At 35.3% G+C, this 112,500-nt stretch overlaps 3 protein-coding genes across 4 annotated transcripts; 1 reads left to right on the top strand and 2 right to left on the bottom strand.

The window, feature by feature from the left end:
- The first annotated feature begins 8,071 nt into the window (after window positions 1-8,071).
- si:dkey-8e10.3 (serine/threonine-protein kinase SBK1) lies at window positions 8,072-14,587 on the top strand. Its single transcript, XM_043247543.1, is given in 5 exon segments — window positions 8,072-8,440; window positions 9,473-9,621; window positions 9,624-9,653; window positions 10,853-11,055; window positions 13,507-14,587. Coding segments are annotated over 4 exon segments (1,017 nt in total). The 5' UTR covers window positions 8,072-8,440; window positions 9,473-9,485; the 3' UTR covers window positions 14,155-14,587.
- A 6,597-nt stretch (window positions 14,588-21,184) lies between these two features.
- LOC122350108 (scavenger receptor cysteine-rich type 1 protein M130) lies at window positions 21,185-33,885 on the bottom strand. 2 transcript variants are annotated; one of them, XM_043246328.1, is made up of 18 exons: window positions 33,566-33,885; window positions 33,341-33,448; window positions 32,421-32,612; window positions 32,090-32,284; window positions 31,436-31,726; window positions 31,023-31,340; window positions 30,037-30,240; window positions 29,001-29,309; window positions 25,848-26,153; window positions 25,099-25,392; window positions 24,630-24,716; window positions 24,450-24,532; window positions 24,196-24,247; window positions 23,110-23,226; window positions 22,839-22,919; window positions 22,562-22,636; window positions 21,992-22,147; window positions 21,185-21,915 (listed from the first exon to the last, which is right to left on the bottom strand). In XM_043246328.1, exons 1-18 carry the CDS (start codon window positions 33,675-33,677, stop codon window positions 21,710-21,712), a joined length of 3,186 nt encoding a protein of 1,061 aa, XP_043102263.1. In that variant the 5' UTR covers window positions 33,678-33,885; the 3' UTR covers window positions 21,185-21,709. The 2 variants fall into 2 exon arrangements, with proteins under 2 accessions (XP_043102263.1, XP_043102262.1); XM_043246327.1 differs by having other exon boundaries at window positions 23,966-24,247; window positions 24,450-24,716.
- An 8,254-nt stretch (window positions 33,886-42,139) lies between these two features.
- On the bottom strand, window positions 42,140-99,133 carry kcnd1 (potassium voltage-gated channel, Shal-related subfamily, member 1). Its single transcript, XM_043246039.1, has 7 exons — window positions 98,952-99,133; window positions 96,255-98,059; window positions 57,784-57,946; window positions 56,344-56,427; window positions 45,911-46,003; window positions 45,577-45,815; window positions 42,140-44,030 (listed from the first exon to the last, which is right to left on the bottom strand). The coding sequence occupies exons 2-7, from the start codon at window positions 97,367-97,369 to the stop codon at window positions 43,826-43,828; spliced, it is 1,899 nt and encodes a 632-aa protein (XP_043101974.1). The 5' UTR covers window positions 97,370-98,059; window positions 98,952-99,133; the 3' UTR covers window positions 42,140-43,825.
- Between the last annotated feature and the right edge of the window lie 13,367 nt (window positions 99,134-112,500).

Raw genomic sequence — 112,500 nt, 5'->3', positions numbered from 1 at the left:
CAGGCAATGCTTTTACAGTTTTTCTCAATTGCTTTGGCACATTTTTCAAAACAGTCTTAACTTTCTCTAAACTGTTAGTGCAAATGTCAAAACTGTTTGCTGGAACTTCAGAACTCTATTGCATGTCTGCAAAATGTAGTTAGTCACCCAAAACTTTTCATTCATGCTTCAAAACCTAGTTATCTTGTCAGTCATTTGGCCAAGGCCACCAAAATATAAAGTATTTTTGTCATTGTGTGAGCCACGCTGGTCAAAATGTTTAGCTGTTTTTTCACCATGGCACTCAACCATGGAAATTAAGGTTTTAGTAAAACAAACAAAAACAAAACAAAACTGATATTTGTTGAGAACAGTCAATAGTACATAGAAAAAAAGTATATGAACATTTGTATTTATACAGTACATTTATTTTTGTAATGCACTACATGTAATCGGAAATCTTGCTCGTCCAATTACTGTACATTTCAGATGTCTTACGTTACCACAAATGCAAAATAACACCCATGAGAAGAAGAAAAAAATGATTCTTGGTGGACATCCTGTCGCTCTTGTTGGTCAGGCCAAAGATTTTCATCAGCATCACATCTGATGTTTTCCATTGCAATGCACCGGGGAAAAAATCTCCTTGAATGCCGTACCCATCCCCTGCAATGATCAGCTGTGATGTCCTCACATGCAGCATTCATGGCATTCAACAGAGACATCTGATCTTGTGGTCTGTGATCATATACTTTCCACCTCCATGCTGAAAAAAACTCTTCTATTGGATTTAGGAATGGAGAGTACGGTGGAAGGAACTCCACAGTTATTCTTTCATGTGCAGCAAACCACTCCCTAACAATGTTGGTTCGGTGGAAGTCCTCCATTTTCCAAACAAAAAAAAAAAATGGTAGTGATTGTGCTGTAGGCAATCTATGCTCTCAAACTTGATGGGTTACATGGTTGAATTAATTGGTTGATTGGTTGATTCAAATTGTGTTGCAATTAGAGGTCATCATTAGCCAAATATCAGACATTACAAACAATGTCAATGACAGATATTTATAGAATATACATGTATGTATACTAACTTTTCATAACTGAATGGATCGTTTTGAGTGTGATGGCTTACACAATGAAAAAGGATTGAAAAGTTATGAAGAGTTTGACAGTTAAAGTGAGAATCGTCTGATCAGTTTTGATCAACAAGCCATATGCAAATAATTTTTGTGCAAAAATGCAGACAATTGTACTTACTGTTTGCGCACATGTGCCAAAGCATTCGCAATTTGCTCAAATCAATAAGAAATTCTAATCTGATGTGAAAAAGAAGCTAATTGTTTAGAGATCTGAACTTATTGTTTTGAAAAATTAAAATTTCATTCGAGAATTGAGCCAAAGCAATTGAGAAAAACTGTAACACAAAAAATCGAAGCCGATGATCAGTGGATTTTCTTACAGGACATCTATTTTCAAAGTATACTTCAAATCACGAAAGCAGTGGCAATATGGAAAGCAATTATCATTTTCAGATGAGGAATGGGCCAATATTGCAGTAGATAGGTGACAGAAGCTTCTTATCACTTACAGGCACCAGTTATTGGTGTTTTAAAAGAATAAAAGATTCTGCACGGAATTCAAATAATAATTTTGAACATGCATGTTCAGACAAACTATTTTCACTCATAAAATGATAGTAATTTATTACAAGAAACAGCTGAATTAAACATTACATTTTGAAGAAGAAAAAACATATTTAAAATTGCATTTATGTATTTAACTTTCAACTCACACCACCTTAGACTGCTTTCAGTAGTTCACTTAACCATATATATTTTGACACAAAAGTTTTATATTTAGCTGATATTCTCATGCTCTTCCACCAGATGACACTATTGTTAATTGCATTTAAAGGCGTCGTTCACAAAACACCAACACAAGAAACGATGGACGCTTAATACTTTTAATAAGTGATTATGCTTTCCTCCAATCCGTGCTGCCAATAAAAAGTGCTTGCGAAAGTGTAAAGAGATAGGGCTCCTATATTATTAAGCAGAAATACGTTAAACGTGTAACAGGCTTGACCTTCAATGATCATTTTCACAGATCATTAACTCTTTTTATACGATAAGTGAAAGCTGATACAAACCTAAATCTATTTTTCTGTCACTCGTGGGTCTCCGGAGGATTCGGTCACAAGACACAGCATGAACGTCACCGATCTCTCTCCGCCAGCCCATTTCCAACTAAATATAAAACTAACTAACTAAAGATCACCGGTATGATTATCACTACTACTACTGTTCACAAAGGACAGCACACTCTCCGCTTTCACAGGGAAGTTGTTCAGATCTTTAAAGTATAAAGCGGATTCACATTCGACAGAGCTTTTACATCTGCATTGCAGATTATACCAGTATATTAAATAATATTATAAATATTAACACAGGCCTGAAGCAGTAGCTTTACACATTTTACCACACTGTCGCCGGAAAGCTCGTCACTGTCGGGACATCTTAAAGTCATCCTATCCATCACGAGCAAATATTTGTGCAAACACGGGCTTTACTGCTGAAGATGCACCGCTCGGTTTAATAATAAGAGCTGTGCTTTTGTACTGCTGCTGTCATCGCACACGGATCTTCACACTTCATTACCAACGCTCGTAACATTCACGGGACGCGCTATAAATATTCAGCAGAGCCGCAGACTCACTTATGGATCAAACGGTCAGGACTGTCATCGGGTATCAGGTATCGAGTTCTTCAGAATCCTGTAGCCATTTTAAAAATAAAAAAATGCTATAATGACCACAGAACAGCAAATTCAGTCCAAGTTAATATCAGGATAACTACCTGAAGGGGTCTTTGGTTTGTTTAGAGAATACACGGGGAAATACAAAAATGAGTTTATGGGAAATGTTCGTAAAAAAAAGTCCATCCCAATGCCAGTCGACTCCTACTTCGGCTAGGAGCAATGGTTTGAAGTTGTCTGAAGCTGAACGATGGATTTATTTCCTACAAACACATAGCTTTTAAGATATTAATTGGTAGACTGAGAGTGGTGTGGGTTGCTTGTAGGTTATTGGGACGTTTTTATCAGCTGTTAGGACTCTCGTTCTGCCGGCACCCATTCGCTGCAAAGGATCCGATGGTGAGTAAAAGATGCAATTTCTCCAAATCTGCTTTTAATTGAAACACTGCTTTAAATATCACGAAAATAGGATAATGCCACATAATGTAAAACATGACACAGATCGAGATTCAGTGAACATCTCTCTATTATTCATATACTATAAAATATCCTATAATAAATCCATCCAGTCTGAACAACATCAATCTCATGGAATATACATGACTATAATAATATGAGAACTAAAATACATTTCATGAACGACGTATGAAGCATGTCACATCTTTTGTTGATCCTGGATCAACGTTACTGTCCAAAAATGAAGACTGCCTAAAATCAGAGGGAAATGATGGCTGAGGATGTAAGGCTAAAAATGACATTTCCTCTGTCCCTATTGGCTGATCGGAATGCTGTTCCAGAATCAGCACGGATGTCGATCCAGTAACATGATCGCTTGATAAAATCCCTTTCACCGACAAAACATCATCAGCAACTAATGCAATAAAACTAACTAATGCATTTAATCGCATCTATTTAAATGCATCTTTCAGGAACCACATCTATACACTTTTGCATTAAAACAAAATGCGCTGCCTTTGAAGATAATCTACATTACACACCGTTTAACGGTAACGCTTCGACTTTCCCTCCCACTTAAAATTGCACACATTTCTTTTTGGTGTTTTTGTATATTCTTTACCGCAGCGGTGTCAGATGAACGCGCGGAAGGCTGCGGGAGGAATCACAGGGCACCGAGGGTGAACATTAACACGCATTGTTTGGCTCGCATTACTGCCTCTTTGTTTGTTCTGATGACTAGCGGGAGATCGACATTCCCTGACTGTTTTAGAAGTGAGAGCTGCTGTCTGTACTATCACACCATGCCTGGGTTTGATTTAAAGCCCTCTCTCATACTCTCTGGAAGACAACACTCCGCTGCCATGCTCTTTGTTGACAAAACACTTCGTATCTTGCCCGCTTACACCCCGGGGTGGTGGATTTGGTGTCCGTCTGAGAGCAAGTGTGAGGCAGACAGGAAGATATGGGAAGTTTCAGACATTCTTGTCACCTTTTTGGCTTTGTGTAATCCTGCTGCTACCCCTCTACATCATAGTCAGCGTTCTCCTGCTGGGCTTGGCAGCGAGGGGCTCGTGCCTCGCAATTCTCAACACTTAACACCGGAGAGAGCCTCTCTCCTCCAGACGCTCCTCATATCTGCTCGTGTGGTACACAGCGTCTGCAACAGTTCAAGATTCAGCCTTTAAGCACGATCCTTGATCGCAATGGTGTATGAATATTGACCAATTAACAGTAATATCAATATATTCTAACTAATTAGGTCACGGTTTGATTTCAAAATGTGATTAGCTACTTTTTTTGTAACAATTACCGGTTTCATTTCTGTGTTTTTTTGTTTGTTTCCTTTTTTTGGTAGCACTTTATGACATTGGTCTCAAACTCGGTTCCTGGAGGGCCACAGCTCTGCTCGGTTTTGCTGCAAGCCAATCCGATTTTTGGAAATTGTTGAAGCTAAACTGTGCAGAGTTGTGGGTCTACTGGAATTGAGTTTGAGACCAATAAGGTGTCACTTGTTAATGTATTAGCTAAACGAACAATGAATTATAACACTATTTATTAAACTTTGTTTAAGCTAGTTAAAATGTAAAGACATTTGTTAATTGTTTATTCATGTTACTTCACAGTGCAATAACTAATGTTGACAAGCTCAACTTGTGATTTTAATAATGCAGTGCTGAAATTAACATTAACTGAGATTAATAATGCTGTATAAGTATTGTTCAGTCTTAGTTTATGTTTACTAATGTTGTTAGCTAATGTTAACCAATGAACCTTAATTAAAAGTATTACTGTATTTTATTTTTTATTATGGTCAATTGTTTTGTCTGGTTTATAATTGTACAAAAGTTTGGGCTCTGCAAGTTTTTAAATGTTTTTTAAAAGTATATTATCCACAGGAAGCCAGTAAAAAAATACAGTAAAAACAGCAGTATAGTAAAATATTATTATAATGTAAAAAAACTTTTTTTTTCCATTTTCATATATTTCAAAATAATTTATTCCTGTGATCAAAGCTGAATTTTCAGCATCATTACTTCAGTATCACATGATCCTTCAGTAATTATTCTAATATGCTGATTTGTTGCTCACATTTATGATAGTTTTTTTTCTTATTATAACTTTTAAAAACATTTGTGCTGCTTAATCATTTTTGTAGAGTTTTGAATTTATGAGGAATGTAAAGTTCAAATATAGTCATATCATTTACTCACTCTCAAGTTTCAAATGTATATATATGTGTGTGTGTGTGTGTGTGTATAAATAATATAATATTAAAAAGAAAAAAATCTTGATAAGACACCTAAGACACTCATCATATGAAAACAATGCAAGAACGATAGGAAATGTTCATAAGGTGAAGGCCACTGAGCATATATCTCAACCGCAATCGCATGTGGTGATGGTATCGAAACCACCTCGTTCATTAGTGTCATATTCATCCGTCTTCGCCGCGCTTTACAGTCCAACTCAAATCCAGCCTAAGCTCTGTATCACAGAATGTTTGCCAGGGAGAGTAATTAGCCTGTAAGAATAGCACCTATTGAATCCACCGCTTCTAAAAGTGTGCTCCACAGAGACCTCCAGCCCCCTAATTCATCATCGGAGAGGACAGACGGACAGGCGCTCGCGCACACACACGCACGCAGGGGATCGGCTGGCATCTGAAATGATATCTTACGAGGCTGTCTGCACCTTCTACATCGTTCTGGATCAAAACACTTCTCCTCTAAAATAAACCTTGTGTCTTTTCCTAACCCACTCGCTGGCATAAAGACCCCAGGTAGGTCACACACAGGTCGCACGATGAAATAATGCACGCTTGCACTGGTTTTGAGATCAGTCTAACATTATGTTTCTATCTGTTTCAAGCGCTAAGATGATAAGAAAGCCAGAAGTTGGTTAAAAGCGATGCTATTTACAGCACATACTTCCATAATATTCCAATCAGAACAATTTAAAGAGACAAATCACCCAAAAAGAAAGTACTGTGATCATTCACCCGCCAAACCTGTATGAGTACCTTAATTCTGAGCACAAAAAAAGACATTTTAAAGGATTTTAGTATCTAAACAGTAGCTGGTAGCCACTGACTTCAATAGGACGGAGAAAAATATGATAAAATCAATGGCTACCGTCAACCGTTTGGTTACCAACATGCTTTATGTTGCTTCTTTTGTGTTTCTTTAGGGTCATTCAAAAGCATGTATGGTTTAACACGAATGAGGCTAATCCATAAACACTAAAAAAAACTCACTTTATAGTATAGCCATGATTTTAGCGTGCAAAAAATCACTTACTAACATATTCTGTGTAGCAATTGTGCAAGTTTGTTGCCACGACAACAGAACAATACAAACCACGAAACCCTAAAAGATCATAAAAATAAGGATTTAAACAGCTTCACATTCAATTATACACATTAAATTATAAATTCATTCATATTTTTATATTATAATTTAATATGTTAATATTTAACTGTTTTAAACCATATTGGTGATAAACATTATAACGACTAAAGAGCTCTTGAATGCATTAAACCAGTGCCCAAATACGACACAATGTGCATCTGCAAACGAAAAGATTACAAAAAGCAGAATTCAGTAATGCAATGTACAATATAAATGTGATTGCAAATGCCAAATGAGTCGCACAAAACACAGTGGCATACAGTCTAGAACTCGATATGTAATCTGACTAGAGTGTTCATGCGAATCTATTCTGTGACAGCAGGTGGTAAGAGACCCATGATCCACTGCCGTTATTCACACCGGTGAGAAACAAAATCACTCTAAATCACTCTTACACTGCAGCGCGATCGCTTTCAAATCCAGTCAGTGATTTTCACCCCAAATTAGCATTCCTGTGGCGATGAAGTGAGATTATCTCGCCGAAACCATTATAGTAATTCTGTTCACTGCTTTTGTTTTTCCTCCTAATTTGCTAAGTGCATTCTGGGTCACTGAAGACGAGTAGCATGTTGCGTGTGATGCATATTTTGGATAATATAAAACACGCAGCAGCAGGGTTTGGCTGAGCATCTGTCCACACTGAACTGTAATTCCATTCCCACCGGCCCCTTGGGAAAGCCTCTGGCGCCCTTAACGCTGTCCCGGTGTCTAAGAGACCTCAGCCACCGTGACATAGCTCTGTGTCAAAGTGGACGCTAATATGACTGATTGAGTGAGAACCGACGACCTTCTCGCACGCCGTCTTGAGTCTACGGCGAGATAAAATTGAAGTTCTGGATCTGGGACAGAAATTTTCAGGAAAAGAAAAGAATCAAATAACAAATAAACTATAATGAAGATATGCTAAAATGTTTCCGGGATCACTTTCAGATCAATCTATAGTGTAAAAAAAAATGCTAAAAATTTATTGCATCTTTATAATTGTAAAATTCATAGCAGTTCCTCAGTGAAAATAGTTTCTACGCCAATCTTTTTTAGAATACGTAAAAAAAAAAGCATCCTTAAATTTAAGGCAAAAATCTGAAGACAATTTTTTTTTTAATTAATTTAGTTGCATAATTACAGAAATTATTTTCTAAAATGATACAAAATTAATTACATATTGCGCGGAATTAAAAACGTAGCTGTAAGATATTTTAATGCATTTAAATATTTCATTTAAATCGAAACCCTATTGATGAACTACACACTAATCAAAGCATTTTTTGGTTATGTCGTTATTATATTGCTGTTTTTATAAATAACACAGTCTGTTTGATAACAAGCACCGCGGAATGGCGATAAGAATAGAATCTGATGGTGCTGTGGTAGCATGTCCCCTTCGATCACAATGATAAACTGTTCTTTAAAAAGCTAGACGTAGTGCATACGTGCATAAACGCACACATGCGACCATATTCCTGATACATAAAACGCGTATGTGTTTCAGGTGTCTGATCACGAACTGCTCTATATCTAAAAAGCCAGTTTTAAAATTTCGAATTCTGTGTTTTCGCCCTAACTAGGCCGACTCAGTTTGCGTCTGAACGTACATAAACATATTTGGGGATATGTGATATGACGTCTCAGCTTTATGAAATATGTGAGTGAACATGTGTTTACGTGTGCTGCCCATGCGGGTGGAGTCAACACCACAGAAGTGTAACTCTTCCCAGAGTGGGTGCTTCATCCATATAAAGCCTTCCAGCAGCTCGAAAGCAGAGGAGTCCTCAATCGCCGGGCTCTGCATCGCCTTTGGCTGAGCGTCTGGGTGCCCCGATCCTTTGCACAGCTGCAGAGAGGTGAGAGAAGGGCAGAGAGAGAGCCATTACTACGTAGCTAACAATGGCAGATTTGTTGGTAAAATTCAATCCCGTGCATGCATTTTTTTGCGCTGGTCCGAATGTACTATTTCATGCATGCGGCAAAACAAAGCATTTGCATTGACGATGTTACAAATGCATTTTTGTCGGCTGCAAATGCGACTTATCTGAAATGTTATTTAAAATGGTTTCTGTAAATTTGCTATGATTATGTTTTAAGCATAAATAATAATTAAGCATAAAAACGTGGATGCATATTTTGCATATATATATATTTTTCTTGTTCAGTAAGCGTGCAACTGTTGTTATTATTTTTGAAGAACGGTTATAAACAGTTATGCAGCGTAACTCACAAAACCTGTTTAAATTAGGAAGCTGAAAAGGAAGGAAGAGCTCATAAAGGCACATACCGCATTATAATCTCCCCCGTGCCACGTACATTCTGTACTCATTCTCCTAACGCCGCTGCTCTTGCGTACACGTTTTGTGTGCACACAAGAGTATCGAACTTCAAAAAAGTGCGGGAGCTTTACAAGAGCAGGAATGTATGTAGTGAGTGTTTGGACGCTGAGGAGGAATGTGTTGATTGTTCAGTGATGAGTGACGAGGACAAACAGAGCTAAGCTATCGCGATGTGTGTGAACAACACAATGGTTTCAAAAGCTAATAGTCAATTTTACTTTAATAATAAAACTTTATGTTAAAAAGAATCACCATTTATTAAGACAAAATATGATACTAGAGCCAGTTACTTTTTCTCCAAGATTTTTTAATTAATGTAGGTGCTAATTTTATTACATTTTTTTTATTATATTAGTTTTTATGGGCTGGAATTGGTTTGCAGACATGAGGGTCTGCAGGGTCTACTATGTGTTTAAATATTTGCTGATTAATTATTTTTAATCATATAAATAACAAAAGTGTGTGTGTATATATATTTATATATATATATATATATATATATATATATATATATATATATATATATATATATACACAATTTTTTTTCAGGACAAGCAGTGCAATGATTGAACTGGGCTCGGTGGAGGAAGGCAGCAGTCTGATAGACGAGCTGATGGAGCTGACATCTCAGAGCTTATGTCAGCTCGAGATTAAAGAGCACTTCAACATCATTAAAGAGATTGGCCGTGGCAAGTATGGCGTGTGCTGCTGGTCACTCACCGCTGCAAGGGTATGACACTTTTTACTCACTTTTTACTCACTTTATACACTTAATACCTTCACCTTCATATTTACTCGTATAGTTATAAATATATATGTTGGCTGACTAATATTTGACTGAATATTTCAATTACCACACGGAGCATATATTAAATATCTAATTATATATATATATATATATATATATATATATATATATATATATATATATATATATATATATCACTCACATACCTGCTTGACACTTTATATTAGGAATAAATGACAGCGGGCCGTTAAAGTAAGCTTGTTATCATTTAATGCGATTAAAAGCTGCCTAAAACTAGCTAGTATTGCGTTTCCCTGAAAATAACTGCACACCTTTACTGAACTTCAATGAAATCTGTCTCCCAACAGCTTTTGGCACTTTCTGTTTATGTCAGTGATGAATTACTGAGATAGCGGGCTACTCCGCAGCTGTACCTACCCGAAACAGATCGGAAACAGCGATCCAGGTCAAACCAAAAGCACGGTTTCATTGTGTACTCGCTTATCACCTGAATTTTGTACATTTTGAGCACAAAAAAGTTACGGACCGCGGCTTTAAGCAAAAAAACGTATATTCATAAGCGGTCTGCATAGGCCACAATGTGCCGTTGAAACTCCACCGAATTTTTTAATGCAGTTTTCTACACAAATATATAAATTTCTCGTTTAGAATTTCCAAATATGTAATCCATTTTGTCAAAATTATATAAAGTTTTGATTCCAAAAAACTGTAAATGAAACCCCGCAGTAATGGGAAGGAGCCTGCTAAAATATTTTAATATTACCCTTTCTATGGTAAGGCGATGTCGGATTTAAAAAATATTCAAAGGATGAATACTGAGGTTTTAGATAAGGGGCTAAATATTAGTATTAGTTAGAATGTATTCTTTCAGTATGTAAATGCTGTAGTTCAAGAAGGTGGGAATCATTGCTGCAATGCTGTGGTGTGCGTATCAGTATTACAGGGAACAGTTTGACCGGTGCAGAAATGAGATGTTATTTAAATGAAACACTACCTCCTCTTTACACTCCCGCAGATCGTAATGCCAAGATATCATCCCAACAGCTGTGAAAATACTTTCCACTACGACTGTACATCACGTTATGTGTCTCCAGAGCACCTTTTTGGAAAGCCGAATGTCCTCTGATCTTGTTTCTTTTTCTCTGCTGATTGTGTCTCAGGGACTCCAATGGCTCTCAAAGTGCTGCCCAAGACTTCGACCAAGCTTCAGGGCTTCCTGAGAGAATACTGCATTTCCTTGCATCTGTCTTGTCACCCGTGCATCGTGGGATTGTTTGGGATCGCCTTCCAGTCCAACGAGCACTACGGATTCGCCCAGGAGCTTGTGACGGGACGGGACCTGTTCGCCATCATCCAGCCACGGGTGGGTCCCTAAACAAACGTCATTTTAATTTTCCATTTCCATTTTGTTATATATATATTTTTATATTTATTTTATATATATATATATATATATATATATATATATATATATATATATATATATATATATATATATATATATATATAAATAAATTATATATATATATATATATATATATATATATATAAATATAATATATTAAAATACATACACACACATACATACATACATACATAAAAATTATAAATATATATAAAATGTATTTATTTTAAAAAAGCAAATTGGTCCATTTCATACATGGGTCAAATCAAAACATCGCATTTTGGTGTCTGTAAATTTATATTTATATTCAGATCTGTACTTATTACAAAAGTTATCATACAAATATTTATGATATTTTAAATAAAACCAAAATGTATTATTAAACTGTATTTAACTCACATCAAAGTCAGATGAGGGATTTTCAAGCCTCTTCATGCAATGATGTTGTCTTTAGACAATTTTATGCTATATAAAGTGACATACAGATATTACAATATTTATATATTTATTTATTTATATACACAAAACCAGACATTCACTTTAAAGGATGCCTGTCACCTTATGTCTGTCGTTGGCAGACGAGTTCTAAATCAGCATCCGACACTTGAGAAGGTTACGACTGTATCATCACAGACACTATAGTGACTCTAGATGGATACAGTATATTTTATCCCGAGGGACCAGGATGTTTGCATGCTTACAGAATGATGTTTGACAGATGCTGATTAAGTGCATCTCACACTAGAGAAATGATGAGTGATAGACAGTTTTTACATGTAGGGATAGCAAGAAACAAACCGAAAAAATAACAAACAGCATCTGAGAGCTTCAAGAATATTCTAGCAATGAAATATTATTATCATTTTATTGCACAATGTTTAAAATAATCTATGACTTGAGATGTCAGAATAGTAAACAGATACATGCATATTTACTTTTGACCACTATTGCTATTAAGGCATCATCAGAAGATAGTGATATGAGAGTGTTTAAGTTTATTTTATTATGCGTGATAAATAAAGGTTCAGCTCGTTCACTCCAGGCCTGCCCTGCACTGCTATGTCCTACAGGCCCGTTCACACGCTAAGCATGTTCACTTGGAGCGGGACGTACGCTTGACATATTTCGGTAATGTTCACATGTCCTCTCAGGAAATCTTGGAGGGTGTAATGTGTGAGTGGAAGAGCAGAGCAGCTGCTTTTCTCTGTCACCACTCGAGTCTCTGTTACTTCAGCATATCCAGTGAAACTTTAAGCCAGACGTACTGAAGCCTGGAAAGATTTAAAGAGGCAATAACGCCGCAGGGGCTCCTAAACTCATGCAACATTAGATTTGATTTTATTGTGCAATGATGTTGTCTTGAGAGAATTTTCTGCCTGCACATGAGTGTCAGTGTCAAACTGATGAGTCTATTAATACCTAAATAACTTACAGAGCATAGTGGCCCATTTCATATATATATGTGTGTGTGTGTATGTGTAATATAATGTGAATCGCAAACAAAATATAATAAAAAATAATAGCAATTTATATATATATATATATATATATATATATATATATATATATATATATATATATATATAAATAAACACATAAAGATATATAAAATTAAAGTATATTTTAGACATTTTAAAAATATAAAACCACAAATATATACATATATATTCATAAAAAAGGTATATATATATATATATATATATATATATATATATATATATATACCTTTTTTATTGATTTATTTTTTGTAATGTATATAATTTGAGATCATTTTATTTTTATTAAGATGAGTTATTCGTGTTATATTAAGATATTCTATACTTCTATTCTAATGCATTTTATTAGTTCATTCATTTTTATATGTAGAATATTTTATTAAATTGAATGTTATATATTATTTATAATATTAAAATCAAAAATACTTACTGAAAACAAAATAGCCTGGAGCCTAAAAACTGGCATGTACAATATAAAAATTTCATATAAAGAACATTGTTTTTCTTGTTTTCATTTTCTTATGTCCTCTTCACTAAACATACCATAAAATATTAATCAACAAATAAAGAATTTATTTGCAACTACAGATTTTTTTTCCCCAAATCATGTTCTTATGACGTCGTCGTATTTTTTTATGTTCTATAACGTTAATTAGCTGTATTTTGTGGTATTTTTTTAAACAAATCAAAATAACCCAACTACAGTTTGACTGAGATTAACTGGGTTGCACAATGAAAAAATATGATTTCGAAAATTTGTTGATTCCGGCGTTATCTGTTACAGCAAATCAACTGTTCGATTATTTAATTTTTTTCTCAAGATTGGTTTTTTACACTTAAAAAATGGCAAAACTGATACAGGAGAGAACTCTATTTCTTGGAAATCATCAACTGCGTTTCTCTTTTCTCACAGGTGGGCATACCTGAATGCGCAGTGAAGCGCTGTGCCGTTCAGATCTCCTGTGCTCTAGAGTTCATCCACCAGCGTGGTCTGGTCCACCGCGACATCAAGCCCGAGAACGTGCTGCTGCTGGACACCCAGTGCCGCCGGGTCAAACTGGCCGACTTCGGCCTCACCCAGAGACGAGGAACCTTCATCCGCTTCATCTCGGGCACTCTGCCGTATATGGCTCCAGAGCTGTGCGCCATGGTTTTGGAGGAAGGTCAGAAGGAGGTGATAGCCCCTCCGCTCCGCGTGGAGTCCACTCTAGACACCTTCGCCTTTGCCGTGCTTCTTTTCTGCATCCTCACGGGCTTCTTCCCCTGGGAGCGCTGCAACGACAGCGACGATTTCTACGAGGAGTTTGCAGACTGGCGCAGATGCCCGAAGAAAAACCCCGTGCCGTCTCAGTGGAAAAGATTCACGCCCGTGTGCATGCAGATGTTCAGGAGGATGTTAGCGCTGGACCCTGGTGAGAGGTGCTCCGTGGGAGAGGTCAAAGGTTACGTGGGTAAGGACTGGGTGCGAGCGAAGGACGCCAACGGGTGGGTGGGAGAAAACGGGGAGGTCAGCACATCCACACCGAGTCCCTGCAGAAGCAGCCACAGTGATGAACAGTGATGGTGTTATATGACAAATGAGCAGAATATGGTGCCAAATGCAATGCAGAGAGCTGCTCGCTGGAAAGAATTTAGATCATTAGAGGTGTTGATTTCTTAAAAAGTTATGAGGAAGGCACTCATTCGCGGGTCGGTATTATCGGTTAAATACAATTTATACTTCATTAACATCGATTGTGGCATGCTGTAATTAACAGAAAAATACATTTGTAAATAGTTAAGTCAAGTAGTTAGTTAAGTCGCACTTACACTTTTAAAAGATATATTTAGTTGTCTCTTTAAGAGTCATTTTTGATGGAGAAAAAGCATTGTGTATTGTACCCAGAAATGAAAAAAAAAACACTCAATCTGATCAAATGTATAATTTAAAATATTTTTTTAATATATGAATTACTAAAGAGCAGGTAAAGGAAAAAGTTTGAAGAAAATTTGTATACACACATTTTATATATATATATATATATATATATATATATATATATATATATATATATATATATATATATATATATATATATATACTGTATATATATACTGTATATATGTGTGTGTGTGTGTGTGTGTATATATATATATATATATATATATATATATATATACAAATATATATATATATATATATATATATATATATATATATATATATATATATATATATATATATATATATTTTAGATTTTTGTACTATACGTATATAATCATATTGACTTTTTTTTTAGTTTAAGGAATACAAAAATGTCTACAATATAGCAAATATATACAATTTATTAAATGTTAAATATTTTAAAATTAAACATGTATGTGTTATTACCATATTATTATGATTCAGCTTTAAACTACATAAAAATACATATTTTATACATACATAAATTATACTGTATGTTTATTTGAAAATACAGCTTTGAGTATATTAGCAAAACTTTCTGATGCACACATGGCTAGAAATTGTGATTTATGTTCGGAAATGTTTGTTTTGTCAAATTTTTGTTTGTCTCTAAGAATCGTTTTTTTAAAACAACCCTTTTTATATCAGAGGACACAGATACCATATTGACCAAAATCTCAATAAGTAATATACATTAAATTAGTGCTGTAAAACAATTAATTGCATCCAAAATAAAAGTTTTCTTTACGTAATTTATTTGAGTATATTTATTATGTATATAAATACAACCACATGCACGTATTAAGAAATATTACGTTTTTATATTAAATATACTGTATGTGTGTTCTTTTAATAAATGCATAATAAGTACACAGTACAAACATATGTATTATGTAAAGAAAAACTTTTATTTTGGATGCGATTAATCGTTTGATGGCACTAATTTAAATAAACAAAGTATTTCATACCGGGGACAAAAAGTTTATTTTATCTCATTGAATTTTTAGCAAATTCTTTATTTCTTTATTTTTCAGGCTGGACCATACATACAGTAAACAACCATACTGTAAACATAACTGGGTACAATTTTCTCATTTATTATTAAATGAGTGGACCGTCTCCCGCCCTTTTTTTATATCAAATACCGCACGCGCACAATTCAATCCTCTACCTCCACCCAAAATAAGGTTTTCCGTAATGATCCATATTGTATTTTTTGCCTGTCACTTCTACTTCTAGGAGAAATGAGGGTCCAGTGCACAAAAAAAACACACAGAAGACGCACATTTCTCATAACTGCAATGTAAATGATACTTTATGAATCGTGTTTTGTATATTTGTATAAGATGTGTATATTTTCCATATCAGCTGTCTTGTTTGCTGTGAGCTTATGAGCTGACCTTGTCTATTAAAGGATAAATCTAGTGCTTATGAAAGTGACTGACTGCAAATTTGAAAAATGATAATTGACTAATCCTCGATTTGTTCCAAGCCTGTGCGCCGATTTCGGTTTTTGAACAGAAAAGAAAATACATTTTGATAAAATTAAAAAGAACGATAATAAGAAGAGTTTATGATCCTCATTGACCTCCATATTATGGAAAAACAATGCTGTGGAAATCAATGGCTACTGTTTGGTGACCAAATTTTTCAAATTATTTTATTTTGTATAAGAAACTAAGAAAGTATCTGCATAAAAATAGTATGCCGAACGGTTGTGTGGTACATTCGTATCATATGCACGCGAAAACTGCGTATGATATGCATGCCGGTCCTTTTTTGCATATCAATACCACTGTTTTTGTTTTTATTTAGCGTACTTTTTTATACGGCAGTATACCGTTTTAATATAAAGGAAATTTCGGCAGTACTTTATTTTACAGTATGTGCATTTCATGTAAACTAAAAGTGTACTTTTTTTTTATCTCAGGACGTAATATAATGCTATGGTTGGGTTTAGCGGTAAGTTCAGTGTTAGCAGTAATCCTAAATACTATAATAAGTATAAAATAAAGGTGTAAAATAAAGTTTCCGTATTGATTTTTGAGAGATGCTTTACCCATAACCACATAAATGTTTAACGTTTAAGAAAATGTCTATGAATTTACCGTAGGAAGTCATTTTATGTAATAAATTCGAAATAAATAAACACACACAAAGGCGACATAATGCAGATATTTGGCTGTTAACTGCCTGTAAATGTCAAACCAACTAAGTATCGATTCTCTACTTCGAATTCAAGCCAAAAACTGATTTGACACGCTGCTCATAACAGATGAGCTCTGTACTGAACTTAACTAAAGAAAGAATAATATATAACACAAGTGTTTAAAAATAAAGGCGGACTTGCTGGAGTGAGGTAAGCGGTTGTTTCAAGTGTCTTTGAAATACGATTCGGACAAACAAGCCTTTCCTTCAAACTTCTTTACATAAATCTCCTCTTCCTTCAGACAAATAAACAGATACTATCCTGTCAAAATGCGCTTTGAAACGGCTTCCAAGTCGCCGGTGGCCTTTGCTTGTAACCCCCGGTAATTTATCACACACGAACAGCGAAAGCACTACAAGCTTTTCTGTCGAACATTCAGAGATCTCCGGGCATCTGCTGCAGCTGGTGCGGTATTGATGGATTCTGGGCCGGTGTTTGTTTAGGCCCGGCTCTAGAGAAACCGCCCCGACGGGGTGTCGTCACGCTGATGATTCGACAGCAGTTCTGAGCCCGGCAGCTCCCTTCGCTTTGCAGCATATTTAGAGCGTTACGCTAACCGGGATAATGTTACCGCAGCCCCCCGCGAGCTGCTCCAATCAAAGGCCTCATTACTAAATCCTCTAAGGCAGCCGAAAGCCCATCATGGGGTAAAGGGTTTAACAGCTTTCACCGACGCTCGACTCCTCAGCAATGACTCATAATCTGTTTCGGTTGTTACTTTAAGCCAGACTCTTCTTACAGAGTGTACAACAATAACAGCCCTTTCACTGGTCGTTTTGTGGAAACCTCGCCAGTTAATATAATAAACTACACTTGTGCGAACTGACTTGTCCACTTAAAATATCCAAAACATTGGTCGGGCAAGTGAACAGAGCAGTCAAATATACCCAGACAGTGTCTGAATACCTTTTTGGGGGCCATTAGAGCAATAGTAAACATGTCGGTACAGTATCAGTTTCTGGAGCGCCCGCTAGAATGGAAATGAAGTCGTCACACCGCACCGCACGAATATGAGGCTCTAATTGCCTGATATGTTTAATAAATGCCACTCGGATCATTTCTGCACCATGTAGGACAGCACAGGTGAGACCGTTTTAGCGCTTTAAAAAGCGACCGTCGTGCGGCATATGTTGAAAATGCTCTTTGAGATTCCCGACTTTGTTGACAGACTCGACAACTTGACTTTTATGTGTTTTACGACAACACTTAAATACAGCACAGTGGCTGCAGTAAAACCTGCCACAACTGTGTTTTGCAGCTATATTTTTCTGTCCCGTAAAAGCAGCAGAAGGTAAATCATACACTCACTGCCGTAACGGCGCTAAAGTTTTGATGCGAATGCATCCAAAAAAGTACCTTGTCCATATTTTGTTCTAGATTCGATTTTTAATTTTTCTTTTTGGAAAAAGCGAAAATGCTGTGTACACGCTTGTGTTTGGGGTCAATGGTTTTTTTTCTAGTTTGGTGTCAGCACATTTATTAATTTAAATATTAATTACAATATTTTTATTCCTGTTTTCAGTAGTGATAATATTAATGATAAATGTTTTTTGAGCATCAGATCAGCATATTAGAATGATCAATGAAAACTGGAGTAATGCTGCTAAAAGTCTACTTCGCTTCAAAGGAATAAATTACATTTTAATATATTAAAATAGAAAACAAAATAGAAAGTATTTTACAAAACAAATTTCCATCAATTAGATTAAAGGCTTATATGTTTTGCTTTTTCATACAAATTGTATCTTTTATTTGCTGTCCCATTCAAGAGGTCCAGCAAATCAATATTTGTTACATAATTTGTAAAAATCCAAACCGATTATGACTTGTAAACCCCTCCACATGACATCGCTCTGCCCAGTATCCCACAATGCTTTGAGGGGCACATGTCATGAATGGATGGGCTCTGTGATCCTGCTGCTAATAAATCTTCACTGTTGTGGAAAATCACAATCTCACAGCCAGCGACTTCTTATATCAGTGATCCACAGGCATGTTTGTGAAGGTTATTTCTGCTCTCACAGTGCAGCCCGGTTGTGTGTCTAGACTCATGGAAACATTGAGCAGAGCATCATATGAGATGTTTGATAAGGTTGTTACATTTCTGAGCGTCGCTCACTCATGGTGAGAGACTCTTTATGATGTAAAAAAATACTTCTAATATGCTAATAAACAATTAGTAAAGAGCTAAATATAAATCTTTACAGGATTATTAATATGATCACACACAACTGTTTGAATGTACTTGAATGAACTTCATGATTACAAACATGCATTAAAAATATACAAATATACTGTATTTAAATATATAAGTATCAGAACATTATATATAGGTTGGTTTCAACTGTGGAATATATATATATATATTATTCACATCCAAAATTAAGAATACTGTGTATATATATATATATATATATATATATATATATATATATATATATATATATATATATATATATATATATATATATATACATGCATATATTTATAATAATATAAATGTGTAAATATTTCCAAAATATATATATATACTGCATAGTATTATATCAATTTGAATAAATCTGTGAAGTTTTATTGACACCCAATAAATGTTTATATAAAAAAAAAACCTGGAGTAAAAATGTAAGTTAATTGCAAAATAATATAACTGTAAAATAAAAACTTTATTGAGTGTAATTTAAGTGTTGTATCTAAATCATCCCTAATGATCCTTAAATAATGTAAAATTTGCAATGTACTGTACTTGAATAATTGATTTTGAATCGATCAGAATGAAATTGTGAGCTTGTGAATCACAATCGAATCGAATGAAGACATTTCTGTCAATACCCAGCCCTATATTTTAGTGTACCATAAATGCCTACATTCAGATTTCATGGACCCAATTATCAAATTACATATAGAGATATTTTATCTTTCTTAGGTGGCTAAAAAAACTTTTTTAACCCAAACGAATTGCATTTCATATGAATTTGAACTGTAACTCTTCTCGTTTAATTGCTGTATTTATATTTACTGTACATGTGTGTATAATATATTCAAGTAAGTGTGCGAAATCATTCAATCACACTTAAATACATATTGTATATTAAGTACTCTTTTCGAAAGCACACTGAAGTGTATTTCATTTTTTAAGAGCAGCATCATTTACTGTCACGCTTTGCAGCAGAAACATGCAAATGAGGCCATTATAGAACGCTCCGCTAAGTGTCTTTTACAGAATTTTAGACCTGATATAAAATTGAAATGCACCGTTCACAACCAAGCTCTCAGATCTTGCCGGCAAACTGATGAGTTTTCTAGTTTGTGAGCATGTTTGTGTCGTCTGAATAAACCGGCTCCTAGAAATGATACAAGATCGGAACAACAATATAAAGAAAAGACTAAAGCGTCGCATTCGTCAGTTAAAATCAGCACAAGCATGTTCAGTCTTATTAAACGGGCCGTGTTAAAAAAGCTCTTCGTGGAACTGCAGTGAATTTCGGGAATGTTCTATTCAGAGACTGCGGCCCCTAAAGACACACGTTTAGTTCTCTTCAAAAGAAACACGTTCTGTTGACACAAAACACTTACAAACGAGTCCCTCAGGATAAAGCAGATGACATGTGAACTTCCCCGGCCGCAGGAAGACGTCACCAAAATACGGTAACACTAGTTACAGTGGACGGCAGCTGTTGCTGTGTTTAAATGTGGACATGTGTGAGGAGATGCCAAATGTAATCAAACATATTTGCAATTAGAAGGAGGATTCCTGATGAAGCATGGCGAGCAAACTTTTGTGCTGTGAATCAAACTATAGATGTTATAGAACAATACAGTTTAACACACAGCACCAGAGCATGTCTCCACTGACACCGATTCACCTCCATAAGAGCGTACAGAAGAGTATCAGTTACTTGAATATGTAATCGCTCAAAACAAGACAAAAAAAGCAGATCGAACGAAATTGCTGCAAAATTGTGAAACAATATGAGTTTATAGTTTAATGTTTAAAAATGCTGTACAAATATAGAAAATAAGGTTCTTATTGTAACATTTTATTAAATTATAATTCCTTTTAAAATAAGTAAAAAACACCTCTTTAAAAAAATAATACGCATGCTCATGAGTAGAGAGAGAGAGAGAGAGAGAGAGAGATAGATAGATAGATAGATAGATAGATAGATAGATAGATAGATAGATAGATAGATAGATAGATAGATAGATAGATGGTTTTCACTTTCTGTGACTTTGAGAGCATTATATTTAATTATTTTCAGTAGTATTATGGAGCATTAAGGAAACTTATGGTTACTGATTTTCATTTTGCATAACTAAATACATTTTTACATGCTAACATTTGACTTATTATTGATCCAGAAAATGAATGGAAATTAAATGGACAGTTGAACATTTATCTTCCCATATATACGTTGTGTATATGTGTATATGTTACCCCAAAATTAATATATGCTGAAAATGTAGCCTACTTGAGTTTGTTTCTTCATATGAACAGATCTGGAGAAATTTAGCATTACGTTACTTGCTCCTCCTGGCCTCCTGTTTCTGTCCACATTGTTTTGAACATTTGAAATGCATTGATCTTATTACAATTTAATTTCAAGGTTTTCTGCTGAGCTGGTATGGGCCTGCTTATGAGCTAAAAAACTAAAAAACAAATAAAGCAAAACAGAAGCAAACGGATCAAAACTACACATCAAAACCTAAAGAACGTAAATTGTTACTGGTTTCTCGACACAAAAATGAGCTCTTTTTATCAAGTCATATTTCTTTTGAAGATAATTAAATTCCAAAACAGTTTTGTGTATGTGCGCCTGCTTTTATACATCTTCTTGACAGCATAATTAAACAGCTTTTGTTTATCCATATTTTCTTCCCAGTGTTCTACCGATAAAAGAACATGCCATCTTATCTCTTATTAATATTAACCCCAAAGAACAATATGGTCATGTGGCTGCTTCGCTACTCTGGTTGAGTGTGAACTTCTACCTCTGTGCTCACCAATACAGCATCTGCATTTTCATCCAGAGCTGCATCTAAATCTGAATCTGCACCTTCATGTGCTTGTGCGCCTGCCGTCCCTGCATTTTCATTGGCTGCAACCTCGACAGGTATGACATCATCATAGTCTTCCTGTTCCTCTATCTCCACTTCATATGTGTCCTGATCTGAAGGGAACACAAAAGAAAAGTTCAGCACCATTTCCATGAAACACACACACACACACAAATTTGAGTAATGTACCAAGCATGTTCTCGGGTCTCCTGGGAAGGAGAGGGAGGTTGAGGTCATGTTCACGGTGGGTTTGAGAAGGAAAGATTTCATTGGCTTGTCCCTCAATGTCATCATATTCTGTCCCAGAAGAACCTCTTTTTCTATCATCTTCATCTTCCTCCTCTCCTGTTGGAGAAACCAAATATGATTTATTTACATAAACATTTTTTGTAGAGATCAAGCGCATAACTTTCAAAAGAAAATTCTGTCATTGATTATACACCCTCATGTCTTTCCAAACCTGCAAGACCTTTGTTCACCTTCGGAACAAAAATGAAGATATGTTGCTGTCTATGGAGGGTCAGATATCTCTCAGATTTAATCAAAAATATATTCCAAAGATGAAAATTTGTTGAGATGAATTTACTTTGAATAGTATTAGTAGGCCTATAGTTTATTTCTTTGGATGGACAAAGGCAGGCAGGCAGCAAACTGAAATGAACAGACTAAATAAAAGATTGTTTGACCGACATACATTATGAATGAAACCGACAATTAAAAACCACCTGCTATTATAAGCCTATTATTTGAATTTGTCACCTGACTCATCCACGAGAGAATCCACATCCTCATAGTCATCCTTATCTAAAAACGATGCCTTTCCCTCAGACGAATCTGAACGATAAAATAATAATATTACTAAAACATGTGCATAAGAAAATATTTTGTAATTAAATGAATAATTTAAAAAGACAACATTATTTACATATACATGCATATAATCAATACATAGTAATACGCATTTTGCAATTAGGGAAAGCATAGTTTATGTCTATATTTACAATGTTCAAAGTAATAATGAAATAATACAGTATACCTTTGTCCTCTGTATCCATCTTACTCATTTCATTCACATTCGGATTGACTTCTTTGCGATTCATATTTCTGAAATGTCTTACTGCAAAAACAGAAACAGGTAGAAAAGTATGCTATCTACTGGTTATTGTTTGATGCGTAGTGAGGCAAGTAGTTGGAAACACTGCCACCAACAGGTTAAAACGATGAAGGCCTTTCAAATATCACCGTGTAAAAATGATTATGTGCATTATATGAATGATATCTTTCTACATGGTGCAAGTGATACTCACAGGCTAAAAGTAGGTGTTTCCGATTTGTCCATATTAAAAACAAAATCAGCAACCCCAGCATGCCTCCTAACAGACCCATTATCAGACCCACTGAGGAATTACCCCTTGGAGTATAACCTAGAGTTTAACAGGTTAGAATGTTCATTAACCTTTATTCAAGTAAATGTACAGCTTCATGCAAGAAGGCAAGCGGCAGCAAAATAAATCCTGAACAATAAAAATTATTTTCCTATATTAAAGTGCCCCTATTATGGACTATGAAAGGTTTATATTTTGTTTTGGGAGTCCTCAACAGGTTGACAAGCATGCATCAAAAACACTTTCATTCTCTTACGATAAATATACATTTATTTTTAATAGTGCTGTCAAAAGAATAATCGCATCCAAAATAAAAGTTTTTGTTTACATATGTGTGTGCACCGTCTGTATACTATTAGAAATATATTTTAAAAAAATGTTACGTTTACATTTTAATTGTATTTATAATATATACACTATAAGAACACAAAAATATATTACCATGTAAATATTTTCAAAATATATACTGTGTGTTTATTTATATACAAAAAAACTTACATATATAATGTAAACAAATTGTTTTTTTTCGGATGCGATTTCTTGCAATTAATCATTTGACATCACTAATTTTTACCTTACTTGCTCAATGACTTCCAAATGATTTATAAGCGCAGTGCTGCTTTATTTACAGCATTATCATGCAAACCGCTATTTTTACCACTTTAAAAGCAGGCACCTAGTGGCAGAGAATGAATTCGCATTTTCATTCAGACCAACCAAAGGACCAACGAGCGGGCAGGCAATATGCTAATGTTTTACGCTTATGTTTTTTTTTTACCTTCGCATTGGATTTCAGTAGGCGTATGACTGCATTTTTCATATTTCAAATGCATGCACTGAGAAATCTTGTAATGTTTGCTCGGGCAATTAATTTTCACATTCACTGCCTTTACAATTTTCTGTTCATCCAGCAGTTCTTGACTATCCTTGCACTTGAGTATATCACAAATCGTCCTGATGTCATTCTCAGTCAGTTTTCCACAAACATATTGCCATTGATCATTATACCTGATCCCAAGTTTCCCACCACACTTCTCGGTAGTGCTGAATTCAATACCATCTGCAATACAAATATAACTTGTGTCATTGGTAGTATAGCACAACTTTATATTGTATATTCTAAGCATATAACTAATCTTTTTAATATTTTTTGCATTATTATATAATATATATTTCAAACATACAAAAATGGACACAAAACACAATTCCTTATTTAACTACAGTAATAGTAATTACAGTCCAACAATATGTGTATAACTTACCCGTACAGGCCACAGAGAGGGTATTCCTACAGTCGCCATTTTTAAAGCCACACTGCCCCACCAGTGTCTCCTTGCCAGTGCAGCTGAAATGCAAGCAATTTTTTGTGGCAGAGTCTGTTAGCCAGCTGTGTAAGGCCTTACCGCAATTTAGCCTTTCACATAACTTGTGGGACATCTCACCATTCCACTGGTACGCACAAACATGCTTGTTATCTATGAGCAAATTGCCTTTGCAGTTATCAGAGAGCGAAATGTTGGTAGGTTTACCTGGGGAGGAGTGAAACCAGACAAAATAGATATTTCTTTACTGCAAGTTAAGTATTACTCTTTGCTCAGCGTTGAGCTGGACAAAATGTTGCCATGTTGTTATAGGGTCCAATTGTAATATTTTTTTTTAATAGTTTCAGTACAGCGCAAGTTAAACTATATAAAAATGAGAAATATTGTCTTAGCAACTGGAAGAAGTAAAAAAGATGAACATTTTATGAAATATAAAGAAAAATACTAACAACTAATTTAAAAGATGAATAAAACCGTAATAGCCCTAATGATTTGGAATTAAATTGGCAATGCACTTTTAATCTATATATCCGTTCTGTTTATCCTAGAGTTTACAGTGTTAAAAAAAAAAGTAAGAGATCATTCTTACGATCGCATTTGATGTTTAACTGCAGCTGTTTCTCGATGGACTGATCATGGCTCTTGCATTGCCAAATTTTATTATTCCCTGAGAAATTGTAGGGTTTGATCTGCCACTCTGTCTTGTTATTGAGAATAGGGGAGTGTGATATATAATTTCCACACTGTAGATACTCGCACAGCTTTTGTCCTTCCTCTTGGCTCCATCCAGTTCCACTGACTTGCTGTGTTTTTCCACCTTGCAGACAATATACTGGACCACTGCATTCACCTTCCTTTTCATAGAGTAGCAATCGTTCCCAATCTGTTGCATGAAGGGCAGAGATATCAAAGATCTTGTTTCACATGGTCAAAGGTCAGAAACCACACACGTCAGCTAAAGAGTGTGGTACAAAAATTCCCTATGCACCTGTCAAACCTTAAAAGTTAATTATCCTCATGTTATTTTCTTTAAGCATTCTTGGCAAACATGATATTATTATATCAGTTATCTCTACCATAATAGGTTCTTTATGTGCAATTCAGGAAAGCCCACTGTCAACGTAAATCTGATTTATGATTACTTCAGGTTGTTACTCAAGTTATTGACTGTTGCTAGTCACCTTGTCCATATGCATCTGTTATGGTAACATGCTAACTAACTTTGGCTAAAGTGCTGGTAATTTTTGTTTGCAAAATGATACAAATCAGACTGGAAGAAAGAGAAAACTTTGTTGAGATCCCAAAGATAAAGTCAGCACAAAGATAAAATGTGAGTACCTGTGCATTTCAGATAGCCAGCCAAACATGCTTTCTTATAAACCTTACTGAAGTCACATTTGGAAACAGAATTGTCACTATCCCGACATGTAATTGTTGATAGTCCTGTGGATTTAGACTCTTCATGCATAGTCATATCATTTTGATCATTTATGCTCTTTCCACAAAGTAGTTCCTTGCAGATTGTATTTTTAAGGTTTTCACCAAGACTGTCAGTGCAGACAGGTGTCCACTCCCCAGCGTAAAACAGTGACACTTTTCCAGCACATTTGTCTCTTGGATCCTCCAGTTTTGGTTTGATGCTTTCTGTGAAGAGAGTATCAAATAAATGTTCATTAAATTTCATTTTACATTGTGTTTAAGGAATAGTGCACCCAAATAAAAATTAGTTAATAATTTACACACACTCAGGCCATCCAAAATGTAGATGAACTAAATGTATTTTTATATGCTAACATTTGTCTTAATATTGACCCAACATGAATGGAAACTAAAAGGATAATTGAAATTTATCCCAATGTTATACATTATACATTAACCAGGTGAAAAATATAGTGCAGTAAAATACATTTTATTTAAGTGCACTTACTGCACTTCCATTAAATACTTAAAATACTAACTTCTTTCTTATTCTTTAAAAATTTATTTTATAATATTAAAATATTTTCACACACTGATTTTGTACTTAATGGAATAAAAATGATTTTTAAGTACTTCTTAAAATTATCTAAAATGATAATAAATATTAATAGCATCTAAGTGTACTCAACTGTGCTATTTTGGGACACCATGAATACGAAATAAAGGTGTATTTAACATACTTTCTTTATAAAACAAAGAAAGAAAAATATTTACTTACCTTTTTTACAAAAACTAACTATTAAATTACTAATATATGTTAAATAAAACTAAATACACTGATAAAAGTGTGAATATTTTTAAAGTAGTCTACTTTATTTCAATGTTTTAAAATTTCACCAGTATTTAGTACACTTTTAAAATTGAATTGACGTTTGAAGAATAAATAGATCTTTAATTGTAGTGTATAACTCTTGCTTATTGCATAAAACGAATACTATAAATGTCTTTGCCTGTATTTAAGCATTTTTCAAGTATACAAGAATATTCTTTTTTCAGCTGTTAAAGGAATAGTTTCCATAGGTTGTTGTTTTATATCAGACTCTCATTCTGATGGCACCAATTCATTGCATCAAATTCATTGCATCAAATTTTTACAGACTCGTCTATATCTTTGATGGCCTGAGGGTGAGTAAATTTTCAGCAAATATATTATTTTTAGTCTTCCATTAAAGCTCATGTAGAAAAGGTAAATTCACAATTCACAAAATACAAATCTGCTCTGTACATATGGAAAAACTTTCACACGCAGTTAAGTTTCAGCCTACACTGGTAATGTACTGGAGAGAAAATGAATTTCGCTGTAAATGATCTAATTTTCAGAAGTAATTACAAGAAGTGTCTAAAAGCTTGTTGTTTTGTGGAACATCACATTTATGCATGATTTGAGAACATTAGGGTCTGTAGATAGTGAGAATGTTATTTGATTAAATTATATTTTCAGAATTGCATTTTTTTTTTTTCAAACGTAGTTTGTGGAGTAAAACAAATTGCTAGAAAGCAAATCGCTTTGTCAAACTGGGCATGTTTCATAATTTGTTTATAATTTATGTCTCTGTCAGTAAAACTACAAAGTATAACCTTTCTGAACACATTTAACTTTGTAGAAAAAATGACAGTTTTCCACCACTCTACCATGTTCACAATGCGCTGTACTTGTCAAATCAACAGTTTAAGCTTTAAAATCGGAAAATAATAACACTAACCTGTTTCTGTTTCATAAAACAAGTTTATCAAGCAAGCCAGACCTATTTCTGTCAATACTAATGATAAGTGACAAAAATTGACAATATGTCAGACTAACTAAAATAAAAAAATTCATGAAAAAGGCAGCTAAACACCCAGGAATGATTATAAACCCAGACTAAAGTATGTGTAAAACATGGAACAGAACACATTGTAAGCCTTAAAGGGGTCATATGATGTTGCTAAAAAGAACATTATTTTTGTATTTGATATAATGCAATGTGTTTATGTGGTTTAAGTTTCAACACATTATTTTTTCTCCACTAACCCCTGCCTCCTGGTTGATTTGTTCAATACTGATTGTTCTAAAAAAGCAAAGCGTGCTCTGATTGACCAGCTTTCCAGTGCGTTGTGATTGGCCGAGTACCTTAAGCATTTGGCAGAAATGTTACACCCCTTATCATAACATGAAAAAGAGCATCTTTTGTTGGTATAGCAACAGCTGCAACAGTAGCCTTTGCTCAAGAAAGTGTAAAAGTTGCCTCTTACATTGGCTTTTGAAGTTAACGGGAAGATGTGGATTCACGATAAGCGTTCCTTGTGCTCTGAGACTAGTACCATCGGTTTATCAATCAGCAGCTTCACCATTTTTTCTTGTTGTTATGAAAGCGACAGATCTAAGCTACGCCGTTTGGTCAATGGTCAACTGTAAAAGGGTGCTTGGCGTAAGAAGCTTTTCAAAAGTTTTTTCAACTCAGAAGGATGCTCTGAGGTGCAGAAAAAGATGTAGGAGGTGGTTTACCCCATAGGAAGTAAAATAGTTGCTGGCAGCTTCAAAAAAGACGCCAAGTGTGAACATAGCCTTAGTACTGTCTTTTTACATGTTGTGTTACATCGTGCCTCGTAAACATAACACTGTCTGCATTCATGAATCGTCAAGCGACAAGAGCACCACCATTCACTGATCAAATCTTGTGTTTGAATAGTAAGTAGGAGGTTCTTTTAATAAAAAAACTCAACTTACTTAAAGGTTGTGAGTCAGAAGTGCCAGACAGTTAGAATTGCCCCATAGTCTCTGTGCACAGCTAGCATACGCTTCTCCGAGATAAAGGAAACAGGGGCAAGTCATAACTTTTATAAAGTATATCTCTCTGATTTTGAGACTTTATTCTTTTCAACTTTAGGGATCTCATCTATGCACTAACAGCTTGCAACAATCCAAAGAAAAAGAAATTTTGAAATAGCATCATATGACCCCTTTAACGATTTTGAATAAAGCAGGAGTTAATGTAAAGTTTTGGCCCTGAATAGAGAGGCTGTATACATTACCTGCGCATATCACGTTGGCTGGGGAACTGCAAGCAGAGTTTTTGTCGGGAATAAAATTGCACATGTTCATGTTTTGTACTTTTTCTGAGCAGTACATACTATGATAAGTAACAAGAAGATCTATCTTGGTAAATGGCAAGGAGGCCTGAATTGGTTCTCCACAGCCCAGGTTCCCACAGATCATTTTGGAGTCTTCATCTCGTCTCCAAGTGTTGCTGCAAACCCCTCCACACTTGTTATCGCTACAGACCTTCACCGTTCCCCAGCATTTTTGTTCAAGCTGGTTTTGAAGTGCCACCGTCTTTGACCCTACATGTGGCATCACATGAATTAATAAGCATTTTACACACAGAACAGTTGAAGCAACAGTATGTAATTTTTGGCCCTCTATAAAACTACAGTGTACAAACAAAAGCACATGGGTAAAATGTGGACAGAAACAGCGACTGGGTTGTTTTGACCCAGTGGTTGGGTTACTATGGGAACTGCTGGGTAAAAATATGATGGTTCTGTTTGTATTTCACCCAGCATTTTTAGAGAGCACAAAATCAGTTAATTCAAAATAAATGTATTTAGTTGGGTCAACACACTTTAAGTGGTCTAGATTTGTCAAACTAAATATTTACACTGGGCCAAATGTTTAGATATTAATTTACAGAGGTTGATTTAATTTTCTTATGTTTAAACAATCCATTGTTTAAACACAACGCATATAATGAACAAATAAGACTAGTACTAACATAGAATTGCGATTACAGGCAACACATAATGATAATCAAAAATTCTAAAACATTATAGAAACTCCTCTAAATGTCCAATTTACTCATCTAATGTAAAAGCATGCTGTGAACTAAAAATCTACTAAATTATTTATGCAGTTTTAACAAATGCAAACTTCATGTATTAGGTAGAGTGAACACAATAAAATTAAGTTCAAAATCATGTTATTTAGTTTATATCATTTCAAAATATTAAACTCTTTGTAGTTTATGTGTGTTAAAAATAATTAAGCATTGTGGTGCCATATGTACTGTACCTGAACATGTGACATTGGCATGTGCGGTGCTTTGCTCCTTTTCAAAAGAGACCAGGGATCCACACTCCATTGCAATGCATAGGTCACTGGCTGTTTTCTTTTCCAATGGGTTTGCAGGCAGCCATTGAGTCTCGCCATTAAATTGCTCGATGTACACTTTTCCCTTACATGGAGAATTCCCTTCAAAGAACTTAAGTTCTTCCTCTGAGAACAAATAAAACAGATGTGTGTTTACTGCATGCTGCTCACGCAATAAAATCAAAGTAACACATTAGACTTATTTACTTAATAAACAAAACGAAAAACTACTGGCATCATAAATGCAAAGCATGCAAAAAATGATGTCAACGAAAAAATCACACATAGCAAAACACCAAAACATGTTTGGTATCATGTCACATTACTGGTAAACATTTGGAATAATTAAAATATTTTAGAAAGTAGTTTCTCACCGAATATGTGTTTATTACAAAATACAGTACAACAATTAATATTTGTTATTGCAAATTAAAATAGCTGCTCTATGTATTGTTAAATGTAATGTATTCCTTTCACGCAAAAGCAATGATTCTAGTTCTTTTAGTGTCGCATGATCCTATAAATATCATTCCAAAATGCTAATTTGTTGCTCAATTACCATCATAATTAGTGCTCCATTAATAATAATGGTTCTTAATATTGTTTATATATATATATATATATATATATATATATATATATATATATATATATATATATATATATATATATATATCTTTTGTAGGGTATCATATTTTACTGTCACATTTGATTAATCTAATGTGTTACTGATGAAAAAAAACATTTATTATAAAAGTATAGATTTTTACTTTTTTTTTTTAGTAGTATCTTGCAGTTTCCAGAAAAAAAATCAGCACAAATGTTTTTATGATTAGTAATAATAAGAATAAGAGAAAATGTTTCTTGAGAAGAAAATTAGCATATTACAATAATCTCTATTATCTTACTTTGGCAAATGATTTCCATGTTTTTCTGATTTTTGTCACGTGGTGGCATCAGAACAGCACTTTCGAAACACTCATTGACCTTTCCAGAAGAGCTTTTACATCTGACGCTCCATAGCCATTCCTTTGACTGCTGTTCTCCTTTAAAGAAAAGTTCTCTATATACTTGAATATGTGTACCACAGTTAAAATGTCCACACACCATGTCTAAATTCACAGTGTCCTTGTCAGAGCCAATGGGCCTCCATGAGCCTTCCCATTTGACCTCTACACGTCCAGAACAGCGACCCAGACCATCACTCAAACGTACATCCAAGCTGTCTGCCATTTACAGTAAAACAAGCAAAAAACATTTAGTATTGGTATGTCTTAAATTCTGACTTCATTATGATTGCCTACAAAGCCGTCTTAGTTACCTGAACATATAACTTTGGTCTTGCTGCATGTTATTTTCGAACGAATTGCCAGGCAGTGCCACAGAGACGGCTCATCACCCTGACACTCAACATCGCTCAGAAAACCAGTAGTACCGGCGCCCTTTTGCACACGCACCATGTCGCCACAGCCAAGCTCTCGACAGACCACCGTCCCCAGCTTTTTTTGGGACTGAATCGAATCACTGTAGCACACTTCATAGTTAACACCATTCACACTGAAGGAAACATCTCCAAAACACTGTGCTGTGAAGTTGTTGAGTTTCACGGTGTCTATAATACAAATATTTGCAGTTATAATTAAAGGTTTCAAGATTAGAATAAATATGTTGACCTGACATTTACAATGTGTTAGACTATATCTAAATAAAAACTGAAAAACTGTTTTGCGCTTCTTCCAAAATTAGAAAATCACAACATTATAAAATTGTAATTATAATTACTATTAAAACCATTTTCAAATAAAGTTGCCTTGATTATCTACAAAAAAAGGATTTGATTTTTGACATGGGATGCATTAATGCAACATTTATTTATTTACAATTACATATTTATTATTAATATTTGAAAGCTACTAATGATGATTACTTATATTTATTGATGGAATATTATTCAAAGTAAGAAACTCGACATCACCTGAGCATGTCAGTGTGCTAGTTCCATTAGCGTTTGTGAAGTTTCCGGCGGAACCACAGTTCATTTGTGTACAGATGACTTCAGGCTTCTCATTTTTCTGCTGAAGGGGCTTCCATGATTTTTCTTCGACAGTGTACTTTTCCACCAACCCAGAGCAAGCATTGCTGCCATCTCGCAGACGGAAAAATGCGTGATCTGTGTAATACAAGTGTTTCTACGTGAATTTTAACTCTCACACAAACCACTAAAATTCTAGGTAGTGTTACATCAGCCAGAGAGGGTTTCATTTTATTTACTCCGTACCCCATGTTTAATAATGATAAACACTTACTGCTGCAGATCACACCGACTCCCTCCTTGCAATCTGACCTCTCTATACACTGCCAGGAGTACTGCTCATTGCCTAAACAATTAAGGCTTACACTTTGTTTGCTCTGTTGTATTACGAACACTCCAGGCTTGGGAATGTTATAAGGATCTCCGCAGCCAAGCTCCTGACATATTTTTTTTGCTTTAATTTTATCTGGCCAAAAAAAAAAAAAAAAAAACACATTAGAGGAACACAAATAAATAAATAAATCAGGCATACATTTTTGGCATCAGTGTGAATACTAAAGCTTGTCTTACATTATATAGTGTCAAAAAAGTACTTACAAATGTAAAAATGCTACCTAAAATCTAAAATAAATAAAAAAAAGTTGGTGTTTTGTGGATTGCAGTCTGCCTTAATTTTGTTGTTTATTGTTGTTTAGATGCTTGAAAAAAAGTGGATCTAACCACTTGAGCGTAAAAACGGTTTTGAATTACTGGGAAATTGTTGAACTGATTAGTTGAACTGAAAAGAATCTGTAAGAAGAAACGTTTTCTAAAAGAACATTGTTATAGTTTGCACATTTTCTTTTTATGTGAGAAAAATAAAAAAGTGAAAAGAGATAATATTCAAAGTGGAGTCAAATTGTTTGGAAGCTTAGGGAAAAAGTTCTGTGAACCTGAATCCAGTTCAATTGATCATTTCATTAAAAGTTTTAAAACTCCATATCACACTATTTGTATTAATGGAACATTATTTAAAATGAATGTCAACATATAAATATTTTATATATATATATATATATATATATATATATATATATATATATATATATATATATATATATATATATATATGTCATGTTATAATACATTTTTGTATTATATTATATTATATTTTACATTATAATTTGTGGCATTGACTTGTTCTTGTCCACCTACCCCATTCATAATTACAGACCCCAAAGATGCCGTCAGGTGTTGAGAACTCCACCAACCCGGCACATGTACCACGGCGTCCATTCAGATTCAAACTCAGTGTAACAGTTCCTACGGTGAAAATCTTGGCATTAACAATGTGTACTAATTTATCTATATAATATCTTAATGACAAAAAAAAAAAAGAAAAAAAGTTTGTTTTGTTTTAACAGTTAATGGACTCCCTACCAGAGCATTCAACAGCGACAAAACTATCTTCATCGCACTTTTTTGTATCTATGCTAACATACTGGCATTCCAAAAGCGTATTTTCTTTAGATGTGCATTTCACTTCATCCATCCAATATTGTTGTGGTGGAGTTGGATCTTTGTAACGGCTCCTTTCTATGCCAGAGTGTATATGATTCCCACACCCTAATGACCTACACACAACCTCTCCGTTTTCTTTTTTCCACCCATAATGACACACCAAGCCCCAGTTACGGTTATGATACACCTCCAGCCGGCCTCTACAAGGGCTGTCGGATCCACGTAGAATCACATTGAGACCTGAAAGAAATGCAAATGTAAATTTTAAGAATTAACAATACTTTTTTCCAAAATAAATGACGTGAAAAGATTACATTACATCACTGTTTTTATCAACAAAATCACACAATGACATATAAAGAGTACAGAAGTTATATTTTATGAATTAAAAGATTGAACATAATATCATGAGGGTCAAGATGCCTCTTTCAACCTTATATGGTCATTGGAAAAATGTGGCTCTGAGTTCTGAGAACAGACGCCGCATACTTTGCAGAAACTGCTGCGGCCTCTTATCTGTGGTTTTAAGCTCTAAAACTCCAGCAAGTTGCATGTTTAAGCAGATTGTGAGATAAACCCCGCTTCACATAAGCATGGCTAAGTTAACCACAGGTATAACCGTGCCTTTCCAAACGGGGTTATGATGAACATACGCTTGACACACAAACCACAGCGTGATCTCGGTTTTGGTCTCTTCGTGTGTAGAACGTTAATTAAAAATGAATGCACTGATCAGTGACTACGGCTGCACGGATATTATTACATCCTTTAAATAGTAATTGCGATTATTAATTATCATCATGTTATCGTGTTTTTTTATTAAGAAAAGATGATAGATGTTTTTTTATGGTGTGATTAACCAAAACTAGTTTTATCCAGTTTCTTATTCATTTAGTAGCAACTAAATAAATAATTATTAAATTTAATTATATATCCTGCGTCTATAGCTTATCAAAATTAAGATATAGACATAAAATACATAATTAAGATATAAGACATATTTTGAGATACTAAAAATTATTATTTATTCACGCATTAGTTTGTTAATTCATTTCTAATTTCTTTTTGTTCTCAAGTATTTTATAGAAGTGTTCTAGTTAGATAATCAAAGGGATAAATAAATGTGTTTATGGTCACGCAAAAAATGCACTACTTTTTTAACACCTTAATATTATCATAATAAATAATACAATTATAAAAGAAAAACATCATTATCATCATTACAATAACATTGTCAAGGCACAGAAATGATAATAATTCAAATTAATAACACATAAAATTCATTGCAAAAATATAAAAGCACATTATTAAGGAGGCTGTAGTTTTACAGCTAATTTGTTAATTTTTCTGTGTGCGATACACAACATCAAACAATGGTTATTCAAATAAATCAAGCTTTTGTAAAAATTCTGATCAGTAAGCACATTTTAATAGTGATTTAGATTAATCATTTTATCAAGTAAAAGTGTACATGTATTTGTGTATTTGATTCCCTCTAAACGTTACAATGTTAAAATAATGGATAGTTATATAGGTGAATAATTGTACATTTTATTACACTGATTTTGCACGTGGTCATATTTATATTTTATTTATTTAGCTGGAGAACTTTATCATCATGTTTTAAATCTGCTTCATCTGCCTACACATGCTATACCTGTCTTTTCATTTAGAAAATTTTTTTGGCAACACTTTCTATTAAGCCTGTATTTATAATACATTATATGGGTATTCTTAAGGCATTGTAATGATTGCATTGCAAATAGCTTTATAATATGTTGTATCCTCTCAGGAATATTCATATATAAGAGCAGTTTTAATGTATTATAATATTTACTTATTTGTGATAATGATAATTTAACTATGCCATATCTTGCCATTTCACGTTACTTTTCTTAAATATATTTAGGTTTATATAATAAACAATCCACATTTTTTTCAGTGTAAGGTATTATCTAGCTCACATTAAGGCAAGGCGAGTTTACTTATATAGCACATTTCTTAAACTACAGAATCTGATCACTTCTGGAAGCTGGTTCAACTACAGACGGCATAATGACTAAAAACAGACTCCCCTTGTTTGAAACCTTGGTATTTCTAACTGACTCGATCCTAATGATCTGAGTGCTCTGTTAGGTTTATATTCAGTGAGCATATCTGCAACGTATTAAGACCCTACGCCACTGAGTGATTATAACAAGTAAAAGTACTTTAAAATCAATCCTAAATGGGGACTTGAGGACTGTGATGTGCTCAGATTTTCTGGTTCTAGTCAGAATCCTGGCAGTAGTGTTCTGGAGGAGCTGCAGCTGTCTAATGGTCTTCTTGGGAAGGACAGTGAGGAGACCATTACAATAATCCACCCGGCTGCTGATGAAGACATGAACAAGTTTCTCCAAGCCTTGATTGGAAACAAAGCATCTAATTCTTGCAATGTTTTTCACCCCAAGATTATTGGCTTGGTTTTTAGAACTTTTCAGAACTTCATCTTTGTTTCCAAATGCAATGAACTCAGTTTTCTCCTTGTTTAACTCAAGAAGGTTTTGGGACATCCAACTATTCATTTCATCATCGCATTGGAAGGGAGTCAACAGGACTGTAGTCATTTGGAGATAAGGCTAGGTAAATCTGGGTATCATCTGCATAGCTGTGATAGGCAATTTGTTTCTTTCTCATTATTTGACTTAGTGGGAACATATACAGGCTAAACAGGAGAGGTGCAAGAATTGAGCCTTGAGGGACTCCGCATGTCACGGACGTCCACTTAGACTTATGCTCTCCTATACTCGCATAATAACCTCTCCCTTCTAAGTACAGCTGGACCATTTGAGTACCATCCCAGAAAGCCGACCCAGTTTTCCAGTCTTTCTAGCAGCACGTTATGATCGACAGTGTCAAGCACAACACTAACGTCTAGTAGTACCAGAACTGATATTTTGCCAGAATCAAAATTTAAACGAATATAATTTATTATCTTTATGAGGCGCTCGAGAACCAGACTGAAAACTGTCCAGGTATACGTTTGAGTTTAAGTGGCTGTTCAGCCAATTGATAACGTCAAAATCGTAATTGCAAAATGCGCAGAATGCAAGTTTTAATGTTAAACACTCGCAGGAAACACTCAAATAAAGCTCAGCACCTAACCACTCACAAGATGTTGCAAGGTACTGTGCTGATCTTAAATTAACATTTCAATTCAAGATATGATGTAGTCCATTATAAATTAAGTAGATTTAATATAGTGTTCATTGTGTGTTGTAAATAATAAGCAGCTTAAAGGTTATCGCAGATATGTACATTTATTATAATGCCTTTAGAATACCCTTTATAATGTATTATAAATACAGGCTTCATATGAAGTGTTACCGCTTTCTTTTTCTATAGTATAATTAATCATACACATAAATATAAATTAATGAATGATACATAACAAAACATGTTGCAAGGAATTAAAGAATATTGCAAAATATAAGCATTTTAATTAGCTGGCTACATTAAAAACTTAAACGTGTGCCAAATAAAGCAATTCAATCTAATGCCCAGTTAACAGCAGAATGGAGCACAATGCATGTAACGGGTCAGAATATGGAATTAGTTTTAATTATTAAGTACAGTTTCACTTGCCTTGAATAGCTGATATTTTCAAACACAGGAGCGGGAACCACATGATCACAGAAAGGAGGACGGAGGAAAGAGACAGGGCAAGTGTTGTACCTGCTTTTAAGGACTCCGTGATGTTACATCATTTTTTTTTTCAATATACTATTCACTCTCTTCACCTGGGAGTTTTTGGTTTACTTTTAAGCAATTATTTATTAATAATCTTGATTTTGTACTTCCTGGCTTTTCATTTTCTTAATTTATTTTCAAACTAGTAGAAATAGAAAACAACCAAAATACAGTTTTAAGTGTTTCTTTCACATTATATATTTGCGTCTGTGGAATATGTATGTACACATTCTTTTATTCTGGACATTTTTGAAGAGGAATTATTTGTATGTAATTTTCATGATCTTATATAACATTTTACTCTAAAAAAATAAATAAATATATAATTTGTATGATTTTATACCAAATTTTATTTTAAATATATATATATATATATATATATATATATATATATATATATATATATATATATATATATATATTTATTTATTTATTTATTTTTTTGTAGTCAACATATGAAGTTGATCAAAACAGAATGGATATTGATTTCGGTTTTAGGACAACTTTAATGAAAGTTTTGATCCACTTCAAATGTCCACTAATAATATATACTATTTTCCTGGTTGTTTTTACAGTATTTTCAGATTTATGAGGTACTAAAAAGAGATAAATATGGCAAATATGTAGTACTTTCAAGTGTGTGTTAATACCAAATTGCTCTTCACAACAGTGCTTACAAAGTTTGAAGAGCTGGTAATTCCTGGGTAATAACTTTTATACTATTAACATACTATTTCCGCATACGTACTATGTACCATTTAGCATCAATTACTAAATAAGTACCTTGGTCCATGTTTATACCCTTAAGTACTGCATAATTTATTTTGTGCATTAACTAATAGGTACATATACCACTACTTACATAGAAGTATTACTATTACACAGGAATTACCAGTTTATAAGCACTGTTATTGAGAGGTTAGGACTTATCAAGCGTGCTGTGAAAACCAAGAACAGCATGTGTCTTGTTTGTTGCCATATAAAACCATATTTTTGTAGGTGCTACACATTTATGAGTATAATAGTTACCATATACGGATACTGTAAGGACATGCCTGTTTGTACCCACTTGTCCTCAAGTACACGTACTGTAAAATAAAGCGCTGCTCAATTATTACATATTTAACTAGATAAAGCCACATTTGCATATCTAAACATAACATTTCAATAAACAATACATACAAAAATGTTTGCTATTCTTAATATAATCAATCAACTGGGGAAATATATTGATTAGTTAGGCTACTTATCCTATTTACCTGGGCTGTCTCGCCTTAAAACGGCAGAATTGGCACTGGTTCTCAGGCGTACATGTTTATATTCGTGTGGATTATTAAAAGCTAATTTGAATCTTTTGGATTAACATCATGAGGCATCCTGTTCACTCGCGGCTCGCGCTGCAATGACTTTATCTGCGGCTAGAGGTCAGTGTTGCGTAAAACATTTCCAGTCCTTCACAGCCAGGCCATACGATTCATTCCTTGCTGACGTACAAAAAAATAAATAAATTCACTTATTATTATGTCGTGTTTTAGTTCATTTAGATTTTTATAAGCAGCGTTGAGGGAAAATGAGAAGCAAAAAAGTGAGAGAGAAAAGATGCACAGAGAGAACGATATGCGGCTTCTCTCTCAAGATGCTGATCTGTGGGCTGTTCATTAGAGTTTAAGATGAAACGATAATATGTCTCAAAATGAAGAGGGAAAAGCAAAGAAATAATCTGATGGCGTAAAATTTAAAGACACAGTTCACCTCAAATGAGCATTATTTAATTTAATTGGCATACTCTCACGAAAAGTACTTTCTGTGGAAGGCGTTTATAAAAATGTCTCTCACGAAAGACTACTTTCTGTGGAAGACGTTTATAAAAATGTCTCTCACGAAAGACTACTTTCTGTGGAAGGCGTTTATAAAAATGTCTCTCACGAAAGACTACTTTCTGTGGAAGGCGTTTATAAAAATGTCTCTCACGAAAGACTACTTTCTGTGGAAAGCGTTTATAAAAATGTCTCTCACGAAAGACTACTTTCTGTGGAAGACGTTTATAAAAATGTCTCTCACGAAGGACTACTTTCTGTGGAAGACGTTTATAAAAATGTCTCTCACGAAGGACTACTTTCTGTAGAAGGCGTTTATAAAAATGTCTCTCACGAAGGACTACTTTCTGTAGAAGACGTTTATAAAAATGTCTCTCACGAAGTACTTCTTTCTGTGGAAGACGTTTATAAAATGTCTCTCACGAAAGACTTCTCGAAACCTTCTCTTCCCGCCACATTCAGCAAGGAATTGGTCGACACAAATCACTTAAATGACAGCATTTTCAATTCAGAACTGCCATATTTGAGGGGAAAAAGTCTAGTAGCTCGCAATGATAGCATTTTAACATTTCTATCATGAAACAGCAGCCAAAAGCGATTACTTTCATCTTACCTCGTTAAAGCGGATTCCATTGGTCATTAATGCAAGAATTTGAATAATGTCCGTTACATTGGCCATTGAAATGACTGCCCATTTCTAATGGACCCCTTTTCACATTTCCGGGTTCCTCAAAAGCTGTTATAGTTGGCTAAAAAGTTGTTATAGCTGGCTAAACCTGGAAGACTATAATTTAACTAAATCCTTATAATTTTTACATCCCCATTTGCTCAAATAGTCTAACAAAACCGAATTGATTTCCATAGTATTTTTATTTTTTTCCTGGAACTACTTCAGGGTGAGCTAGTATGATGATGACAGAATTCCTTCCTTCCTTCCTTCCTTCCATTCCTTCCTTCCTTCCTTCCTTCCTTCCTTCCTTCCTTCCCTTCCTTCCTTCCTTCCTTCCTTCCTTCCTTCCTTCATTCCTTCCTTCATTCCTTCCTTCCATCCTTCCTTCCTTCATTCCATTCATTCCATTCATTCCATTCATTCCTTCCATCCATTCATTCATTCATTCATTCCTTCATTCATTCCATCCATTCATTCATTCATTCCATTCATTCCATTCATTCATTCATTCATTCATTCATTCATTCATTCATTCATTCATTCATTCATTCATTCCATTCATTCATTCATTCATTCATTCCATTCATTCATTCCATTCATTCATTCATTCATTCATTCATTCATTCATTCATTCATTCATTCATTCATTCATTCATTCATTCATTCATTCATTCATTCATTCATTCATTCATTCATTCATTCATTCATTCATTCATTCATTCATTCATTCATTCATTCATTCATTCATTCATTCATTCATTCATTCATTCATTCATTCATTCATTCATTCATTCATTCATTCATTCATTCATTCATTCATTCATTCATTCATTCATTCATTCATTCATTCATTCATTCATTCATTCATTCATTCATTCATTCATTCATTCATTCATTCATTCATTCATTCATTCATTCATTCATTCATTCATTCATTCATTCATTCATTCATTCATTCATTCATTCATTCATTCATTCATTCATTCATTCATTCATTCATTCATTCATTCATTCATTCATTCATTCATTCATTCATTCATTCATTCATTCATTCATTCATTCATTCATTCATTCATTCATTCATTCATTCATTCATTCATTCATTCATTCATTCATTCATTCATTCATTCATTCATTCATTCATTCCATTCATTCATTCATTCATTCATTTCATTCATTTTCATTCATTCATTCATTCATTCATTCATTCATTCATTCATTCATTCATTCATTCATTCATTCATTCATTCATTCATTCATTCATTCATTCATTCATTCATTCATTCATTCATTCATTCATTCATTCATTCATTCATTCATTCATTCATTCATTCATTCATTCATTCTTCATTCCTTCCTTCCTTCATTCATTCATTCTTCCTTCCATTCCTTCCTTCCTTCCTTCCTTCCTTCCTTCCTTCCTTACTTACTTACTTACTTACTTAATTTGATGCAATACAATACAAAGCATGGAACCATACATTTCAAATGCTTTTTTTTTTTTAACGTTTTTAACGTGTGTGACATGCACATACATTTAAAAACATACTAATAACCACTGAAATGTGTCACTTTTTCCTGATTTTTATTTAATCAATTTGTGCATTTAAACCATGGCTCTGCAAAGTCTGCCTCCATTTTTAATGCGATGCCTATATCTCAAAATCCAATCAACATCTGATGCAAAGAACCCCCACTCTTCTTTCTTCTTTTCCAGCAACTCTTGGATGTTCAACAAAACATGGAGAAAAGGATCTTTTGATACTTTAGTTTCATTGCAACTTTCAAGCCAACGTAAAAGCATCTTCCATTCCCAGAAGACAACACCAAGCCCCGCCCTACATATTTTCACCATTCAATTTTCCTCTGAAATACCACATTTTATAAGTTAAATGGATTTTAAATGCCTTTTAATGTTGATTTAACAGTAAATCATTGGCTGCAGTGTGGGTAATTACGCTCGGCTAAATTATTATGATTTAATGGCAAATTCTCACATTATGCAAATTGATAGCCAATTACACAGTGCTCCCTCAGGAGAAAACCGGAAAACAATCAGCCATGAGACTTTTAAGTGAACATATGAACCATCCCGTTGAAGATTAGTGGTATAAAACATCAGATGGTGTCAGCAGATCTGAAGAAAAGACCGTAACCGTTGACATTCAGACACTTTCGGGGCCGCCGTCGATGCTCCGTTATGACACATTTCAAACAAAATAACTAAAGCGTATGTTTAGATGTGATTACGAGCCAACACCATGACGCCACACCATGTTTTCTGAGTTCTGTTCACTTTATTTGTGGAATAGACTTTACACCTCTGTGCTTTTGATATCTAACTCTTTAATCTCCTACCGGGAGCCGTTTCATCCAACACCCCCTGCCGAAAATGAGCAGGTGCCTGACCAATTACTAAATTTACCACTTCACACTGCTTTATGAAGCTGGAGAGAGAGAGAGAGAGAGAGAGAGAGAGAGAGAGAGAGAGAGAGAGAGAGAGAGAGAGAGAGAGAGAGAGAGAGAGAGAGAGAGAGAGAGAGAGAAACAGACAGAACCAAAAGAACGTAAAAATCAACTTAGGAACAATGCTTGTAAACAGTAACAAATATATTTTCATCACAGTCAAGTGCAAATTTGCATTCCTCCTTTTCCGTACTAATTTCCATATATAAGTGTATCGTTCGCTTCTGTTCTGTAGTAAAAAATAAGTACACTATTATTGCCTGTCTCGTTGCTGCTTATGATTTTTAAATAAACATTAACAGATGAGCTTTAAAACAAATTAGAGAAATGCTTCACTGGACCGTTAACGTAGCCGTGTTTCGATGCATAAGCTATTGTATAAAAATAGCTAGCCAGGTTTTAAAGGTTACACTTAATTACCAAGCCAAATGAAAAATAAGTTGGTGTGACTCTAATTACTGCGGTAAAATTCGATGACAGTGGTAAACGCCCTCCATTCGCTTTAAAATGCTATAGAAACCTTTCATTTTCCCATGGGAGAAAACACATAAAAATACCTACAACGGTATCCATGCATATCTGTGATCAAATAACACAAGTCCTTCCCATTCACGCCTCACGCACGCACGCACGCACTCACACACACACACTGCCGACCTCAGATTTTTGCAAAGAACATGCCTGAATGATTTTTTTTTTTTATGTTTATCGTTCTTTTTTTGTAATGTGCACATCAGGTGCAACACGTTTGATCGTTAATACTCTGTAAATATCGTCTTTTTTTTTTTTCATCAATGTCAAGAAAGAAAACAGGACAAACGAAACGGAGGTAAAAGAAGTACCATGCAAAAGTATGTGAGAGTAGCATGTTGGCGGCTCCATTCTCTGCCATGGTATCTACTATACAACAACATGCATGTTCGGGTCAGAAATCGCCTCGTCTTTTTTTCTTAGTTTTTTTTTTTTTTGTGTGGGGTTTTGAAGATGCATGTGATCTAAAGAGGTATGATACAAATATTGATACATATACACCACCTCCTTTATCTCGGCCGTCGTATTTTTCCCTGCAAAGATCTACGGGTTCGATATACACCGATGTACTTTACGATAATTTCAGCCTTTTGTAATCTCTCCTGCAACTGTATTACGCAGTGGACGTATATAGGCATAATTCCTGCTTGTTGAAACATTGCATATCTTTAAAAGTAAAAGGCCTTCAGTGCCACTACAACTGCTGATTTATCGTAAAATGCGATTGAGTTGGCCTTTTTTCGAGCTCCCCCGAACGCGGCACCGTCAGTCCCGCGTCAATAGTCCGGGGTCACGAAAAGCACGTCAGCTCATGCGAGTCCACGTCGAATTGTCGGTTTTGGAATGAAGCAGATTTGTTACGAGATGCACTTTGTCTTTTCTGCGGCGTTCGCCACCTTTCCTGGGAGAAGCCCCCATCGCTTCCTTTCCGTTGTGCGGTAGGGGATGCTTGTGTGCTTGTGGCAGTTATAAGGAGGAGATCTTCACTGTCTCATGGGTGAAGGAAGTAGAGCGAGAGTTGCGTAAGATTCCGGGAATGGCAGGAGAGGGCGGCAGACTCTCGTCGGGGGTGTTGGCGGGAGGGGTGGGTATACTGATTATAGCCGCTGTGAAATCCCGATCCTCACAGTTTAGCTTCAGGTCTTCTGTCCGGGCGTTGAGACTGGAGCGGCTGTTTGGATGCACACACACGCACGCACGCACACACACACACACACACACATAAACACACACATACACACACATAAACACACACATAAACACACACACACACACACACACACACACAAACAAACACACACATAAACACACACACACACAAGTACGCACACACACACAAGCACACACACACACACAAGCACACACACACACAAACAAGCACACACACACAAACAAGCACACACACACAAACAAGCACACACACACACACAAACACACACGCACAAACAAACACACACACGCACAAGCATGCACACACACACAAACACACACACACACACAAGCACGCACGCACACACACACACACACACACAAACACACACACACACGCACACACAAACAAACACACACACAAGCATGCACACACACACACATAAACACACACAAACACACAAGCACCCACGCACACACAAGCACACACACACACACACACACAAGCACACACACATGCACAAGCACACACAAACACACACACAAGCACACACACACAAGCACACACACACACACAAGCATGCACACACACACACACACATTCAAAAGAATGAGCTATAGGTTAGAGAAGATAACACCTTAATTGTTACAGAAGTCATTGTTCATCACAATTTTATAGTCGTATACATAACTATAGAAAAACTGTGATATTAGTCTATTAGTACTCCAAGCATTATTTTATTGAACTATTCTGCATAAAAATATTAATTCAAAACAAATCTCATGTTTATTTATTACTCTACGAATAAATCTGAAAATAAGCAATTTATTTATAATTATTGAAAATACATACATATTATAAAATATAAAAAAACTATGCAAAATTATTATACATTTAATTATATAGTCATATAATTCCCCCTAAATCATAAATAAACGATAAATCAATATAAATTGTTTTACAACTACTATATAATGTGTTTGTGTTTGTCTGTATATGCATTTTCAAGAAATACATGTATTTTTAATTATAATTTTACTACTTTATAATTTACGCATTTCTAATTATATATATTTATAGTTGTTTTTATTTTACATTTTAGAAATGAATTACATATTTCAAATAGTTAGAATTTGTAATATTTATTTAAACATTTTTAATATATTATTTTATTTACAATTTAACATATAGACTAATAACAAAAAATAAAATAATATAACGATGAAGTAACACTTACGGAAATACATTACGGTAGGTGTCTAGACAAACAGGGTAAACGAAATAAGGATTTTATTGCGAAACAGTAAATTAAATGACATCGACAATTTTATTCGTGTTATTTTATAATCTAAATTATTATATATTTATTCCATATATATTTATTCATAATCATGATAAATCACTATGAATTATTGTAAGTACAGATGATGGCAGCATTAAATATATCATTGCCTGGACTGGTTTTATTTCAAAATCTATTACAGTAAGGAGATTTGTAATAACGCAAAACATTCATAACGGCTCTAGAAACACTTAGCTTTTTCTTTATGCCGGTGTGATGCGGTACCTTTGGGGTCCAGCGGAGGTTTTGTGCACTTGCAGGGTGTCCAGCTCCTGTACGCTGCCGCGGCTAACGGAGACGGTGGAGTTGGCGAGGCGGATGGCTCTTCTTTTAGCCCTGCGGGGGCAGCAGGAAGTCGACACCCCCTGCTGGCTGGAGATGGAAGTGCTGCGGCTGGTGCGATAGCCCACCGACTCGGTCATACACATCTCACTGAACGTCAGCTCGTCTGTGAACTCATGGTTCTGTTGAACATTACACGAGGAAAGGCTTGATGAAATGCTTCATTTGGGATATTTTGAACAGGTTTGCGTCCAGTAACAGACCGAGCCGTACTCACTGTCGTCTTTTCCAGGCAATGCAGCAGGTGATGGTGTTGGTGCTCGAAGGAAGATCTGTTCTTCAGACACAAAGCGCTGTCACTGTCTCGACCCTGAGAGATAACAACACAGCGAGAGTTTATTTAGGACGATCCATAAAAACCATGTCTTTAGATACCAGCAACTTACCTTAAAACATCAATCTAAAGTGGACACAAATCTATTTAAAGAGAGCACGACTATTTCCAGCCTTCAGAGGATGTTAGCATCAGCAAGACTTCAGATTTATTTTTGTTAAAGAACAAAAGCTCACTAAACATTTTGTTCGTTGTCATCTCCGGTGTAGAATGGCTGGATACATTTTATGTATATATAAAACCTTCACAGGTATTGTTCTCGATTTTTTTCCAAACAACAAATTTGGTTTGAGAGTGGAGTTCAACCTTTTGGTTAAAATTTGGCCTTATTATTATGAACCTGTTATTTCTATTATGGAATTAGTCATAACTCACAGTGTGGTACATTTTTACCCAAATAACTGAAATAAAATATAATACTGTATGTTCTATAATAACAATGACACATTCTGCATAAATGTAAATATTTATATATATATATATATATATATAATATTTATAATTTATATTTAATTTATCATTTATATTTAATATATATATATATATATATATATATATATATAGAGAGAGAGAGAGAGAGAGAGAGAGAGAGAGAGAGAGAATAAAATATTTTATTTACTTACTAAAGCAAGTATTGTAATAAATTATAAATGTATAATTATTATTAATCAGTTAATAATTAAAATCTATTATTGTATGTTCTACAATAATAATAATAATACATTCTGCATAAATATAAATGTTCAAAAGATGTTTTATATATAGATTTAACTTGATTTTTTTGAGAGAAAGAGAAAGAAAACAGTATTTTATTTTACTTACTAATGCAAGTATTATATTAAGCTATAATAATGCATATATATATATATATATATATATATATATATATATATATATATATACATACACACACACATATACATATATACATATACGTGTGTATGTATATATATATATATATATATATATATATATATATATATATATATATAAAATGTATAATGATAATTTTTTAAATGATAATCTTGTACTTCCTTGTATTCTATTTAAATTAATAAGTTCTAAAGAACGTTTATTTGACTAAAAGAAATCCTCAGTATTATTCTAACTTCTAACTGCATTTACTGTCTTTTAATCAGTAAACTGGCACAGATGTAACTGTCAATTTCTCTCTCTCTCTCTCTAATTTCCAGTTTGAGTGTTTGTTTTAAAACTAGACGTGAAACGACCACACAGCATCATTGAGTAAAAAAGCTGCCATTTTTCTATAACTACAGTAAGATTAAATATGCACACGAAAGACGGCTAAATATGATCCAAAACAGTGAGCGATGTAGTGAGTAGGCAGTGGCCATGTTTGTGTGACTCCGGCACGCTGGGAGATTGAGATTCTGTTCCTGCCAAACTTGTTGCTACGATACATTTCAGAGCGCGAGCTGCCGTTCATGTGTACTTTCATCCCGTAATTACTAAAAGAAACACAGCGCTGTCTGACCGAGGATTAAAAGCGTCACTGCCCTCCTGTCACCTGTGATTTGACCTTGCTTCACCGCGCAGCTACCTCTCGAGACAGACCGCTGTCCCCGATGCCACGAGCACGTATCCGGTAACCTCTTTAACCTCTGCTTGTAAAACGATCACATGCGAGGATGTCGTGTCCTGAAGAACAAGTCTCTCAAGAAAACATCAGTCCCTTTTATGCCTCCCGATACCATCTGCCCGCCCCCTCCCGAGCTCTTTGTAGCTCAAGTCAAGGTGGTTTATCGCCACTCCGGCCGCCGTCTAGATGCAGCCCGTCGGAGGCCTTTAAAGCAGCCGATCTTATCGAGAAAACAGAGGACGGGCCGGACGGAGCAGCCAGGAAGGAGCAAGGACGGCTCCGTCGCAAGGAAATGCCCCGTCAGCCGAAAAACCAAGGATGACTGAGGGATTCGGGGGAAGATAAGATCACCGATAACCGGACCTCAGCACAATTAGGTTTGTTTCTGTTAAACTAAAAGTACCGCGTAGATCGGCGCCACGCAGCTACGCCGGGCGAAAACACTGGAAAAAGTTGGGGAGCAGAAAGCAATTGCTTTTCTCAGAAGGAACAACTTAAAGGGGTAGTTCACCCAAAAATGTAAAATTAATCCCTGAGGCTTGTGATGATACATTGATGTCTAAGGCATGAAATGATTGCTTTGTGCAAGAAATTGAACAGCATTTATATATTTTTTTTTTAGTTCTAATACACTACTATGCCTGACTGTCCTAAATATAAAAGGTAAAAAATGATATTACTGTTAAGTTTCTTGCAAAAACAGTTTCAATGTATCAATGTATTGTCACGAGAGGATGGTTGTCTTTAAAAAACTAATCTCGTGTAATCAGAAGCACATTTAAAACTGGAATATAACTGGAATATAATATACAGTAAGGTGAAAAAAAATATTACTTATGGACTGCATCTTTAAACTTCTGTGGCCAAACAGAAGTGAGACAACCAGGAACATAATACAAAGCATTACACTCGAGCAAACAAATTCTAGAGAGCTGTTTCAATAAAGGCTCCACTACGTTATCTTGACGCAAAAAATGCGATATGTCCTTCGGTGCGCTGCGAAATGAGAAAATTAAAGAATCTCAATTTGTCTTAATCTATTTCCCGTTTGACCGAGGAACCCAAAGTGAATTTCTCCGCCACCCAATCGCAGGTACGCCAGCAATAAATCCCAAATAAATACATTTCAGTCAAATCCACAGGCAGCAATACTCTCTTCCGAACACTCCATCAGGAGAAGAGATTTGCCTCCCTGTGGAGGAACCTCAGAGGGTATTAAACCATCAATCACTGACAATTCCATTGTTAAAAAAGCGCTGATAGGGACGTCACATTAACGACACAATTTTCTCAGTGGAGACAAGAGATACAGCAGTTGGATGACAGAACTACCCGTGATTAGCATCTAGGCAGACTGTACCGGTGTAAAAAAAAAAAAAAAAAAAAAAAAACTATGCATCAAAATGATACAGGATTCTAAAAGCTCCAAGGTTAGATACGGTAAAGAAATCTAGAAGGTCACTGACTTTTACAAATCATACTGTAACACAAACTTTTAAAAAAACATGCTTTTAATGATGAATTTTTTTTTGTTCATACGGTTTTTCTTAGTGGTTAACATCTGATGAGTTACATAAATACAGGATTAGGTTTAATACTATTTACTATTTAAAATGCATTACTAAATTATTATTAAAGAAAATATTATAGTATATTTAGTGGTGCAATTATTATTAAAAACAATACAACAAATATTGCTATTATTATTTTTATTATAGAATAATATATAGCAGTATATTGGTGGTAATTACTAGGTCAAGTATAATTGACTTAAAATAATTAGACAACTGTTGCTATATATATATATATATATATATATATATATATATATATATATATATATATATATATATATATATATATATATACACATATATATATATATATATATATATATATATATACACATTTTATGTATAGTTATAATAATTAATAATAAAAATAATTGTTAAGCACACCTAAGTAAAACATTATTTAGCATGATTATTTATAGTTAACTTAATTTTAAATTTCTTTGAACATTTCAGACAGTATATTATTATTACTATTATTATGATCATTATTAAAGAATACTTTACTATATTTAGTGTTTACAAGTACAATTTGGATTAAAATACTAAAATAATTATAATAAATTGTACTTATTAATATTATTTTAGAATAATACACACACACATACATATATATATATATATATATATATATATATATATATATATATATATATATATATATATATATATATATATATTATAGTCTTGTTGTTGTTGTTACTATTATATTACATATGTATTTAATTGTATATTAAAATGTATTTTAATTATTGTTAAAATAAAAATATTATATATAAATATAATATAAAAATACTTTATTTTTAAAGGAATTATTTTAATTTATTATTTTATTTTAAATTACTTTGCATATGTCAGTCAATGCATTATTATTATTATTATTATTATTATTATTATTAATGCTAAACTAAGGCAATACTAAGCTTACTAAGGAAACAATAATTTACCTTTCATCAAAGTTTAAGACTCTTGAGTGCTGAATAACATTGAGCAGAGACAAAAGTAAGACTTAAGTAGAAATTCAAAGCCAGAACAGGCTGAAGAGTTGAAAAAAAAGCCTTCGTCTGGTTTATAAATAGCACTGCAGGCCTGTTAGTAATGGGTTTATAGATCCACGCTGAAAAAAATACCCCCCCACTTGGGGATTGTAAATATTGGATTATTGTGGGTTTCACAACCTGAGAAGATTCCGGAGAACTCCACCTGCCGCATTAGTAAAGACGCGAATTGAATCTCTCTCTCGCTTTGAATACAGCTTCTTTTCCTGCGTGGTGAAGATGGATTTCAGCAGTGGGAAAAGGTGCGTTGATGGAATAGGGCTCTGCTTTAATCCCCGCAGTTATGATCTGATAAAGTGACAGGCCACGAATCTGCGGCAGATACGATTTCAAAACCGACGCACCACAACACACTTCACAAAAAAAATCCTGCTTTCAACAGAAGAACATGAAAGACGTTATCTAGCGTCGTTATCTGACAGCAGTGGGCAACACTCACTTTCATTTTATGGAAAAGAAGTTTGGACAATCATACAAGAAACAAAGTCATATTTAGATCAAAATGAGGGTGACTGAACTTTTTTGGGGGGGGGGTGAACTATCCCTTTAAACTTAAACTACCTTATTTATAAATCGATTATGACTAAGTGTTAAGTAAAATAGTACGATACATGATTTATGTTAAGCATAATCTATATTAAACCTAAAAGAAGATTGTTTTGCCTTTTGAATTAGTTTATTCTTCCCCATTTTTTTTTTCATTCTGTCGTCAGATATTTTCTTTAGTCCTAAGCATAAATTAATGTTATTTAGCTTCTCACGTAAATACAAAGTAAGGAAACATTTTTGCAGTAAAAAACAACCCCACACGCTTTCATTAAATGACTTGAGCCAGAAACCAGCCTAATACCACCCTAGCAACAACCCAAAACACCTTAGCAACCACCCACAACAACTTGATTTTCTTCGTAGTCTTTAAGTAAATTCCAACTCATGTTAAACTAATGGGAAAATCCATCCATTGTTATATACACCGTATATCTTCATTTTCCGCCCTTAACAGTGAAGCAGACTCTATATTCAGAATGCATTACAAGAGCAACGCGATCAACGACAAGCGCAGTAAACACACCCCGGAGCAAGAGGAACTGCAACGAGTGCAATAATTACATAAAACCACAGAGAGACACAGATATTTAAACAGGTTTGTTTTCACTGGGACGGCAATTACCGCAGAATAATGATAACCAGGGCTTCCTCATAAAGGCAGTGATTGAAAAAGGGCAAGAGATTGTTTCTACTGAAATAAACACCGTACTTAATATCACTTAACGCAGGGGAGAAAATGCCATTTGAGAATTTTAAGAAGATATTTCACCAATTCTGCCAGCGTTTACTAACTCTCACGTCCCTCCAAACCTCGTGCTCCTCAAAAGAAAGAGAGTATTTGTCTTTCTTTTCTGGAACGATATAGTAAAATAAGACGAGTGTTTCAGTTCCCATTTTCCTTTGGGAAATACTATGGAATGGGAAACCAAATTGTTTGATTACCAACGTTTGACTTTTCACTAAAATATGTATACTTAGTACACTATAATATACTAAGTCAACAGAAATGGTTTGGTTACCAATATTCTAAAAAATGTTGTCTTTTGTTGTTACACGAACACAAAAGAAGATAGTTTAAAGATGGTTTATAACCAAATAATTCTGATCGCCATCGACTACATTATGGTCTCACTGACAACATTCTTCATCATACTTTTGTGTTGATAGCAAAACATCCTCACTGACTTCCAGTGCACGGAAAGAAAATACTATGAACATCAACGGAACCAAAACTTTTTTTATCATCAACATTCTTCAAAATATCCTCTTCTGTATTCAGCTAGGAAGTAAAAATGCGCACAGGAACATAAAATAAGATTTTCTGAAGAATGTTGGTAACTAAACAGTTTTGGTTACCATCACTGTATAGATATAAAATTAATAAATACATTGGAGTTCAACGAGGTCTGATTGTTTGGCTATTGACATTCTGTAAAATGTCTTCTTTTGTGTTACGCATGAAAACAAAATCATACAAAAAAGACATTTTGTAGAATGTTGGTAACCAAACAGTTTTGATTCCCACCGACTTCCATTGAGAAAGAGGAGACGAGAAAATGCAATATAAGTCGATGGGAACCAAAACATTCTTCAAAATATCTTCCTCTTCTGTACTGAATGCATGACTATATTTAGCAGAACGTTGGTAACACTTTTGGTTCGCTGCATGGAAGTCAATGGGAACTGAAACGGTTATTCGGCTTTCTTCGTAATAAACTCCTTTGTGTTCAGCAAAAGAAAGAAAGTCATAAAGTCCTCTCAATGACACGAGGGTGGGTTACTGATGACAGAATTTTCATTTTCCCGTAGCGCTCCCCGCATGCTGGAAGCAGAAAGAAAACCAGTCGTAATGCTTTGCAAACTGCTGAATCATACCGTGATAAATGACTTCACGAGGTAAAGCGCCTCATAAAACGACCCAGGAAGGAGAACCGGGTCAAAGCGACATTTTCCTAGATCGCCGACTCTTACAGACGGTGTAGTTACGGCATCTACCAGCAGGAGGCTAACCGAACCGTGCTAACCTGAACCTGACCCCTTGAAAAAAAAAAAAAAACCCGCCGGGGGGTTTTTACCAAGTGAACCGACTCGCCTCAAAGGGTCTCTGTAATTACTGCCGTGCATCCCACCTGTCCGGCATCACCTGCCTTTCATTCCCCGTTGTTAATTGCTATTTCCTCACAGCAAGGACGCGGCGCCCCGGGCACGGCCCTCAAACCGTGTTTAGCTGCCTCTGAATGTCAGCGGCCATATGAAAAAGCTGTTATTACAAGGCACTTGTGGGACTGACGCATTCTCAGAGGCCAAATGACTGACCTTTACACATACTGTAACGCTGTTTGATGAGATCGGAAAGACCGTATGATCGTTAATATCTCAGAAATCTGTTCTGTGCTTAGCAGCACGCTGGCAGCCGAATAATATACTGTACTTTTTACGAGCTGGTGTGCTACGCTTTAATGACCCTTCATGTCATGCTGTGAATATGAATACTTTGATGCCGGGGCTGAGATTCTCTTGTTGCTGGGTTCCAACCGTGATTTAACGCGTTGTATTAAACTTTTATAGTTTTATGCTTTTAAAAGCCGAGGAATTAGATTTCTGTTGCAGTCCTGAGCTGTGAAAGTTTCACATTATTAATGGACAAAGACATTTTGATTAATATTTTAAAGATGCCAGAGCTTTGGCGATACTTAAACAGAATGAAAATAAATGTACCCTTACGCTTTTCCAAATCTGTGGGATTTTAGTTTTTTTGTGCAGCACGCACAGAAATATAATTTGGTGATATCTGGGGCGTAAAAAACACAAACATCATTTTTTCTTTGTTTAAAATGTGTTATATGATATATAAATGATATATGGGTCAATGTCATTCAAGTTGGAAACATGAGGGGGAGTAAACTAACAGTATCTAAAATCTGTGAATTCAGATTTCTTATGCACCTAATAATTCCAAAAACATTTTTTTCTCCCAAATATTTTAATTTATCCTCTTGTCTCCAAACCTACATGACTTAATTTTTATTATTTTTTAACACACAGAATAAAAGGAATTTGGTAACACTTTATACACACTATGAATCATTAGTAAATACTCAATAAATCCTTTATAAACCATTGTTCCAACATTAATAAGCATTCGTAGACAGTTTTCAAGTGCATATATAAATGCCTGGTTCTTAAAAAAAAAAATTTATATATATATATATATATATATATATATATATATATATATATATATATATATATATATATAAATATAAAATAATGTTTAAGAATTGTTTTACATTTTATTAATGATCAATTCTAAATTATTATGTTATTTACAAACCGGTTATTAAGGAGTTGTCAGTGTTTATTTAATAAGATCATTCAGAAAGACTAAGTAAATGATAAATTATTAAAATGTACATGAATAAATCTCATTATTAAGACACATGATAATAGTTGAATAAACGTTTTATTAACACATATTCTTGCTGTAATTTATGAATAAGTTATGTAGTTATAAAGCATTCAGCAGTCTGTTTTTGTGAGCTCATCTAAAGTGAGGACTAATACCTTGTAAAGCATTTATAAAGGAGATTTAAAGTCTCGTTTATCTTCCAAACAGAAAAGTTAAACAACAAACGCGGAGGGATGCAAAAAATCTAACTGTACAACTATACACTGCATAAATGAAAAACAAACTCCTGTGATTTCATAGAAAGTGAAGAGTTGTACGGTTTCATATTCTGATCTTGAATATGTTCATCTTGAAATGAATAGTTCTGTATATCTGTGTCGCATTTGTTTATTTGTTCTGAACTGAGTCATTAAATCTCGTTTGTAAATATGCTTATAAATACTTAACAAGGCATTTATAGCTGTATTTATAAATGTTGAAACAATGCTTTATAAAGGATGAACTGACTATTTACTATTGCTTAACTAATTCATAGCGTGTAGTTATTGTATTTTTAATATGGAGTGCATCAACACATTGTGTGTGTATATATATATATATATCACACACACACACACACACACACACACACACACTATCTTCATTTGCGTTCTAAGAAAGAAAGTCAGGTTTAGATCAACATAAGTGTGAGTAAATAATGACAAAATGATCATCTTCATGTGAACTGTCCCTTTAAGTACTCCATCTATTGGGCCAAACATACGTATTTAAGAAAAACATCACCAGCTTCGCCAGTAACGTGCATGAATTGTTGTTTTTTCGTTCTTAAATTTGCTGTCAGACGAGATGCTCCTGTTAGCCTCTAAACAGAAAACCATCTTATTATGGAAGATCCGATATCAAGCGTTTCTGCTGGAGAATCATTGCGGCATCTATTACACTCTGTGTAAGCAGACACAATACTAACAGTAGTTGAGAAAACACTTACGAGTCCTTTTCAACTAAACGACTTCCCAGAACACACATACAAATATCACCATCTACATATCCCTAGACTCGTACAGTCAGATGTTTAAAGTCTGCGCTAAAAGATTTCCCTTATGCTGCAAAGCTCTGCGTATCTTTTAAAGATCTGATGTCAGGCAAACGTTGTCTAATTCTCGACTAGTCCTTTGTTGGATGCGCTCAGTGAGGGATGTGCCTGAGAGATTGACACGGACTATTGTTATTCAGATCATTTAAATATACAGTTCGCAGCATCTATAGTTCTGTCATCAATTAGTTGCCCTCATATTGTACCAAAATTGTATGACTTCCTTTCTTACAAGGAACACGAAAAGACATTCTGAAGAATTTTAACTAGGAATGGGTGCTTGCGAGCTCCCAAAAAGCATAAAAAGCACCATAAAAGGAATCCACGTGATTGGTGTGCTATAATTAAGTCTGCTGAAGTTATAGGATAACCTTGTGCTGGGAACAGACTGAAACTTCATTCAAAGTTTGATTATTTTACAAGCATGCTTTGGCGAAAATAAAGGTTTGGAGTCCTTTAAAAGTGAAAATGAACTGTTTTATTCAGCAAGGATGCATTAAATTAATCAAAAGTGACATTTATAACTATTTTATAAATGCTCTTTTGAACTTTCCATTCATCAAAAATATCAAGCGTCAAACTATGCACAGCATTCACAGTAATAAAATTCCACATGTTCGGATCAGTTTGGCATCACAGGATTAAATTTGATTTTAAAATATATTCAAATGGTAAAAAGATATTTTAAATCGTAATAAGTCTTTACAATATTACTGCTATTTTACTGTATTTTTCGATCAAGTAAATGCAGCATAAGAGAGCATTCGCAAGCATTGGAGACCTTCAAAAAGCATTAGATGACCTTACTGACCCGAGCTTTTGAATGATAGTGTGCAAGATGTCTGCATAGAAACAGATGAGTTATTTTTTATAGCATGGACTACTTTTACTGTGATTTTGGTCTCTCCCGAGCACTGCTGCCCTCAAAATGACCCCTTTTATTTTGAAGCAAGACAGTCATACTTGTCTGGAGCAACATGGGGGTGAGAACATGGTCGCATTGTTTTGAGACAAATTGTGACAAAAAAAATCTCACCTGAAATCCTCCTTCTTCTTTGTACTGTAGGAAGGCGTTGGTGGTTCCCTTCTTGGCCAAGCGAATCCTGGCAAGTCGAACTTTCTGTAAAACAGAAGAGAATTTATCTGAATCGATCGTGTCAGCACTTGTTTCACACACAACTACTGCGACTCAGAGTAGTAATGATACCAGTGAGACCGTTCAGTTACATCGTGGTTCGGTTAATGCCTTTCGGCTACTTTACTGCAAAGACTGAAAAGAGAAGGTATACTTAAAGATATAGTTCACACCAAATAGAAAATTTTATTATAATTTACTCAAGTTGTTCCAAACTTGCACGAGTTTCTTTCTTCTTATATATATGTATTACATATGAAGATATTATTTACAAAAAGAGGTAACTTTGTTTTTAACAATACTCAGAAATCGTTTTTTTTTTACTTTTATTTATTTATATGCAATTATTCCAATATTTCTAAATCAAACTGCAGCTGGGTTATTTTGATTAGGTTAAAAAATACAGCTAACTAACAATATAATGCAATAAAAATGTGATAATATAAAGTTCAAAAATTTTTTGAAGAAAAAAAAATCTGTTTTTGCAAATAAACTGTTCATACATATACAGTATATATATATATATATATATATATATATACAGTATATATATATATATATATATATATATATATATATATATATATATATATATATATATATATACACACACACATATATATATGTGTGTGTGTGTGTGTAATATTGTCTCTCACACACACACACACACACACAATTGTCTAATTTCATTAGAACATTAACCAAGTGTAATCAATTTAATTTATGTACAAATATAAGCAATATATAGTAATATTTTAGGAAATACTATTTACCTATTGTGAATTATTTACTAAAAAATTACAAATTACATTTTTTATGAAAAAATATATTATAAAAAATATATGTGAAACAATTGTAGCTAAATATTTTCAATAGAGTATATTGTGAACACAAATGAAATATTTTGCGTGTGAAAACATGTAATCCAAAATGTAAACTATACACACACTTGCATCTGTGGTTAATGGGGACTCTCCACAGGCGGAATGGTTTTTATACTATCACCCTACACCTAAACTTATATATTTTTTTAATTCCATAAAACACTGTTTAGCACGTTTTTAAGCCTTTTGTTTTACGGGGACACAGAAAGTGTCCTCACAAACCATGTTTACGTTGTAGCATTCTACAGTATCCAAATTCTCCATTGGACGAAAACCACAAAGTGTCTCAATCCTAAAACCATAAATGTTAACAGTTTAAAATAAAACATGCAATCAAGTTGTTTTTGATTTGGCATAACACACAATTCTTTCGTATTTTGCTAGGAGAAAACCGTATTTGTGGATGATCTACTCTAGCAGTTCTGTCTCCAGGACAAATCTAGTGGTTCTGTATTACCTGCTGGGCTCTCATCTTGTCTGCTCTCTGGTTCTGGTGGTAGATCCGGCTGAAGTTGGACACGATGACGGGTACAGGAAGAGCGATAACCAGCACGCCGCTGAGAGAGCAGATAGAGCCGAAGATCTTTCCGGCGATGGTGTTTGGAACCATGTCTCCATACCTGCAACAAACACCCAACGTCACTCAAACTCTTTACAACCCCGTATGTGTGTGTGTGTAAAAGAGAACTGACAGCTCGGACGAATATGATTACGTTTATTTAATGACCAATGCTTGCTCAGAATCTGTTTTGCAGTCGCATTTAATGTAATTGTGTAAATTAGTTTGGATAAGTGCATGCGTATTTCAATTCACAAGGCTCCGAAGCTCATCTCCGAGGCCCTCGGGGCTCTAAAAGACCCCTAACGCAACCCATTACCCATGTTTAATAGCAGAATATACCATCATAGAATTGCAGGATGCTATTAAGGTGATGTGCTTCTCATAAACACACACACACACACACACACACACACACACACCGCAGCACTGCAGCAACCATAATCAGTGCTGTCCTCCTACACACCGCATGAGGGTTAACTCATTTACAGAGGTGGTCATGGTTAAGATGTAACTCATAAATCTGGAAACACTATAGGCATGTTTGGAACGACATAGTATGATATTACTCATAAGATCTTTTACTGTACGCATACTGTGCACAATATGCACATTTTCTATATGCATGCAATTTCTGGATGACATTTGCAAAGGTATACAGTTTACAAATCAGAGAAATACTATATCACACAATGCAATGCACTCAGTTGGACTTTGCATTTCAAACAGCTCTGTTTGTTTCTTGCACTCTTGGCTATTATTTGATCTAGACTTGATCCAAATCTATTAGATCATTTATAAAAACATAACAGCACACTGTTTAAACTATTATTAGTATACCTTATAAACAGAATACAAGTAAATCTACTAAATGTGTAAATAATTATGTGTGTTTATATTTAATGATGATCAAGTACAGACGAATTTCAACATTATTAATTAGAACATTAACAAAGTGTAATATATACACATATAAACATAATTAATATATAATAATATTTTAGTAAATATTATCTATTGTAAATTATTTACTAAAATATTACAAATTATATTTTAAGGGAAAAATATATAATGAAGAATATATATATATATATATATATATATATATATATATATATATATATATATATATATATATATATATAAAAATGATATCAATATTTATTATTTACTAAATAAATTTGAACCAAGTCTCTTAATATCGGAAGTGCTACATAAAACAAAAAAAATAAAAAAACTAACCTTAAAAATAAATTTGAAACATATTTAAGCCAGCCCTTTTTCTTAATGACTTTGTTATACTTAGTCATGTATGATATAATTAAACCAACATCTATTTTTTAATAATATGGTCAAAAATCATAAGCCATTCAATAAATACTCATTCTGGGTTATGCACTTATTGTAGACTAAGTTCTGAGCTCTGGAAGCCGCAAGTAACCGTATGCTTCATAGCTGGTGAATTAGATTACATTAATCTTTTTTATAACTCAAACAAGCAAGAAAAATATGCAGAAAATGCAGCCCACTGCAACAATAACATCCGTAGCTGCAGTGCATATAGTTTGGATGATGAGGCCTGAAACAGCCAAACACAATTATTCAGAGCTTTACACAGAGAGCGACACTTTCGAAATGCTATTTTATCCGATGTTTCTGAAAGGTTCCTGTTGCGATAAACATTTCTCTGAGGTGCACTCTGCATTCCCGGATCGGTCACTGACAACACAACAAAAGAGACGGAGAGAGAGAGAGAGAACGCAATCATCATACGCCACATTCATATTCACATCATGTCCCATCCCTTCACAGGAGACCGATCTGCAGGTGGCGTGAATTAAACCAATATTTGTTTTTACAGCGATGTTGATGTTCTGCACTTATATCCTGTCTACAGCATCACCAGACCGAAACTGTCTGAACACTTTCCTTCAATAATACAGACAGTATATGCAAATCAAATCTCAAATACATTTTTCTGGAATAGTGACATAAATAAGACTTTTAGACGAACCCCAAAGTGACTTGCACTACCCTAATTTTTTTTTTTTTAGAGGGTATTTAAACTTTATATTTCATCAGTTTAAGCATTCCCTGGGAATCAAACCCATGATCTTGAGGTTGCTAGCACCTTGATACTGTTTGAGCTACAGGAATTCTTCATAAGCCACTTAAGGGAGCGCGTTATAGAAATATGAGCATTTTAAGAAGTCTGGTCAGCAGAATCAGGTACAATTCAGAATTTAATAATTGATTCCCGTCCGTTTAATGAGTGGCCACGCCCACTAGATTCGATTGACAGCAAAAACAGTTCACTGAAATTAATAATTTTTTTGCAGTATTATTAAATAAACAAAAAAAAAAAGTCAACGGAAAAGGTGAAGTAAGAAATATGAAATGTAATGTTTTTCTCATAAACAAAATGATTGCACTTTCAAGAGAAATGCTACCTTCATCTTAATCATCATCTTCATGTCGCTTTAAAGACTTCGGACTTTAAGGATTGTTATGTTTATTTATTGTTTAGAAACATTTTTCTCATGCATAAATGTCATGCATGCTTTCGCTAAATTAAAACATGGCCAAATATGTCATGTCACCGATTACAATGCAACATACAAAAAAATCATCCACTTTTGTCGCACAAACAAAAACGTTTTAGTGTCACAGAAGACATAAAACAAAGGTTTTTTGAGTGAATGCAAAATTAATTGGGGAATAAAAAAACCTTAGCAAAGGCTTTGATTTTTCCTCTCTTTAGTTCTTTTTTTTGGATCATATCATTTAAATATAATAAATAAAATAAAAAAAGATTCTTAATACATGTGCATTTAAATTATTTTTTTGATTCTTGGAGGAATGCAAAACATTTACAAAAATAACTGAATCCTTGTATTATATTTTTGTATTAATATTAATTGTCTAATTTAACCATGTCTTGTTAGGGGCTTCATTCAAACAAGCTGAATAAAAACAAATTATTCATAAAAAATTATAAAGAACATTTATTTAAAAATGAAAAATATATTTAATAATAGTGTGTAATTCAATTTACTAATTATGTTTATTAGATAGACAAACATTTCTCTCACACTTGGCCAAAAGACATCAGCTCTCATATTTATTTTGTTGCATAAACCAAGGAATTCCAAGACCAAACCGTTTCCTTCACAGGAGAAGAAAAACAACACCTGTGTCAAATGACATGAAAGTCATTAGATCATGGCAGAATTTTCATTTTTTCAGTGCTACAGCAGACAAAACAGACAAACAGCAGTTTGAACGTGCTCTTTACTGTCTCTCCAGAGATCGGGAACAAGAAATCATCTCAGAAAACCTCCAGTAAAAGCCATCACATCCAAGCCTGTCACATAAATCAGACCAGGCCTCTCAATTATGTTTTATTGACACATCAGACTGATATGAGTTTTCTCATAAGAGCCTGATCAGATGAGAGACTCAAACACACACACACACACACACACACTCTTCCCAGCATCCCTCATTTGTCAGGCCCTCAGAACACACCGTGCTCCCAGGACTAATCCACATCGGCCCGGCCCCCTAATCTTGTTTACAACTGGTAAACGTCCAAATTTTGGCATCGGCAGATGGCCCCGGGTGCACAAAAAGGGCAAGAAGCAGATATAGATTTGTACGATGACAATGCCTATTATCGCTCCAATGGTTCTTCGTTTTCTTGAACTCTGAACATTCATTCCGCTGTTTACTATTGTTACTCAGCTATAAAGCAGAGATCAGCAGTTAGAGAGGAGGACGGAAAAAAAAAACATTTGCAAGAGCAAAAGCCTCATTACCTACATGAGGCGGAAACTGATAACTTTAAAACATGAAACCGTAAAAACTGCTACACAAACAGTAAAAGTTGCTCCGAAAAAGGACAGGTAATGCAACAGGGCAGCGTTGTATTTTTTTTTTTTACTACGCAGCATAAATTCGTGCATATCGTTCAGGCATTATCCAGGAGAGCTCACTATCCCTTTAATTTTCCCGTAATAGAAAGTCTTAGACAGACATCCCCTGGGCAAGAACGAGGCTGCCTGGCCTAGATGCCGGTCTGGAAAGGGGTCAAGGAGGTTTGCCAGAAGTTCACGGAGAACATTGAGGAGAAACGGGACGGAAGATTAAACGGCGACGGCATGGAACAGATCAGAGTGAAAACAGCAAACAGTTGTTTTCACTACTGCTGATGCCGAGTTTTTCCTTCCCTCCGGAGGCGCCAGCGCTGGGACGTCACCGCTTACTCTCTCTCTCTCTCTCTCTCTCGTGGAAATCTTGCTGGAGATAAAAAGGACGATTAGGTACAGGAGGACGGAATTTAGAGAGCCCAAAATACTGCTTCCTCAAACATGCCTATTTTTGCCCTGCGAATCTGATACAATCCTGTTTCCCCGGCCTTGAAACATGACATCACTTTAAACTCAGCAAAACTCGGCTATGAATAGCAGCGGTTGTACGCTCGCAATTAGAAGCGCGTCATCCTAAAGTCCTTCACGGCATGACGAGGACATCATCACCGCGTAACGCAAGGGCAACGTGCAGAAATGACAGTTGATGCACTGCTCGTGGCACGGCACCGTAGCTATATACCGCATGCTATTTAAAAAAAAAAAAAACTACACGGTTCTTTATTGGCATCAAAAGTTCCAGAACTTCCACGGAAACCTTCCATTGGACATCAAAGGTTCTTAAAGTTGAAAAAAGGATCCTTAGATTACTCCAATGATCCTTACACTAGTACTGTTTACTAAAAGGCTCCTAAAAAGGGCCCAAAAATAAAGCTTCCTTATTGGTATATGTGGTCCCCTGACAAACCTTTAACATCTATGGAAGCTTTCCATTGGACTACAGGTTCTTAGAGTGGGAAAAAAAAATAGATTATTAAAAATCTTCACCTCATATTGACAATTTTATTATTAATCACTTACCCTTACGTTAAAACTAGATCAGGCAGAACGAAGACTATATACGTAATATTAAGAGGCATTTCTCTAGCTTTGACTGATTAAAAAAAAGAAGCTCCTGATGCGCTCATTCAAGATGTGCATTTATCACTTGGACAGAGCAAGAAAACTTAAAATGCATGTGCGGATTCAGTTGAGTGATAAAATTTACCCTTTTCAACGTAATGCAGTTTAAATGAATTTACGCAAACGGTTTGCAAAAATATGAGAATAACATTAACAGCAACGCAAGCACAGGTTCTGTCAGTTAGCAAGCGCGCGTGAAAGATGGATTTATTACTGTAACAAACGCTAAGCGCTTTCTTTCAGAATCATCACTGGCTGGAAGAAAGACAAAAATAGGTTGCATAAAAGTTTTAAGATAATAACGACATTTTAGACCCACCGTCAGTAATTTCGCCAATGAAAACAAAGCCCTCCGAGGTGTTTCATCCACATGAATCCACATATGCACATTTGTAATTGAATCGAGTGAATCAACGATTCAGTAAACCATTCATTCAGCCAGTGGCCGTCTGCCAAAAAGATTCATTTGTAGGCTGCATACGTCATCAATCCTGGTTAATTTAGTTAACTGAGCATTATATTTGCGAGTCATAAGCGTAATACAACAATTTAAAATTTAACTGTTAATAAAATAACATCTTTCCTTATGACAGCCTACAAATGCGACCTCCATACGATGCAGTTTCCTGTTTGACAAACGGCCAGTAACTTTCTGAATGAACCAGCCATTTGAACGAACTGATTGAATGAATAATTGAGTGATTCAATTATTAAGACAGGGATTTTTCACCACCTTCTGGACATTTAAAGTGTCTTTTTAAAAATAATTTAACATTTCCCTATTTGTTTCTATTTATTTTTACTTTTATTTCCCTATTTAAAACATTAAAAATGCTACCCCCAGTTCTGTGTGGAAACATATGTCTCATATATGTATTTGCGGTTTGATTTGTATGCAGCATTAACACTGCTAGGCACCATATCCATGACAACTATCAATAAAATATATGCGAGCAAAAAAATGTTGAGCATCAATGTCTAATGCTGTTTAATTTCCATTACAACCTCTGTTGTCCAAGCGAATAAATGAAAAACCACAAGGGCTTTGCTCCACAAATAGCTCCACATGTGTATACTACGTTCTAAATGTGGTATATGTTCAAGCAAACCAAACATTTGTATGCTATACACAGTACGCATCCTGCAGAATGGTAGTATGGTACTCCGAACACGCACAAACATACCTGACCAGCAGTGGGAGGTCAAGGGTTAACCGGTGAACGGGTGGTTTTCATTTTCTGGTGGAAATCGAGGCGACTCAAGAACAGATTACATGTGGAAACACCGCTTCATGGATTTCAGCCGCACCATTTCGGTTTTTTTTACATTTCACTAGCCATCAATCTCCATCTTTTTTTTTTACTCTTATACAGCCCTTTTTCACATCTCCTCTGTAGCTAGTGTGTGTCCTCACACAAGTCTGAATATAAATACACACCTCTGATTGCATTTACAGCTGTGCTACTGATAGAATCAACGTCCTGACAGTATGCAAATTCTCTGACAGCAGACATCTAAAGCTTCAAACTCAAGCAAAGCTAACAGGGGACATGTCAATGTTGCGTTTTCTACTTAATTCTTAATTGAAGTGTCAGCTGTTGTTAAATACATAGCAAAAAGTGTGACTTGGATTGGAAAGAGAGGAGGGGAGGGGGTTCGAGCTCATTGTACAACACCAACCAAGAAGGTCTATAATAAATGGAGAGTTTTCCTCATTTCCATTCATCTCAATGGCTTGCACAGACAGTCCTGGAAGTATCTGATTTGAATTTTGCTGTCATTGCACAAGAGTTTTACCAGGGAAAAATATAAGTGTGAGTTAACATTTGAAGACTCTCTAAAACATTACCATTTTAAAAAAAAATAAATAAATAAATAAATATAAATACATATACATATATATAAATAAATATAAATACATATATATATATATACATATATATTATATATATATATATATATATATATATATATATACACACACACATATATATATATATATATATATATATATATATATATATATATATATATATATATACATATATACATATATACACATATACACATATATATATATACATATATACATATATATATATATATATATATATATATATATATATATATATATATATATATATATATATATATATATATATATATATATATATATATATATGCATATGCATTTTGAATAGTTTAAATTACTTGCAAAGTAAAGCTTTCATCAAATTAAATTTTTTTAAATGATAATATCTGAAATCATAGCAATTTTTTTAAATGTCTGTCAATAAATTAACATTCTTGTATATATTTTATATATATATTTAACATTCCTGTACATATTTTTATATATTAGGTTTTATAAAAAATACACTAAAAATAATAATGGCATAAAATTCGAAATTTTGCTTTACAGCTAAATATAAAATAAAGCAAACAAACAAAAACTAATTGCATTCACAAAATGCATTACTCCAGATAATATCTCTTTATATAGATTATCCAGATACATATTACTCCAGTTTTCCAAGTCATCTGGGGCTCAAGAAACTTTTTTAGTATTATATGTTGAATAAAATAACAATATGTTGAAAACCGTTACGCAGTCAATTTTTCACTGTGCACAAAAATAACTCAATTCTTTAACAGAAAGTTTAAAATAACTGCATTTACTCAGAATAGATATCACTCTTGGCGAAATATTAACATCTTTTAAAAAAAAAAATCTGCTATAAAAATGTTACTCTTATTAAAAATCTTCAAGATTTCAGTCAAGTCTCACAAGCGCGACAGCTCAACTTTAACGCATCTTTGAACTTTTGATTCCCTATGCAATACATAACCATCAAGTAACGAATATGACGGCAACCGCACAACAAGTTTCGCTCAGCAAGATAACGCGGGTGTTGACAAAGCACGGACCATGTTAGCCTGACACAGACATTTTAAATGTACATAAAATATTCACGAGGAGTCCGCCTACAATTACAAACTCGGCGCGTGTACCGTAAACTCTGAAACACTCTCTGATTAAACATAACACTTCATTTACTTCGCTTCACGACTGAATACATCAGCTGTCGGGCCTGACAGCTAAACGGAGCAAAACAGAAATGAATGCGTTTTGACTCGGCCAGCGATTACGCCTGACAGTCCCGATTATCGAGCACAAGTCTTCCGCGGCTGACGCGCTCTCGATAAGCGACTGACATGTCCAAAATTGCCACTTGACATGCCAAACGTTTCCCCGTTCAAAAGCCCATCTCTCAAACCCTTCCCGCTCAGATTTAATCACATTTAAATAATTACTGATTCAATTATGAATGGGCAACTGTCAGCGCGTGCTGAAAATTAAATGAGGTGTTGAAGTTTCCACACAGTGTGCTAATATCATTAATCATCTCTGCTTAGCAACACCTGGTCACCGTGAGCATGCTAAACGCTCATAGAGCCCGTGTATCATTCACCGCCGGAACAGATCGCCTTTACCTTTGGATAAACCTGAGATGATCGAGTGTTCTCCGCTAGATCATGTAGCTATTGTCTGTATGATTATTTAAGCCGTGAAACCGCATCGGTACATATACTATGAAGAAAAGAAATGATATTTTTGGAACTCAGTCTAGAGTTAGAACCAGTGGAGGATATTGACTGGATTATTGCATCATGAATAATGAATATTATGTAAACACATACACTGCCATTTTAAAACGTGGACTAGCTTAATTGGGATGCTTTTTAAACGGTAATTTAAAGTTTATTGCTTTATTTCTCATCTCTTAATTAATTAAGACTTATCATATTCTCTAAATCTTATGTATACCAATTGCAACTTTATTATTCTTAATTGTGACTTTACATAACATGGTGTGACTTAATATCCCACAATACCAAAATTAACTTTATTACTCTTAATCCAGACTTTTTTTTTTTCTTATAATGCAACGTATCAACTCAAAATCTAACTATATCTAACTTTAGTATCTGGTTTCATTATTTACCATTTTATATTCTAAAACTTAATCTTACAATTCACTTTTTGAACTTCATATGTTCAATTTGAAAAGTATATCTAAGTGCAGTGATCAGGGCCATCGGAATCACTGACTAAGTTTTATTTTTAAAAGAATGTTTATTAAATTATCTCCAATAATCTATTCATAGCTTTTAAAACATAACGCTGTGCTTTTGTTCACCTCCATGTATTGATAATTTTAATGTTACTTTCCAGGTAAAGCTGTGCTGATTTTCCTCCCCGCAGACTCGTGAAGACGGAGATCAGTTAGTTAAGAGTTCGTTTAAATGTTAAGTTAAGTTTTAAATGCATTGTAATCACATTATTTGTTTTACACTAATGCTTTCTGTAAGGTATAGTTACGTTTAAATTAATAAAGGTCTGTAAGCACATCGGGCGGACTGTATTTGTGTCATTTTGTCAGTTTAATGCCTCAGATAGAGATGATGTGCGGTGCAGCAGGTTAAACAGCTACGGAAACTTGTTGAATTGTATTAACTTGGTTTCTAGCTTTATTAACAGCATGTTTATTAACAGCATTTATAACACCTGTCTGTGATGCAATGGATTTTTGTGTAATATTTATGGTTTCTATAGCCATGGCATCATTGTGTCATTATTAAAAAGAGTTGGATTAGTTTATGTAGGACGCCACTGAAGCCTAGAAATGCACGGCCCACTGTATAAATTCTTTTAATTGTAGTACTGTATCTCTCAGTAACAACTTTCTCATAATCGAGACCTATATTTTTTTATATAGCGCTTTTAACAATATAGATTATGTCAAAGCAACTTTATAGCGTCAAATAGGAAAAGAGCGTGTCACTGCTGTAAAATAAACTGATCAAAAACTCAATTTTCAGTTAAAGACACAAAACTTTTCCCTTGCATCTCACAGTTGTGGTTTTAATCTCATACAACGTGACTTCATAACGCATAAGACGTACGTAAATCAATCTTCAATCTTAATTTAATATGTCTTTAAATCTCATAAATTAATGTATAAGCCCCTCTCGGGTGGAAACCGCTGCATGCCAGCCACTTGTTGGCTGTTTTTACTTACTCATCCAGCCCAACTTATCCATTTCTCGAAAGCTTTTTAATAAAAAGCAGTCTAGTTTACGAAATATAAGGAATTGCTGTGCTCACGGGGGCCTTTTTCCTTTCACAAAACAAAATGCAATTAAAGAAAGAGTCACTGAAATTCACACACAGGCAGATTAAAATTTGTCTACAAAACTAGCAAAAGCACGAGCAAGAAACATCAATTTAGTCAGGCATGTCCCAAATTGTATCAAGTAGTGCTAGCGAAGAAGTACAATACAGCTGGTCTATGTGGGTTAACCTCACAATTGTAATGTCCTGGAGGCGACGGACTCCAACACTGTAATTCTTCGCGGTAATGATAGGGTGGGTGTTCTGGGTCTCCGATAGTGGCTTGATGATCATTCTGGAACTGTTTCTGGCTGAGTGCATTCGGCTGTGCCAAGTGTGATTTATTTCTTCCCACAGAATACAGAGAAATCCAAGCGATTACGTCCACGTATCTCACATTCGGCTCCGGATTTACGAGTTTGTGCCCGGCGTCACGCTGATGCAGGCTGAATGAGAACATTAAACTAGAATAATGGTGAACATCCACCTGCTTCAACGTTCACATGTGTATATGCTGTTGAGCTTGCTTCCTAAAGTGGATGTAAACAGATCAAAATAGAGCATGGGTTGAAAATCAAGAGTTTGTTGGATCGATAGCCTGGATGGATTGGTGGTGTAAAAATAATGAAACAAAAAGTATATATATATATATATATATAGTATGTCATAATATTTCACAACATTATTGTTTTTACTGTACTGTATTTTGGATCAAATAATTGCAGCCTTGATGAGCAAAAGTAATTTCTTAAAAATGTATAAAATTTTGTGTGTGTTTTTATCATATATATATATATATATATATATATATATATATATATAAGCTCTATATTTAGATATATTTTAAATCAGTTTTTCTAGAGAGTAATGCATTCATCTAATAAAAGCTATATTTGTCAGTGGTTAGTAGTACACTAGGATATAGATAGCCTATAAAAATCCATAAAATTACAATCTTCCGGAGTGTTTAAGACGTTCACTTGCACATTTTTACTTTTTACTGTGTACCTGGTGGACCAGAGCTGCAGCTATATAGACAATAAAACCCTGACCCCAACAAAAAGCACATAATTTAGTGCTCACTGTCATTCTACAGCTTTAAAAGCATATCTCTTGAGAGACAACTAACCTTTCCAAATACACCAGCTCAACATCAGCAACATCCGGACAAATATCACAGCTCATCTCTGCAGTAATAGGCTGTTTTTGAACTGTGCAGGAGGAAGACCTTTGCATTTGTATCTAAAGGAAAAGTCAAGATCCCAGATAACAGGTACAAAAGCCTTCAAAAGGAAACACTGTTTGTCATTTCTTGACCGACTGGGGCATGACTTAACTATCTAAAACAAATCAGCCCCTGTCTCTTGTATTCAGAGTCCCAATCTCCAGAGGACAAAGACAGTCAATGGAGATGCATTAATGCGAGATCTAAATCGCTTCCATTTCTAAAGTAATTGATTTAAAGGACCAGAAGCAGTTCATAACGATTCCAAAAAAGAAAAAACTAGTCCAAAACTGCCCCAAGAGAAGTAAACAGAGCCAACCAATGAGACAACGAGAATCTTGATGCTAGATTTGGCTCAGGTGCATCAATGTAAGTCAGTAGGATTTTTTTTTTTTATCATTCTTATTTTATGGTCCACTAGGCAGACATTAATTACACAAAGGCATGTTCACTGTTTACAACAGAACTGATAATGCCTTGATTCAGAATTATAAGAAAATGAACAACTAGATTTTCAAAAAGAAAAGTTTGAAGGTTTATAGACCAATTGACAGAACAATAGAATGACAGAATGAATAGATAGATAGATGGATGGATAGATATATAATACAATAGAATGGCAGATAGATAGATAGATAGATAGATAGATAGATAGATAGATAGATAGATAGATAGATAGATAGATAGATAGATAGATAGATAGATAATACAATAGAATGGCGGATGGATGGATGGATGGATGGATGGATGGATGGATGGATGGATGGATGGATGGATGGATGGATGGATGGATGGATGGATGGATGGATGGATGGATGGATGGATGGATGGATGGATGGATGGATGGATGGATGGATGATAGAATAGAATGGCAGATAGATAGATAGATAGATAGATAGATAGATAGATAGATAGATAGATAGATAGATAGATAGATAGATAGATAGATAGATAGATAGATAGATAGATAGACAGATAGATAGATGATGGATAGATATATAATACAATAGAATGGCCGGATAGATAGATAGATAGATAGATAGATAGATAGATAGATAGATAGATAGATAGATAGATAGATAGATAATACAATAGAATGGCGGATGGATGGATGGATGGATGGATGGATGGATGGATGGATGTATAATAGAATAGAATGGCAGATAGATAGATAGATAGATAGATAGATAGATAGATAGATAGATAGATAGATAGATATATAGATAGATAGATAGATAGATAGATACTTCATGCATGCAGCACAAAGGTTGCAGGACAGAAGTTAGAGAGAAGTTAAATTGTCAGGTTCAGAGTTTTCTTCACTTCATGAACACTAGTGCCGCCCGCAGTAGCATTTTCTGCATCCTACATTTGTTGATAGAACACCAAAGTACAATGTGCAGCACCAGATTAAATCCATCTGGTAAAAACACCCACGATTACTTTAACACCAAAAGTGTGAATGCGCAATATGTGCAGAATACAAGAACAAAATATGCTGATTACATAAATATGATATTTTAGAGACGGCATCGCTGGTAAAAGGACTCTCTTAAGCGCGTGATTATTTCACACTTTCATTTGCAATTCTGGCTCTGGAAGAAAGGAAACCAAACACTGGATTACACCAGTCGAGTGTGACGGGAAAAACACCCTCGAGGAGATTACATTAAACCAATCCGTTTTTCTCTGCATGCTTCAGGTTTAGTTCTCTTGCCTTGCCGGTGTGAAAAGCCACTGTTAACATTCAATTAGCCAGCTACGCAGCGCTGTTCAGCAAGACTGAGCGCGATGAGCCAAGAGTTTGGGGTCAGATGTCATCCCTATTGGACCGAGAGCTATATTTATCATCCACCCTCCTAGACCACGCAGCCTTGGCAACTAAGCCTCATGTTTCTTGTCTACCGCACAAATGATGAATTAACCATTTCACAACATCTTCAATACAGTTTGATACCAAACACCAGAAGAGGAATGCACACAATATCTCCAGCTTTGATCAACAGGAATGTCTGCAAATCCTTGAAATCCTCACTCAGATATGTCAGATGATCCCTAATCGATTAAACTATGATGAGTTGGTAACGGTTTTGCTCCAAAATATATCAAAATATCAACCAAATATCAATCCATACGTTTATTCATGTATTAAACACTAAAAAAAGTGCCAGTAAAGACATTTATAATGTACCAAAATTATATATTTGTAGGAAGCACCGTTCTTTTGAACTTTCTATTCATCCAAAAATGTAGAAAAATTAATTGCAAACAACATACAGTATATAAAAGAATAAGGGAGCATATGACATTTTATTGTGTTTAAAATGAGTAGAAAAAATCTTACTGATAAATGGTTAATTAAAAAAACTAAATTAATTACAACTAATAAGTATTTGGTGTGAAAGTAATGTATTTTAATGTGTTAATAAAAAATTGATTTTTGTTGTAAATATGCCTGACAACATTGTTACAATGAAGGACATTTTAGTGGCTAAATTTAGTAAATCGCAAAATGTGTTAAATTATTTTTGGTTCAGAAAAACTAAATACAAAATTGCATTTTTTGAAGAAAAAAACTAAATTTAAAGCTATATATATTTTTATACATGTTTTTTTTTTACACACACAGGTCTTTACTATTACTTTTTATCAAAGTAAACTATCCTTGCTGAATAAAAACATATTTAACTGTATTTAAAAAGAAAAAAGGAAGAAAAAGCACTTTCCAACATTGTTAATTAATGAGTATATTAGAATGATTTCTGGATCACGAGACACTACCGACAGGAGTAACGTCTGACAAACAATCAGATTCATAATACAGTAAGCGATTATAACTTGATGACGTCCTGCATCTTCTGTGAAGTGTGCAACCAGTGGAGAGTTCTCTATTCCATAAAGCCACTAATGTACATTATAGTAAAGTGTTATATTACTATAGCTGCAAAACTGCACGCAAGCCCAACCTCTGGTATATTTACCAAGAAGAACAGATGATTCAATACAGAGTTTTGAGTTTAGTGTGTGAATGCTACCTGTAGGACTGCTGACATCTGGGAAGAACTCTTTCCGCTTGGAGATACTGGCAGGCGGAGGAATATGAAGCTCCCTTATCTAATAAGATGAAAGTGATATGCGCTAGAGATACGTATTATTGCCGGAACTGTGTGAGGTGCAACAATCCACCCATGAGCAAAACGATAAGCAGAAGAAGGAAGGAAGTTCTCTCTGGTTTTGCATATTATGAGATTGAAGGGGATTGTCGAAATCCCACTTTAATAGAGCGGAAAAAAAGGCGAGGAGGAACTTTGACATATTAGTGGTGAGGTTTTGCATGAGCAGAGCTAAAAAGAAACTTACAATGGGCGAACAGGAAACACTCCAAGACGGTCATTGCGGTTCATGAGCATGTATTTAGAGCATATGTTGACATCATGCATTCAAAACTCCCATGAGTTCATGGAAAGAGCTCATTTGCACACAGTGACAGAGTTGAAGTATCTGTTAACGAATGGCAGCTTTACATTATAGACACCTGTTATTATAGAACTGGTTATATTTACGGTGTGCACTCGTCGTCTTACCTATTCATCCTTTAACCAGCATTAAACGCGTAAAACTATTTTTGTTCACGTTTCCTCGGTTTCTTGTTCATCTTCCTAAGCAATTAATGCACTGCAAGAAAGTTTTAATTAGTCTTATTCATTTTTTTTCATAGATAAACGTACTTTGTCTCACAGCACTGGCAGATCTTTTCACTCGTTTTCAGTTTATAAGTAAAACAAGTGAAAAATCTGCCAGTGCGGTAAGACTAATATAGACACAATCACTGAAAACAACCTTTAATATTTTACACAGTAAATTTTCAAGTAAATCTTGTTTTAAGGGTTTGGATTTTTTTAACTGATACTTTGTTATAGTGTACATTAGTTCTAAAACTAGGGATTAAAGGTTTGGTATAGAGTTAAAGCAAGGCGAAGCGAAACAAAGCAAAGCAAATGTAAAAAAAAAAAAGTACTTACATCAAGATAAGTATTTATTGTGTTCATATTGTATTGTAAAACGCGTTTGTTGCTATTAAGGTGGATATGGGTAAGGTTAGGGACAGGTTAGGTGGTATGGGTAGGTTTAAGGCTAGGTTAAGGTGTAATTATAAATATAATTACAGAAATTAAAATGTAAGTACAGTGTAAACATGCACACAATAAGTGCATTGCAAAAAAATTATAATTTAGTAATTATTAATTTAGTACATAGTAGTTAAGGCCACCTAATATAAAGTGGAACCAATAACAAAACACAAATATCACAAGATGTTTTAAACTACACACAACACCAGTTTAGGCATATAAACCTAAAAATGTCTTCAGATAAACATATTATATAGACATGTATATACGGCAACCAGAACGTCTGACTTCATGTTATTGAGTTATTGAAAATGAACGCACACCAGAGCTGTGACGCCCACTCCATTGTGCATCATGTCCACATTAGTGCACATTAATTTTCAATATTTCAGCGTGCAATCCTCAACAGCCATTCAAATATCGGCCAAAAGTACTGCAAATGCAAATGCACATCTGTCTAAAAAAGTGCGTTCTACGTTTTTTGACACACTTTTGCAAATTAAACTGCAGAAAAAAAAAAGAAACGCGACGTCTATCCTCCCAGGAAAAGAAATCAACTGTAAACAGGCGGCAGTGTTCTGTAAATCTAGCCTGGCTTGTCCAGCTGTCTTGAGGCAGAAAAGCGTGTAGATGACAAGGCATAATGGAGTCTCTACCTGTGCTTTACCAGTAATCACTCCACAAAAAAATCCCTTCCACCTCATAACAGCTCGGATTAATTTTCTTTGTGCACCACTAATCATGAATAATGGATGACGCGATGCAGAATGCTGAACCATATTTGTGTGGCTTTTAGCCTTGCCCTTCACCGTACCCCTGTTTCAGGAGGGGAAAATGCAACCCAAGACGACGCCGACTGTTTGGCTAACGGCCCGGAGCCGACGGCTGGAGTAACTGCAGCGCCGCTGTCGGACGTCTCCGGCAAGCTATTTGGAGCAAAGGTCAATTTAAGTACGTTACGCAGAACAACACGCAGCACACAACATGCTGCTAAGGTTGATTTAATGTTTCGTTTACGCGTCCCGTTAAACGTTTAACCACCTGAAGGGCGAAACGGCTGATTCAGTGTCAAAGCAGATTCAGTAGCAATGCACACTTAGTGAATCTGCAATAGCGTTTGTTTTAAAGGGGCAGTCCAACTAAATATAAAAAATCTTGATAACACATTATTTAGACGGTCCATTCTACTAACAGCAACTACATGTCAACTAGAAGTCATTAGAGTATTAGTAGACTACTATATATATATATATATATATATATATATATATATATATATATATTTCAATAACACTAACACTGTCTTATGTTATTATATAAACTATAAATGTTCTCAACTGTAAAATTTAAACCATGGAAATGAGTATGTTCACTATTTTCAGCGCTACAAGCCATTACGTACATCATTGAGGTAGGAACTCTTTTAAAGTACCTTCAGGGTGTGAAGAGTTCAGACAGGACAAAACTATACATCAATGTCAAAACTGTACTAGTACACGTAACGGCTAGCAATCAGCCATCAGGACAAACCTTGGGATCCATCACTACGAGCAAAACGGCAAATAAAAGATAAACGGATTACTGAATCGCACACCATTCCATTTAACAGCGTACTAACCCCATAAACCATACTATATTAGATTTAATAAGTGATTTTTTTAAGGCCTCTAAATTCTCAACATGATCGAAATTGTTGTTGTTGTACATAATCCTCTACACTGTCGTTCGATTGATTGCATATTATTCAAGATGAACATTTTCTGGACTGAAGTAACTTGTTTATCCATACGAATTTTTTTTTGAAAAGAGAAAAACTCTCACATTATCCGGGTTTAAAGGTATCACTGGGTGTTAAGGCATTCATAGCTTAATATAACGTAAATTCTGTCTCTTACTGAAATATGTAATAGAAACCCACGAAAGGTGTGAGTTATTATAAAAAACGTCAACCGTTTCTGGACTATGTGCACATTATTTTATGCACACGTTAAATTCTTCGTCATTGACGTCAAACAGTTCAGAAAATAATATTCTAAAAAGATACCATATTGTGTAATTTTTGGTTGTAATTTTCAGTCGAAGGGCCACAAGACTTTCCTAGCGATAAGAGTCGTGCCTGTAGACAAAATAAAACTTCCTTAAGACCGTTTCTTTGTCTTCTCCACTTCAGCTCTGAAGCCATCGACTCTTTTAGTAGACCACAGCTACCGAAAGAGCGTACAAACAGCTGAGACAAAAAATGCTTTGCCATCCTGTTAGGATGTAATCATACCCGCGCTTATTATTACGCTTCGGCCGCTGGAGGAGTTTCTTATTGCGGATTTCCCTAAATATCCATGGCATTTAGACTTCTTGTGGGGAAAAAAAAACAAATCACGGTACAGCATTTGGTTGAAGACTACGCTTATATCCATCGTATATTGTATTTATACCCTTATATCCAAGCTCTTTAATTTTCCGTGGTCATCATATCAGTATTTTACCTTCCGAGTTGTGTATTTAGAGTTGTCTAGCTCATCGGGTGAGATTTTACGTCATCATAATAATAGCACCCACCACTGTTCAAAATGTGTATAAAACAATGTGATTTTTTAAATAAACCATTCATGGGTTTTCTTCTACGTATTTCAGTATCGGACTTAATTTGAGTTATATTAAGCCATACAAGTCTTAATACCCAGAGTTCCCTTTAAGCACAAGAACAGCGTTTTTCTGTTTCAAAATGATAATAAATGGAGTATTTCGAGCTGAAGCTTCAGACACATTCTGGAGACACCTGAGACTTATATTACATATAGTAAAAAAAGGCATAATAGGTCTCTTTTAAGTAATTGGCTATACTGTTGTTGATTTATACAAGCTATCAGAATTTACTCTTAGTTTCGAGTTTCTTGTCCTAGTCTATTTGTCTTCCTTTGGACCTCTACAGAACTGAGCCAAATCCAGTCCATTTCTCAGACTAATTATTCAGCTGTAAGGGGTGTTCGAACATTTCTGTCCACTTTCTGTCTCTCCGATGGTCTCGGAAGTGTCCCCTGGCTGTGACTGACCTCTGCCTGTCGATAAAAGACAGCTAAACGGCGGTATGTGGAGACGAGAGCTGAAGTCATTATCTGAGCTCAATCAGGCCTGGAAGCCATCGCACCTACCGCAGAGGACAGCAGAGAAGAAATGATCGCAGACAGTTGCGAGAAACAAAGGTGGTGCGAATGAAGCAAGGAAATAAATGCTGAAGAGCATTGTCTACATGAAAATATAAATGCCGCCTGCCAACACTGGAAAAAAAACTTTTCATAGTCAACATATGCGTGTCGTTTTCCAATAATAATACCAGGACATCCTTAAAAGAACATATTTCATACAATTTTAAGACTCTGAGAATAAATGTTATTAATTAAGCCTCACATACGTTTTACTGGAAAACAAGATTATAAAAAAATATAAACAGAAAAAGAATTGGGTGAGTCATGCATTAAAAGTTCGAGAAAGAATAATAGTGACCACTACTTAGCTGGCATTAAGTAGAAAAAGAAAGTCTTCTCAAAGTTTTCCCTTATGAATGAGCTAATGGGCAAGGAAGGATCAGATGAGGGAGATTGTGGATCAGATGAAGGAAGAGTGGAAAATAAGCTTATGTTCAAAAGTGCTTCAGTGATCGTGCTAATAGCAAGCATGGGCCGGTAAAGAGAAAGTCAGAGGTGCCAGTATACAGCTGCCTGTCTGATGCATCTCTAGTCCTCTGGGTGACGCTCACATGATCGGAGCAAAGCAGCCGAACGCTTCAAGAACCAAAGCCTCACCGTGGATTTACTGCAGATGAGACAAAACCTTGGCTTTTGCACGCTACTGTATTATGAAGGTAATATCAGGTACTCTTTAAAGTAACCTTGGTAGTGCCACGGTATATGAAAATTATAATCATACAGATCAGCGGTGAGTGGAGACGCACATATGTCACTTATCAAACCGTGCACTCGGATCCGTTTTATTTTCACATCTGGCAATGTTGCTTTATAAGCTGCTCCCCATGCTGTATTTTTGCTATATTGACAAATATATGTTGGGGTTTTTTCGATAACGGTGCCAAATCAATACTTTTAAAACGGTTCTGGTGCCTAGACGGTGCCTGAGCCGATGCTTATATATAAACAAAAAACTATAAGGTTCAAAACCAACAATCACCCAAAGAAAGAAAACCACGGCTTTGGTGCATAAATAAAATCTGGCCATTAACTTTATTAGAAACTCAAACATATGCAAAGAAGGCAAAAAGTCCAATGTCAAAGGGACATAAACTAGTTTTAAAGCCAGGAAGACATATTTATGGCCAGTAAAAATTTCACAATTTATTTGCAATTAGTCAGTTTGCCAAAATGTTCATATGTAGTGGCTACATCAGTGGGGTTTTTTTTCTGCCCATATTTTCAGAAACAAGGAAGGTCAAATGAACCGTGAAGCTCGTTTTTTATAAAGCCACTGAAATAGAAAGCAACGACAGCGAGGTTACAACCGGACGGCATACTCGCAGACAACCGATCTGGAAAAAATACATATCAACGAATTACCGTTCCATCCGAGAGCTTGAGACAGGAAGGAGATGTGGATGCGGCTATAAGGAAATGTCAGAATCTGAAAAACATGTTTTTGACTGCTATTCGTGCGTCATGTGATCGGGCAGATTAGACTCCGGCTGAGACGACTGCAGCAGAGAGAGGCGTCAAACGTGCCTGAGAAAGTGAGAAACGATAGTTCTGCTCTGAAACCTAATCTCTTCACAGGGAGAACAACAGAAATTAAAGCTATTTATAGACCCTGGGTTTATTTAGCTCCTTCTGTGGCCACAACATCAATACAACGTCAGGGAATAAGTCAGATCAGCAGAAAACGACTGGAGAATCACCCAAGGGGTCATTATTTTTGGATTCTGTGTGCATTAAATAGTAACTTACTATAAAAGCTTCGGGGCCAGATTCAGGCTCCCGTTTCCGATCTCTGCACGCGGTCCACCTATTGAGACATTTGACAGAGCACAAATTAGGATCCATCTGCCGTTTCACATTCTTTCCTTTTTTTATCAAAGCTTTGAAGCTAAACAAACAGAACTAATCATAGGCTTGACTTCCAGCAGACCTCCATAAATGGAAAGCCGACGCTGATGCTGCCAGAGTGCTGAAAGACCTCGTCCGAGAGATATACAGGCGGCATCTACAGGTTAAACGGACCACCCGCTCGCAAACATCGTCAGTGTCGAAAACAGAGAGCACAAAGCTGAGGTTTCTTCCCTTATAGAAAAAAGGCCTCAGGAACGGGAGTAAAGTGCTCTTCGAAAAAACTGAATTTTATTATGCAATCTATAAAAATCAAGTCTGTGATAGGGAAATATGGAAATATGCACCTGCTGATTTAGCAAAAAAACATTGGCAAAGCATAGTGTTCAATTTATATATATATATATATATATATATATATATATATATATATATATATATATATATTTTTTTTTTTTTTTTTTTTTTGATGTGTGTTTTTCTATTTTTAGCAATTTTCTATGTGTCTATATACTGTAGCTTTTATGCAGTTTTATTTCAGTTTTATTTTGGTCCCATTTTATATTAGCAGGCCTTAACTACTACATGCTTACATTTAAAAAAAAAATACATGCATGTAATTAAATAATATGTAATAACATTTATAATTACACTGTTTACCCTTTACTTACACCTTAACCCACCCTTAAACCTACCCATACCACTAAACCTGTCCTTAACCTTACCCGTATCCACCTCAATAGCAACAAAAGGGTTCTGCAACACAATATAAACACAATAAATGCATTGTATTTTTTGTTCTTTTTAATTTTAATATATATTTTTTAAATAAAAGTATGCAGTACTAAAGGCCACCTAATATAAAAAAATCAAGTATTTTATTTTATTTTTATAATTTTAATTAACTGTAATGACTCTGCATACCATCAGGCATCACGGGAATGTTCCTGACATAAACAATGTTTCATTATCCTGAATACATCACATGCTTCCCTACAATATAGTAGGCGAAAACAGTACATGACAAGGGTATTACGTCCCTATATGACAACGCTACCAGGCGCAAAATAATTACTTGTTCAAAATAAGTACCTACTTCAAGAGAGTATGTGATCCCAAAATGCACTGCAACAGGCTCAGTGAAAAAAAACACCCCAAAACAAATGCAATATGGCAGTGGAGAAGTTAAGCAATGATGATAAAGAAACTTGTATGTCATTCAGTGGTGAAAAGCATTGATAAAACTAAAAATGAAATGATAATCACGATCATTTATCTAACAGCGTGTGCTATTATGCCTTCAGATGGGCAACATGATCCTATCCTGAAAACAGATTTCTGTGGAATAAAATGCACCAATGAAATATCGACAGTAAGACTCGGAACAAGTATTAAGAAAGTAAACAGGGTCCATTCTGAATTCATGTTGACTAAAGACAGATGAAGTATTGAACAATTCTTACAAAATTTAACAAAGCCAGCCAAGCTGAAAAGACTCCATACCCTGCAGTTTTAGTTTAATAGATGAAAATTCAATCCCTATTCAGTCATCAGACCATCAGACCTCCATCCATCTGTAATATAAGAATGAACATAAATTTAATTGAGTGAAAAAATGTCCTTTTATTGAAGATTTGCTCAGAGAAATGCTGAACCAGAGAGAGAGAGAGAGAGAGAGAGAGAGAGAGAGAGAGAGAGAGAGAGAGAGAGAGAGAGAGAAGAAAAAAACTTAGTAACCAAGCATTTGAGAAAATTTTATGAAAAGGCTATTTCTAAAATAAATGTATATGGGTCAAAGAGGAATAAGGGTTTAACCAAAAAAAAAAATGTAATATTGCTTTAATATGTTGGAATAAAAAAAAACCCACACATTTTCTCCTGAATTTATAAATTTATCTACAAAAATGTAATTCAGTGTAACAATGTTGTCAGGCATATTTACAACAAAAATCACTTTCTGATTTTTTGATCATTTTCTCTTTTTTTTTCGGTCTACTTTCACCCCAAATACTAATTAGTTGTCATTACACATTTTTTTCAATTTGCCACTATTCTAGATTCCCATTTGTCTGTATTTTTACTAATTTAAAACACAATAAAATGTTATACGTTTCCTTATTTTTTAATACATATTTTAATATGTATTTTAATAAGTCAGAATAAGCATACTGTTTGAACACTTACATTGCTACAAATATTTATTTATTTATTCATTGTACATTTTTACAAATATTGTCTGAACAACAATGTAACATTATTTTTACACTTTGACATTTTATTCTCCAAAAACCTATTTAGAACCTTAAAAGAAGACGCTTTACTTACATTTTAAGCGCTTTCTATGGACATAAAAGAATGAATTTCTTTTGATGCAGACATCTTAACGTCTTCGACCCATATACATATATAAAACTTTTTTACTAACACGTCCATGCTGAATAAATGAATGCGTATAAATGAATAAAACGAAGGAAAATAATTTTACTGACCTTTTTTGAAGGCTAGTGTATCGTTACAAAAGATTTTTATTTTAAATAAATGCTGCCATTTAATATGAATGATATAAGATAATAAAATATAAATTTTTATTAAAACATTTTTTATAAAAATTTAGTTTTTTTTTTTTTTTTTTTTTTTTTACCACAACTCACAACATCTTTAAACATAGTACCTACAAATAAAAATAAATGTGCTAAAAACCTAACCACTGGACATACAAATTGATATTCATTAGAACAGATACATCGCTTAAAAATGATGAGACAGAAATGATCATTGAGTTCAACAGCACACATTTGAACAGCAACTCATCAAATGCAGAGCTGCCTCTCGGCTTTTAGCATTACCTCATCAAGTATGTGCAATATTTTGTAATGACTTATTAATGGCAAGTACATAAAAATTGCAAGAGAACGGATTGGGAAATCATGTTCCTCCTTCAGCCCCTGATAGTTGATTGTTTACACCACCTGCCCAATAAAAACCCCAAGATCAGCTACATCTGTATGATCCATATGCCGTGCTTGAGTCTAATCTCAGTGCTTCAGTTTATGAGCCAAGAGCCCAAACAGAAGAACAGTATCAAAGTTTCATATCCAAAGTTTCATTTCTGCAAATCTGCTTCCAGTTCTGACCATCTGGTATGCAAAGAGAAGGCCAGAAGTACAGGTCAAGAGGAACATGTTTATGATTAAATTCAATTTGCAAGACCTTAATTTAGACAAAACAGACCTTGATTTTATTACACAGTAATCTATTTCACATTTACACTTAAATTTGCATAGTTTGAGGTGTACATACAACAACATTCGTGATCCTGAACCACAAAACCAGTCTTAAGGCGCCGGGGTATATTTGTAGCAATAGTCAAAATTATCGATTTTTCTTTTTTGCCAAAAAATCATTAGGATGCTAAAGGTGCTATATGTAGAATTGACACCGAGTGGTTAAACAAGATATTGCAGAGCAAATTCTAAATATTGGAGACCGTTTTTTTTTTTTGGTTTACCAGCTTCCATGACTGATATGAAATACGCTGTGCTTTCCATCAACTGGCAACCCGTGGTTCCGAAACACGATTGGGTAAACTGACAGTGGGCGGGTTTCACAAACCCGAAGGGGAATAATTGAATGTAGCATTGCCTTTCATATAAACAAGTATGTTAACCTAGCATTCTTAAATATCTGCAAACATATGGTGTTTTTATGTTTTAGTAGCGTCAAAATCCTACATACAGCACCTTTAAGTAAACATTGAGTTCCATGGAGCTATTTTATAAATTTCCTACCATAAATGTATAAAAGCTTAATTATTGGTTAGAAACATGCATTGCTTCCGTTTTAGAAATTTTTAAGGCGATTTTCCCATTATTAATTTTTTTTTGCACTAAAATAGTTATGAGTTATAGTTATAATTATGCATATTTAGAAACTTGCATTCATTCATCAATGCATATTCAGGAATTTGATTATTTGTCACATGTAGAGAGACCCTTATAGCTACTCGCAGAAATCTTAAAGGTACAGCAGCCCAAAAAAGCTGTTTCATACTATGGTAACGCGATGCAACAGACAATGTTTCCATGGTTGTACAAAATGATCTGATCCTGAGTAATAAGATTATGATGCACACACCTTAAAAATAATAAGAAGAAGAAGAACTGACAAATTATAAAACAATAAAAACATAATACGTTTTAAAAAGTTAAAAATATAAAATGGCCAAAATCGAAAAAGCAGAATTTACCTATTAAAGGTTAGGTTTGTTTAGCTGTTTTGTTCAAAAGAAATAATGCATCTCCCAAATTTTGAGAAATGTAACATTACATCACTTGCTTAACAATGGAATTAAATCTGCAGTGAATGGGTGCCGTCAGAATAAGAGCCAAAAAGCTGAAAAAAAAACTTCACAAGTAATCAACAAGTTGTGTGCACCGTATGCAATAAACGAAGCCGTCAAGCCTTTTTTTCCTCAAATCCTTGATGGCTTAGGGGAGGGTTAGTTTTTTAAGCAAATGTTCAATTTTGGGTGAACAACTCCCTTGAGGTTTACAGGCAGTAAATAAAAAGAAAATTATATCTGGGGAAAAACACTCAGATATAGAAAGCTACAGTGAGCGAGTATATAAAAAAAAAAAAGCATGAAAAAGGCTGCGGAGCCGATGCATGGATCTGTCAGGTTTCTTCTAGCTCGCATGTTGGTTATGCGCACATTGTAAAAAAAATATTAATTAAAAACTCGCTTTTTTGAGTTTACTCAACTTTGCACCAAGTTGTCCGTTCAACCCAAGTCTCATGTCTCTTTTCTGATCAGCTGATACACAAGACTATGATATCCACAGAAGAGACGTTAGTTACTGAACATAGTCTAGGCCTCAAAACTCAGATCAGATCTTCACAGCAAAGTATAACAAATAACTAACAATAATGATAAAACAGCAAAAAGGTTTAAATGAAGTCAGCAAAAAAAAAAAAAAACAAAGCAATCCTTTAACAGCAACTGCATAATTCATATTCATGCTGCAATGCATGCTGGGCACTCACCAACATGAAATTCCTTGCTCGGACAACCAAGACTGGTTAGGACACCATTTGGGGTAATTTTGTTGGACTGACGAGCTTTGAGACTCAAAAGGTTTTGTTAACTTAGCATTTTTTACAATGCAGATAGTCAAGCGCACGCATCAACGCTTTAAATTAAGCTGCGACGGCCGGCCAGGATCACAGGAACACAGTCCAGCCATACAAGAGCTCAAAATAAGAAAGGTTGCACGGCTGCCATCCGTCATGATTACTGTCAGATAGAGCTGAGGCTGTAAATGAAAGTCTTTTCCAATCATGCAGAAAGGTGATAATGGTCTCTGGGATGAGGGGAAATGGCAGGGACTTAATTTGACTCCACATTGAAAGCTGTAGAAACGTCTAATTAAAGATCTGTGGACTGCACACATGCGACCAGAGCTCAATGCGCCCGTTAGACTCGGCTCTTAAGTATTATTAGCGTGTTAGACCTCCGAAAATGAACAGTTTAAACTCAGATAATCCATGTTCCTACGCAAAGATTGAAAAAAAAAAAAAAAAATCATGATGTCCGCTCTTTCTGGAACACAATGAGAGCTCTTGGGATAAAATGATAAAGTGCAACCCGTTTTAAAGCTGATGAAGTGAACATGCAGAAGCACTTTGTCTCTTTTCTAATACCCTGTAGCTTGCGAGACCTATATATGGCAAATATATAAATATCTCAAGGTATATTTAATTCATAACACATTGTTGCATAATCAGGTCAACACTAATAACTGTGTCTCTGAAATGATGGCTGTTAGTGTTATGATATAGAGGAGACCTGGTCTGGTTGTCACACTTTTTAGCGAATATTTCTTATATGTCTTTTTGTTGTCGTTGTTGCATTAAAAAAATATTCCAGTTTAATTTAAAGTTCATGTGATTTTGTTCTTCACTAAATGGGGTAAGCCGTGATTAAACACCATGTCAAAACATCAAGTTTTTAGCAAAATAAAATAACAAAAAATTTTTTTAAATAAATAATATATAAAAATAAATAAATTTTACAAAACTGTAAAAATGACATGATCAGTATATTTCATTACAACTAATCAATTAAGTTCAATCATTTTAACTCATTTTCAATCATTTTCTTTATACATAATTTACATTTTTTTTGCAGTCTGATGAAACTTAATTGAAATATAAAAATGCATGACAGCGGCTGAACTTAAGTTTTTTACTTTTTTTCTTCTTCACTAAAAGCAATTAAACAGCAAACTGAAAATTGAAATTTTCTGAAATACCAAAATCTTTTGGTCAGCAAAAATTTAATAATTCAAATTACGACACATAAGAGATAAACATGCACTTGCCCAAATATATTCCTTATAAAACCTTCTGTACTGTATAAAATAAAATAAAACATTTTTTAAAAATTTAATTTAAATTTTTTTTTAATTTTAAAAATAAAATGATGTGTTCTACCATTACATGCTACTGAAATGCCCAAGCGAACATTAAAAGCCATATTAAAGTCAATGTAAAGGTGCCTCTCTTATAGGTGACATTGAGCTCTGTTTTCCCTCCAGAACTGGACATGTTTAGTGGGCAATAAATCAAAGCACAATGAACAATGAACAGTTCTCTAGATGATTAAAGTGATTAAATATCAGAGAGAAAATGAATGACTGTGTATATAAGCGCTAACTAGTTAATAATGAGAGAAAGAGTAGGAAGAGACACGGGGGGGGGCAAGCGAACAATGAGCTTGCTGATAGACCAGACTAGACTAGACTAGATTAAACTAAACCAGACAGCGATTTATAAAAATGTTGTATTACAATTGAGTAGAGTACAATAGAATAGAACACAGTAGAGCAGTTCAGAATACAATTTTGCCAGACAACCAGGGTCTTAAAATGTCTTCCAAAATGTAATTCGTTTTAGGCCTAAAAAAATTGGCCCACATAAAGTGATATTTTGTTTCCAATCCAGCTCTTGACCTAAAATGAATTTGACATCCCCCTATAAAAAGGACAGTCCCCCCGGAGTAACCTGGGGTTAAATGACTTCCTCAAGGGCACAGCGGTGATCATTCACGGGGACGCTTCTTGCTCCCAGAAAATGAACAACTTTAAACATGATACATATAGGACTTTGGTTGTTAAAACGTTAAAGGGATAGTTTTCGCGTCATTCCAAACTTGTATGTAAAATAAGTATTTAAAAAAATAAATACATTTTGTTGCGAACCATCCCTGAGTTTAAAATCTTTGGTTTGCATTTATTTTCTTATTCAGAGCTGAGTGATTCACTTGTGTCGTGATAGTGCGTGATGCGTGACAAAAACAGAAAAACACAGGAAGTCATCTGCAATTACCCGTCATATATTCTGTCAAGTGCCCTCAGTTGAACCTGGTGGTCGGGAAACTGTCGCAGCACATTTTCAAACCTGAGCACACAGGGCCGGAGCGGATGCACACCTTCACGCGGAGCACATGCAGCTCTCAGTGTGTAAATGGATTTGTACTTTGGGGGTCCCACAGGTTTGCGTGCGGCACGGTGCAAGGACGATTGATTCCCTTCTAGCACATCTGAACGCAAGAGCTTTCCTTCATGCGAATATGCTCAGTGATTCAAAGACGTGACTTGAGGAACACTCGCAGTCTGAAGATTACAGAATCCCCTCCTCACCAACAGATCATAAAAAACATCTACATTCCAATTAGTTTTTAATATCTTGTGATCATTGCAGAACATAAGCATACAAATGGTCATATTTATTTTTTTACATCGCATTAATTAAAATAATAATAATAATAATAATAATAATAATAAATAAATATATATATATATATATATATATATATATATATATATATATATTATTCCTCTGTTTTATTATCATTATCGACCTCATCATAAAAAATAATAATAATAATAATAATAATTTCAATAGTTTGATTTTATTGTTGTTAGATCTTTTTTAAATTAAAATTAATTTTAGCAGCTTAGTTTTAATAAATTTTCGAAATGTTATTTTCACATTTACAGTATTTCTACCGTACAATATTTCATAGTACATATTTTTAAAATGATAATTAAACTAACAATAAAAATTAATATAAAAAACTTTTACAATAAAATATTAATATTAATAAATGCATTTTAATAGTACTGCTAACAGTAAAACGATTAATCGTGAATAATCCCATTCAAAATAAAAGTTTGTTTACTTAATATATGTATGTGTACTGTGTATATTATGTATCAATCACGATTAATCGTCACAGCACTACTTTATGTATATATTAAACTGAAACAAAACCAAATCAGAATGAGCTTTTTTTTTTAGCTTGGTATAAATAATTGGTATAAAAGAGGGATTTTTGATTGCTGAAAGCTGTTTCGACTGAACCATATTTCAAACTCTTTTATCATCTCAAAATAATTAAAACTAAATTTCATCATTCATGACATGACCCCTTTTAGTGAAAGTTTGTCATTAGAAATACATATCTGTCAGCGCAATGACACGTTAAATTGAATAAAATCTTGAATCTTGAGTCCTGGCTGGAAGGTAAGCAGCTCATTAAGATCCAAACATGACAACACGTGCAAAATGCTATCAAGGGAACAAGCATTCTGCACCAGCGTTCTTCCACAGTGCCTGCACTTCAGTCTAGTGCCGCAGTCTTTCCTTTCTCTCAAGCTCCTGTGGGAAAGGTGTGGACCTCGCCGAGAGGCATAAGCAAGAGAGGAAATGATGTCAGCTTTGTCATTTTTCTCCACAAAGGCGGTAAATGGGTCAGGCTCATGCACACAGAAGGACCACAGCCAGGGGCCACCTGACTGAGCAGCTACGATTATTTTTGGATAGGAGGGAGGTGTAAGTTGGCCAAATCATGTCAGGAGCGCTGGAGAATGGGAGGGTGCGTTTTTGCAACGGCACCATGGAGATGAATTGTGCACAGAGCTATCGTTACTGACGAACGCTTTGATTAAACAATGCCTCGCAGTTTGAACGGTTTACATACTCGTGATGATTAATCTGGGTCGCTGTAACCATAACCGACCTCCACATTCGTAGATCTGTCTGATGACAATTACATGCATGTGAAAAAAAAACGATAATCGTCTTGTAAAATCAAAGAGCTGGATTTCCTGACCGAGAGTTAACCTCATGATTGATGTGTTAACTATAAATCTATGACTCAGAAAGTTCTCCATCATCCCTTGTCCTTCATAAAACACGTGAAAGGCCACGGGAACCTCTATTTAAGCTTTCGTTCAATCCCAGTATTGCGACACAGAGCTAGTTCTGATGGAAGTGCCCCATGGCTCTGTCTTGGGCCCGCCATTATTATCACTGTCAAATGCATTTAAAATATCTTCCCTCTTCCTGACCGCTGACCCTTATCCTATGATTTACTAAACTACAAGGATAATACCTGCTCAGCACCTTACCACCAAGGATATTTGCATTGGTGCCACTGCCATCTCCGCGCGATAAATATGATATTTACACGTGACCTTTTGACATTTCATTTTCTGTTCTCATGAATGTGATAACCTGCAACCTCACAGGCAAAGAAATTCATACCTCTAAATTTCATTGAATCATTACTCCTTATGCTGCAAAGTTGTTTATCGGTTTAAACATCTGAATGAAATGACGAATAATCACCATGGCATACTGCTGAGAGGCTTTTTCACTCTAATCCATCATACGGGGCACCATACGACTCTCCAGACCTCAACAAATCCCTTTATCTGCAGCCAATCCAGGTGTGATCTCTTTTCCCTGTAAGATTATGAATTGCCTGTTATTGTCTGGACCCTGCGAGCTGTCAGGAAGCCAGCATGAATGTAAACTACAGCGTTCAATACAAGTCCTTCAAGCTTTGTTCAAATAGGCAGAAAAAAAAAAAATCATCTTTGTGGTATCTAACTCAAAATCGCATTAGTCTGAAGAGAGAGATAAATAAAAAATATATAAATAAATAATTAAAATGTAATTCTAATGCTGATAATAATTATCATCATCATCATCATCATAAAAATCGGACTTTTTGGAGGTTGTGTATCAAATGTGATTAGTCTTAAAATAAAAAAATAATAAATATTAATGAAAAATATAAAAATAAATACAACAATTAAATGCATATATAGCACACATAACAAAATGATATATTAATTACATTGATTTGACAAATGACAATGCAGTCCTAAAGATCAGACTCGATGACTAAATTGAATTGGCAATAAGAAAAAAAGTCTTCCGAGTCTATGAATCACAGACAAACGGCATAAAATTACATAAGAAATGGCTAAAATATGTCAAGATGAGCGACTGGAACAGATGGACTTGGTGACTTACTCAATTGTGCATTTGTTAGCTTTTGCAAATATATAAACTGTATTATATTTACGCCAATGCAGCCGAACCACTCGCATCACACAAAGGCCGTGCCATTAAAAGCTGACAGCATCTAACCTTGATCCCTTCTTTAGCAATACCTGGAAGTGTGCTGGGATTGGTTGAACATTTCAGACACTGCTTGTGCTTTTAGGTACGATATCTACAAGTCAGACAGCCCCAGACACCTGACAGGCAAACCACAGTTATAGATGGAAAGACCGCAGACAGCTGAGGATATTGGTTTTATTCAAGATCAGAGGAGTTCAAATTCATTTGCAGGGAGGAAGTTGGTTTGCTCTGATTAAGCGGCAGAATAAATTTACTTAAACATCCATCAGTGTGTGACATTACACTAAATTATGAAATGCACAATGTGCCAGCTGTCAATGAAAAGGTCAACAGACTCATTTCTGGAGGAATTAAGTTAGAGGTAGAGATCAGACAAAAATTCTGTTGTCATTTACTCATCCCTGCGTCAATTTTTCTGCAATACACAAAAACAAATGTTAAACACAATACCTGAAGTAAATGCAGAAGAATACCGTCAAAAAAGCAAAGCTACGTACCAAGCCTCCCCAATCCATTTTTATGTGAGGAATGAACCCAAATGTCATAATTTGCTTCATATCTTCACTTCCACTGAACGTCTCAAATCTCATTTGCGTTTTTGCATATTCAAGACACAACATGTGAAAATCAATGCAGTCTGGCATCAATGACATCAAATCTGACATGACACGTCTGGATGTTCCATACTTCTTAATTAAATATTCAAATCTTTAAACATAAACAAAAGTGAATGATGTTGTTCTAAAACGGCGTGTTTTTTCTTTAATCTCAAAGTGAAAAATAATTATAGTCTCATATTTGATAATCATTTTTCATAATCAAAATGGTATTTTTCTTTTTCAATTTCCATCTGCAAATGATTTGTCATCATTCTCAGTCATCTCTGTTTATGTGATAAGTGAAATCTTATGTAGTGTAATGTAACTGTAACCGCTAGCAATCGTTTTTTTTGGTTGTTTTCCATATCTTTCTGAATACAGATTTACTAATTGTCACATAATTGTATGTTTTATGTTACGTTAAGATTTTCACTGCTTACAATGGCAAGACCTGCCATCTTGTCATTTTGGCTTCTTCTCCCAGAAGAGAAAATTATAATGAAATATAGTTTGTTTTGTACAATTTTCATTGTCATCTGTAGATTGATTTTAAGTGGGGGAGCGGGGTTAATTTAAAACGTAAATCAGATTTTTAATTTTTTTTTTAGGCCATATCGCCAAGCTTTAATTGAGAAATGGACAAACTTAAGTGTTAATAAACAATATATTACTACTTATTCCTCTTCTGTTGATGCACAGAGCAGCCATACTGGATTCTAAAGTTGGAGCTTTTGAGATCCTCCAAGATTCCAAATTGGAACTCGGAATTGGGAAGGTGTTCCAGTTAAAAGTTCCTACTGGGAACTCTGAATTTTCAACTTCTGACTACAAATGGAACGCAGCATTAGACCTGCTCCACTTTAACACAATTAGCAGAAGTAGGCGCTGTAGTAAACACTACACATTGGTAGTGACCAAATCTTTAATAGCTTAGTTCATCTTCAAAACACAATTTAAGATATTTTGGACGAAAACTGGGAGCCTTGTGACTGTCTCACTGACTGCCAAGTAATGGAGTTCTGTACCTTGACGGTGTTCCCGAGGATGAACAAAGCTTTTACGGATTTGGAAAGACGGCCGGGTAAGTGATTAATGACAAAATTTTCATTTTTCATTTTCAGTTTGGGAACGAAGTTAATATATTCAAATTCTGAACATATTATAGTCTAGAAAAGTACAAAAAGCACTCCCCTTACAATCACTGAAAAGCTGTCATTCTTCTTAGTTCATCACAGTCTCATTCCGTTAAAATCAATGAAGCTCTACACTGCGCAATGAATGTCATATTTACAATCAGCGATCTGATTGACTGATCAGTTAAAAAATGAACATGTCTGTGATTGGCTGTAGTACTCAGTGCTGCAAAAACACAGGAAATGAAAGCGCCGTTTTCTGCATACTGATGTGATTGGTTACAAACAGAAGACAAAGGAAATGTACGACCTCATTTTTGAGACTGTATTTGGTAAACTGCAGTTTTAAAGAGAAAATACTTTTTTTTGGATGGTTGACTGACGAATTTGCACATGATTTTTTAAAGCATATTAAAAACTTCACATAGATATTCACCACACAGAGTTCTTATGCTTTTAACTTGCAAAAATATAAAAATTTGATATTTGTGTGTGTCTGTTTTATGCAGTTGATAAGGTGTTTTGTATGTTTTTATTATTTTTTTTATTATTATTATAATTATTATTACGTTTTTAGTGTGTTGCTATGTGAAGATGTTCTGATTGGTTGCTACGGTATGGTATGTTCATGATTCACACTCATGAAAGCATCTGACCCATCATGTGAAAACAAGCAGAAATCATAAATCCTTCATTGAACTGCACCATATCCACACCTGAATTCAATCTGTTCTCAGCCGGCATTATCTCTTATGCCACAGTCAAATCCCCCAGCCAATCACGTCCGACCTTTACACGCCAAAAAAAAAAAAGCATGTGGTTCCCGCTGCCTCCAGCACGAGATGAATTATGTGAACTGAACCAAGACCAGAACCGCATTACATCACTAATACATAATTCTGACAGGTCATCAGTCTGAGGAGAAAAAAAAATAAATAATAAAATAAGAGGCCCAATCCCATCACGCAGCCTGACAGCTTCAATGAAGTGATAAGTTGAGTGGTTTCTGTCACAGACATTAGCGCTTAGTGCGACTGCTGTGAGGTCTCCTGGGTCTTGCATTGTTCAAGGACGACGCTTTTCCCACAAGACACTTATATAAGCCAACAGCAGATGGTGATTGTGGACTCTAGAGAGGGACGCCGACGCTCGGGGACAACAAGTTTTGTCCTCCTGTAAAGGGACAGATTAACGTTACTCCCCGACTGGAAAGATTTGAACGTCCCATCACATCTGCTATTGATTAATGATAAAACAAGCAAAGAACAGTTAACAGAAACGCCCCAAATGACAATTAACCATGGTTTTACAAAGAAAAAAAAACCCCACGATACTGTAATTAAACCATTATAAACGAAATGAAGGGTTTTGCTTTACTAACTATAGATCAGCCGTGGTATTTGTAGTACAACTACGTAAGCTGTAAGAGAGCTATAAGAGAATGTAAATGTAAATGTGCTAAAATCGAATGGAGTCAGCGCTGCAGTGCAGTTCACTGTGCACATGTTAGGACATAAGAGCTGCTCGCCTACAGGGACCCAGGTTTAAGTTTGACCTGGGTCATGTCCCAATCCCATTCACCTTCTCTCACCCTATTTTCCTATTTTGTCTACACCCCACTTTCCTTAAAATGGAAGGCAAATAGGCTGAAAGGCCAAAAATAAATATTACATATAGTTATTAATCTCAATATAAGCAAGTCAATTAATTAATTAGTGTCAAACTCGAATAGCAATTCTGCATTTAAATTACATTTTATGCACATTTTTTATTTAAAGCAGTCGAGATAACTCCTTCTGCCAAGATCTGCCTCATTTACGAGCAGCTTCAGTAATGTCTCACACTGGGCTACTGTATCCTGCTTTCTCCCAGGTTGCATTAAATAATAACTTAGAAGGTGCATTAAACATTTAACACAGTATCCAAATGGAACGAAGCAGACATCTTAATTCAGCAGCTCCTGCTCCAAACGCTGCCCTGTCAAGGTCAAAGGAGAGCGAGCGTAAAGTTGGATATTAAGTCTTGGTAATGTGAATTCCACTCGGCTGCCGCCACAGACCGACCAATCGAATCTTGCACTCGCCAAGAGTTTCTAAAGACTCTTTGCTTGCTCCTTTGATCTGCGCACATGCACTTCTTTTTGCACAGTAAGGCTAAAGCAGAGCGTTTATCCGGCTCTCTCTAGAGAGCGCACGGCCAGTCAACCCAACCCAGAATAAAACATTAATGCATCAGGTGATCTCTATACCGCATCTTCAGGAACCCCCACAAATATATTCATTTATTCAATTCAGACATTCATTAACATGCACGCTGAAGCATGCAACCTGATTGAGTTATTTGCCTTTTCATTGCCCGGGATTTCCAAACCACAGAAGTGCATAATTATATTTGGAAAATATGATTATAGGGTTTATAATGCTATACTTCTTGACGCTCTGTTTGTCATGCATATTAACATATAAATGCAAAGAGAGAGTACCGAATTCGAAAACCGAACATTACTTTTGTTGTTCTAACATGACTGCTTCCGGATTTGATTTGCTTTGGAGACTATACAATGGTCACATGGCCGGGTCTATGTAAAAGTAATTAGTTTGAGGGTGAAATGTCAATGATTAGGTTTTAAAGTTGCCGGATGGCGTCACAGGCTTATCATCCAGACACAAACTACAAACTTTACATCATTATTCACTACAAGCTCTCAAATCTCATTTGCATTTCTGCATATTCAACAGTGATTGGGAAAAAAAATGATACAAGTTTTAGAACAACATAAGGGTGATTTATTTATTTTTTGTTGTTGCTTGATTTTAAAAAAGGTAATGCAACTGAAACTGAAAAAAACTAAGAACTAGATACTTATATTCTCATTCCCCTTTTACAAAATGTATAAAACTGAATCACATTATACCACACCATTCTTCACCAAACCACACAATTTAAAGCATCACACATGACAAACGTGTGACACAGGTTACATAATCGGTTAAAATCAGCTCTAACTGTGAGTAACAGCAACAGCGATTATTACTACTAATAAGCACATTATAGATGGCTTCAAGATGTAATAGTAAGCATCACTGCATATATACAGATAGACTGAAACCATAATACTGTTAGATCTAACATCTGAACCTCTAACATTAATGAGAGCCATCTGTTTGGGAGCTGCTCTGCATGAAGTGGGCAAATCTAATAATATAATGCAGATTATACATTTAGGTGGAAGAGATCATATTATACACACAGTTCAATAAGTACACAATTTTATATAAAATGTGTAGACTTCTAGATAGCAATAACCCTGCTCAAATATGGTTATCGCCGCTTTACCAAAGATTAATGTATAAAGTGCGCATGTCATTTGATGAAAAACTGCTGAAAACCTGATAGCAGGTAATATATATGTGTGCACGATGATCACGTAAACAGGATGATGTATTGCTCGAGAGTGTTAATACGCAGCTCCTGACATTTGCACGATAAGCTCAGATATTATGAGTAATATGGTGCTATTTCCTACATTTGCATAATACACGGGAAGATTGTCATTAGCACTAATGTGAATCTGATATCTAAACCCGACCACTATTGTTACAGGCCATCATCATTCGCCCACTGCCCGAGAGCAACAGAAAGGTAGTTTAACCAAATTCACAATAATGCTGCGCATCAGAGTATTCAACCTATACTGGATGCAATTCAAAATAGTATGTGAATCCATATGCAGTATGCAACAATGTCCATTACAAATATGAGTTTGGGCAATAACACCCAAGTCACTATGATACAAAGTGCAAAGTGTGACTCATAATACAAACTTTGATTTAAAGCCAGGATTTGACTCTAACCGTTAATATAAAATAAAGTCCTACGTAATTTTGACGTTTTGGTCATTTAAATATTAGTCACTGGCTATATATAGAGGGAAAGAGAGAGAGATTGTATCATATGAGGCATAGAAAATAGGTTGCACATTAGAAGTCTTTGCCTGGAATCTGTTCATTAAATTCAAATTTTTAAATCAAAATTTTATATGAAATTAAATATACTGACTGACAGCTTCAATAGAAAGGCATTTTATGAATTTATCACTTAATAAATGGAGATTTCATTTTCTAGAACCTGATGATTACGTTCTATCCTCATGCCTCACTTGCTCAACCAGTGGCATTAGTGTACATGGAAAACTGTTCAAAACAAATCAAATGAAAAGATACTGCTGCCAGTTTATTCATAACACTTGAAATGGAAGGTCAAAATGAGCACATTACGTTGTTGGAGAAGTAATTTCCCGGTTTGCTATGCTTACATACCATGTTTTTTGACACATGTAGCAACTCGTTCGGGTGCTCCATGCATGAATTAGCACACTTTGTACAGTATACTTAACAAAAATAGTAGTATTGTATAGTAGTATGACATTGGAAACACAGCCTACATGTGCTATAATTTGCATCACAATACTGTGCACCATCTGAATTATTCTCATTGCAACTGTGTGGGTGTTTTCTACCCAACAACAACATGGAAAAAAAAGCAAACATATTGATATGTTTTGCAAAACAACCAAATGTTCAGGAGAAAAGTTGGAGAAATACACATAAAATAACTATATGCTTCATATATCCTCCTCATCCTCTGCTCTGGAGCGCAGTGACACAGCGTTCCACTCTTCATCTATCACTCTGAGGGATTAAACTGTATCAATGAACAAGAGAAAACTGGACTCTGTCATTTCTGCTTCCCTAAAGCCTGACAGTAAACCAATGGCCAGAGACGGGGCTGAAGACTATTGTGCAGAAACAGCACATCACTCATTCACAGCTCAGTTTATGAGCAAATGACTCACTACAGAGAACTATAAGAGAGGTTTCAAGGCATAACTGGGGAATCAAAGGAGCATATACAGTACTGGTTTTGTAGCCAGGGGGGATTTAAGTTTCTTTAACCTTGTAAATTAGCATTTTTTAACATAGGTGTCTTACCTAAATGGAAGCAGGAAGAAAAACTCATGCTGTTACAAGAACTTAGTGTATATATATATATATATATATATATATATATATATATATATATATATATATATATATATATATATATACAAACACATACATACACACACACACACAATTTAGCTTAGATATTTGTGATAATAATAATGCCTTTGTTGATTTGCGATATTGTAAGATACACAATAGCTATAACTTAAAAACAAAACCCTATTCATATTGAAACTCATTCTTTGCTGCAAAAGTTTCATTTGGACTTCTATATAAGAACACTGTCAGCATCATAAATGAGCAATGAGGCTGTAAGTGGTTTGGATCACATGGGAATGTTCTAGAAAGTTCTTAATGGACCTCATCAACTCCTTCCTTAGCTTTTTTAATGTTAGCATGGAACCAGTTTCACTGCAGTCCACAGTCATAGAAAAGCTCTCTGCATATAAAAAACCAATCTATTCAAAACATCACAAGCTGCAGACAAAAAGGGAATGGACTCACCCAAGTGTTGTCATAGTGACTATGGTGTACCAGAAGGAGGCTGGGATGCTGGTGAAGTTGGTTCCCTTGGTGCCTTTCTCGGCGTAGAACATGACGGTGGCAAATATGATGATGGCCATGGTGAGGGAAAACAGGAGGAAGCCTAACTCGGAAGCGCAGCTCTTCAGAGTATAACCCAGGATTCGCAGGCCCTGAGAGTGTCGCGAGAACTTGAAGATCCGGAAGACACGGAACACCCTCAATGTGACGAATGCGCCACTCACGTCCTCGTTCTCAGGCATGACAAGGCCGATGTAGTAGGGCATGATGGCGACCACATCGATGACGCTCATGACCGAGCGCATGAATTTGCAGCGACTGGGTGCGGCGAAAAGCCTCATGAGGTACTCGAACGTGAAGATGAGGACGCAGGCAGTGTCCATGCAGAAAAACGCCAGCGAGTACTTCTCGCCGCACGGCAAGTCTTTCTTGCTTCCTTTGGGGGGGCGGCAGGGCACGGTTTCCACCACGTTTGCTATGACCGAGACGGCGATGAAGAAACCCGTGACGTAGTAGAAAACCAGAGCCATGGTGCTCGTGTGGGGGTTTTCGAAGGCGCGCCACAAGCGTTCCCGAGGTGTGCTGTGCGGCGGAAGTGGAGTATCCGTCGCCATCTCGGCCTCCGTGTCCTCGGCCAAACGTTCCTGGTTCTCTTTCTTGCGGTCCCTGTACTCTTCCATGCAGCAGTCACCGATAATGTCCGGCACGATGCCGTAAAACGCCAGCTCCTCGTCGAAGGCCTGAATGCACTCCTGTCTCGGGTAGTGAAGCTTGCCAGTTCGGTAGAAGTTCAAAATGTGGCGAAACATCTCCGGGTCCCTGTCGAAGAAATACTCCTGAGTGTCCTCGTTGTAGAAAAACTCCTTTTCCGAGCTGCCCAGCAGAGTGTCTGGGTAGCGGTCCAGAGTGTTCTTCCATGTCTGGAAGCGGAGCCCGCTCACGTTTACGAACAGGATCTCGTCGTTGCGACTCTTTTTATCTACGGGCGGTTTGGGCATGGTTTTCTTGGCCAAAGGAAGCCAGCCGACGGCCGCTGCCCTGGCAAACGGCAGCCATGTTGCCACTCCGGCAGCCATTTTTAATTTGGTGGCTAAGCGTTGTTAATAAATCAAATACACCAATAGAGTGACCGCCAGTCAGTCCTGAGAAGATTTTCTGAACCTTTTTGGACCAGAAAGAGTCTTTCCGAACTAATCATCCGAGCTGAGGATCTAGTTCCTCGCTTTGACTGTACATTTAATAGGCTAGGAAGAAATCCTGTGAGGTAAATGAAAGTAGGCAAATGTTTTCATTATCTGCTACAAAAAAAGAAAATTTGGGGCTGTCAGAGTGTCAAAGCCATTTGAATATCAGGATCTCCATATGTCAAAAATGATTCTCAAACGACCCATTAAAAGTCTTTTGTTTGCAGTGGCTGTTCAAAAAATCAATTCAGCCATTTAAAGGGTTAACCCTCTTAGCCATTTCTTGCAGGCTCTGCCGGAGAATACTGATTTGTTGCTGCCCTGTGCCGTTTCAAATTTTTATTAGTCTGTGATGAGGCTTTCTGAAGTTAGCAAGAAGACTATTTCTCCTCTACTGTGTCCATTCTTTGAAGGCGTTCTCCCTCCTTTTTATGCAATTTCAAGACTCTTGCCTTTCATTTATTTTTCCTTCTTCAAGCTTCAAGTGGCTACTCAATTTCACAAGAGGCTGAGAAGATTTTCAAATGGAGATCTCAGAACAGAAGCCACCTGGACTCCAAGTATGGCCGTTTTTTCATGCACCTGTCATAAAACAACACAACAAATCCTTAGATGAAGTCTCAAAGCAACACGGGACACAGCAGCTTCTTTCGCCAGCTTGTTTTACGTCAGAGACTGTTAAAATAAACAAGCTTCACAGTCTGTTTATGAGAGCTCTCGCACGCTAGTCATTCACACTTTATGCTACAAACAAAACATGTGCACTTAACATATAAAAACTAGCTACATTTATGTATGCATAACATTACATTTAACATATATAAAATAGAATACACAAAAATACATTTATAAATTGCTCATAAATATATGTAGTTATGCTACTTTAAAAAATACCTCCGGAACAATCAGAAAAATGCTACTATTTCGCACAAGATAATGTTCAGGTTCACAACAATCAATATGCAACGTATAAAGTCAATCAATAATGTGTTTCCCCACTTCTAAGCTAATGCAACTTCCTGTTGCATCTCAGTATGAAGAACCTCCCTAATCCAGAATCAGATTTTAACACCGACACAAACTTTTTAGAGTATCGTCACATAACCGCACGGGCTGCCCTTAAGGGTCCTGTCAGAGGACAGGTGACAATGCATACAACACGCTCCCACAATCAAAAATCAATAATGCATTACTCTACACCTCCTGCACCATGCGCAAGAACATGCACGTAGAAGACGAACAGTAAATTCTGGGTTTACTTTAGCACGAATGCAGCTCTGGAGCAAAACACAACACAACCAACTTATTCGTTCTATATATAGATATATATAGGTGCTTCTAAATTTCCTTAAACGCACATCCCTAAAGTGACTCCCAAAATCGATGAGAGCCATAAATAAAACGGCATAAAAAAAAGTCAAGCAAGTTGCCAGCAGTAACGATAAGTAATGATTTATCTTTAAAGACTTGTTACCTCCGAGACAGACGAGAGGAGGAAGAGTTCAATGTGAGGGAAAGCTGATGAAAGAAAGAAAAAGGAAAGAAACGGCAATCTCTCTGCAGCAGTCCTGGCATCTCGCATGCAGCTTGTGAAGGAGCGACCGTAACGCCTAGTCCTCCTTGCCTCTCTCTCCTCTCCTCCGCTGCTCTGTTGCATTCGTGCGCTGCCTCTCTCTCTCTCTCTTTTACTCTCATTTGCTTGCTCAACCTCCCCACCCTCTTTCTCTCTCTCTCACTCTCTCTCTCTACACTTATACACATCCATTTAAAGCTTAATATCTCTTGCAAATGCATCCTGCCCTACAATGGGTCATAGAGAACGAGGCAATAGCTCAGGTTTCACACAACCTGACAATACTAGATCACACAATCTTCTCGTGCCCTTTGTTGCAGCTTACTGCATTCAGACACATCGCATCCTCTCCTCTTTCAACAGATCGTTTCATGTTGCTCCACCTCTCTCTTGGCAGTGGGAGCAGCACGAGAATTTCATTCTTATTTCAGTTTCCTCAACTGCTTCCGAGCACAACGGGGTGCCAGCACACTCGTGAAAGGTGGAGAAGGTGTAAAAATCATTGATGAAGACGAGAAAGCTCAGAGAGACGCTTTGGGAGGTGCACATTAACGACAGACTGCACAACAATATCAAGTTTTACTTCAGCAATGTTGCGAATGTCTTGTTTGGTATAATAACATTTGATTACATTTGAGTTACATCTTTTGACATAAGCAATGGTTCTCAATCCAGAGGCCCGGGCTCACTAGGGGGCCTCAGTAAACACCAAAGGGGGCCGTAAGATGAGTTAAATAATTAAAACAATGAGAAAACAAGTATTAAAATAAGCTGACAGAATTAAAAAAAAAATAAATAAATAAATAATTGAAATCACTCTACATCAGTTTTTTTATTGTTTGGAATAGTCAAAACAATCTAAAAAACTTTTTTTTTTTTTTTTTTGGCAAAGTCAAACTAAAATAAAAACAAAGTCACTCTAAAATAAATCAGCAGGTTTTTTTACAGTGTAAAGTGTTACCAAAATTCATTATGAGTAAACATACACATACATACATAATCTATTTTTATTTATATATGAGAGAAAAAAGACTTTATAAAGAGACTAAAGTCTTTTAAAAAGTAGAATTCTGGAAATAGAATCGAGAAATAGACTGTTTTAAGATTAAACAAAATGCAAAATAATACATAAAAAGTATTAAATGCTTTGCATTCATTTATGATAATTTGTCTTAAAAATATATTTCTCTGCAACACTAAAATTGTTTAGGTTATTGAAAGACTAGCAGTCAAGAAGAGTGCTATAAACGTACCGTATCAATAAAGCATCCCATCATTCGCAGCAGGTAGCCGACTGATGAAAGTTCAGACCGTGTCGAGCTGGAATTTAAACAAAGAAGATTGGTATAATGTTTTTAGGGGGGTCGTTACATCATTTGGGTATAATTTCATAGCTGATTTAATAGAAAATGTAAAAACTGAAATGTTGATATTAATGAATGAGAAGGTACATAACCATGCATCAGCCATCTTGATCTCTAGATATCAGTATCAGCATTGAAAACCCATATCAGCCAACCACTAGTTTACATTCACAAACTGTTCTTTAGTCTACATACTGTATTATTCATGAGGACAAAGGCTGAATTCAGCAGCCTGACACTCATTCATGTAGCATTTATAACAACTGCGCTTTCCATTCCTGTCTCGTGGACGCAACACACATGCGACTGGGGTCTCAGACGGCTTGTTGTGCTCCACCTAAAATAGAGGGATTCGATTACATCGGTATTTATATCGGCCCTGTCTCCCCTGTGGAATTAACCATTTAATGTAATTGCATACTGTACACACATGCACGTAAACATTGTCTGGTTTCAATTATAGAGCAGGCATTCAATTTCTCACCGAAGTGTCACGTCAGGGACAGATCGACGGGATGCGCGATTCCGTTCGGGGCCACTAGTGGTGCAGAAATTACACACGCCGACTCCACGGCAAATTTATAGCGTCTTTCGGCGTGCCGATCGTTTCGAGCTTTAAAATGAAACACTCTCTTGGCCGCCTCCAAAGCCTACTTGAGCAAAGAAACAGCTGCTACTGTAATTCCCAGTGATGGCATCTGTTATGAGGATTGAACCGAAGGAGTTTTCGGGGCGTAACGATTGATTCTGTGGAAATATTGCTGTTTCGATATATACGGAGTGGAAAAAAACAGGCAGTCTCACACAGGAGGAACTCCGGCACACTGAAATAGAGTGAAGTAAGCCAAGATGATGGCAGAATTGATTCCTGGATGCTCAAATCAATGGATGTGTTACAGCTGGAGTCTTCAAAGGGATCCTGGGAGCAAAACAGGTCAACAATGCAAGAGGTTAGTTTAAAAATAAAGAGAAGAAAGCAGTGTTAGCGTTAACGTGCGTGCGGTTTTATGAGGGCTTATTTAAAGCAACGAATAACTGCAAAATGTGCCATTTATTTTTATGTAGATATTTTTTAGATGTAGAGCTGCACACTGGGCCTCATCGGAATGAGATTATTACAGACTAAATGACGAAATTTCGGTTTTACGTAGAGACACACTGAGAACTGAAGAGCGGTAGGGCATGGAGTACAAGAGCAGATCAGTACAAAAACATCAATAATTCACGGATTTTACAAAGATCCTCTGTGCGATGAAGGCAATGAGGTGGAAACCTTAAAAAAAGGTAAAAAAAAAGAAAAAAGGGGGAAATTACATAAACAGGACCTCAGGGTTGTATGTATTTTACTGAGTAGGTTTTAATTTGCACTTCCTGTCAGTCTCATGGGATATATCCTAAATGGTCGAAAGTCTGCATTAACTAAAAGAAACAGATTGATCATGCGTTCACTGCACTGCATTACCGCCAACAACACACTGTCATATTAATGAATGACAATGTTATATTAATTGGGCTTGTTTCTCTGCGTTTACAGGCACGCCCCGACAGATTCTCAAAGTTAGAGGAGTAGTTCAACCAGAAACGGAATTCTGTCATCACAATTATGTCTTCCCAAACGGATATGACTTGCAGTCTAAGAGGAAGAACGTCAATCTGGGGTTGTTCCGATCAAAAAAAGCACGCCGTCCATGCCAAAAAGTGGTCCAAAAAATGCTTTTAGGACAGCTTGCTTTTATTAATTGAAAATACATCTCAAATCTCGCATATAAATGCACAAATGCATACGCTTAGTCCTCAGTGGCTCAGAGCAATTTACTTAAATACTTATGTTCCACACATGACATCGAGTATATTAAATAGAGACCCCTTATTGGGATATTGACTATTAACAGAAACAACAAAAACGCCACATTTCAGCCACTTGCTCCACACCGAGAAATGAATTATTGTCGGAGAGGCTGGAATTACATTGAGAGGCGTTGCGTCATACTTCTGGAGTCTTTCTATGAATGATTGAAGAAGACGGGGGAAAAAGCTTTCCTGCAGGTCTCTGCACTTTACTGCAATACTTCACTCCACAATGGAGGCCAAAATACTGTAAGACGCCAAAAATGTTCCTGTATGCAACCGAAATCAAACCTATAAATATGACTGAGTATACAGTTATGTTTATATTTCTCATTGAGACCCACTGCACAGTTCTTTTTCAAAGCAATTAAACAACACCGATGGCTTAAAAACTACACATAGCAGCAGGTCGCAATCTGAAACGCATCACAGCAGAGCGATAAGAACATTTCTGAGAGGGGAAGCTTTTATAGAGGTGCAGTGCTGTGTTGTAAATGTGCATTTTTATACCTTATAGGTCAGCGAGGTGCAGGAATAGTTCAGGAACGTCAGACTTTAGAGAGTAGCGGTTGAATACATCCATTTCAGCCTCCTGCTGTAGCTGGGAAGGTTCCTTAAGAAAGTCTAAAGCAAGAAAATCAAAGCATGTGCAATTGAATATTTAATTATAACAGGGATGACCTTTCGCAACCTTCTAAAATTCACCCCTGAATGAAATATGCATAAACATTATGATGTTTCAGTGCATAATCACTGTAAGAAAGTGCAGCAAAATGTTAAATAATGAGGTATAATAACACAATAAGAATATCTAATTAATCTGCTAATAATAGAATAGTAATATATAAAATATGTGTGTGTAACTTCATAATATATATATATATATATATATATATATATATATATATATATATATATATATATATAAATTTATTTATATTTATATATAAATAAATATATATTATATATAAGTGCCATCAAATGATTGTGATTAATTGTTCCCAAAATATTTTTTCTTTACATGTTGTGTGTGTACTGTGTTTATTTATTATGTAAATACAGTATATATTTTAGGAAAAGTTACATGTATATACTTTTATTTATTTATAATGATATTTTATATATAAATATATTTAACATATATGAACATACATTTTTTCTTAATTACATACATGTACATGTCTATTTATATATACATAATACACACACACACACACACACACACACACACACACACATATGTAAACACTATTATTCTGCCTAATTAACTACATCACTATAATAATTATTATTAAATACATTAACAAATTATATATTTATCTTTATGATAAATATGTATATTGTTAGTGTTTTTGTGTGTGAGATATTTATAAAATTTATTTACATAAAAGACTTTAGGGACATTGTATATTGTATATTTTAATTTATTCAAAATTAAAAAGCATTATTATTATATTCAGAGTTTCTATAATTATTATCATGTAAATGTAGCAATTTAAAACTCACACCACATTACTACTAGTGCTGTCTATAGAAAGTCATAGACGTGCAAGAATGAGACATATTACACATGTAAGGTTATAAGGTTGAGCAAAAATTGCTCTTTGGGAGGCAAATACTATGCTCCATTTCTCCAATCCAGTTTACTGCCCATAATATATTTGTGTGGCATTCAGAGCATCAATGCAGACACCATTGAGAAATGAAATGTGAAAGCTCGCAACTCAGAAAGGGTAAAAATTCTGCCAACTTACCAGTTAAAAGCCCTGTATATGGGATCGGGAATGTGGTCGAGATAGCATTTGACAGCACGCTTAAAATTCAGAGCACAGCCTTCTAAATCTACTAGTCCTCTGGGAAGACAACCAGCACAACACTGGATCCATTTATGCGACAACTGCAGAAGTCTACCACTAACACACACTCAACCCTCACCCTATAAAAGTCAGACTGTCCTCACCGTCGCCAAGATAAATATTAGTAACAGAGATGAGAAAAAGCACCAGTGCAAAACACAGCTTAAAGAATACCAGTGAAGTGTGTTGGTTGGTGGAACGTCTTTTAAAACAAGCCGTAGATGTATTTGACTATGCATTTGTCATTCTGAGCTGGTGCTGCATAGCAAGTAGATTATTCAGAAGCCCACAGCAAAAATCATTTTCCACAGCTATTGAATCATTATTGAAAATATTGCGTCCACTTTTGCAAACAGTCTGCAAAATATTCTCACATTAACTGCTATTTTTACAACCTGAGGATTCAGTCAAAACCTATGAAAGTGGTTGAATGAGCATTTAGTTTTGGTTCCAGCTGTCAGATCGAGTAAAAATACTAAAGTTTTGTGTCCAAAGATGGATCGGTTTGACAAGCATCAGATTTTTTATGTTTTATCTTTTTTTAGTCTTTATATCTTTTTTAGTTATTACAAATACTTATACGTGGACTAAAAGAATAAAAAAAAACTTTGAAATCAGTAAACTTTAACCGAATTAGCTTTCGCTCAGTCATTAGCCATTAAAACACTTGCTTGGTCTAAACTTGAATTTCTTCAGCATCACTAAAAGTAACGGTAAGAAGCTGTCGCGTTATATGTTTCAGAGCAAAAATAACTCTAAACCCGCAACGGCTATTATACGACATGCAATGCAATGCAAATAGAATTAGTAATGACGATCCGTGCAATAAAACGGAGATACAAATCCGAGTTTGACCGGCAGTATAAATTTAGGCGCAAATACAACGGATGTGCATCTTGAATAAAAGTTTAATCTCTGCTGCAATGCCGCTGGAGAGTTTCTCTCTGCCCTCCAAAACAATCTAATTGATGGATGTGTGTAGTCCACACTTTTATGCAGATAAAAAGCGCCAGGCCGGCTGCTGATGTTATTACAGGGACTGTTATCGTGTGCTGTGAATGAGCGAAGGGCGGCACTGAGGACTCTGGGAGCAGGGGAACACATAAACTTTCGCTTGCATGTCACATTTTTACCTCCCTGAAGGGACTCTTCATTCGAGAGCCGGCTCTTTACACACGCACTGTTTGCTTGTCACAGGAAGCACAGAGCATGATTACGTTTTAACACCTACAAAATTTACCATAGTTACCACCGTTCCATAAAACCTGTACACTGTGTATGTTCATATATTCTAAATATTTCGGTAATGCTTTACAATAGGGTTTCATTTGTTAACAGCAGTAGATGTATTAACTAACATGAACAATTGTCGAACGTTACATTTATTACACACTTATTTCATCTTTGTTAATGTTAGTTCATAAAAATACAGTTATCTCACAGTGCATTAACTAATGTTAACAAACAATACTTGTGCATTCGTAAATGCTGATTAAGTAAGATTAATAAACGCTTCATTGTTTATTATTAATGTTAACTAATGCAGTTAACTAATGACTTATATTGAAGTCTATCTATACACACGCACATTTTATATTACATTCTAAAAAAATAATTCTAACGCATGCTATCCACCTTAATTTTACACATCTTATCATAGTAAAATCATACTTTATAAAAAACCTTCTTGCTACTTGGTAACATAAAATAATATGGATTTTTTTTGTAAACTGTGAGCAATGCTTTCACATTTCATCATTTTCATTCCTCATTTTGATAACGTAAGCAGCCAGTTTTTACTACTGTTTTTTTTCTAGATTTTAATTGGGCACTGTAAAAAATGACTGCGATTTTAACAGAAAAAAAACTACAGTAAAAACCTGTTAAATGGTTAACGGTAAATTCCTGTAAAATTTCCAGGGAAAAAACGTAAATTAACGTTCTCCGAATTCCAGTTATGTTTATTAGGTTTAATGTTTATTGCATATGTTAGTTTAATGAGCGTGCTGGTGTTTATTGTTTGTGAGTACCTTCTATATGTGTTACAGTTTAAAAGTTGCTTGTGATGGGCTTTGGTTCATCACGTGATTTTCTCATCACCTCCCGCATCAGTGTATTTCAAAGGTACAAAACACATTTGAGTACTTTAAGAGGTTGGTATATTAACATTATATCAGTTAATTTAACTGTAAATTTAACTTAAAACCGTAAAACCAAAAATGTTGTTACCGTATTTTTAGGGTAGAATTCCTGTAACCACAGCTGCCACAGCTTTTTCAGCGCTGTTTTTTTTTTTATGAGCGTGAATTTGCATTATTCTTCTCATTCTATGGCTTGGTTTTCGCTTTCAGATCTAGAAATTACACAATTTCATTTATATAAAAAAATGCTCATGCTACATGCGCTCAGCATCTTTGTTTGGATCGTGGATTATAATTATAAACGGAAAGAGCATAAGCAAAGCCAGTTAATTTATCTACACTATATTGCCAAAAGTATTCACTCACCCATCCAAATAATCAGAATCAGGTGTATAAAATCATGCAGCTAGGCATGCAGTCTGTTTTTACAACCATTTGTGAAAGAAAGGGTTGCTCTCAGGAGCTCAGTGAAATCCTGTGTGGAACTGTGATAAGTTGCCACCTCTGCAACAAATCCAGTCGTGAAATTTACTCACTCCTAAATATTCCACAGTCAACTGTCAGCAGTATTATAAGAATGTGGAAGCATTTGGAAACGACGGCAACTCAGCCACGAAGTGGTAGGCCACGTAAACTGACAGAGTAGCATTGGGCAAAGAGGTCACCAACTTTCTGCAGAGTCAATCGCTACAGATCTCCAAACTTCATGTGGCCTTCAGATTAGCTCAAAAACAGTGCGCAGAGAGCTTCATGGAATGGGTTTCCATGGCCGAGCAGCTGCATCCAAGCCATACATCAAGTGCAAAGCATCGGATGCAGTGGTGTAAAGCACGCCGCCAACGGACTCTAGAGCAGTGGAGACACATTTCCTGGAGTGAAGAATCACGCTTCTCCATCTGGCAATCTGATGGAAGAGTCTGGGTTTTGGCGGTTGCCAGGAGAAGGGGGATTAGGGTGTGGGGTTGTTTTTCAGGAGCTGGGCTCTGGAAGTCTGAGAGACATTTTGGACAGTTCCATGCTCCCAACTTTGTGGGAACAGTTTGGAGCTGGCCAATGTGTCTTCCAATGTGACTGTGCACCAGTGCACAAAGCAAGGTCCATAAAGACATGGGTGACAGAGTCTGAACTTTACTAGACTGCACAGAGTCCTGACCTCAACCCGACAGAACACCTTTGGGATGAATTAGAGCAGAGACTGAGAGCCAGGCATTCTCATCCAACATCACAAATGCGCTTCTGGAAGAATGGTCAAAAGTTCCCATAAACACACTCCTAAACTTGACAGCCTTCCTAAAGGAGTTGAAGCTGTTATAGCTTCAAAGGGTGGATCGATGTCATATTAAACCCTATGGATTAGGAATGGGATGTCACTTAATTTCATATGTGAGTCAAGCCAGGTGAGTGAATGCCTGTGAAGTTTTTGCACAAAAAAGCCTACAGATCATTTATTATTATGATATTTCCCCTTTAAACTTGTAAATATATGTCTGACTTATATGTATCTATAGTCATAAATGTAATAAATAATAGAAAATTGTATTGTGAAATTATGTGACACAGAAGACTGGAGTAAAGATGCTAAAAATTACACTTTGATCATAGGAATAAATTACATTTTAAAATACATTAAAATACAAAACTGCTATTATATTTAAATTGTAGTAGCATTTCACAATATCACTATGTTTTGATCAAATCAGCGCCATCAAAGTAACTGTAATTATTCCAAACTTTGTATGTATGAAGCACAACAAAACATGCGAAATTCAATACATACTCTATGATCAGAGAATCTGTGAAAAGAGGTATCAATAACGTGTATGCTGGCAGACACCTCATAATATAAACAAAGTGTAATGAGCTAGCAAGAGAGATGATGTACATTCTGGGATGTTTGGATATTTTGCAGGTTGTTGCACAGATAAGCTCCCTGCCTAATAACATTTGACAGCAATATTTCCGTTGTTAATGGCAAAGCAATGGAAAGTGCTTTGAGTGCAACTCGCGAGATCGTTTAGAAAAAACAACAACGACCAGAGAGAATTAAAACAAAACTTAGGAACTTAAACCTCCATAAACTTCAGCCTTTTTTTTCCTCTAAATGTTCGCATTATCTTCAGAGAATTTAGAAAAACAAGACATTATCTTTCGCATTTATTCTTAGCATACGGACTAAGTTGCTGGTTCTAGTTGCCATGGTTCAGATCTTTCTAAAAGAACAAGGGTTATTTCTTCTGCAGCGATTCAGATGTTTTTGTAATGATGTACATTAGCAGGTTTTAAAACATACACACACTCGCGCGCACACGCACTCTTCCATACTCACTCCGCTTTCCCATCAACCCCATCTCTTTCTAATGCAAAGGAGTGTTTCCCTCATTCAAGTTCTTCTCTCTTGACTCATCAACTTGATTAGATTTCAATTACGCCACCCTCGCCCCTGTTTCCAGGATGGACCGAAAGCTAGCGAGAGGAAACCCTGCTGAGTGGAGTATTGACTGTGAGATAGAGAGGGAGAGAGAGAGAGATAGCTGAATATAAAGAAAAGAAACAGGACACATTATTTATTCATGATGACTCTATAATGATTCCTATTACTCCATAGATTGCCTTCTTTTAATGGCCACTCTCGTTTACTCTCTCTATATTTCTCCTCCGTCATTTTTATTCACTAGAGCAAAACGTCAATGCGGCAACAGCGGACACTGGTAGAGTTTGAGAGCGCGGTATCATACGGTATAAAAATGACGTCTGGTCCATGCCGCAGCTTATTCTGATTACAAAATGCCCAATTAGACAGAAAGAGGGGTGTAAAGCAATCAAGAACGGTTCTAATAAATTGGGAAAACTTCACATATACAGTAGTAGGTGGTCATAGATATCCTACTGGGTCAAAAACGCCACCCTCTGCCTTCGCCATCCTCCTCAAAAAGGTTTGCCACATGGGCTGCTGCGTAATAGTTCACTGCGAAGTCCTGCTATCTTCCCTGCTTCTATTTTTGGTTTGGTGAGGTATTATGCTACACCTGTAGAGGGGTAAAAATAGACATCCCAGCTCTTTCTGAAGAAACGCTTACTGAGGTCAGTGTTGTTAAAAGAGGTATACATTGTGACAGATGTTTTATTTATATGTAACTTACTAGGCATTTATTAATATATTACTTTATTTACTGATATAGCTATGGCTTAGCTTGGTGTGAAAATTGTACTGACCAATCAGAGGTCGCGACCGGATGGATTTGATGAACATATAAAGATTCGATTATTCCATTTTCAGTGGGTTTTTTTTTTTTTTTGCAGAATTCACTATTTTTTTGCACTTTCCAAGTAACACCAATCAAACTGCAGTTTTTAGAGTTAAAAGGGGGAAAAACGCTCATTTAATTTTTTTCATCTCCAGCTTTTTCCTCACCATTGTAACGCACCGCTTTTGCAAGGTTCCATGAAAATCCTTCAGCTTTTATTTTCCTTTTACGCCCTGAAGAAGATATCACAGGTTCATCAAGTTTGTCGAACTCATCCATCCTTGATCGCAACTCCTTTTAGCTAGCACGTCTTTTCAAGATTAAAGTAGCCTTGTCACCTGACCTTAATAAAGTGTGCTGATTCGCTAAAATGGACTTATCGGCTTCTCATTCGCTCAAATGGACTTATCGGCATTCAAAAACAACATAGGCACTTGTCGGCTTCTGCAATACAAGGTCAACTTTTGATGCCTTGAAAGTAGACAATACTGTCTTTTAAAAAAAAAATAGCTAAATAAGTACATGCATGCATAAATTAAAAGACCAAATAACAGAACACTATACAGTATACAAAGAATAAACAGATGAACTGTTGATAGAAGGATAAATATAATGTTAGATATATATATAGAAAAAAAATGGTTGACATAAATCAAGGACTAAACAAATGAACTGACTATAAAGAATGATAGCAATAGATAAATAATGCAATTTAAAAGTTATTTTCTGCTCTCATCTAAGTTCACACTTCTTTATCAACTAATATACTTAAAACTCTTTTGGAACTCAAACCGAGCGAATCATTATCAATTACTTTAATTAATGGTCCTAAAAGCATGACTCACCCACATTATTCGAATCAATTTTGCAGCTTGTCTTCTGGCCTTTTCTGAAGATATGAAATATAAATCAGAAATCATTTATGCACAAATACAATCACATTACAATACGCAGTTCCAAATAAATAACTGCAGTAATATAATCAATGCAAGAAGAAATGCATCGCAGCACTTTCAAAACAATCATATTTTCTCGAAAAGAATGTGCGTGCTTCTTGGGGGGGGTGGGGTGGAGGAACAACATAATGCTTTAAAATTAACATTGTGCCATTTAGTTATTAATAGAGAGTGAGAAAGTGAATAAAGCATATGGCAACGTCATAAAGAGTTAAACAATGCCTTGCCAAACCGAGCAAGCATCTACCCACATTCCAGAGCCATTAATTGAAAAATAATCATTTTGAAATCTGCAGAAAACCTTCTGTTTGGGAAAGCCAGCTTTTTAGGCTGTTAGTGGGCAACAGATAAAAACAGCCACTTCTATCCGCGGCACGAACCACTCTGAGGGCTCCACGGACGATAAAGCTAATTCAACTCCATGACATCAGCCAGTAAGGACGTTTCAATGCCAATTACTCAATTGTTTCTGACAGCTGTTTACCAAAAGCTCTGGATATTTATGGAGTGTTCTTCTTTAAACGGGTCACAGACCTCTTGCGTCGTCCGGAACCTTCTATTGATGCAATTAGACGCAACAATGCATGCAGGGAAATCTGTGCGCATATTCATAGCGCCATTGGAAACTGGGTCAAGTATTGTAGTGGCTCGCATATCAGCTACTTTGATTGTATAAACGGCTTAGTAATCTGAGAGCGGTTTCTGGTCAAGCCACGATTTGTTTCGGAATAATGTCTTAGACGTGGCTATTATACGAACGTCAGCGGGGCTGAAGCATCCGGTCGCTCATCAGTAGCACGATCTGATCCATCTGACTGAAAGAGGAATGGCGAGCTTTATTTGTTTGCGCTGGACGTTTGGTCTAAGTGCGACATCAACTTTATCAGGACGGCACGACGTCGCATGAAGAGGCGGATCTGGTGGTGAAATCAATATGAAGCTCATTCAGGGCTGTACGCTGACCCCTCGTCAGCACCGATCCCGTATCTCTTTCATTATCATGTCTGGCTGTGGCATGTCAACCTTTCTTAAGCCTCGAGTAGATGATAGATAATGGATGAAGCCACGGACTGAGTGTGCCGCCACTGCCACAGCGCAATTTAATCTTCCACGGCTGCTGCTTGATGCAAAAAGGGTTTTTTGAATCTGGTCAAAGGGTTCTTCACTGTAGCACTGCACCGGGACAGGCAAGAGGAAATACTGAAGCGTCACTAAATGGAAATGCAAAAATAATGACCGTTTGCATAAGATCCAACACTCACGTGGTCACACAAAGAGATTCCGGGCCCCTTTAAGAGAAAAGACATGCATTATTGCTAATAGAAATAGCATAAAGCCATTTCGTTATGTTATATCAACTGTTTTTTGTTATTTTGGAGCCATCATCTTGAAAAACAAATATATGGCATGAAAAAAAGAGTGAACTATCCATTTAAATAAAAGTTTATCACTTTTAATGCCTTATTTTCCAGTTAAAATGTCTAAATGTATTTTTAAAAGAAATATTTTGATTTATTTGGGAAGCATTGTTATCGATGTTATTTTCGTATAAATGAGATACTGTCATAGTTTTTAATTTTTTTATTAATTTTCCTTTTTAAAAAAAAGTCTTAAATGCCTAAATCATTTTTAATTTTTATCTCAGGTTTAGTTTAGTGTTTCAAGTTAAAAAGAAATAAACAATGAGAAAGAAAGAAAGAGAGAGAAAGAAAGAAAGAAAGAAAGAAAGAAAGAAAGAGAGAAAGAAAGAAAGAAAGAAAGAAAGAAAGAAAGAAAAAGAAAGAGGAAAAAATGATACCTTCGGCAACTTGCTGAAATTAGAAAATTTATTTCATTTGACATTTAATGCAATTAAGTTATCATTTTTGAAAATAATTTTTAGTTTTAATTTCATTTTAATTTTAAGTTTTTAATTTAAATTTTTTAAAATAATTAAAAAAATCTTTTTTATTAAAAACTGAAAAAATACAAAAGAGCAATATCTATATTTTTTATATCATAAAAGTATTAAACTAACATATTTATTAAAAAACATTAAAA

This window comes from Puntigrus tetrazona, chromosome 8 (assembly GCF_018831695.1).
Source record: "Puntigrus tetrazona isolate hp1 chromosome 8, ASM1883169v1, whole genome shotgun sequence".
NCBI lineage: Eukaryota > Metazoa > Chordata > Actinopteri > Cypriniformes > Cyprinidae > Puntigrus > Puntigrus tetrazona.
This window is presented reverse-complemented; position numbering and strand designations above follow the sequence as displayed.

Bases quoted from the DNA above. Each gene is read 5' to 3' on its own strand.
- LOC122350108 (XM_043246327.1), bottom strand. From the start codon at position 33,677: ATGGATGAAGTGAAATGCACATCTAAAGAAAATACGCTTTTGGAATGC. The intron at 22,920-23,109 runs GTGAGTATCACT...CTGTTTTTGCAG, and splicing joins GAAACACCTACTTTTAGCCT to TAAGACATTTCAGAAATATG. The intron at 21,916-21,991 runs GTACATTACTCA...TGTTCCCTTCAG, and splicing joins GAGACCCGAGAACATGCTTG to ATCAGGACACATATGAAGTG.
- kcnd1 (XM_043246039.1), bottom strand. From the start codon at position 97,369: ATGGCTGCCGGAGTGGCAACATGGCTGCCGTTTGCCAGGGCAGCGGCC. The intron at 57,947-96,254 runs GTGAGTCCATTC...TGTTTGTTGCAG, and splicing joins GTCACTATGACAACACTTGG to GTATGGAGACATGGTTCCAA. The intron at 46,004-56,343 runs GTGAGATTTTTT...GTTATCTCTCAG, and splicing joins AAGAAGAAGGAGGATTTCAG to GGTCGAGACAGTGACAGCGC.